Source organism: Strix uralensis, chromosome 1, assembly GCF_047716275.1.
Source record: "Strix uralensis isolate ZFMK-TIS-50842 chromosome 1, bStrUra1, whole genome shotgun sequence".
In the NCBI taxonomy this organism is placed as follows: domain Eukaryota; kingdom Metazoa; phylum Chordata; class Aves; order Strigiformes; family Strigidae; genus Strix; species Strix uralensis.
This window is the reverse complement of record NC_133972.1, coordinates 101,839,960-101,944,810: the sequence shown is the minus strand read 5'-3', so window position 1 is coordinate 101,944,810 and position 104,851 is coordinate 101,839,960. Positions and strand designations below refer to the sequence as shown.

General features: G+C 38.0%; 1 protein-coding gene across 7 annotated transcripts; it reads left to right on the top strand.

Moving 5' to 3' along the window:
• The first annotated feature begins 9,939 nt into the window (after positions 1-9,939).
• On the top strand, positions 9,940-101,561 carry GALNT1 (polypeptide N-acetylgalactosaminyltransferase 1). Of its 7 annotated transcripts, none has more exons than XM_074875355.1 (14): positions 9,940-10,545; positions 35,080-35,254; positions 43,975-44,124; positions 54,977-55,205; positions 62,183-62,357; positions 76,790-76,956; positions 83,040-83,247; positions 84,810-84,980; positions 86,402-86,519; positions 87,858-88,038; positions 95,478-95,617; positions 96,749-96,847; positions 97,597-97,731; positions 100,186-101,561. In XM_074875355.1, the coding sequence occupies exons 4-14, from the start codon at positions 55,067-55,069 to the stop codon at positions 100,330-100,332; spliced, it is 1,680 nt and encodes a 559-aa protein (XP_074731456.1). In that variant the 5' UTR covers positions 9,940-10,545; positions 35,080-35,254; positions 43,975-44,124; positions 54,977-55,066; the 3' UTR covers positions 100,333-101,561. The 7 variants fall into 7 exon arrangements, with proteins under 7 accessions (XP_074731456.1, XP_074731439.1, XP_074731447.1 ...); XM_074875338.1 differs by lacking the exon at positions 43,975-44,124 and adding an exon at positions 34,915-34,987; XM_074875346.1 differs by lacking the exon at positions 43,975-44,124 and having other exon boundaries at positions 35,085-35,254.
• The last annotated feature ends 3,290 nt before the right edge of the window (positions 101,562-104,851 follow it).

The following is a 104,851-nucleotide window of genomic DNA, read 5'->3' as shown; positions in this document are numbered from 1 at the left end:
CTTTCATCACTGTTCAGCTTTTGGGAATTCCAGCATTCTTCAGGTTAAAGTGTTTCTCCTCATGGGATTCGTATCAATGCTGTGTCCTTATTCTTTACAACAGCCGCTCAGAGGTCCTGCAAGAAATCAATTTTAAGCCTGTATTGTCTTTCTGAAGAATACTCCCAAAGACTGAATGAGGGGCTCTGATTAAACCTTTTGCTTTCAGAGGCCTCAGATCATACTGATACTGTTCAACTAGTTGGAGTAGTGATACTGAATGAATAAAACAGTGTTAACTTCAAAAGGTCACTCCTTTGCAAAGTCAGAGCGGCTATGAGCAGAAGTTGGCTTTGCACAAGGCTGAAGTCCCACATCAAAGGTTGGGTAGAAAATTGTATTTTGCAGCTGAGGTGATACCAGAGGATGTGTAACTGTGTGAATGAGTATTGTTTGCAATACAAAAAGCCCTTTTTAAAAAGTAAATAAATACAGGTTTAGTAAAAAGCAAATAGGCTAGCATAATTTATTCCCTGCATCCTAAAATACTTAGATCTTTAGTTCTATTGTAGACACAAAAGGTAAGAGACCCCAGTGTGTCACAAAAGAAATAAGCATGCAAATCAATTTCAGACAACAGACATCAGTTACCAGTTTGCCACTAGGTGATGTTTAACAATCTGAGAGCAATGAAAGGAATTTTCAGGAGAATAATTCACTGTGTTCTGGACTATGCAAGTGCTAAGGATGATGTCATAGCCTGAAAGAATAACTATGCAGACCATAAATAGTCTTTCAGCTAGAGAGATTTAACACTTACTTTGCAAGACAGGAGTGTATCTTTGAAGAAATCACTTCTCTCTTTATCCAAAGCCTTCTCTTTATCCGAGGGATATTTCAAATCATAAAGCAAGTTTTACTGTTAAAACTGTGCTAAACAGTGATATACTGCAGTGAAAAGTGAGACGTAACAAAATAGGAGCATGACTTAATGAAGCACAGGAATGGGAGGGAAGGTAAGACCTTGAATCCTTTTGGCACTATGTCATTGACTTGCTTTGCAACCTGAGGCAAGACCCCAGTTGACTTCCCAAAAAGCCGGGGTAACCTTACTTGCATTACAGGGTCACATAAAGTTTAGTTAGGATTCTGTGTTGTCTCCTGGCCTTGGTGTAAGTGTAGCTCTTTCTTTGTCTAACAAGAACGGGACTGAGACAATTGCATCAGCAAAAGCTGTAAGAACCTCAGGTAAAAAATGTGGTGGATGTACATACGACATGTTTACTCACCTAGGACTTGCTCTAACCAAAGTATCAGTGTTCCCAATATTTAATAATACTCAGATGAGTAGACAAAAAGCAAGATTTTGTGATGCAAAGGTGCAACTTTAAAACAGTATTTTGGAAATGATGATATGGTTCTTACTCTTGACTCTGATGGAAGTGATTAGTCCCGGAATTAGTACAGTTAGACTGCAGTTTATAACCCTGAGCAGGTACTCTGTGTACTTACCTATGTACCTACCTTCCATGCCCACTGCCACACTGTGTCTTGCTGTTGACCTCGTCAGACCAACAAGTTCATACAAAGGTTGTCAGACTTTGGAACAGTTCAAAAAGGAAACAGCATATTCCTGTGCTGTCTTTGACTTTCACCATTGCCTCTTTTTGATAGCAAGCTTCAAGATCCCACTGGGGCTTGTGGTATTTGGGCATTGTATTAAGCACTTTATCTAAGCTCTCTGGAAATACCTACTTACTGAGCTCTGCTCGCACACATCTGCTGCTCGCTTACACTGGAAAGCTCGTAGACTTTTCCCTTTTGCATTATGGGAAACCGTGTCAGAAATGGCACTCTGGAGAGTTGAACCTTTTTTAGAAAAGACTGGAGGAAAAGAAAGGTATGAAAATAGATTAATATAAAATTAAATACATGAATTTACTTTAATGCTGCTGTGCTGGTTCTAGACTATATGCTCCATCTTTTTCTCATCTCTTTCTAAGTGTATAGCTCATTGCTTGCACAGTCTCTGTGCTTGTTATGTTTAATGGAATAATCTTTCTGTACTGTCCACCTGTGCTAGGATTTCTGAGCATATATCAAAAAAATTATGTGTATTTTTTTTAATGTAACAACATAGTATGGGAAAGGGAGGGGAGGTTTCTGTGGCTGTATTGTGTAATAAAGATGAAAACATAATCTTTCTCCTGGATCCACAAAGTTATTTTCCAGGTAGAACTATCTGCACTGTGTTAAAGGAAGAGTTAAAAAATGCAGACAAGCCACAGGGTGGGAAAGAGAAGTAGATCAACGAGGGTTCAGGCAGATCTTCCGTATTTCGTATTTTGTCTGTTCCAAGTTCCAGTTCCAAGCAGTGCTGCTTTGGCTGTGGCAGCTGCTGTAGCTCTAGGGCTGAAACAGCAGCTGCCAAGTACTACCTTGAGGTGCTGGATTGTTTGTTTTTTTCTTCCCCTAATCCCTCCATGCTGGGCTTGTGCTCAGGCATGGTGTACTTGGTTCTGGTGCAGGATTTAGGAATCAGGCAGCAAGCATTAAAACAGCCCCAGATAGAGTGATTTTTGTCCACCTTGTCTAAAATCAGTGCAACCCAGGAAGGAAGGCAGTGAATATACTAATATTGAAGATCATTGCTACCCAGCAAGACAGAAGAAAACTTGTTAGAATGCCCTTATTTCTCAAATGTATCCTGAGTAAAATATTTTATACTTGCATATACATAGTGTGGGGTAGAAGGACTTAAGAACAGAGCTGTAAGAATGTTAGACAATTTCCTAATACCTGACAATTGTTAACAAAGTAATCTGAGTGATGGATTATTCCTTGGTTTTACAGAAAAGCCTCTTTATACGTTGGATAAATTATTTGACTCCACAGGCATCATCTACTGGTTCCAGAAATCAAAACCCTAGGGAAAGTATGTGATACTTGCCTTTTGCTTTTGCCAGCAGCTCACATGTCTACAAAGCTCACCTGCAGCAATTAAGTATTGCCAGTACATTTCAATTAAGTACGTACTTAAGGGGAGACCTAGCTGAGGATGATCTTCAGGATTATTGCCTCTCCAGACTTCTGCAAGTTGTAGAAAATAAGTGAACTGCAAATCGCCTTTATATTGCAAAGAGAAATTAAAGCCAAGTTCAGCTGGAAGCTGGGGAGGTGCCACCATATGTTTGTAGTGTCCCTTGTAATCTTTTCCTGGGTACCCACTTCCTGGGGTGTGGGAGAGAGGATATGAAGCTAGACGGACCTTTGGTCTGACCCAAACCATCCATTCCTGCAGGCGTAGCTCATTTGCCATGTCATTTAGGTAAATGGTAAATGTAATTAAATCATTGAATTGCAGTGGGTGTTGACCATTTTAAAACCTTAATTGGGCAATAAAACTGGAATCTAGATTATGGGTGGAGTCCTCTGACTGGAAATAACGTGTGGGAATGCTAATCAGTGCACACTTTACAGTAGGAACACCAGACTAATGGGAACACCAGACTACCAAATACTTATTAAGAGCTTGTTCTACCTGAAAAGTGAATGGTAAGTAGTGTATTTTTATCGCAACAGTCCACTTCCTTTACCTCCCAATAATTTCCTCTGATGCTTGTAACTAAAAAGAAATGTTCCTGCTTTCTTCTGCTGCTTGTGCGTTGCAAGCCATATATGTAATAGATAGTGCTTTTCTAACACAGCTGTTTATTTAAAGTTCCAGTCATTGCCTCCACTAGAAACTCGCTGAAATCAAATGGACTATTCTGCTGTCACTGAAGGCATGATTTAATGATGCAGTGTGTGTCTACACTGATGTTCAGCCTTTTTATTGTGGTTAATCTACGATGTGTGGAGCAGACGGTACCTTCGTTCTGCAGACCTGTCTTTGGGAAGCCCGCTTCCTCTCCTTTGCTCTTCTGTATATGGTAAACAGAGCCTATTTATTGAAGAAGACATCGAAGTACAAAGTTGAGGCCCTCGGGTGTCACTTTTACAGTCCCTTTTCAGAAGGTACCTTCTCCTTCAAGCAATTGGTTTCCAAGTGGCCTCCAGCATCCCCTACAAAATTGCCTTGTTTCACATTTGGCAAAAAATTATATTGCTGACCCACTGTGTGTATAAATAGTGAAGGATAGATGGAAGCATTTGGGTGAGAAATCTGTGACAGGCTTTTATGTGAAAACATTTAGTATCTGCACCCACTTTAATCACTTATTGTTTTTAAGTCAGTGACAAAAACATCCTGCTGAAATAGGAACACTGGGATCCCATCTGCAGGGAGAACAAATGGTGTTAGACAGGCCTTACTATCATGTAGACGCGACAGTGTATCAGGCAAACATATTAGTTGCTAGTTTTACTGTTGTTTTTAAGACTGCTTGAGAAAAGTTGCTTTAACCAGGCTTATGAACTTTCAAATGGCTACATAAAATTATATCTTGTCTTTGTTTATCCATAACATAAAGCTACTCTGGTAAAAATAAAATAGAGACTTCATCTTTTAGAGTTTTACTATACCTTTATGTTGCCCTCAGGCCGCTTCTATTTTTCTTGGGAGAAACCTCATTCATATTTCTTCCAGAATAGGACCAGTCACTTTCACTTTGTAAAGGCTAGAGCTGTTTGTGATAAATCCTCAGTCCTTTTGGTCACATGTATAACATGTATATTTGAATGAAGTGTAATAGTTATTTTTCTTTTGTGGCTTAAACATTGACATTTTGTAGTTGTGGATATTCTTGCAGGACTAAGAGTTTTGTAATATATTGAAACATGTTGCTGTGACAGAAGTATCCTAGAAACACAGAGGTCTTCTTTTTTCCTGTAACAGAACTTAGAAATAAGTATCAAAACAAATTATGACATATGGAATAACAACAGGCTGTGTAAGAATGATGAATATGCTCCAGGTTTAATGTAGATGGAAACAGAAGCACTTTCGTACGTGCCAAAACCTTTTAACAGCATTTTGAAAACTGATATTTACATTCTATGAAATGTTTATATCTAGAAGCAACCTCCTCCTTTGGCAAACTTGGTTTAAATCATCTTGGTCCTCTGACAACCAAACTGATGAATATACCGATATGCTCTGATGTTGTCCTAAAGCTTGTTTTCAATAGGAGAGTTAACAGAAGTAAAAACTAAGGACTGGGATTTGAGAAACCAGCTCCCGATGAGAAACTAACACTCTGAAAATGTTAGCCTCCAGTGGTTTGCTCCATTAGGCCCATTAGGAAAAGTATAATATCAGTCAAGATGAATTTTAGGAATATTGGAAAAAAAAAGAAAAAAGTGCAAGAGTTGCCAACAGCATTTCCCTTAATGATTCACGGTCTCCTGCAACTCCTGACCCTTCTGTGGTACAATATTGCAGCAGAGATGGCAGTAGCACAGTGTGGCTGCTATTCAGCTTGCACATGGTACCAAATGATTCAATAATTATTAGGTTGTCAAACTCACATGGTATCTGTAGGGTTAGGCTTACCCAGTCGAGTTTTGCCGGTCCAGTCTCACCGTTTATCTGTCCTTAAGTGTCTCTTTGGATACAGGACAGTGTCCTAGTTCCAGTCCAACACAGGGGAAGGAATGGGGTGAGATCAGATCAGCTGGGGGGTGGGATCGGGTTCATGAAAGACAGACAAGTTCTCGTGGTGCTCTCTCTTTCTTACTTGCTATTTGCCCCAAAGGGTGTTTTTATTGTAATCAAGAAAAAGTCACCCAGTACAGCTGCCGCTCTCTCGGATCAATTTGGTGGTATAGGTGAGGAGTCCAGATATTACACACTCCTGTTTGCTTGGTTTGAGCAAACAAGCTTTACCCATCTTTATTGACTGCATGTCGCTGGAACAAATGGAGGATATACAGCGCTTTGTTCTTGCCCAGGCTGGAGGGAAAAAAAGAAGTTGCATCTAATAGAGAGACGTCTTGGATTCTGGAGTAGAAGCCGTATATGACTGACTACCTCTCATATGACACTCCAATTCAGGAGAAGTGGTGAAAGGACATCTGTTGGCAAATTGCCTTTTTGGGTTATTGAGAGCAGCAAGTTGAAAAACAGAAGAGATGAGGATATGTGGGATCCCAGCTGACCATAAGAAATCAAATTGCACTCTTTAAAAGAAAACTGATTACCAGACATATTAAGCTTTAATCTTATTTGCAGTTAGTAGCCCCAAAGAGAATGCTTTGTTGGAGACCTTCCAAGAACAGCTATTGCAGACAGCTTGTAAAACAAAGACAATACGATGGAAATAATGCAAATACCGTTCAACATTTGCTATGATAGTTAGTTTATGATGCCCTTTGTAACAACCTCAACAATAAACACCAATTTCTTCATTGGCAATTAGCTCTGGTGAGACAAACACTTCCCCAAGTTGACGTGAAGACAGTATTTACATATTTCTTTCTTTTTACAAAGCGGATTGTATCTGGCATATAAATGTACTTTCTATTTCTAAGGTTTTATTTTAAAAACACCATTTGAATACTGAATGAGTGCAAAATGATCTCCATTAAGGTACCACTTGTTTGCGTTCAGTTCAAATGGGATGCTGCTTCAGGTCCAGTGCAGCAAGCTGCCAAGCCCTGACACAGTGACCCGCTTCAGCTGGGGAACACTTCAATCCTGGTTCTGTGAGGATTCCTTGGCAAGGCTGCTCCTGGCTGTTGTCCTCATGACACTAAGCCATGCTGCTGACATGCGTTACGGTTACACGTACCCTGTCTGTCCGATCTGGCCCCTGGTCCCTCTGTTTACCTTGCAGGTAGCCTCAACTTCAGTTCCTCATCTGCCCTGAGCCTGGCGGCTTTGGCACTTGTCTTGGTCAATTCAGCTCTCTGCAGCTGTAGGTGGGCTGCATGTGTAGGACGGAGACCTACGCAGGCAACTGTGCCCATCGGTGCCTGCCTCAGTGCAAATTACACAGGGGTTCCGCTCTGCAGTGTACTAGCTGTTTTCCCTACATGTGGTATTTTGTGGGGTTCTGGGCACATCAGAGGAGTGGCACAACTTGGACAAACATGTAACCAAAGCAAGAAAAATCTTTTTTTTTTTTCTTCTCCCCGCTAGGCATTCTGCAGTATGTATGTTAGAGTAATTTGAGAGTCATATGAAATCGGAAGGATAGCATTGACTACAATTGCAAACCATCACAAAGACTTTTAAAATCTATTTATTTGTTCTCATGACTTGGAGATGTACGTATTTTAAAAGATCGCTCCAATAATAATTTTACAAAGTTGATTTAGCAGTGTTCCACAATCCATAAACCTGAATCTCAATATACTTCTCTTAATACAAATGCCATAAACTTAGTCCTTAAATTATAGACTACATTTCTGAATGTACACTTACTCCAGAATTACATCTTTTTATCTACATGGTTTAGTGAGTTGATATCCCTTCTTAAAGTGTCTTTGGCTGTATCTCGATGTCTCACGCTGACTTCTTCTTTTCATGAAATTGATAACATTTTTGCTAAGTGAGTTTCCTGGACTCAGCTGCAATGCAATAGAATAGATAATCGAGGTGTCATAAAGGCATTCCACCAGAGGGATTTGTGATACATCCTACAGCATCATCAATCACAATGGAATGAGTGTTAAGCTGCTTGCATACGGTAAACTGCTTGCATACAATAGATCATTCTTGCTAAAACTTTTTAGCATAAATTGAAAACACAGATTTTTGGCATAAGAAAGCCTGATACTTCTTATATTATCTGCCTGTGTATAAACACACACCTATTCAATCTGCAGCTTATAAATGCTAAATGAAGGCAGCTCTATAGTTCTTGCAGTGGTGTGCATTAACTCTCACAGGGAAGCTGCCTGTCATAGTACACAGTCCCTGATGAATGTATCAGCTGAGCAACACAGCAAAGCTCAAACATTTAAGTTGTTTAAGCACACAAGGAATCCCATTCAGCTCATCGAAGGTGAACATATGCTCGAATCCTGCGCTGGGCAAAGAATAACTCCTTGTCCTACTGTTTATGTGTTGGCTACCTTGGTATTTTTACATGTATGTTTACTCTGTCACCTGACTACAATTTTAAGCATTTCTCAAAATGTTTTTTAATCAAACCATTCCAGTCAACATTAGTCAAAGCCACTTTTAATCTAATCCTCATCTTACCCTAGTTAGATGTCTACTCTCCTCAGGAATCCATCGTCCACTTTTGACTCTGCCCAGTGAGGGGAGAACAGGCAGATGGAGTCCAAGTGCAACCACCGTGCTGCTGCCGGCACTCTCCTGATCAGAGAGGCTGGGCCTGAAATACCTCCTTTAAGGCTTGCAAAAGTAGGCAAGTACCTGGCTGTCAAAATATGCAAACATCAAAATATACAGAGAAACGGGGTTATGTATGCTCTCTACCTAGCAAACTAAGTACTCATCCTCAACAGATCTGTGGGGGCACAGGGGGATTCTAAACCCACCGGTTTTGTCTGAAGAAAAAGTATCCCAAATGAATGGTTGGGAAATCTAAGTGCCTTTAAAAAATGCCTAAGTTGCTTTCAAAGGAGGCAAGAGCAAGTAGCACCTGCCTGTGTGGCAAAGAGAGAAAAAAATTAATCCTATGGTTAGACAAAAAAATACCATAGGGCTAGTGGCAACTGCAAGTGTGTGGTGGGTAAAGGTCTAGAACCAGTCAGTGCCTGAACAGATTTTTAAAGAGAGAAACAAATGGAAGCACTGGCAAAATTTCCCCCAAAATTGTGGGGCATCAGTATGACGGTGTTCAGCACTCACCTAACTTTGTCTGCATACCTTCTATTCTTTTTTCCTTTCCCTGTTTAAATTCTATTCAGAATATAGTGTTTCTGCCAGGGAACTCATTAAATATGTTTATAATGAGCACAGCATGGTTTTTGGGTTCTGTAAACAAACACCTCTTTAAAGTTATACATCATTTCAGAGACTTAAGATTCACTCGTCAAGGAAACCCAGTGTTTTCTTCACTGAAACTTTGCTAGACTTTTTAAAGAGGGCACACAAACTTTGATCTATAAACTTTAAAAAGCTGAATTTAAGAGTAGGGAAAAGATAAAACACTTCCCAGCATTCAAGTGTCAAAACATATCTTGGGGGGGTGTGGGGGGGTGCGTTGAAGTAATTTTCTAGCTGTATTAAATACCCTTAGTACACAAACCTCGTTACAGGGCACACGTCTAACATTTTGATGCTGCAGTGGGCCGCGTGCCCGTGCCCCGCTGCCTGGCTCAGGGGCCACTCGTGGCGAGGAGGATTGTTACAGCCCGATGGCCCAGGGCAACATTTCTGTCACCCGTGGGACCTGGCGGTACACAAGCTGCGCCAAAGCCACCCGTGGCCCAGCAAGGAGCCGGGCACCGCTCTTGCTGGTGTCCCCCACCAGAAGGCGCCGGGAGGACAATGCGGGGAGTCCCGCAGTTCTTGCACGTCCTCACGGCCCGGTCCTACTCTGAAGGCGCAGCCAGCTGCGGGTGCGGCGGGGGCCCCCGCAGCGGCGGCCACACGGGAGCCCCCCGCCCCTGCTGGCGGGTGCCAGCCCTGCCCACCGCACGGACCCCTCAGCCGGGGTCTGGCGGCGGGGGGGGCGCAGGCCGGCGGCGCCCGGCACGGCCCGCGGCGCTTCCACCCGCCCCTTTGACTGCAACTGCCCGAAACGAGCAGCGCCCCCCGCCCCCCCATCGCCCCCCGACCCGGGCACAGGCGGGGACCGAGGACACCGGCGCCCGCCGGCGATGCGGGGCTGGGGAGAGGCAGCGGCGGGAATGGGGACGCGTGCGCTCTCCCTTCCACACCCCCCCCCGCGCCGTCCCGCACATCCGGGGTAGCGGCGGGGCGGGGCGGGGCGCGTGGGGCCCCGCCCCGGGGGCGCGGGGGACGTGTCCGCGCGCCGGGGCGGTCGCCGCCCCCCGCTCCGCTCCGCCCCGCCCCGCCGCCGCCGCCGCCCCCGCGCCGGTGATGGAGACGCGGCGCTGAGGAGGGCTCGGGCGGCAGCGGCGCGCGCGGGAGAGCGGGGGCGCCGGCGGCAGCGGCGGAGCGCGGAGGACGGGGCATGCGGAGCGGAGCGGGCGCCGCCGGGGGGCTGCAGCGGCGGGCGCCGGGGCGCTGAGGGAAGCGGCGGCGGCTCCTCCGCGAGGCTCCGTGTGACCGCGCCGCCGCGCCCGGAGCGCGGCTCCCGGCAGCCGCAGGAAGAGGGGGGCCGAGGCGGCGGTGGCGGCGGCGCAGCGCTCCTTCCCCGGCCGCGGAGCGAGGCGGCGAGCGGAGGCGCCGGTTCCCCGCGGCTGTAGCGGCAGCGGCCGCCGCCGGCAGACCGGCTGCGCAACGGCAACGGCGGCCGCGCCTCAACTCGGTGCGAGGCAGCGGCCGCCGCGGCGAGCGGGCGGTGAGCGGCTCGTCCCCGTCCCCGCCGCCGCCCGGAGGATTTACCCTGCGGGACTCCCCTCCCCGGGCGCCCGGTGACAGGCGCAGCAGCGGCGGGGCCGGCGGTGCCCGTTGCCTGCCCCCAACGGCCAGCCGGCCGCTCGCCCTCCGCCGGCCGCCCCGCAGCGACAGCGAGGGCCGAGGTGAGTGCGGGCTCCGGGCGCCGCGGGTTCCGCTTCCCCCCCCCCCCCCCCCCCCCCCCCCGCCCCGCTCCGCTCCCGCCCCTCGCTGGGGCTCGGGGAAAGGGAAGCGCCGAGCTGAGGCAGCGCCGGGCTTCTCCCCTCTTCGGCCGATCGCCGCTTCCTCCCCTCCGGGCGGCCCCGCCGCCGTGCCCGCTCGGAGGAGCGGGGCGGGGAGGACGGGCACGCACAGCCCACCCGCTGCCTGCCAGCGGCTCCCTGAGTCGCTCCGGGCGGGCGGGGGGGGCCGGGGACGTCCTGTTGCCGCTCTGTGTCAGCAGCCTCCGGGAGCGCCCGGGCGCGCGCGTGTGTGTGTGTGTGTGTGCGTGTGTGTGTGTGTGCAGGGGGGGAGCGCCAGGGCGGCATCCCCGGCTGTACCCCTGCACCGCTGCCACATCGAGTTCCATCAGTTCGTGTTTATTACATAACATGTGACTAATATTTCAGACTTCCTCTTATCAGCTGGGATCCGGATCGGACTTATTTTATTTCCTTTTGATTCATAAAGCTGAAGAGGGTCGGGGAAACTAGCGCTCTCATGCCAAGTAGTTGCCTGAAGCAACTTAGTTTTCATGTGACTTTACCCGTGTTAGCAGAGGGTCACTACCTCCTTCCACTGCAAGAAAGCCGAAGTGTGTCGTCCGTGTCCCCCGCACTCCCCCCCGCCTCCGTTTATTATTAAGCACGGCCGAGTTTCTTTAGGTCCTACTTGTTTTTAGCAGTCTCTACAACCTGCCACTTCGTAAGCTTACAGGGCGAGATACTGAAATAGAAACTGGTTTTTGTGCAGCAGCTGCTGAGAGAAATAACTTTTATGCTGATGAACAGGAGTGAACCAGCCTCTTCTGTTTATATAAATGATGTTGGCACTACATGAACTGTAAATGAACATAGCCAACAGCTGTGCAAACCAAAACTATGTAACTAACCATGTATTTTTTACACTGCTACTCTCAACTTCGTTCCTTTGCAAAGGCAGTGAAGATCATGCTACTCTGAACACTTGGAACACCACAGAACTCGTTTTTCTTGTAAATACAAAGGATTGCTTATATTGGAGAAAGCCTTTCACTTTCTAGTGCCAGCTTCATAATTTTCTGTGGGATTTGGGGATTTTGTCCGTGTCCTCCTGTGATGTTGGCCTTTCTTAAGTGGTGTTGCTAGCACTTTGAATTTGCTGCATTTTATCAGACTTACCTTATCTGTAAAACATGAATGCGCATCAGAGCTAAATATTCCTCAAATGATTGCTGATAGGAAACGATTGTGGCAGCACGGTCATCTTCAGAAAAATGATTCAAATGATAGCTGGCAAGGACACCGCATACAAGCCACCCGTGACATCAAGGTGATAATGATAACACTTGGACTATCATTGGATGCTGCCTGCTTTTTCAGAACTGTAAGCTGAGTGAACGGGGATACCTTATTCCTCATATACCTTGCTCTTGTAGGGACAGAACAATTCAAAGTCGCTAATGAAAGTCATGGAAATGTTTTAAAAATACCATGTGACAGTCATTGCATAGCCTAGTGGTGAGGTGGTACTGTTTCACTTTTATACAAAGATTTATTCCCCCTCATCATCTCAGACTGGATTTGTTCGAATGAGTTCAAGAATAAGCTATACAGAGAAAGAATGGAGGTAATTCAGAATAAATTTCAATGCCAAATTGCTGCTTTAGCAAAATAGTACCCTGCTGTCCTGTCTTTGTTGCGTACGTGTTGATAAACTATACATTAACTGTAAACTTGTTAAATATTTTTCTTTCTTCTATCACAGAAGGAGTGTGATGTTTGTCTTTGGGATGAGAACAAAAAGTAGCTCCAGGGACACTCATCTAAAAATAGGGTACTTCGAAATACTTAAATCATTTGAAGGCAATTTACATTATGTTTAGTTCAAGAGACAAGAGATTCTTGACAGATTTTGCATTTTACATTTTTAGTGATTTTTTTTTTTTTTTTTTTAGTGTAAATGATACTTCTCAGACTCTCCACAAAAGTTTGATTCACAGGACCGAAATGGTATGGTCTTTGGCTCTGCAGTCCTCCCCAGTCTGTTTCTTTAAGTGTCTTCTATGTAGAAGTGTGGGAACCGTCTCTAGATGCAAGTTGACCTGTATGGGGAGCCTTCAGTGCTTAAGGACTAGCCTACCGTTTTTTTTGCGTAAGATGCATAAACCGCCTTTTAGCAGTTGGAGTGGTGCTTTTGAGAATGGAGCAGTTTCATATTTATAAACCAATCACTTTATCATGAATTTTGGAGTTCTTAAATTAACCAAAATCTGGAAGTCTGTAGTACTGTCTTTTAGGCCCAGTTAGAGTGTATGTTTCGCATTCCAGTGTTGCTCTTTGGGATCTTGATTTTTAAAGTTTTTTTGGAAAGTAGTGTTTTTTTGTGCCCCTCCCTGGGGCCAACATGGTGATTTTAGCATTGAAATTGTGGCAGTGGAGTTTATCTAGATGAATAGCTTGTGGCAGGTATAAGAAGGGTTAAAAGAGGCAAATGTTGAATACTTCTGTTATGGTATGGGTCTTACACAATATGTAATAGAAGTAGGCTTGGATCCTTAAATGTGATGTTCCTCATCCCAGTCCAGTTTTCTGTCCTTCTTTGACTGTTGGCAGATTCTTTATTATAAAGGTGCACTAGAAATTAGTTTGAATATTGAATTATCCATTGAATTAAAAAAGCATACCTCTGAGCTATATAATTCCCACTTTCGCTGAGCAGCGTCTTAATTTTTGAGGTGTAAATTATTTCTCTTCTGTTATGTTGTTTAGTCTACTTAAAACTATAGGCATTTTTTCATGTCTTCCTTTGTGACTCTTTGTATTAACGGTATTAATTTCTAATTCTCCACCTAATCCAGTACTACAGCAGCCTTTTTCAGGTAATGATTAACAACGAAGCACTAGTTTTACATTAAGATACCACAGTTTTGCTAGTGCTGGCCACTGCTGTTTTTGAATCCTGATACTTCTAATTTTCAACAGCTATGTTTTCATACTGAACAGAGATCTTCCTTGAGTTCCACAGGGGTGCTTGTAATCCCTGCTTGTTTGTACTATGTCTACTTAATCTAGAAGGTTGCTGATCATACTAATAATTTTGTCTTTAACTTTCAGTGACATTTCCGCATTTATTAACATCGAATTTTATCTGCCACCGTGTTACCTGTACATCATGGTTGATTAGCTCCTAGCTGGTTACACTTTTGGTCTTCCGTACTTGACTAACCTACTACATAACTCTTAACTTTTCTACTTTCTTTCCCAGATCGTTAATTAGTGCCTTTAAATGTTTCTTGCTTTATGGATCCTTAAAGTACCTTGCTGTTACCTTTTGCATGTTGAAGTTTGACTATGTATTCATAGTTCAAGCTTCCTGTTTCTTAGCTAGGAATAAAACAAAATATTTAAAGTAAAATATAGCCGAAATCTGCAAAATATATCTGCAGTGTTATAATCATGGCTTTTACTCAACTTTTAGTACCAAATTTATTCTTGACAGTAGTATTCTAAATTTAACATCCCTAGATAAAATGTTTTAACTGCATGCTTGTCATAAAAGCATTTTGACGCCATCTTCCACTAATTTTGGTGAGGCATTTTTTCCCTTTTTACAGTCTTTCTAGCGAGCTTAATCCATTATGTGAAATCAGCCCATCATAAAAATCAATGAAATTGATATACTTTTAGCTAATGTATTAAAGAGCTGGCTAACTGCTCTATTATTCACCTTTTGATTACCTAAATATAGTTTTACACTATGAAATACGAAGCTTCTTAAGGGGCATTTACTTTCGGCTAAATTAGAAGCTTGTGACTTTGAGCACTGCATAAATATCTTGCACATGTACTGTTGTAGTAACTCCCAAATCATTGAGATGTTCTTACCATCAGATTCACATAAAGATCTGGTTATAATTCACTAAAGAGAATGAACTTGAATTCTAAAGCCCTGGGCTATGCAGCTTACTGAGTGGTGGTTTGTAGTTTCTTGTAGGAAATAGAACTTTGATTCCATGTCTTTGTTTGAAGGGCTGGTGGAACTGAGCGGTCAACTCAGCAGTTACAGTAGCAGAGAGGTGTGTTTAGCTGATAACCTCAGTTGTCACTGAAAGCAAATGTGCTTGGAGACCTGGTCAGCTAAGAAAATGTACCCTTGGCAAGGTGGTCTCCCTAGATTGTCTCTTGATATCACTTGCCACCCTTGCTTCTGTGATCCAGGGCTTTATTTTCAATCATTAAAAAAAAACCCCACAACTTTTTTTTTCTCTTGTCCTCTTCTGCCTTTAAGTGGTAGGTAACTATGGTATGGAACTTGATTGTGAAGTAGCTTACAAACTTTTTTTTTGCCAAGGTATTTGATTTTGGTATTAGAGTGGTCAGATTCATTTTTCTGGCATTAAAAAATTATCCTCAATAGTCGGAGCTTTGTAAGGGTGCCTTTTCACTGGAATCAGTGTTTAATGACCACTGCAACTCTCATTGATAGTTTCAGCTCATGTATTTTTCCTTTATTATCAGGTGTTTTTCAGCATTTGAGAGAGATAAACAGGTAGGGATATTGAGCACTATTTGTGTTGCAGACTGCTATTCTGCATTATCTGGTGGTCCTTAAGACTTTTTTGTGTGTTCTCCTGTGAGAAGTTACTGCTAGTGAAGAACAGTATAAAGCACCAGCAGTTTGCTACGGTGGGACCGGCTGATGTACAGCTGCTGTAAAATTTATCCCCAGTTAAGGAAGTAAGTGTTTTCATACTTTTTTTTTCTTGTGCCATGCTGGTATCAACTTTCAGAAACTTTACTCTGTTAGAAAACTTTTCCAAAAGATAAGCCAGTTCAGTGTTCTGCTCTCTAGCTGGAAGAGCATTAGCATCCTTTGCAGGCAGAATGTGTGAACTGCTCTTTTGTTCCGTAACACTTGTCTCGCTTTTTAAAACTTTGTCCCATAAACTGCAAGCCAGTGCAATATTGTAACTGTTTTGGAAAGTTTACTTTATTTTCACTAGTGCTAATATTGGTTAAGCTGTGTAAGTGGTAGAGTCTCTAGGAATTTTTTTTTTGGTGGGATTTCTTACTGTAGGTAAGCTCTGAGCATTTTTTGTATGAATAGTATTACTTTGTAATGGAGTGTGGTACTATTTTCATGTTGAGTTCCAATACTTCTTCATGTAAGAGAATTCTTTATGTGTAAGTGAAGTCATATGACAAAATTTGTTATTCCAGTTATGCGGAACAAGTGAATCAGGTTGATATTCAACATCCAAGTTGCCTGTGAAGACTTGTTACAGGCAAGCAGGGGGGTATGTCATGTTGTTTGACTTTTTTTACAGGGCATCAGAATAGGCTTCAGAGCTTCAGCTGGTGCTTCCCATCAGCCACAGGAATTATGATAATATCACAGTGCATAAATATCTCGCATTAAGTAGTTCTACAGGAGATGGGAATACTAGCCCCATTTTACAAGTATAACACGATGAATGCTAACAGAGCCTGAAGAACTTGAATTCGAACCTGTTTAGTCTTCTATAGCCATGGATCATCATTATCTTATCTTTTTCCATGCCACTTAAGCCTGCACTCTGTATGCTAGCAATGCTTTAGTGCCAATTGTGAATGATAACCAGAATTACACTGAAAATTAAAAGGGAACTGATAATGCTGGGATTCTTCCAGGGAGAGGGAAGCAAATTTGGGGGTTTTTTTGAGGGTTCTGTGAGGAACAAACCAGGTGATAGGAATATTGGTAATGGGTTGGAATGAATTGTCAGTGTGTAGAGAGATCTGGAAGTGCTCATTACATGTCTGAATGAAGAAGGTGACTAAAAAGCAGAATAAAAAATTGATCGAATGACCATGGACCTCTATAAAGAGAAAGAGGTATCTAGTACTGGTCTCAGTCGGATGTCTCCACACTAGTGTTCTAAACTGAGTTTAACTACTTCATGTTGTCAGTTCTTAACTTTGCTAGGTGATGCTTTTATTTTAAAAAGCAAAAACCCCACAAGTACAGTAGGCTTCTGAATCTTCAGATGGTCCCAAGTTCAAATTAGTTGTAGGTGAAAAAATAAGATTGGTCAGAGTGGTGCTTTCACTCTTGTGTGACATTCATCGGTTTGATTACCATTATGAATAATTTAGCATTAAGAACCACCTGGGCTCTTGTGTACATATCCTGTTCATGATGTTTCTGCATTAAATACATTGAAGAGAGAACATGCACTGATGGGGCATTTTTAAAGTATCTTTAAGGACTCATTTAAGTTAAAATTAAACTAATGGATTTATTTAATTTTCAGTTCATTGTGTACTCAGGGTAGATGGGATTGATACACTTCTCAAACACAGAAGCTGAATCCTAATTCTAGAAGCAAAACTCAGCTTTGACTGTTGTGTCCAGACAGTACTTCTGTAAGAAATTACTTCAATTTTTGCTGATTGGAATACTACATTGAATGTCGAGTTTGTGAATTAGTGACTGTTGTAAAGAAGTTAAGGACACGTTTCCACAGAACCTTTTTTTTTAAAGACCACTTTGTAGTTTTAAACACTATTTTCTATATTATCATGTGAATGAAGTAAATGTCTGCTATCTTTATCTTTGAAAAATGGTTGAAGACAGCATACCAGAGCAGTCCTGTTGCAAAGAGATACTTGGAATAACAGGTATACTTAGAATAGCCAGAAAAACCGCACCCCTGCAAGCAGTGTGTGACTGTTTACTCCTTTTCCAGTATGCTCTTGCAAATTTTTCTTCAGGGCTCACTGATCAGAAGTTTAAGAAATACAGGTATTTAAATTAGTAATAGTTTAGTAAACCTATTTTGTTTTGTTTTCAAATTCTGGAGATAGTACATCATACTACAAACATTAAGCTTTCTAAAGTGCAACAGAGATACTACAGTTTAAATATGTTTATCTGAAATACATATTTCAAAAAAAATGAAACTTACCCCTTAAGGCACTCTGCCTGCTAAGAGAAGTTATAAAATTGAAATCCTTTTTCAGGCTGATATTTCTAAATATTTGATTTCGTGGTTTATTTTTCTGAACTGAAAGTCTCAGAAACAGCATGAAAAATACGAAGTCATTCAGTTCAGTAACTTTAGGGAGTAGGAAGGTGCAGTACCACCTTCAGGAGCCTTCATGCAGATTAAAAATTATATGCTAGTTGTAACTTCTCACAAACTTTGAAAGGCCTTTAGATTCTTATCATGTCTTACTCCTTGCTCCAAAGCTGTTCTTGTATAAAAGGGTTACAGATAGGATCAGAAAGTCCAGTAAGTTAAACTTGCATTTGCTTGAGACTTAGATTAAACCTAAGTATGTGGCCTCTTTAAAGAATAGACTGGTAATGTTTTGGAAATGTAGTGTAAGATAGCTGTGGGAAAACAACTCCAAGCTGCTCAGTTGTCCCTTTTCTTGCAACTTCTACTGTGGTTTACTAGGGCATTGAAGTGAATAGGGAGAATAATGTGACAGGAAGGATGCACGGGAATTCTTTATTCTTTATAAAAGCTCAAGTTCCCTGCTAAAGCAGAACAGAATGGGGCAGCTGCTGACATGTTAGATCAATACTCATCAATAATGTTTGGGTTTTGTTTTTTCAGCTTCAAATTGGTTTTAAGGTATAGCATCACAGGTTTTATGAACATCGGACTAAAATATTTTCTAAGCGTATAGATCAACATCAGCCTTAAGGACTGCTTCAGCTGTGCAGAGTTCTGGAAGTAAATGGTTGATAATCTAGCCTTCAAAATAACTCCGATGTGCTGAGAGTTTAAAAAGTATTGGTAGTACTGCTTTAGAAAAAAATAGTGTTCATTATAGGTTTTATATGCTCTAAACCCTGTATTTGATGTTTGGCTGTGAATAGATTCATTGAATTGCTGGGAGCTGCATTAATATTTTATCAAGTCTAAAATAACTTGTTGTAGTTGAAATACTACTTTGTTGTACAATATGTTAAAGAATGAGCCAAAATTTGGTACTGTGACTGTACAGTAACACTAGCAGACTCCTGCAGAAAATATTAAACAATCCATCAACTCTTACAAGTATAGTTGGAAGAAAGATACCTAAACGCAGTACAGCAGGATCAGAGTTACCCTGACAAAAGCCATCTGAAAAAATCTTTACTTGTATATTCAAAAGGCATATGATACAGTTGTTAGAAGTTGAAGGCTATTTTTTTGATATTACAAATTCAAGTACTATTTCAGAATATTTGCATTATTCTGAGATGACACCATAGCATCAAATGAAAAAGGGTGATTAAAAATCATGAACAATTCTAGTTTAGTGAGTAACTAGAGCTCATTAGAACACTTTAAAGCAATGTTCACCTTGTGTGTGCAGACCCAGCACAAAACTCTTTTCTCTATCAAAATATGCTTGTCAGACTATATATCTAGTTTTGCAATGCAGTTCTAAGTCATAAATACTTTGTATCTGCAGTAGTTAATTTAAAAAAAAAAAGTGATGTAACCAATACCCAAAAGAAACCAAGTAATCCTGTATATTGAATTTATTAAATCTTTAAAAAAGAAACCCTATAAAAACCAGAAAACCAAGTCCCTTGTTTCTGGAAGTTATTTATTTTCTGTCTTCCTTCCTCATGTTTCTTTCCTTTAGTTCTATTTGGATTTTGCAGAGTTGTCAAATCACATCTTTTATTTTGTCTTTCCATGTCCAGGAAAACTAATCACTCTTCTGCAACCAGTTAATGCTTGAAATCTGCTGTGTGCAAGAAACCAATTGTCCCAATCTCAGCTGTGATCTGATTCACAGAAGTACAATAATATGTAATTTTCTTGCTTTGGATTATATCAAAGCTTTCTTATGCAGTTTTAGACTATCATGACTACTCCTTTTATCCCCAAAGTTGTGCTTTCCAAAACATAGTAAGAACTTCTTCAAGCTGAAGCAATGGTTTCTCTGTTTCATGAGTGTTACGTATATTTGAAAGACATCTAAGGACTCTTTTTAAGCACATATTTCTCTTTGTTGAAAACTTCATAAAACATCTTGGCTTCTGCCAGGAAAACAATGCCTTTTATTTTTTTATAGCATACCTCATGTTATTTGCAGTAGAGTTGAATAGCACTGAGTTGCGGTCACTAGTTTGCACTAATCCACTAGTTTGGATCACTAGCATTTTTAAACAAAGAATCCACAATGGGATGTTTTTTAAAATGAGCAGGCTTTCTTTATTGTCACTTCTATGCAGAAGAGCCCAGACTTAAATAGCATGCAAGTCAGGCACTGATTTCCAAATCAAATGTTTGACCTTGGGATTCTCATAGCTAAATTTTCAACTCTGAGGCTGTAAAAATATTTGATACCAACTTTCTTATAATCAAACCATCTTTTGTTGCGGAGGCTAATGAAATTATGATTCACTACTGCTTCTGTCTGCTGGGATGAGCTGTACGGTCTATTTCTATGGAGCAGAAACAAGAACAATCTCGTGTTATTCTAAGAGACTGTGTTTACTTCTGTATCTGTTGCTTGTAAAATGCTGGCTAATTGTTAGTTTAAAACAGCTCTTATCAATTACTGTTGTAGCATACTAGCTTAACAGTTTTCCGTAACTTGTGATTTCTCCATTTCTTCCATTTGTTTGAGTGTGTAATGACTGGCTGGGTGTATCAATTTTTATTCAGAAAGATGTGGTAATGATTCAAGAGTGGTAGTGGAGAAACGTATCTGAAAGAAGTAGAAATAATAGAAATTGCTAGTAATTTGGGTTTTTTTGATATCTAGTTTGACATGTCTTAGAGACCTGGCTGTCTGAAAGTGAAGCTCAACCTTTTCCAGAAAATCATCCCTTTTTTTAGTGTAACTCAGGTATTTCAGAAAAAAGAAAATTACCTCAAAGTCATCTCACTGACAACGTTCATTTTAGTGTACTGGTGCTTGGAGAGTATTTGGAAAAGGTGTGAGGTCTTGTACTTTCCTATGTGTGCAAGTTCTTGGTATAATTTAATTTACTAGAGAGATTTCGATGTATTTTGAATAAATTAATGAATTTCTTTATGTAACAGTTTAATACATTGTTAAAACACAAAACTCGGATATGTCAGGAGTGAGAGACAATACTTCTTTAAGAGAAGTGATGGCTGGCATCTTTGAAGTAAATTGAAATCTATTTATGGCCAGGCATATTGGAGAGGAAACGAACACAGTGGCCCAAGTGACAAACACTGTGTTTAAAGATTTCCAAATCAGAGTGTTGTGGTTTGGAGGAGAGGGGATTAGTTTGGCTCTTTGGTGGTGGCTAGAACTGCTACTGCTTTGGCATCATGAAGCTGGTCATGGACTGAGCAGTCGCTTTCAGACAAAAGAAGGAGAAAGTTTAACGAGTCTTATGCAAACAGTTGTTGAAGAATTATCTTCCTTTTCTAAAAGGGATTTGTTTCAGATAGATGAAAAAAAGCGTATTTCTAAAACCTTGAATGCTTATGGAGAAATATTACTGAGAAACCTCCAAGCTTATGAAATCAACTGTATATTGACTAGGGAAATTTTAAGAGACTTCCATCTTAAAACTGTATATGTCTGAAAGTCTTTGTATCTACTGCAATTTAAGTTTTATGGAAGAAATACTGTTTTCTGTTCAGCTTCAAAAAGAATGCTTAGTAGAATTATAAATAGTTTTTTACATGGTTCTTTCAGGATAGAGGAAAGTTAAAGACAAAACTTTAATACACAGTGTTTGAAGGACATTTGGAAAAACTTGAAGGCACTTGCTTTGGCTGCATCTGTACGGATCAAATGTCCAGTGTTCAAGTGATGGGAGGGACATTTCCCTGCCCATACCAGCGCTGGCTGGGGTTTTGTTTTCTGCCTGCAGTTTCTCTTTTCTCATCCTATGTCAAATATGGTAACATCATGCCCCATGGTAGTCCTTGTTGTAAAAGCTAATAGTGTTTTAGGTAAATTTTTGCCCCAGGCAGGCAACAAAAATCGCTTTGGCAGGAGAGGAAGAGTTGCCTTTTGAGACAGTTTGATCTTCTGCTTTGTTCACCTTCAGGCGTCCATCGCTCTTCCCCCATGCCCTCTTCCCCCCCCAGTTTATAGGCTGCTTTTAGTCATACTCAATGGGCAAAAGTCCCCAAAATATTAAATTGTCACAAGTTTGGAGAATACTGATGCTGAGGAAGAAGAAAGACAACAGCTCAACAGTTGCCTGTTCTTTTCTAGACTGCCAGTTCACCAGTGAGCCATATTTTTGACTGACCAGATGGCCTTGGAACAAACCCCAGCATGTGATACCACTTACTGATTTGGTAATTAAAAGAAACAGGGAAGATATCATAGTATCATGTGGGGAATGGATGTTTTTTGGGTGGAGGAATAAAGGCGAGCTCATAAGGTGCAGCAGCAGCAAGGTGCTGAAGTTATTGCTATTCACTGAAATCTGTGGGAGACCAGGCCACAAGTTCTGCTTTCCACAAGGCAGGATAACTTGTCTTAGGAAGGGCTGCTTGTAGATAGACTGTAGTTTATTTCTAAGCATCGACATTCCATCAGATATTTTTCAGTGCGCTGCTGCTCCTACTGCAGCTGGTCCTTTTAAATTATAAAAAAGCAGCCAGCTGCTGCTACAGGATTGTTTTTTAGAACACAGTAGTAAAAGTTAAACCACTTTGCTTGCATTAATGAGTAGTTAATGCTTCTTCTCCCCAACACAAAGTTTCCACAGTTTACTTATGAACTTTTCAATCTGAATTTACTGAATGTAATTTTTTTGTTTTCAAATGGGAATGGTTTGAAAACCACTCATAGTGGCTATTTTGTAAGTATACTGTCTCCTGTTCTTCTCTTGAAAAACCAAAGAGGAGAACAGGAGAGCAGACTTCGGACAAGATGGGAAGATTAATGTATTGTTCATACCTGTAAAGTATGTAAGCTGATGTAGTTAGGGAGAGTGATAACCTAATTTATTTGCTTTCTGCATACCATGAGGAAAAGGAATGAAAGAAGCTCAATTCACCATCTTCGTGCTAAGATTTTCTACACTGAAATTGAACTGAACACCTTACTGTGTTAGGAAAACTAAGGCTTACTACTTAACTGTGACAGCTACTTGCACAGAAGGGTGGTATGAGAAAAATTAATAAAGCAACTGTCTGCTCAGACTTCCTTCAAATTCAGTGTTGGATGTTTAGTTATGACCTAGTTTCTTTGGACGTGTGTTCTATACTGTAATGTCACAGAAACTAATAGGAAAGACTTCTTATACTACAAATAATAGTATAACTGTTTATAATAATATTCTCACTTTCCTGAATGCTACTAAATGATATGATTTTAAGGACTTGACTGTTACTAAGAAGTGAAATGTTAATGTTTAAGTGTGGACATTTTTTAACATTGTTGTCGCCTATACTTTCACTCCAGTTTTTACCTGAATTATCTGCTTTTTCTACATGTAATATATAACATTATTCTTGGCATAAAAAAAGATAATCATCAGAAGAGTTGGTTGCTTCAAGCCTTGAATTGAATAAAACTAAAGAAAAAGCGTATGTTTTAAGGTGTATTTTAACTATTTTTTCATTTGTTGCTAATGGTATCTGACATGTGTTTATGTTGATCTGCCTAATGGGGATTGCTCTGTCTTTTTTTTCTTTTAGCATATTAACAAGAAGTTTTTTAGTACATGTAATGTAATACATTGCTACACTCAAAATTCCCTTCATTCTGGTAATGTTCATGAGTCATAGATATTCTTTTCAAAGCATTATAAATGAATCACTGGGTCACAGTACTGAAATACTGTACTATTGGCTCCTCCTAAAATAAAATCAAATCTCTTAATGAGACATTGCTTTGTTGAAGGCTGTTTCAAAAGTAGTAGATTGCCTCAAAGAGCAAATGTCTGAGACTGAGGAAAACTTGAACTGGGTAGATTAAGTGATTTTTACCAAGCATCTTTTAATGATTAAAAATAGTTGGGGGTTGTGTCAGAAATAAAGGTTTTGGTAGCATCTGAACAGCTTTGAAATAAGAACTCCAGTACAAGTTCCTGTTGATAAGACTGAAGCTGTGATCTCCAGCCTTCCCTAAATGACTGCACTGAGCACTGTGAAGGAAGCAATGACATTCCTCTTTCCAACTCTTTAATTTACTGCAGCTACAACAGCATTAGGGAGTCTGCTAGTCAATGTTTTGCCAAAAGGCATGTGTTGGGGGCTCCAAGTATAGGCAGACGGGAACGGGGTGACAGAAAACCTGTAGGAGAAGGGAACAGAAGAGTTGGCAAGAGAGAATAAAATGTAAATATCTTTCTCTAGAAGATAACAAAAATATTTAAATGACTAAATAGCGTCTTACTACTTCTTTTGTCTAACAGTGACAGGGTTGTGTAGCAAGCTAATTAGTAAAAGAGTTTGCAAATGCAGAACTATTAAGAGAATGTAGAAGTGTTGACTGGGGAGAACCTACCTGTTGGCAGATGAAAAGTTTTGACTAGTATGATTAGCCTGTCTAGCCCATTTCAGGTAGGAAGAAATCAGTTTGACCTTCTTCCTTCCTGCCCCTCTTGACTCTGACAAGAGTGAAATTTATGTGTGACATAGGACTTAGTTTCCTTTTCCTGCTAGCTTGGGCTTTCTGAACAGGGAAGCATAAAAATAGAAAAACAAATGCTTTAAATGCTAAAGACATTGATATAATTCAGGCAAAAGAGAGTAAGCTATAATTAGCAGGAAAATACCAGTGGGATCTTTACAAGAAATGAGAGGGGTTTATATACCCCAGTGAAATGTATAATAGGCATACAGTCTGCTTTCATTTACAGCATAGGGCACACCGTTGTAGCCCTAGGGTATGTCGGAATAATTGCTGAGGAGGCAGACAAGACAGCTGATGTATTTAGATAAGACGTGATGTCTCTTGAGCAAAAAATTACATGGTAGTCCAAATCAGGCAGACAAGAGAGTTATATAAGAAGTTAAATTTACATGTTCTCTAAATTCTTGTAGTTTTCTTTTACATACATGTGCTGAAGATAGCACTGAACTTTAAGTCTTTTACAAACATTTTTGCCATATTTGTTCTTGATGAGTAAGCAGAATATTGTTATGGTATGGAAAAATCAAATTGAGTTTTTCATCCTGTATATAATTTTTCCATGAATATGGAAGGTTGATAAGGCTTTTCCTGAAAGGATCATATTTAAGTCATCATCTTTTTATTTAGAGTTTATTTAGAACTTAATTTCTGGAAGTGTGGAATGCTTTTTGGTGCCAATTTAAGAGCAATGCTGACAAATCAGTGGTTTGAGCATACTTGGTCTGTAGAACACTTCAGCTTGCAAAGCAAATAACTGTTCTCAGCATTTGCTATTCTTTTGAAGCTGATGAAGCGTTTGAGCTGCTACTTTTAAGTTGGTTCTTATTAATTTTATATCAAAGTAATTTGAAGCCTAGGTATTTTGACAAATGGATGGTCTTCTGTTTTGGTGAGAGCCTCCCAGGGAGGTAATTGCAAGCCCCAAGTTCTCAGTTGCAGAGGAAGGTCTTAGAAATGCTTTTTCAGTTGGCACTGCTTCCCTAGTTTAGTTGCTCATGATGAATTGCATTTGAGTCTTTAAAAAACATAGTACATTTCCTAACAGATACAAAAAAGTTAGTTGATGCTGTTCAGGTGAGCCAGTGTTAAGAAGTGGTTTCCTAAGGGACATTGTGAAGCAGTTGAGCTGAAAGCTGAATGAATTGGGAGGCTTTGGTTTGGCCTATCATGAGGTGTGCAAAAGTGTTGAGAGCTTCCTGCTTGCTTTTCTTCATGTCAAGTTAAACACTTTGGGATAAGTGGTTTAAGACAGTATAGTACTTGCGAAGGTTTTTTCCATCTTTCTAAAGGAATAAGAATAATTCAGTGTTGATTGAACAAAAGTTCAATATTTTTATTGCTTTTTATTTAACCGTATTTTTACAAGGTGCCTTCTTTCATTTTGGTTCTTGCTGAAGTGTTCTATAGTATAACATACCTGCTATCAAATGAAGTGTTCGGATTTTATTGCTCTGTATGTCATGGTTCTCTCTATATCCTGACCTTTCTTTCAACATTGCAAGTACCTAGCCTATTTGTTACACTATTTTATCTTTACTAACTTTGTTTAGGTGTTGATTAGAAACTTAAACGTTCTGAATGTTTTCATATTGCTACCTAACTTTTGATGTACCCTAAGAGGAGCTTCTGTATGGAAGATTCTTGTTTCATCTCTTTCTAGAATATTCAAAAAAGAATTATTCCTCAACCTTGAACCAGCAAGGTGTTTTGGGGAAGCAAGAGTTTGTACAACTGGTGTTTTTCCAGTTACTGAAAATGGTTGAATTTATATCTGAATAGCTGATAGAGATTTCCAGTAGTGATTGTTTCTCAGATCCTGAAGCATTCTGCCAGGTATTAGATTAATAATCCTTCCCTCATGATGTTATGATGTAATTCACAATGTCCAGCTGCTAAAGAAGATGTTTAAAATGAGATGAAAAACAGATACAGAATAACTGAAAAACAAACAGAGCAAATAGAAGACATAATTACCATGTAACAGGCCTGTTCAGATTTAGCATAACAACAATGGCAAGTCTCAAAATTTAAGAATTAGGTTGTTAGCTTCATGAACATGCCAGTCTGCCACTGCTGCTGAAGTAAACAGTCTTTTCCTGGCCATTCTTTCCCTTCCTTAGGCAAGTATTGTGAAACAGATTGCAAAATTTTCTGGATGCCAGTATGTTTCTGTGCTAAATTAGTTCTAACCTGTACCCAAATGTGATGATGTCAGAAAGGAGTGTGGAGATAGAAGCAAATGCTGAGGGACTAGGGGACATTATTATGCATTCCTTGAGCTGCAGTGCTGCTGATTTTCAGTATTCTTGATTTTAGGCATGATGTATGTGTAAACTCCATACCTTTTTCTGCATACCAAACGATCTTCTGGGTTTGTGCTTGTAAAAATAAAGACACTGGAAACAGCTGACTGACCTAGCAATTAGTAAACTAAGTGAAGCAGGGTATTTCTAGGAAGAAATCTTAAGGTTTGCAACATGGTTTGTGAAACTATGTACTGGATTGCTGCATTGCCAAAGGCTGCATTAAAACAGCAGTGCTTTTTTTAGAAAAGCTAATTCATTGGTTTATTGTTGCAGTTTCCTCATCCGTGTTATGACAGCGTTAATAGCTCTCAGTATTCTGTTTCAACTACCTGTTACTGATTTTACAGAAAGGGACAAGAAAGAATTTAGGATCTGTATTACTAACTGAATCCATTGTTTTGGAAACTTGATAACGTAATGTTTCCTGTGTTCCTTGGTGGTAAACAAAACTTCCTGGAATAGGGACCATTATCTCACCTGAAGCCAGAAAATGTCTGTCTGCCTGTTTCTACTTAAAAGAATGGAAGTTTTTTTTTGTTTAAAGTGATCTTCCTACTCTTGCAAATGAGAAATGATAGTCATTTGTCAGCTCAGCCAAATTTCAGATACTGTTGCAAGCAGCAGAGCTTTGCCTGAAGGCAGATGAAGATATCTGAAACTAGAATTTCTGTGGGAGGGTTAGTATTTGTGTGTGAAGACATATGCTCAGTCAAGCAGTTTGTTGTTTTAGGGTACGTATTCTCCTGTTGACACTGACAGACAGCCTTACTGAAATGCCTTAAATCTGGCAGAAGGCAACAAGCCTTTCCCTCTTCTCTTCCATTTATTTCTCTCACCATAAAATTTTTGTTTTAAATAGAACATTAATATTTTCAAAGAACTGAGTCCTCAGGCCAGACTTTTTTCTTAGGGGAGGTTCTGTGTATTACTTCTGTGCTCCAGGCAAAATTTTTTCTAAAGGTTTACTTTTATGTGCTGACTTAAAGTCCTCCTAATAAGCAGTGTGTTATTTTGGACTTCGGAGTTAAGATATGCTTGTTCACCTCCTGAGCAGCTGTCACTAATATTTTCATTACTGGGGGACTAATGTTGTAATGTGTGATAATATAGGGCTTTGTAAAAGTTTGTGGACAAGAATACATTTTTCTCATTTTCCTCTTTGATTAACAAGTGCTAATTACATCTTGCAAGACAATACTTCTTATTTGATTTGTGAGGTTTTTTTAATGGTAGCATTTGGTTCTTAAGTTAGTAAATATATAAACCAGCCTTTTTTAGCTCTGTGTACAGCCATATATTACTTGGTTTAAAGTAAGGAGTCTAATATTTCTTTTGCATGGAAGGTATAGAGCTGAATAGATGGTAGACTGTCTCTTACACCAAAGTGCTGGAAGAAATGATTTCTCAGTGTCTAAACACACATAATTAGATGTGTGGAACAGTGGTTTTTACTTTGGGGACTTCCTACCACTTAGCACTTTATTATCTTCATGAAAAAATATTATATCATTGAGAACCTTTGTAAATTCTGAGAAGCATTGTGTAAATCTGACACTTGCTTTTACAAATTTACGAGTTGATTTATTTCAAGTACTGCCTCTTGTGAATGGCAAGTCTTAGGATCTTGCTTAGATACCTCCCCTTCCCTCTTTTCTCTCTTTAAGTAATACACTATAGTGCACACTATAATATGTGTGTGTGATCTGCAGAAAAGCTAAGCCTTTGGTCACAAGTAGTACAATTCTGTAGTTCCCTTTCTCTATGTATAGGACAGAGTTGCTGTAATTTTATTATCCCACAGTTGCCTGTTGCCACTTGCAAACTGATTTTGTGACCTGTGGAAGGCTGAGGTTGTGATCTTTTAAGCACCATTAAAGCAGCATATTTGAATGTCCATAATTTTGCATCCCTGTGATCATCTCCAAGGCAATGGGAAATATTTGTAATCTCACTCTTTGTAGTTCCATTAAAAATTATCAGTGGAAATGGAGAAACTGGGTATGACAATAATTTGGGTACATTTTTTTTTTCTAAACTCTTTGTCCCACACCCTCCCCCTGTAAGCTATCTGACTGTTTGGTTTTTTTGCACCAGATCAGAAAATGAGAGGTTACAGATTATTTAATTCAGTATTATACCTGAGAATATAGCAGTCAGCTCTTCTGAAGCGCTCTGTTCACTGTTCAAGAAAGCATTGATCATCGCAGGACATGTGATTTTACTGAACGTTTGAGGGCGGCTGTGATTGATTTTAATGTAGTTATGTATTTAACTATTTTGTATTCATAATTAAATAGGATTTTTTTCCTCGGTAGGTCTAGGAACTTTTACTCTTTTCTAATGAGTCAGGGAAGACTGGAAAAGGTAAAACAGAAAGCATTGTCTTTCTCAGTTGAAGAGATCCTATGTTTGTTTGCCAGTGTTAATGTCACATACACTTTTTCTAGCAAAGGACAGTACTCTGAAAGTGGAAGTCAAGCCCCATTCATAATAACTAAATGAAGAAATCCGCTTTGTACATACCTATGCACATGTACACATGCACACATCTATATAGGTAGCTGGGGTTAATGCCAGTTGGCATACAGGAGGGGGTTGATGATTCTGCCTAATTGCTGCTGCTTGGTTTAAGGCTGTTGCCATACTTGCATTTTTTGAGGAAGATGACTACCTGAGCTCTTACAGTAAATGATAATTATCTGATGTCTCCTGAGCTTCATGTGACTTGGGGTGAAGAGGTGTCAATGAGGTCCAAAGTCAGTGCTTTGTATACAGGAAATGCATTGCCTGTAATGTCAGGGGTGTGCATCTGCTGCTGGTCCCATCTGAGCTCTTGTAAGCAGAGGGAGAGAAGACAAGACTGAGATTCCACTGTTGTGGAATAGGATAGGAAAGTAAGATTTTGAGGGAAGTTGCTTGGACTTTAAGTTTTCAATACCCCATTACAATAGAAATATTAATGAAAAACTAAATTACCCACTCTTTATAAACAAGTAAAATAAACAAAACTTGTGGTTGACACTAAATCTTATTTTTTTGACTTCTGGGTTCCTTCATAGTGAATGCTTTGTCAACTGAAGGAGCTGAGAGGTGTCTAATGTATTTTGCACTGTGGCTCACATCCTCCATATGAATCCGTGCTGGTTGCTTTGCATACTTGTGAAACAATGAGGGTAGTGTTCCCTGGAGGCTGAAGAGAAGGTGCAGAGGGTGTCTGCCAGCTCGCAGCAGTCAACACACAACTCTTTGTTGATAGTCCCACTGAAGGCAAGCATGCCCCGACCATTGATGCTCCGTGCTCATACGTAAGGCTGATGTATGTTAATGCTGTCAAAATAATCAGATTTTGCTGATTGCTTTACTAATGTTTTTGAATCATGAGAGTTAAGAAAGACTTCCATCGTCTTTACAGACCTGTAGTGCTGCTCCTGATTTGCAAATAATTTGGGTTTTGTTGTTCTGGAGAGCAGTTGTGAGGTGTTAAAAGATAGCTTTTTTCTTGTTCGAGTTGTGCAATTCTGTGTAGATACTGTTTGAATTTTGAAAAAGGTATTTCTTACAGTCCAAAGAGATTTAGTAATGACGCTAAATATGATAGTAGACACTTTACTATTGAGAGCAGTAGATTGTCTTGTGGTGTTTTGGTTTTTTTCTTGTGCTTTCCAGCAGTGTAGTACTGTCAAACAAAGTGAAAATAAGCTTTGCCATAGTCTTGACTTGGGGGCGGGGGTGGTGGGGAGTACATTTTACAGTTGACTTCTAAAAATAATGTTTACTTAAAGACTGCCTATGGGTTCAATCAGTCTTGGTCCCTTTCATACACTGCTAGTGTTGGCTTGTGTTGCTTTGAGTCAGTGTCCCCAGAAGACAGAAGAAGGCAGGAGGCCTGTGAAGAAGGCGCTGCTGCATTGTTTGCATGGCTGTACTTTCCAGAATCATTGCTTGGTTGAACAACCGATTGGTGAAGGCCAAGAAAAAAAAGTAAGGACATACACTGTAGATGTCAGCCTGATCAAAATAACACCTTGACAATTTTTTATAAGTTTTAGGGAGATACTATGTTAACAGTGTATACTTTACACCTGTTAAACACATACCTGTGTTTATGGTTTTCCTGATTGTATTATGAATTATGCCCATGAATCTTTCTTTTTTGACAAGTTGCAGGAAAAAAATCTTTGGATTAAGGAAGATTTATTGAAATGATTATTTTCATTGCTGTCTTTATGTATAAGGTAAAGCCATGGAGACTTATGGAATAAAACTGTGGTAGTTTTGTTGTATGCTCTAGTTTTTTACGTATTGCCAGTCACTTTGAGACCAACAGGTCGAAGCTGTGGTTCTCTGTGTTTATAAATCTGTTTTCTCTGGAGTTTCGTGGCAGTCTAATAATTTTCTCTCCTTTTCATGCTTTCATGTTCACTCCCTTGTGCTGATGTTTCTGACCATGTGCAGGGTCATACCACTGGACTAACCTCGTAGAAAAATAAGCTGAGGAAATGGACTTGGCTATATACATTATGGCACCTGTATGATTTTGTGTGTGTGGGGAGATGTCTCTGAATAAGCAGAAACTGACTGTACAGACTGGGAAGATAATGCATGACTAAAAAAATCATACAGTCAATCCATATTATATTTAGGAAGAGGTGAAAGTGATAAGTGGGATAAAGAGTGACAATTAGATATTTCATTGTGCATAGGTAGCTCTGCATGATTGTTGCTGTCACTAACATTAAATGTGTCAGAAGAAAATTCTCTGAATAATGGGAATGCAAATATTGAGACTTAAGTACAGGCAATTACTTGAACATAAGACAATTATATCTTGCACTCTACAAACGTTGTGTCTGTGAACCTGGTCAGCATATCAGAGTGGCTGGTTAAAATTTGTTTAGGTTTAAATAAAAGCTCAGAGTGTTGAATTTCCCCAAAAAGTCAGTTTAAAAAAAAAACCTCAACCAATCTTTGTTGCTAGGTGCTACTGACAAAAGATAAGGCACCCACAGTGATGACAGTGATGTGGTGACAGAACATCTAGCTGGTGGTAATGGAGTATAAAACAGGACAGTAAAAATTACTGGTAAGGGAGACCTCTGCCTAGAATCATCCTCATCTAACTTTCAACCTGTGAAATGCTTGGAGTTGATGTGAAAACTTCTGATTAACAGAAGCTGCTTGGATTCCAAATTCCAAAATCCCAGCTCGAACAACTTCCTTTCAAGTCTATAGGCTATTTGTATGCACAGTTTAAAGCAGAAGTAGTCTTCAGTTTAAATTGTGTAGCAGCATAACATGGCATGGACCATTGAAAGCTAATGGCTACTCATAGCCTTAATCTAAATACTCATAACTGCTATTGCAACAGATGATTTATTTTTTTTGTTCACCTACATATTCTGTTATCTGTGTCCAGGTCTCCTAACCCACTTGCCTGTCCACATCAGCAGTGTGTGTAGGTTATTACTTTTTTCTGGGTTACTTTGGATTTATATCAAGAAAATGAAAGGGCACAGTACATCATCTTCACCTTGGTTTCTTTTGCCTGTTTCTGGTTAAAATGCCCAGAATTGTTTTGAATTGGAATCATGAGAAAATCACCAGCCAGTTGTGTGTGCACACTGTGCCTTAGTGTTTGTTCTTGATGGGATATAATGGAAAAAAATCCAGCTAGAGTAGAAACATACTGAAGAGAGGTAGTTACAGGTAAGATAGTCCTCTCTTTGAACATGCAATTTACGAAACAAATTTGGAAGCCTTATTGTAAAGATCAGAAATGCATAATCAAGCCAATCTAACATCCTCTACAACAGGAAGCTTGTGGACTGGAGAAAGCTATGTGGGATACTCTTACAGAGCAAGCTAAGGAAACATGGCCTAGATAAAAAAAGCTATTTTAGGGGGTGTGTAAGATCATTAGGTTAACAGTAGACAGAGTTTTATCTTTCAGTAGTTCACTTTAAGCAAGAGAAAGCATATTGTGTAGATTTTGTGTAGTTGTTTCAGCTTATGGTTCTTGTTCATGAACTGGGTAATGGAATAACATATGGTTATGAAATCTGAAGACAAGAAGTGCTTGGGAATAAATGCAGGTACATGCAGTTGCGATGGCAATTCAGAAGAATCTTGAATGTTGTAAAGATGGCCTGAAAGAATAGGATGTGCTTTAGAACAGTAAGTGAAATGCCTTATATTTAGCTCAAAATAACATAAAAATAAGATGGAGAACAGCTGTTTAAGTTGTTCCTGCCACCCTATTCCCCACCCCACTCTAGGACAAGCCACAGAAGGAAGAGATGTATGTATGTATTGGCATGAATAAACAGTGGTAGAGTTGAATGTTTGGCTCTGTTCAGTGTTGTAAGGTTAAAACACTGCATCAGTTTTGGCCATTGTACTTGAAGAAAGATGTAGGCACAGTTAATTTGCCTCAGGGGAGTAATGGTAATGACTGGTGAGTTAGAAAAGATAGTATGTGCAGAAAGAATGATTGAATTGGCATTTTTGTAACCCAAAGAAGAGATCAAGGGAAATTATAAGCTTTTAAGTGTGTGGAAGTTCACAACAAAAAAGCGAACATCTGCCCTTGGTAGATGTGCCTTGCTTGTTAATGACAACATGGACCATTCTCTGTGTGTCCTTCTCTCATTGTTCACGTTTTGGTTTTGTGTTTTATAAGAGCTCTTTCTGTTCAGTGTCTGGACAACAGTGAACAAAGAGCCTGTGGTCTTAGGATCCTTTGAAGAAATATATAAATTAGCAAAAACATTAAAACATTAAAATATGAATCTTCATCTAACCAGATATTTCAGTTAAAACTCTTGAGCAGATAGAAGAAGACTTGCTCCCAGGTGGACTGGATTCCCCATCTGTAAAAATGGATCATGTTTTCCACCTCTGTAAAGTACTTGAGTTTTACTGAAGAAAAAGGATACAAAAAAAGCTAATTTAGCATAAGAAACACTGATTTTTTTTTTTTTTTTGGTGTATTGCATGTTACAGTGCAATGCGTAGAGCCTAGTCAGATATATGACGGAAGTCTGTGTTTAACCTTCTTGAGAGCTGTCACTAATTTGCTTTGATAAAGGTGGTTGGGTCTCCTCAGAATTATGTCATGTTCTCTTAATATTTAACACTTTCAGAAAGGTAACAATCATGTGATTTATGTTAGGTGTCCCTCTGGGTATGTCTTGGATCATCTTGTGATCTGTATTTTTCTGACCCTTTGAAACTTCCATATTTTTTTCAGGTTTGGTAAAAATTGGTATTATTTCTGGGAGATCCCTAGCCAGTTCTTTTAATATTCAGACTCTAAGGTACTTCTGTGCATATAAAATTGCTTACTGTTCCTATTCTATCAGTGTGCTTTATCAGTGTTTTGGTAGTCTGTCCTCAAATGGAGAACAAAATTAGGAGTTAAGACATTTTCCCTTTCTACTTTGATATGCAAAAAACTGAGAAACTGCCAAGTATTGTACTTACTTCACCTGACTCAGTACTGGGGTAATAATTTGTTTCAGAATAAGCAGTTGATAAACATCTTCTCTATTACTGCCAATCTTAGTTTTCCTTACCATGTATTTCCTCCATACTGTCATGTCATCATAGTGTCAGCATCTTTTTTTCTCTTGTACATAATTTTTCATCTGGACAGGCAATACGTAAAGCTAACAGTTTAAACAGGTAGAGTAATAAACTGGAATAACTTAGGCTCATGTGTAATATGGCAAATACAACACAAGTTCATAATATATGGCAAATATTACTTAAGTGTAGGCAAGTTACAATTGCATTAAAATTTGAAACAATCTGCTTTCTTGTCTGTTAAGATGTTTTGTTTACTTTTCAGCTGCTTAGAATTTCCTTCAGACATTGCTGTATTAACTGGGTAAAGAAAGGGATTTGAAGGAATTCATTAAATATTGTTAAAATTTTAACAGATAACACTTGGAAAAGCTCAGGCATCATTTTTCAGGTGTCACTTTATTTTTAGAAGTGAAAAAACATTACTTAAGCATCAGGTCTGTGTTAGTTTAATAACACCTTTTTTTTTTTTACAAAAGCTGTCATTATAAATGCTAATGTTTAAGTTGTGGGCGAGAGATGAAAGAATGTAAAAAAACCTACATCTATAAGCTAGAATATGTATGGGAAAATTTAGTCCGAAAGAATGATCATCTGGGGAGCTGCTCATGTGAATGTGTACCATTGAGGAGGCTGTTTTCTAGCCTTATCGAGAACAATTCATAGTTTGTTGTGCTAAATGTTCATGATTGGATAGAGGGCGACATATATAGAACTCAAAAATACATAACTGCTTATTTGGGAGGACAGGCAGTCCTCCCACTTAAATCATATCATCTGAAAGGCTAAAAAATTTTGATGACTTGTTCCACCTCTCCACTCTACCCTGCATATGTTGTTTTCCTCACAGGCTCAGTTCACTGCATCTTTTTAGAAGCAGTCTTTTGGCTCCTTCTCCCTTGCACAGGGTTTTGGATTTTCGGGTATTAAATACTGGGAAACTTTCCTCCCCTTCCACCTCAAGCTCTGCCAGAATTGAACCTGAAACTTACTTGACTTTCTGTTCTTCTTCTAGGACAGCCTTAAGACCTTGTGGATGGAAGACCTCTTTTGCTTCTACATTGATGTCAGAATGGCCTAGGCAGGTCTGTGGCTCTATGGTTCCTACCACAGGCACTCTACAGCTATGTATTGGGATTTTGCCACCAGTGCTAGTGGACCATCCAGATGGCTGTAAACCTGCAGAGGAGGTTAGTACAAAATGTGATCCAGGAATTTTTGATGATTTGCTCAGGTCTGTCTGCTTTGGATGTATCTTAGAGCAAAGGGAGCACCTAGAGACTGCATGTATGCTACTACTTTTTCATTGCATTGTATCTGGTTTGCATGGCAAGGTTTTGGTAGCGGGGTGGCTACAGAGGTGGCTTCTGTGAGAAGCTGCTAGAAGCTTCCCCATGTCCAACAGAGCCGATGCCAGCCGGCTCCAAGATGGACCTGCCATGGGCCAAGGCTGAGCCCATCAATGGTGATAGCGCCTCTGGGATCATGTATTTAAGAAGGGGAAAAAAACCTGTGTAATGGCAACTGCAGCTAGAGAGAAGAGTAGGAATATGTGAGAGAAACAACCCTGCAGATACCAAGGTCAGTGAAGAAGGAGAGGGAGGAGGTGTTTCAGGCACTGGAGCAGAGATTCCCCTTCAGCCTGTGGTGAAGACCATGGTGAGGCAGGCTGTGCCCCTGCAGCTCATGGAGGTTAACGGTGGAGCAGATATCCACCTGCAGCCTGTGGAAGGGACCCACGCTGGAGCAGTTTGTGAAGGACTGCAGCCCGTGGGAAGGACTCAAGGTGGAGAAATTCATGGAGGACTGTCTCCTGTGGGAGGGACCCCACACTGGAGTAGGGGAAGAGTGTGAGGAGTCCTTCCCCTAAAGAGGAAGGAGCATCAGAGACAACATGTGATGAACTGACCACAACCCCCATTTCCTGTCCCCCTGCACCACTGGTGGGGAGGAGGCAGAGAAAATTGGAAGTAAAGTTAAGCCTGGGAAGAAGGGAGTCATGGCAGGGAAGGTGTTTTAAGATTTAGTTTTTATTCATCATTGCCCTACTCTGATTTCATTGGTTTAATTTAAACTAATTTCCCTGAATTGAGTCTGTTTTGCCCGTGGCAGTAATTGGTGAGTGATCTCTCCCTGTCCTCATCTTGACCCACAAGCCTTTCATTATGTTTTCTCTCCCCTGTCCAGCTGAGGAGGGGGAGTGATAGAGCGGCTTTGATGGGCACCTGGCATCCAGCCAGGGTCAACCCACCACCTGCATGTTCCATATTTTTCTGTTTCTTCAAGGTCCTGGTAGACCAGTTGAGTTGTCTGCAGCTGTTAAACAGGTGTCCATAAGAATCCCCTTAGATATTAGCAGAAGCCTAATTTATCTGTTACTGTGGTTGTCTCTGGGTATTGAAAAGTGCAATATCCAAGTGGGTAAAGCACCCCATTTTTAGTTCTCCTAAACTTACCTTTACTGTTTCAGTATATCATCTTGAAAAGAGTGATCTAGGCCAATGAGCTGGAATTCAGTAGTCACTGCCTGCCCAGTGAGGTGTTTAACAACTAAGTTCTTGTCAAGCCTTCTCTCTGTGTGCATCTCCCACTTGATACTGTGTTTTTTTAAGCTTGATTGGAACAAAATGGAGAACCAAAGTTTAAGGACAGACAGGCAAAGATGTGGTATGACAAATGTGTTTCCTTTGGCAGAAAAGATTAACTAATTCACTTGTATTTAGTGTGTTAAATGTTGTCCTCCACTTGATATCCTTGGTATTGACATTTTGTGCTTATCTTCACCTTGATTTTTCTTCTTTCTTGCAAACCTGTTAGCATCTTTCATAAGATTAGTTTTCACAGACTGAGCTCTGAAGAACTCATTGGGGCCATCTTTGAAGTTCAGATTCAGTGGGGTGAAAAGAAAAAAAAAAAGCCTGTTTCACGTCTAAGTGGATCCTTTCCCAGTCAACTTCAAAAGATCTTAATCTGGCATGTACTCTTAAATGCAGTGCTTAAAAAGTATAGCTGAACAAGCATCAGTTTAGCAAAGAGGGAAAAATAAATCCAAACTTACTACCTAATACTGTTAAATAATAGTAGAGGCTACTCAGAATAAAGAAATAGGGGTCAAAAAAAAGACAAACCAGAGCAAATTCTTTATTTTTTGATTTGCTGCTTATGGCCTCTGAAGCTGTAGCTCCACTGATACTTCTTTCACTGTGGTTGTTGACTCTAATAGTGAGTTTAATAAGGTAACAGATTTGAGTGGAAATAACTGTTCTTTGGGGGGATACCTGATTGGTCTGGGTCTGCACTGGGAGACTGACATTGCTAAAAACCCACAGTTGTTCTTGGTTATTTTTCAGTTGTGTTGGTTCCCTGATTGAGTTTCTTCAATGCTGTGTAAATTTTTCCTGGCAAAGCAGAAGGCTGGCATGTTGGCATGGGAAAGATGGAGTAGTAACTACTTACACAGTAGTATGTTGGTGAATCTTTAACCATGGTCTAACCATGTGCTGTGGCTTCTCAGGCATGTCTACTCTCTTGTAAAGATTCTGGTATTTTCAGAGAATTCAAAAATCTTTCAGAAAAGTTGCTGAAAAGTAATTTTAAATGAATTGGAGCACAGAATTTTAAAAAAGGCTTTAAAAAGTATCTGATTTAATTTAACTTTAAAAAGTGATTGTATTACTCAAATGTTGGGGTCTCCAATTAATATATAGCTCAATTTGCAAAACAGTTCCATCATATTCCCTTTTTTAATGTTTTCGGACAGATTAACTTTTTTTTATGGTGACCTGTTTCTCTCTTGGCTTCTAGCCAGGTATGAATTTTTAATTGTAAAAAAGCTTAAGTTGCTACCAGCTTTATACCGTCAAAAATGATGTGTCAAATTAAATACATTAACTGGGTTTTACAAAGTGCCTGACAACTTCTGGAAAAAGTTGGCAAAGTAATAAGCACCAAAGCATTTGAAGGAACTGAAGGAATTTAGTGAACTCTAATAAATCTCTGCCATACCTAATGTTCTACTGATGGTTTTCTCTATGCCACTATGCAGAAAATTTTTAGCATCAATCTTATAGGTAACTGGGGACAAAAGTGAACTCTTTCAAAAAATAATCTTTCTGCCTTAAATTACATACCGTAGAATGATAGAATGTTTTGGGTTGGAAGGGACCTTAAAGATCATCTATTTCTGACCCCCCTGCCATGGGCAGGGACACCTTCCACTAGACCAGGCTGCTCAAAGGCTCATCCAACCTGGCCTTGAACACTTCCAGGGAGGGGGTAGCCACAGCCTCTCTGGGCAACCTGTTCCAGTGTCTCGCCACCCTCACAGGGAAGAATTTCTTCCTTATATGTAATCTAAATATACTCTTTCAGTTTAAAACCGTTACCCCTTATCCTATCCCTACACTCGCTGATAAAGAGTCCCTCCCCATCTTTCCTGTAGGCCCCCTTTAAGTACTGGAAGGCTGCTATAAGGTCTTCCTGGAGCCTTCTCCAGGCTGAACAACCCCAACTCTCTCAGCCTGTCCTCATAAGGGAGGTGCTACAGCCCTCTGGTCATCTTTGTGGCTCTCCTCTGGATCCACTCGGGCAGGTCCATACCCTTTTTGTATTGGGGGCCCCAGAGCTGGATACAGTACTGCAGGTGGGGTTTTACAAGAGCAGAGTAGAGGAGAAAAATTGCCTCCCTTGACCCGCTGGCCACACTTTTCATGCAGCGCATGATGCAGTTGGTTTTCTGGGCTGCGAGCGCATGTTGCTGGCTCATAGTCAGTGTTCCATCCACTGCTACTCCCAAGTCCTTCTCCGCAGGGCTGCTCTCAATCCAGTCATCAGACAGCCTGTATCTGTGTTTGGGATTGCCCCAAGCCATGTGCAGGATCTTGCACTTGGCTTTGTTGAACTTCATGAGGTTTGCACAGGCCCACCTCTCAAGCCTGTCCAGGTCCTTCTGGGTGGCATCCCTTCCCTCCAGCGTGTGTCGATCGCACCACACAGCTTGGTGTCATTGGCAAACTTGCTGAGGGTGCACTCAATCCCACTGTCCGTGTCGCCAACAAAGATGTTAAACAGCGCTGGTCCCAGTACCAACCCCTGAGGAATGCCACTCGTGACAGCAACTCTTTGAGTGCTACCATTGAGCCAATTCCTTATCCACCAAGTAGTCCATCCATCAAACCCATGTCTCTCCAATTTAGAGACCAGGATGTCATGTGAGACAGTGTCAAATGCTTTGCAGAAGTCCAGGTAGATGATGTCAGTTGCTTACCCACCAGCCCTGTAACCCTGTTGTAGAAGGCCACCAAATTTGTCAGACACAGTTTACCCTTAGTGAAGCCATGTTGGCTGTCATCAATTGCCTCCTTATTTCCCATGTGCCCTAGCATAGTTTCCAGGAGGATCTGCTCCATGATCTTACCGGGCACAGAGGTGAGACTGACTAACCTGTAGTTCCCTGGGTCCTCTTTATTACCCTTTTTAAAAATGGGGGTTATGTTACCCCTTTTCCAGTCATATCACACTCTTCACTGGACTGCTGTACAGTGCAACAGATAACAAATCCTAAATTTTATTTACGTTTGTCACTTACTGATGCAATGCCTATATCTTGATATGGCTATTTTATTTAAATTTGCCAAACCTTTTTTTGTATTAGGATGAAAATTTACAAGTTAAGCCAGAGGGAAAAACTTTTTCAGAGTCGCTAGCTATAAGAGTGTAGTCTTGAAATTTAATATGTGAGTGAATCAGCCATTTTTCTTCCAGAGTATTAAGAAATCTAGCAACATTTGAAAAGCATTTATTACAGAATGCTGAGAATAAGTAATTTTCTTGTGAAAATGACTGTTTAAATACTTTCCATGTTCTAAGTGAAAACTAATTTTTTGATCAAATGTGAACTTGAATGTCATTTTTTAAGTTTTTCAATGAAGTTGAAAACTGGGTGGAGTGCTCAGAGGTTCTGTTTAACCTTTGGAAATCCAAACTGTGCATTCAATCCTGCACAAATGCTGTGATTACAGTGACTCGATAGGGCTACCCAAGAACTTATTTACATCAAACAGGTGGGTATAAATTTAGACCTTTTTCCTTCTTGTTACTTTTTCTTTCATTACTAATGGTATGCTTTTTATAATGGTATATCTAGAGTGCAGAGTAAAAGTTCATTGTGAAAAACTATAAAACTAAGATACTCTTTGTCACACTTGACTGGATTTAAATGTAACATGCTCTTGGTCTCAAAGTTCATACTTTGTATTTTTAAGTTTCAGCAAACCAAGTTTAACTAGTGGTTGGGTTTTTTCTCTTAAGTGTTTGGAAGTACTACTCTAGTGAATATGAAGAGGTTTAAAATGTTTATTGTAGTATTGGAGATGAGTTGAAGAAAAGCCTTCAATGGAGCCGGCATTTAGTTTGTCTGAAAATACTGGCAAATGAGGTCTTGGTTTCTAAGTATTTTTTTATAAGTTTATCTAATATATCTGCGTGAGGGCAGGGGTGAGAGGACAAAGCTATTCACAATGAAGTTAATAGACTGCATTTCTTGTCCTTTTTAGTCTTTGGGGGTTTTTTTCTAAACAGTCTCAGTATTCTGCAATTAAAAGTGATTTTATTCTGCTGGTTGGCCATATATTGTCTTTTTTTTGTTTGCCATCAAACTTCCGCCAATCTTTCATGACTATTCAGTTGGGCTTTTTTGTTTTGTTTGTTTACTAATCGAGCATTTTCAGGTATTCATATTTGTAGGAACTGCTAATGTAAAAACAGTTTCCTTTATTTGCATTAGGACTGGCATAGGACCTGGGTGGATCAAACTGAGTTCTCTCCCCTCCACTTAATGCAATATGGACACTCTGCCTGCTCATAACTTAAAATGAGCTAAGTGTATGTCCATGGTCAATTACAACTTCCGTGCTTAGCTCTATCATTTATAATTGTCTACTTTTGCAGTTGCAGAAAGACATTTGGTGGATAGGTGAATGCTGTGTGCTTCAGGGTTTCTGAATGATATGGGCACCTGTATATTTTTAGACAAGCGGGGTCTTAACTTCTCCTCCTCTTTCCTTCTCCTTTGTTACATAGTCTTGATTCCAGCAACAACAGAAGATCACTTTTTCATCCTGTCTCTACTTTACCTGTTATCTTAATTTTTGCTTGTATGATAGCAACCTAGGAGACGTAGATATAAGAGCAATGGGGGAAAGAGCGTGCATGTGCTTGTGTGGAACAGAATTGGTCAGAGCTGCTGCCTGCCTGTGAGTTAAGGGTAGTTTGCTTTCTTGAATGTCACAGGAAAATGCAGGGAAAGGGACAGTGGACTTCTGTTGTGAGAATGTCTCAAAATGTGAAACTAGCCTTTGTAAGAGTTCAGAATGATACTTATGCAAATTCTCTTGTACTGTCAGGCATCACAGGTGCTTCAGTGTATAAACCTCTGTAGCTCACCTGAGAGTTTAAGCTCTGGTCCTGTGTAAAAACCAGTGCCAATGCTGAAGACCAAGATGCCATGGGGACAGAGGAAGTATTCAGAACTCCTGTTGGGCTGTTTGCAAGCTGTTCTAGCAACTTCTCCCTTTCAGTTTCTTTCCTTGTCCAGTCTTGCAAATGATCCCAAGTTCTAAAGGATTTCCAGAACTCTGCTTTATTATTCTGCCTATTTAGTTTTTTATTTGACAGTTATTTTCTTCTTTTTTACCTGTTCAAAGTAGAACCCAAAACCCAAACATTGCCTACTTTAGAAGTAGACTTTACATGGGCAAATTTCTGGGTCCTTGAAGAAAATGTCATGGTTGTTCTTTTTATACCATCTGTACATTCACGTGGATGGACAATGGCAATAAAGAACTTAAAAGCATTTCTCAAGCTTGTGTTATCAGAGATCTCTGGGAAGACAGAATTAAGAAAAACTAAATCTAAAGCAAATGAGTACAAGAGGGAAAGTGAAGGATGGATGTGAGGAATCTTATCCTTAGTGCAATACTGTGTGTGTTGATTAAGTACAAAGCAGCTGTTAGCAGCAGAAGTTACCTGCTGAGCAGACAGCTTTATGATGTGAAAACAGACTTTGTGTGTGAATGTATGCTTAAGAGCTATATGGCCTGTCTGTATAATACAGCCGCTTGCTTTCTATGTAGAATTTATATTTGCATATGGCTATAGCAAAGGGGCACAAGTTTCTGTGAGAAACATTGAAATAATTTCATGAGTGTATCACAAAATTGGACAGTGCTAGCTTTTCTTTTTTCCCCCATATCTGACCAAGTTGTTTTTTCTAGAGGAAGAGAAGCATATGTTCTGATTTTTTGGGGGGGGGATGCTAGATTTTTTGCATGGAGATCTGATGTTTTCCCTATATTTCAAAGTGTTTAGCCCTGCAAAACTGCTGAGTTGCTTTTGATTAGAATTAGACGTGGAGGGGGGTGGGAGGTATTTTTTTTAACAATTTGCAGTGTCACTGTTAAAGGAATGGTAAGTAAAACCTGTTAGCAAAACATTTGAATTATTTACCATTATTTATTTTGCTTGAGATAATATAACCCACCATGTATTAAATGATTGTCACCCTTATTTTGTCAAATTATATTTCCTAATTCTTTAAGTCTTCACATTTAGTCACATCCTATTCAGCAGTTTTTAACTTGCTGACAAATCAGATAGACAGGTATCAAGTTCTGCAGTTACTCTAGGCAGAATTCAGCCAGCTTCTCTAAGATAAATACCCTACGGCCCCAGCATATAACATAATTTTTTCTTTACCTGTATTGTTTTCAAAGCTTTTCTTCTAGAACACTTAATTTCTTAGATATTTTCCACATATACTGAAGGCAGAGAAAAATGTTCTTCAAATATATTTGGTATTTCTTCAAGTTCCTTTTCTTTATTTTTAATCTACAATAGGTTTTTCAGGATTAGAGGTTTCTGCAGTTACATAAGGATGATTGAATCTGTTCGCTGCAATTTACCCTATGTTTTCAGAAATCTCCTTTATAATCTTTTTTCTAATTAGCTGACTTTGCTTTTCTTTAATTCAAATTCTTGCCCATTAGTGATTCATCCTTAATGATGAGTATTTGCCTATGTAATTTTATGCTGTCTTTAGAAGTGCTTGAAGAATTAATGAACAATTTTATTTCACTCTAACTTTTGGCTTTGATACATATCTAAAGAATAATCAGAAGCTTTATGGAGGTTGGGTAGTTTAGAACATTTGAGACTTAGCTTGCAAGATTTAACCATTTCTGCTAATGTATGAGGAAGGTCTCAAGAATGTCTTGTAAAAGATTTTTTTTGCTTGATTGTTCATAGTCTTAGATCTATGAAAAATGTGTAACTAGCTTGCTGACAGTGAATTCTTCTGACCTTTAAGTAGTCAAAGATTTCTCCTCGAAATTTGTGATTCTTTAATACTGACACCTGAGTTGCTAGTTTTCTTCTCTTCTAAATTCTATCTTAATAGCAGAATAGACAGGAAATTCCAACCCCCTTTGTGTTCATCAGTGTTTTCAAGAAGCATCTGCTTCTTTCCTCAAAGTACCTCAGAACCAAATGCCTACCTGATGCTTGTGTTGGCAAGTGCAGACTGAAGAAAGTATCATCTGCAGAAAATTCTGTTGAGTATTTGACACATCTGTATGAAGAATGATCTATTGATAAGGATAGTATTAATTTTAGTTCAGTCTCAGCTGGTAAAAACTGAGTTTGTAATTTGGTATTTTAATGTAGGACTTTTCAAAGATTTTGGAAGTAAATTTTATTTTCTGGGCTATACAGACACTACAAAAGAAGGTGGAAGATACGAGCATTGAGAATATGGAACAGCTTACTGCGTTTTTACTTCCATATAGTCTAATGTAGTGCACATGATTTCTGAAAGAAGATTGCTTGCAATAGTATATCTAATTTTTTTCAACAGGAAAAGAAGTCCTGTCAGCTAGCCTGCTCTACTTACAGCTCATCTTGTACCTGCCAGATGATTTAAAATAGTCTTCGGAATGTGTGACTTCTTGATTATTAGAAACTTTTCACTGCTTGCATACATTTGATCACAGTGAACATATGCCTGGTAAGGCCAAGTGATGCTGGTTTTGGCTAGAAGCCGCCTTCATACAGTGTTATGGCATGTCACAAGCCTGTGGAGGAGTTTACAGGTTTTTGTTGCAGACAGCAAATAGTATACTAATTAGCCCGGTCTCTACTACTGTGACAGTATCCTGTTGCAATATAAATTTTGGGTGGTTCAGTTTTTTATTTCTTAAAAGAGCCTTGGAACTGGCATTTAGCTCAGATAAGGAAGCTAAATACTTAGTTTTAAAAAATGGTTTCTTCTGAGTAATGGTGAACTTGTAAGGTCTGTAGCTTGCATGACAAAATTATTTTTCTTGAGGAAATGGAGGTCTTCACCTAGAACACCTGTGCCGATGTGACCTGGATTTTCCTCTTCTAGTCCTGTAGTGTTGGGGTTGGAAGACCAGCTAGCACAGCTCTTCAGGGATTTATTAAAGGCTGGAGTCAGTTTATAGCTCTGGGATGCTGATTGGCAGGAGTGTTGCTGTACTGAAAGAGCTAAGTGCTGGCTCACTAAAGGTGAACCTTCCAAAAAGAAAAACCAAAGAAAATCCCACCTCAGCTTTCTAGGCCTCTGAAGGGTAGCAGAAGGCTCAAATAGGTCTTACTGATGCCTCTTCAGCCATTAATTATTGTATGTCTGGGATTTATGAGCTTGGTGCATTGCTAGCACTGACATTAAAATCCTCTCTTCTGTTAATAACAAAAGCTTTTCACTTGTGAATTGCTCATTGTCTTCATGCTGCCTGTGATACTCACTGATGAAAATACAGCCAGCTAGAGAATACAGATAGTTACTTCAAGTCAAGCACATTCAGTAGCCCTCACAGAGTGTATATGTGAAGTAGCTATGTCTGTGAAGAGGAATGTTTGCTCTCTGTCAGCATCTGAGGTATCAGTAGCTCAATTTAAGACTCCAGTTGTTTCAGGCAAAGAAGTAACTGTCTATCGGCTTATAAATCTTTCCTAAAAGGATTGCCTATTCTGTAGCTGTCAGGAGAGGCAATATCTGCTGTTCAATGTAAGAAGGAAAAGATTTGAATAATGGTGGTTTGAACTTACCTGCCAGTACTGTAATATCCAGTAACTTAATGCATGTGCAAAAACCCAGTGCTGTTGGCTTCAAGGTACTGTGTATTCATTTTGTTATGTGTTGTAATTAAATTGAACTAATGATGTACTCCTAAAATTTGAAGCAGTACTGTAAAAAGATACATAGGGTTTTTGTATAGCATTGGCAATATTAAGTAATGTATACTGGCTGTTCACTGGGCATAACAGAAGTGTATTTTAAATCTCAAAGCAGTTGAGAGAATGGAAATGTCTGAAGGATCCTTGAATAAGTCTGTCTATTTTTAGATAATTTTCATTCAACCTGGAGAGCAGACAGAAAAATGTATTTGTTGCCTCAGTCATTTCAAAGCTACTTTAAAGTCATGGAATAGGAGTCTAGTGAATCTCAGCTGTTTATATGACAGCAGCAGTCTTTTTACTTTTATTGTATTCTTGGTTTCCAAATTTTAGCTATCCTCTTGAGCTCTTGTAATATTTACAGTGATATTCTGATAGGGAATACTTTGTTTCCCTCCTGGATCAATTTATTCTTTTTCTTGTATAGCAAAAATTGTTGTAAAAAAGAATGTAAATCCAAAATCTGTGAATTAAATTGGGTTTGGACTTCTATTATTTGATTGAAACATTGTTCATCTGGTCCTTTGAAACCTTGCCTGTGCAGTTTCTTTCTGCAAGCAAGATGGGGCTTTCTTAAAGTCAGTCTAAGAAGTATTTCTGCAGCTGGGGAAAAAGTAACTTAAAGACTTTCATTTGAGGAGTTCTGTAAATAATCTTTTGGTTTGTTCTCAAAAACAGTCTATTGGGAGAATTTGGCATTAGGGGAATCCATGAGTGTGGATATTTAGTTTTAGGTTTACTAAATCTTCTAAAAGTCCAGCTTAAAAACAAACCAAAAAAAAAAAAAACCCACCCCAAACACTGAGCTGGTATGGAGGAGTTTTATGGCAAAGATCTCGCATCTGCATTTGCTTCTGGAAGCAATTAATATAGGCCTTTTCATTTGTGCTCATTACTCTTCTATGAGTTCCAGGCTGGAAGAGTGGGAGTAGAAAGGACCCCCTGGATCACTGTGTCCAGTCCCCTGCAGTGGTCTCTTATAAATCCACAGGGCTCTTCTCTGAAACAGCTTCTTTGCCAAATACATAGCTCTCCCTCTGCCCTTCCCTTGTGAAATACTGGTGCACCGTACAATGTTTTCTGGTTTTATATCTAAGAATACTTAAATGATGCATCCAAAAATCTCACTGGCCTTTTATCCATGACTGGGTGACAGTGACAGCTCACAGTGTCACCCTTATGAGCCTTTGCTTTTTTGAAACTCTTCAGGTGGTAGCAAAGTTACATATTCAAATGCCTACTACTAAACATGTTTTACTAAGTGTCGTCTTGATTCTGTTCTTCCAGTCCCCAAACCCATCGTTCTTCCTACCTTATCACTTGTTCCTTTTTAATGACAGCAGGCCTTAAGATTGCCCTTCTAGATCTAACACCAAGATTACTAAAGAAAATAGTTGCCAGATAATTTAAGGTGCATTCTCATGGTCTACTAAGGTTTTTTTATAAGTCTTTACAGTCTTTCTTGTAATCATCTTGTTTATCCACATTAATTTTTGTATTAATCCTGATCTTCCTCACCTTAAATAACAATTTTCCTTATGGGAGCCGTATTTAAAACATTTTGCACTAGCTGATAGCAGTAACTTTGAAGTCAGTTATAAATTGAATAAAATTTATGCTGTTATAATTTTATCAAAATTATATTGCTTTTTATTCAACTTCTGATCTACTTATATCCCTGTTCACTCAGTCTGTTCTAGAAACATGTGCAGCATTTATATACTATATTGATTACCTCATTAATGTGTACTATCTTAATGCAGTATTAATATACTTTATTATATTGAACTATGTATGTCTGGACAACTTGCAGTCTTTCTGAATATCCTTACATTTGTGTCTGTTTCAGGTAGTATATGGAGGAAAATACTTGGCTTTTCTGCTATCACACTTTGAAATGGCAGCTCTGGGCTCTACAGAAGGGATAAGACAGGCCATCCTGGCTTTGCTAGAGTAGATAATCTCAGTTGGTTTTATTTCATCTTGGGTTTGATCATTTCCATGTCCTTGTACCTGTTGCAATTAATTTCCACATATTTAATCTTTATTAAATGAGGTAAACTATATTTCTGGTATAATTAATGTTTGGGCTGCACTAGGTAGTTGTTAATCTGCAAATGATTATTTTTATTTGAATAGTGCTGATTAGGAAGAGAATCGGGAAGGACTGTGTAGTAGTGGGAACTGCTTGAAAGTGTTGACCAAATGCTTGCTTGCTTTCTTGGAAAATTTTGAGGAGATTTAATCAAGATAGTACAGGCTGCTTACCAACTCATTTGAGAAACTGTTAAGCACTAATTTGCAAAATGATAAACTGTTTTCAGAAGTTAAATGATTGTAGTTAAGATGTTTCTGAAATGTATAGGTACCAAAATAGCAATGTCTTTTAAATTAATTTTCTTGCAGTAATTGAAAGAGCTTGATTTTGAAAGTGTTTCTACTCAGTTTAGAAATGTTATTTCCTTACTGTGTATCTGTAGAAGTAATTAGAACTAATCATAAAAGTTTAGAGGTTAAGTAAAGACTACTTAGAGAAGAAAGTCCCTTCCAACCCAAACTATTCTGTGATTCAGGAGAATCAGAGGTTCAGGTACACAGTGACTTAGTTCCATACAGTTATAAACAGAAAAAATTGAGGATACATATCTGTTGTTCCATTTTTGGCATTGCTTTTCTGTGATGAGCTGGATTTTCATCTCACAAGAGCTTCTACTTTTATAAGCATATTTATGCATTCGAATTTGTCTGTAGGAAAGCTTTTATGAACCCATAATTTCTGCCATTGTGTATGTAGTTTATCCTTGTTTTTCAAGTATGGTCAGATACTCCTATGTTTCTGTTTTATTTTTCATTCCAAGGCCTACCAGTTTTAGAAACATAATTGATAGTTTCTCAAACAGTCAACTTAAAAAATTGACTTACAAATGGAAAATTCACTTCTGATGAATTTAAAGTATAGTCTTCCTACACAGAGCAAGAAAGACTAGAAATTGATTTTACTGATTTCTCAGATTTTTTTCTGGAGAGTAGGTTTGCTTTTAATGAATTGTTCTCCTGCTGCTCAGACTAGTATGATCTGTTTTCTCTCATCACTTCTTCAGAACTTACTGTTGCTGAATTGTTCTTAACAGATGACTTTGGAACACTAAAACCTTTCAAAATCCATCAAACAAGTGTAGCCCAATGAAGAGTACTTCTCCTGTGTTAACTTCTGAGCGGAAGAGAGTACTGGCATCCTTGAGCTCATTAATATTTTTTTTGCCTCATGAAATTTACCAGATGTGTGTTTGTTTCTGTGAAGAAGACACAGAATAAACCTATTTTTCACAGGTGATGAGTTGACCCTCTGATTTGAATGGGTTTTTTACATCTGTTTTTACATCATTGAAACTAGGTAATGCTTTGTTTATCCTTGAACTGACCTATTTACTGATGAGCTCTCTGCAAACAATTTAACAGAGTGTGGGCCAGTAAAAAGGAAAAATACATCAACACAGGAGCAAGAGTAGTTCTGAAACCTGAGTCTAGTGTTGGCATCACTTCTGTTTTCAAATATAGACATACTCAACTGGATAGGCATCATTAATAGTTCAGATATATGGAGTTTTAGACAATGATTGTATGACAATTTGCATTTGCTTCACTTTTTAGAAGTTTGCTCAAAAATCCATAGATATGCCTAATATGTTACCTTAGATTTCACCAGTCTTTTCTCCCTCATTACTAAATAGACTGAGAAGCTGAAAATTTCAGTTTTGTGTAAGCCCTCAATCTTTCCTTAGATACTGTTCAGTTAATCACTTTCCATTAGGTTTAAATTGATATTAATAGCTTAGAAATAGCAAATGTTGTGTCAGGATTTTGATGAGCCCTTAGTTTGTGCCAACTTATGTTTATTCATATCTGAAAGTCTGGAAAACAACCTTTACATCAGCGTTGTCTGTTTAGGTGCCACATCCAGTGTAGCATCCGGATTTAGTTGAATAACAACAATGAAGTCCTTTGTCAAGTCTGTTAGTCATACTGAAGACTGATCAGTAGTATAAACAAAGATGAAGTTGGTTCAAAGATAAAAATGACTGAATAGTCACATGTCATATTGAAAAGAGTAAGCATTCTTTCCTATGACAACTATGTTAGTAAAAGAGGTGGTAAAGTGAAACAATGCACTTCATATGAGTAGTAATTTTAAAGATTACCTTTTTCTAATAGTGTCAAGTGTATAATGGATTTTGTCACGGAAGGGAGGGGAAGGGATCACTTGACCTTCAGAAGTAGCAAGACTTGAATGTACCCATTTTTCCTCCTTTCACTTTATTTTTATTTTATTTTTAAAATTTTTATTTACAGCATCCATTTGTATTCTTTCCAAGGTGTTTTTACTTCCACAGTGTAAAGATTTTATAATCTATTGTCCAGTATTTTGAAGGGAGGAAAAATACCTGGTTTTGCAAAAATCTTCAGTTTTATTACATTACTCACTAGCAAAGGCAATTATTAAATACATGCATTTTGGGGTTATTGCTGTGGTTACCTGTTCAGGTGACTTTCTTTGCTGTAAGGACACACAGCTGATTCATGTTAAAGTTGCTATCGAGCTCCAAAGGTTTTTTCTGCAGACCAGCTTCCCAGCCTGTTGACACCCAGCCTATATGGATAGTAAGGTTATTCCATGCTGGGTACAGGGCTTTGTATTTGCATTCATTGAACTTCTTGAGGTTTTCAACCTGCCTGTTTCTCTAGCCCTTGGATGTCACTTGGATTGGCCATTTCAGTGTACTGTTTCAGGGTGCCATCTGCATACTTCACCCCCAGCTGGGTGTCACCAGCAACCTTGCTGAGCATGCATTCGGTGCCATCCCCCAGCTTCTCAGTAAAGACACCTAACCAGTATCAGCTCCAGTTTTGACTTCTGAAGGACACCATTGGTGAATGTCTGTCAGCTGGATTTTGTACTGCTGGTTAAAACCCTTAGAGCCTGGTGGTCCAGCTAGCAGTCCACCCACATGGTAGCCCACTTCTTCAGGTCATGTCTCAGTTCTGACAAAGTACTCTGGAAGACTCACAGTCCCTGTTAAAGTCAAGGTAAACAACATTCACTGCTCTTCCCTTGCTCACCAGGCCAGTCCTCTCCTTAAAGCAAGCTGCCAGGTTGGTCAAGTACGATATCAAGTATGATATGCCCTTGGTGGATCTGTACTGTCTGTTCCCAGTTGCCCTTTTTGTTTGGTTTGGTTTTGGAGGCTTTTTTGTGTCTGTGTATCTAGGTTCCAGGAGGATTTGTTCCATAATCTTTGCAGGGACTGAAGTGAGACTGACTAGCAGATAGTGCTCCAGATTCTTCTTTTCCTTCTTTATGATAGCTTTTTTCCTAATCCTGAGACAAGTCTCTGGATCACCATGACCTTTCAGAGATGGTAGAGAATGACCCTGCAATAAGATCAGTCTGCTTCTTCAGCACCCTCAGATGCCTCCCATCTGGTGCCATGAAGTTGCATATGTCCAAGTGGCTTAAGAGATCCCTGACTCAATCTGTCTGTACTGCCTGTGAAGTTTCACTCCCACAGACTCTGCAATTACTCTGATCTGGAGCACCCAGTAACAAAGGAGGCAAAAAAGGTACCAAGTATCTTAGCCTTTTCCATACCCATTGTTACCAGATCTGCTGCCCCACTGAGCAGTGGATCAGCATTATAATCAGCCTTTCTTTTGCCAGCATCCTTACAGGTGCCTTTCTTGTTTCTTCTGGACTTGAGCTCCAGGGTTCCCTGAGTACCTCCCCACATGCTCAGGAGATGTTTCCATGTTCTTCCAAAGTAGCTCTGCTTCCACTTTCTGGGTGTTTCACAGAAGTAGTGCAGGAGCCTCTCCATAATGCTGCTTGCCTCACTTTCACACAGATACTGTCCAACAGCCCTCATTCCTCAGAGCAGGGCCTATGGTCCTAGAAGCCTGCCTTTGACACCTGCCATGCAGCCAGGTGGTGGTAGGCTGTGTGCACTCCTGCCTCAGTCTTGTCCACCTGGACCAGTTGAGGAGAGCAGTATCTGGGTCCTATGCTGGCTACACTCTACCCCCTTGAGCTCTGCAGTCACTGCTTATATGTTCAGGTTCACACCTGGCAGTAGATTCATACATGAATGAATAGCCAAGGGGTGGTTGTCTAAGAGCTGAACTCAGGCAGACTCATCAGTCTTTCAACAGCATCCCAGGCAGTATGACTGTTCTGGAAATGCACATCTGCAGGCTTTTCTTCTGTTTCCACAAGTAGCTAATTTCCTGGGTTTGTCCCTCACTCAGCCCCCATCTTGGGAGTTTCTGTCCACTTATCCTTTGAGTGCAATGCCTATCTGTCTCTTCCTTGTATCATGGGTCTCAGACTTGTGGCATTGCAAGGTCTCTGTGAAGATGCATCTACCTACTGTTCACCCTTGCTTATGGTGTACCAGGGTGCCCATTTCTTCCTGTAGCCACTTCCACTGAAGAAGCAGCACCTTAGGCAGAGCACCACTCCCAGGGGTGAGGCCACCACCACTGCTCTAGCACCAGAGAGAGGTACCCAGCATTTCTTACAGACCAAGCCCTGGATGGTGGAGTGCTCTTTCTGAGTCCAGGCTCTGGTATGCTAAGAGCAATTGCGTCAGCAGAGTTTCTGGGCCCCTCTGCTTCACTTCTATGCTGCTAGAATTCTGCTGGTAAGCAGACAGTGGAAGTGCTGTCATAAAACCAATAAAATACAGTGTAATTCATGAGAAGGTAAACTGCCCAAGGGAGTGAGAGCCTTTGTCTAAAGGTACAGGGAAGGGCCTTATCAATGGTAACCAGTGTGTGTTGAACTTCCCCATTGCTGTCTTTTAATTACTTTCCTGAACCCTCAAAGGGTTCACAAAGTGTCTCTTTGACATTTCACTGAACTCTCAAAGGAATTTTCTTGCATTAGAAGCAGATATAGTGCCAGCCTATGCATTTTAAAATACCTTATATAGTTGGTATTTTTATGGACAGAAAGTCTAGATTACAGTTCTCCTCCTGCTGGACCCCTAAGCACTGTGCTCCTGTGTGTTTTACACTTTCTTTTATAGCCTAATATCTCACGAGGCTGAACTTCAAGACGTCTGAGACTATAAGAATTTATTTAGTTTTCTTTTAAAACATATTTTTATTTAGCATTTGTTTCCTTCAAGTACAAACAGAGTGGTGGTATGACTTGATTCTTTGCCAGATCACTTCTATGGTGTCCGGTATTAGAGCAAAAGAAACCTATCATATGGAGAGTTTAAGTACAGTCATACCACGTCAGACAGATTTCATCTATATATAGTACTTGTTTCTGCCAGTAGTTGATAGTGTGCATCTAGAGAAGAGAACAGGGCAAATAGTAATGCTACTTCCTCACTGTACTCTCCTAGCGTGCAGTGACTTGAGAGTCAATGTCAGGAACTGCCTGAAGTAGGGGTGAGGACTTGGTAATTGATGAACAGACTTGCAGCACTGGCTGTGTACTGTGGCAGGCAGTTCCCCTGCATAAGTACACATTGTGGAGAATACCTTCCTTTTGTCTTTTAACCTCTTGCTGCTAAATTCACTTGATTTCTGCCAATACAAGAAGTAGGAGTAACAGGCAACAGTTGTTCTCTATTTACCATTTCCATAGAGCTTTTGGTTTTATAGACTTGCCACTTGATTTAGGTTGCATCTTTTCCATCCAGGAAGAATGCTACTGTCTTCACTTATATCTTATAATGAAGCTATTCCTTGTTGTCTTCATCCTTTTGCCCTTCTCACTTGTCCTTTCTAATCCTTCTATATCCTTTTTGAAATGACAAGACTGGATGTTCATACAGCTCTCAAGATCAGTAAGCAGATACTGTGTAATGGCATAGTGATGGTTTGGTTTCTGTTCTTCACTTGGTACTCTGTAACAATTCTTTTTTCTTTCACTGCTGCTGATTGCCAAACTGATAGTTTTACAGTGTAACTCCAAGATCGAGAGTTCAGGCCCATTTCTGTGTCTATTTAAAAAAACAAAACAAAAAACAAACAAAAAACCCAAACAAACAACCCCTGGGATTTTTTCTTAATATCTTAATGTTTTGTGGTGGTAATTTCATCTGCTCCTTTATCATCAAGTTGTTACATATACTTTTCCAGTTCTTAATGTTATATAGTCATCCCCCATATGCCAAAACTATATAGATGCAAACTGAGATCACCCCAAACAAAACTTTTTCTTGGCATTTGATACAAACCTATGCAGGAAGCAGAGGGATGTACACACTTCTAGTCTTGTACAAGTGGAAGGCTGCAGGCTCCTACATTTGCTATGCCATTCAAACCTATGCCACCTAAGTGTATAGGGATGCATGGAGACATGCCTCTGCTGCCAATAAGTAGTAATAAGATGTATTTAGAGAAGGATGTCTTAATGTTTTCCTTCAAGAAGGGAGTGGGAGGAAGGCAGGAGTCAAATTATGACAATGAAATACTAAAGGAAGGGTAGTCTTAATGATGCAGGGTTTTTTTGTGAGGTTTTTGCATAATCATGGCTTAGGATTAAAGTTCTCCTTTCCAATAAATTCTTCAGTTTAGACTGAAAACATGCAAGAGAAACTGTGCATGTGAATTTTAAAATTCTGTTGTGTTTTTGAAGAGACTTATTTTCTGTTTATTTTATAAGTTAATATTTACAATTCTGGTTTTAACTGGTAAGGTATTTCCACTGGGAAATACTTTGGGAGTACTTTGTGTTGAAACATGTCAACACTGGTGGGCAACCTGTTGGTAAAAAGAAAAATAGTAAATTTTAGTATCTGATTGTCAGTCATGACAATAAGCAGTCCTTGTAACAAAATTGGCTTGTAATTTGAGTAGGACAAAAGAGAATTTCAAAGGCTGACATTCTAAGACTTTAATGTATACGTGTTGAAAAATGTGCAAAAGTTTGTTCTATAATCAGGCATTAAACTATTAAAGTCACTTTAAGCATCACAATTATTAGTTGATACCTTTATCTTTGAATGCCTAGTAAGTGATCACAGTGGCTTGTGGGTACTTCTCCTTCACTTTGCCTACTATTTAACTTTACCAAAAGGGATGTTTAGTTTTGGTTTACTGAGAGCAAAGCATTTATTTGTCTTTCTGACGGAGGTGTGATGTGCCATTAGACTTTATATAAACTACAGGTGTTTGTAGACTAGCGTTGCTAGTGATGGGCCCCGAAAGTCAATGAGCTCTACACAGGAGAAGTGTGAGGAATATTAGCCATGGGCTTCACACAGCACAGATTAATACTCTGCTTCCTGAGATGTTCCTGATTTTCATTCATTTTGCTTGTTCTGATTTCTGGAGGATCCACAGAATTCCTTTTTAATTTCATTAAATGTGCCTACCCTCTTCTCCAGTAGCTCAACACAACATCCTGTTTTGGTCACTCATTTTAACATTCCAGGTGATGAATGTTAATGTAGTAAAGGACTAGAGTAATGCTGCTTTGATTGACCCTGTTCCCTTAATCTTACTGGAGTGCATAGAGCATTCATTTTGATACACGCAGCATTTGGTATTTAAATTGTTACCTTTAAAACGTAGTTAAAATTTCTGCTTTTAGCTGCTGTCCTCAGGTAACTTTTTGTGACTCTTCTCTTTTTTTTTTTTTCCAGATATAGAACGTGGTCTCTCAAACTGGATTAAAGAAACCTGTTGATATTTTTATTTACACTTTTTTATTTTTGTATTTGACTTAAAGTGCCATGAAAAAATTTGCATATTGCAAGGTGGTCCTTGCCACCTCTTTGGTTTGGGTCCTTCTGGATATGTTTCTATTGCTGTACTTCAGTGAATGCAACAAATGTGATGAGAAAAAAGAACGAGGTCTGCCTGCTGGAGATGGTAAGTTTTCTGCCTGAGTCATCTTTAAATTATGCTCATTTAAAATTGCACTCCTTTTAAACATCTGATTTTTTTTGCCCCAACAATATAATACTTCATCAGCATTCAGGTGTTGCAGAATGTTCAGTGGGTTTTTTTTTAATAACTAGAGAATAAACATGTTGCCTGATATGCATGTTGCAGACTTAAATGCTTAAGATGTAGAATTTTAAGCATTAATGTATATGGAAAAACAATAAAACTATAAAACAAGCAGTTCAGGAATTTAAGCTATGTTAATATAGTCAAAAGCATGTTTTAAATTTCCACCAGTGAGGAAGCAAAGGCACTGTTAACTTCACTTGACTTGGTAGTAAAACAAACCAAACCAACAACCAAGCTTACTTTAGCCAGTGACTATAGCAATAAAAGACTGCTGGCATGAAAATAAATTTGTGAAAATAAATTTATGAAAATAACTAAACTTGGCTATAAAAGTGACAAATATGACTGTGTGTGTATATATATACACACCACACATATGCACATGCTTATGTATGTAACTTTTTCTTTGAAGTGATAGCTGTATTATTCAATGCTAAAGGTCTTCAGATAAGCTTTCAGTTCTGTTACTGCCATGTTAGGTTTTTTGGGTGCCAGTTAGATGAGCTGAGTGTGGCTTTTTGAAAGCCAGTACCATTCATGTTGCCAACTTTATTTTAGGGACGTCATCATAAGTGATCACATGGGAGAGTTGGTGCAGAGAGAAGTCTCATCCCTGCAATGTCTCAGCACAAGCATTTAGAACTGTAGGCAGCTGCTGCCTCCAGTTCATTTGTGAAACATCTACTTTTCTAGTATGGTGTCTCTCCCACCAGAAAGGCTGTGTCTGATGTTTCACTGCTGTTATAGGATACATGCCAGTGATGCTCAATGTTAAGTCTGATTAGCCCACTGTACTCAAGATTTATTAATGCTTTCCATCACAAAAAACTTTTCCACCTATTTACATCTGGTATGGACAACTTCAAACTCCCTGGGAAATTTTCTGAAACGTTTTAAGAACAGTGTTGCTCTTTTACAGAATAACACTGGGGAAATGTTTAGGAAATGTTAGTTTTGTTTACTTTTTTCCCCCCATGATGAAAGCAGGCCAATAACTCTCCACAGAGGAGAACAATGTATAGAATGTGGAATTTCTGTGCTTAGTACCTCTGAACTGTTGGTTTCACAACTGCATGCAAACATTTTAGAGAGGTTCTAGTTCATGGAAGTTTTGCAGAAGTGACTTACATTTTCATTTACATTTCATCTTTTGAGGTTTTTTTTTAATAAGTGAAAAAAAGTGCTGAGAAAATGAACTAGGTTTAATGTAGAAAGTATGTCTTTTATAGGAACTCAGTCTTTCCTTTTTTTGTTGTCTTTTTTTCAGAAGTTGGGAAATTTTCTTGAGGATAAGATGATGACTGACATAGTGGTGTTAAGGAATGGATCCACTTTTTGGGTTCCCAAAAAGTTTTTACGCAAAGCAGATAACTTATGCCAGGCTTCTTTAGAGCTGTCTTGCAAACAGGATTATTTTTGCTGTTGGCAAACAGCGACTGAAGTCAATATATATGAAACTTGGTTTGATATACTGATGATGATGAAAGTTCAGATAAAGTCATTGGGGGATCCTTAAGGTGAGGGAAAATCTGCAGTATTTAAAAATTAGTGTTGTGACTTTTCCTATGCAACATTGGTTAGTTGAGTAGAGTCTTCATTCTGGCCTTCTCCTAACCTATGTTAAAATCCTTGATATCTTTTTAATATCTTATAGTTAGCTTGTAAACAAAAAAAACAGCCTAAACCAACCAACCAATCAAAACTTTGTATGTAGTTTTGTACATTTTTCTTGGTTTTTTTAAACAGCTGACGTGTAGTAAGGTACTTGCAGAAATATGTCTGCTAGAAACCATGGTTGTGGCTGACACTGTGACAATTCGTTTTAATTTAGTTGCATGCCTGGTCTTTGATACTCATCCTTGTTCCAGTAGTGCACTGACTCGGAGTCTGTAGTGGTTTTATTGCCATTCAGAATGCCTAGAATCTCCTCAGATAACACTGAGGCTATTTTTTTCTGTGAAGCTTTTATCGAAATCTGCTTTTTCACTTCACTTTTTCCCCCCCTATTCATTTCCATAATTGATTTCGTTTTCTTGATTCAGCATAAATTATGTAAGTGTTCTGAATTCAATAGTCTCTTTGTCCATGTCATTCTGGTATATAGCTTCTCTTTGCAATTCGTGGAAGAATTCCATGGCATTTAATGAACCTACTCGATATATGAGTAAGTTTTTCTGAAGAGTTTGTAAGTTTATTTTAGGCTGTGCTTGCCTAGTTGGAAAAATTAGTCTTTAGATATTTCAGCAGGAGCAAAGGATTTTGAGGATAATTTTGGACAGTTCAAGCTTTCAAGAAGTTAGAAGGATGTTTTCCTTAGGTTTTCAATACAGAAAATGGAGAGAGTTTCTTTTTCAGAATGACGCTTAGAGCCATGGTCTGAATTGCCTTTGGGAAAAATCTTTCTCCTTGGTATTGATGGCATAAGATACTAGCATCTTCAATCATGAGCTTCAGCTTCTGTGTCTAATACTGGATTGCATGTATACTGCTGTTATATTTTAAAAATTGCTCAAAATAAGAAATAGTAAAGGAATGTGAATGTGTGGAAAAATCTGTGTAAATGATTATGGAGAACTGTAAGATGAGTGGGATAAAGGTCTTTGTGTCCACTATCATAGAGATTGAAGGTTGGTAGTTGAAATTATGTGAGTGTGGAGATGAAGGGACAAAAGGTGGAGTGGAAAAGGGATAGGCGCTTACCAGTGGAGATGTTTTGGGAAAAGAAGGGCTGGCATGGGGACTGGGTACTATGGGACTGGAGAACTAAAGTGATACCAGAGGAGGAATAGTTAGAATCTAGCGACTGTAATTGTGTGGGATGATTTGGCTGTAGGCTCGAGCCTTTGCCCATCCCCTCCACCATGGTGAAAACACAGTAGTAGCTTCAGGAGGTAGCCTGGGGAAGTGGGGTGAGAACACCTAGCAGTGTTGATTCCAACATCAGTCATGGGAGCTGGGAGGGAGCCTGTGCTTGTCCTGGCTGATACTGCTGCTGTTTCTTCTCCCCACTATGACCACTCCAGAGAGGTGGGAGTAGGTTGGGGAAGCTCTCTCTAGTGCTCAGCTCTGAGGTTGTCTCATCTATTCTGAGCTACCAAGCTGACCTGGATAGTGTACACCCCTTGCCCAGACTGTCACAGGTGTTCTTTCTATGGGCGCATCTCCTAGGTGGTAGTTCCCTTTTTGTAATTCCTGCTGTTTCATCAGTAAAATTCACAAAGAGTAATTGTTGATGGAAGGCTGTTGCTGTAAGTTTAAAGGTTGTTATGAGTTGGAAAGCAAATCACTGAACTGTAGTAAACATAATCCATGTTATGTAGTAGTTTTTTCCAAACCTGAAATTCATAGGATAGGGCATTATTGCTTCCAAATGGGGATTCAGCAGTACAATTTAGATTTCACAGCCTGGAATAGAATTTACTGACAAGTGTAAAGAAGTTCTAGACTTAAAGGGTTCAAGCCATTCTCTAACAACACAAAAAGGGACCATTCCTGTAAACAAAAAACGCCCAGGTAGTACTGTGGTTATTCTAATAAAGATTATTTTTGTGTAGTTCTGTCTTATTTCTGTAAGGATCCTGTATGTTAGCTCTGAGGTCTTGACTTAAATGACGATCAGATGAGTCCTTCCTTACCCCCAGTTATAGGCTTCTTCAAAGGAACTTCCAGCTTTGGCACTTGTTGCAGTTTCCAAATAAACTTCCAAACTCATCTTACACGCGCCCCCCCCCCCCCCTTTTTTTTTTCCCCCAAACTCAAGGGTCATTCCACTTGTGTAATGATTAGAAGTCCTGAAAAAAAAATATTCTTTTAGACCTAGGGTTGGTATTACAAGAGTCTTGTGATCTCAGCTACTTGCTATTTACACTCTTTTCTTGGGGCAATGTCAGGTTTAAACTAGGACCAGCCATTTTTGTCAAGTGCCAATCAAGGCCTTGTGTTCTGAATTTTGAGCTCTTTGGTAAAGATGAAAACTCTTAAGTTGTGACTTGGTTCTGAATATTCTTATCTGCATAAAAAATTCTTAAGAAAAAAAGCAAGCAGCTTCAAGATATAAACCACAGATTGAATTTTTTAAAATAGGAACTGCTTGTCATAATTCCGTCTTGTTCTATTAAGGCTGAGGTGTGTGTCAGAAGCTTTGTTTCTGAACTTTTACCTGTCCAAATGGCTTTTTTGTAATTGTGATGGTTCCTCCAAAGTTGTCTGGACTTTGTTTTGGTCAGTTTACCATTGTTGTGGTCCCTAAAGACACATCACAGAAGAATCCATCCCTTTTTTCTGGCTTTAGATGGTCTTAGATTTTGAAATATGTTTTTCATCAGGCATATTGCCTGGTAAAAAGGAATTCATAGTCCATAGACATAAAGAGTTCCTGATTTTTAATGAAGATCTGGAAGAGATCAAGAGTTCTTTGTAACTAATGGTTTACTGATACAAATGAGAAATGTCTGGAAAAACACTACTAGATTTCCTGTTAGATCAGGTGATGATTAAGTCATTCATTTAGCTCTAAAACTTGTAGTTGTAAATTAAACTTCTGTTTGTTAGAAGTATGTCATCAGTACATGTCTACAGTCCTTCAAAGAAAATATTCTTTTCATAGTTAACTGACAAAAGAGTGCTGTGGTTTGAATTTTTAACAATGGGCATTAGTCATTTTGGGAAAATGTTGGTTTGTGTTTATAAGAAAACTACGTGCTTTTGTGTGAAAACAGATTACCATAAATGCTGAAACCTGAGAAATGTTGGTTAACTTTTCTTGGAAAGTCATCTCTCTACCTGCGCACCAAGCTTTCTTGCATTTGCATTTAGTGAGTTCCATAAAATACTTGTGGATCTAGTTAGCTATTGCTGGATTTCTCTGCAGGAAAAGGGAGTACTTTAGGTAAAATATGTAATCAAGTAGTATATATTTGATAATGAAATTTAAAAACTGATGAATTTGTAGACTTTGTACGCCTGGATTCAACTTACTGATGTGTTAAACTAGCATCTAACAGCAAGATCTGCAAATGTGAAAGATGAGTTTTCAGTTAATTTAACTATTCAGTTTAACTGGTTTAGTCAAAGTTAAGAAACAACTGGAAGTGTAAATGAAATGGGAAATTATTTTTTATTCTAAACAGCAAATATGGTAGCATAAGACATTCACTTCAGAATGCTGAAAAACATGGTGAATGTAACTATTCTGATAGCTTTTGTTTAATCATTTTAGGTATGTTGAACACTCATTGTTTAATCTTTTTCTGGCAAACTGAGCCTATATGCTAATTGCTATACATTTAATAAAATAGTTATGAAACCTCATGTAATAAAACCAAGCTGAATATATAAAATTAAGCCCAAATAATTGCCTTATTGTATACCATAATTTAATGTTAATTACCCCCCAAAAGGCACAAATTCTAGTCTAAAAGGTTATGCAATTGCAAATGAGCAAGATGCTGGTTCAACCATACTTTCTTAGCAGGCAAAGATGCAAAGCAACAGCATGCTCATTTTAGCCCATGGTTAAAACAAGCACCTAAATCAATCTGCTCAGGATCTGCTTGGACATACTTATTCTACCAGTTTTCAGTGTATGAGTGGCTGGCTGGCAGCTTCCAGAATTATATAGCTCAACTGGCAGTCAAGGGGAGTTTGTTTGTAAAAAGAAAGCATCTCTGTGGTGGGAGGATTCTCTCTGCTAAATGTTACTGCTTAAATGCAGCTAGTGCAGTTGCTTCAGGTACTTGAAAATGAAAGTTTCTCAAGAAACACATTGTACTTGTAACAGATTAATGCTAAATGCAAACTAGCAAAATGTTTCAGTTATTAGTAAGTACCCATTTTAAATCTTAGTGTTTCAACAAGGATGAAAGGCTTGGACTTTTTTGTTTAATTTTATTTTTATTCTTCAAATGGCTATTTGCTCTTGCCATAAGCTTTAATTACACTGTGCTGTCCTAGATGCAAATTAAAGATAATTTGAAGCTAGGCTTATTACTGAGGGCTTTGGTGCATTTATTTTTAAATATTTCCTGTTCCTCCATTTAGATCTTGAATTACTACTTTTTTAATAAAATTTGAACTGAATTTGTAAAGCAGTAATATATTTCAAATTCACTATTCAAACATTTCTGTTCAGGAGAAAAGTAAATGGGTATTTGTAAAGAAAATGTGATGTAGTTTTTTTAATGTTTTGGTTTTTAATTTCCTTTGTTTAAAAAACCAAATATTTTAAGAGTCTTGGATTCCTTTTCTCCTCCCTCTCACCCTCATCAGTTTGATCAGATATTTGATATTTAAGACTTTGGTTTAAACATGTCAAGTGTTACTGTTTCTGTTTCAAGTACTAATGTTAAGCTCCAAAATGTAATTATGTTGACTAAAAAGAATGTTAGTAAACCCAAGAGAAATTATTTCTAAATTATAAATGCCAGTGTCATTCTGTCAAAATAAAAATGTGGAAATAAATGTAAAGTTAGTATTTTACTTTAATCTTTACTAAAATCCCTGTAAAGGAAATGTCAATTTTTCCTGAAAAGCTTGTGTATGCAAGAACAATCTGGCATATAAATATCTGTTGTTACAGAACTTTAACAGTAAAGTCAGTTAGGACATGATGATGGATAGATATAAAATTTTACTGTTTTTTCAAATGAACTGTGATGTCTAAGAGTAACACTTAACTACTCTTAAGCTCCAAAATATCAAGATTTGTTTTCACTTCCAAAACCTGGTGGGTTTAGAACTTTGTTTTAAACAGGAACATTCCTACAGTGAAAAAGAAAGTATAAACAAACAAAAGCAAGCATAAAAGTAGTTACTAACATTTTATTTATTCTTAGTTCCAGAACCCGTACAAAAACCACATGAAGGACCTGGAGAGATGGGGAAGCCTGTGGTCATTCCAAAAGAGGAGCAAGAAAAAATGAAAGAAATGTTTAAAATAAATCAATTTAATTTAATGGCAAGTGAAATGATTGCACTCAACAGATCTTTACCTGATGTCAGGTTAGAAGGGTAAGTGCTTTATGTTGTATTAAAAATGTACTTGACTTAAATGAAGAATGTGCAAAGAGTGATCCAAAACAAGAGTTCAGTTCTGTAAGATATTACTGTTGAAATGAAAAGTAGGAGGATTTCCTGTATATATGGTATTTATTTGTAAAATAAGATCAAACAGCAGAAACCAGTTTCCTTCAGTGTTGTTTAACTTTGAATCAGATTACAAGTATGCAGCCTGTTCAGGGAATAGAAATTAATTTGGTTGGATGAAAACAAAGTTAACTTACGACTTGGCATTTCAGGAAAATACTACTTGAAAAATTCATGCACTGCTTTCAATGGGGCAGACTAAAATTCTGCATTATATGAGATAGAAAAGATTTGATGAGGAGAAATAAATACGTGAAAAATTTCTTACCTAATGAAATGTGCAAAGCCTCATTTAGATTGCATTATAATGTTTTCTGATATCCATCTGGTTTGTTTTTGATCTTGTCTCTGAAATATTGATCCTTTCAGAGCTATCTGAGTCATAAGTAATTAAAAATGAAATTCTAGCCTTGTTTTAAATAAGATTGCTTTACTCTCCTGGGGCTACTCTGGCAGGATAGCTGATGACTCCCCTCAACCCCTCTTGTTTATGAAAGAGACTCTCAAGTTAAATAAAGCTTATGAAACAAGATTTTCCCAATCAATTATCTTCATTCTCCTGCAAGAATCAAATGCTATAGAAACCCCATTTCTTTAGAAGCTCTGATGTTGTTTCTGTATACACAAGGCCTAGCCGCTGGATTAATTTGTCTTCATTTTCTAACTCAGAAGATAATATTAGAAGAATGAGATGAAGCTCTGTGACTGCTTTTGATTTTTTAATGAGCGATAAAGAGCTGGTTTGTAGGTACTTTCATGTTGTAATGAATGTGATTCTATGTAGCATGTGAATTCCTGGTAGTGCTGGTGTTGTTGATAATTGAGCCGTACATTTTGCAATATATGACTTCATAAGTTTGAATTCATGTAACTTTTCAATTGATTTTCAGATATATTATCGGTCAGATTTTATGGTCACTACTTGCTTGTTTCTCAGTATAGTGGAAGACTGCAAATCATGAACTTGCAGGGTTTTCTTTCAAAACTGACAGGTTTTGAGGGTGTTATATCCTTTTCTTATGTTATTGCTCTGATAGTGGTTGTAACTTGGCAATGGGATCTCTTGGCATTCATGCAGATTCATAGGTAACGTTTGCCACTTTTACAAACTCTCTATAGAATAAGAAATCAGCTCACTGTAAAGTGGTGACTTCTGCTGGTTAAGAACTTGTTAGCATTCTCTGTTTTAGCTGCAAGGGAGATCATGAGTTTGGAGGGGTGCTAATTTGGGGTGATTTCTTGTATGTTTTTTCTGGAAGAGTTGAATGGAATTAACAAAACTTTGGGGAAGTGATAGTTACAACAGTTGGTAATCTGGAAGGTAAACATGAGTAATTTTTCATTATGACCTGGAAGTATGGAGGAAAGTAACATCATCTGTTTATCAGCCCTCATATTGGAAAACTTGCCTGTGTATATTCTACCACTTTTATAGTGTAAGTATAAAGATAAGAAAATACATTTGTGAATCTAAAAAGTTGACTTAATTGTAAGCTGTTTGAAGTCTAGACTTCGAATTAACCAAAAATGGAAAGAGAAATTGTTATAAACTATTAAAAATTTATTATCTAAGCATCACTCAAGCTTTTGCAGACAAATGAAATTACAATATTAAAATCAAGTCAAGCTAGAGTAACTTTGTCTTGCACACTTGGCTATGCTCTGTAATTACGGTGTTTCACAGTAAGATATGCATTATAAATTTAGTAATGTTGCATTTGTTTCTCTTTTCCATTTGTACAGACACAAATACTATTGCTATACTAGGTGTGTGAAAGTGGAATGTTAGAATAAAATTTTAGATAAGGTCTCAGGGCAGAGTTGGATTTTCTGTTTTTGTAAATTGCTGCCAACAGTTTTAACGTTTTATTGCTGTGTGCATTTTTAGTAGACTTTGAGAAAAAAATGTTCCCCAAAAAGCTCCTCCTTTTGTCATCTTTTCAGTAGGTACTCTATAAGGTCATGCTAATTAAGAAGTTGGGAAGTGTCTTAACATTTCCCCAGCAAATTTGAGAACAGTACTGTGTTCACAATGCAAGGGTATCTTAATCCGTATGTGTGGATTAGTATTACTTTTCAAGAACACTGTAGCCATTTTCAGAATTGTGAAAACTATAAATGTGCTCTAGTGTTGTATGTATGTCTTAAAGTATTTATCTGATTAGTCAATACTCACATGGTCAGAAACACTTTCTGCTGCGTTAGTGGAGTTGTTTCTGTTATAACTTGTTCTATCTATATCCCTGCTAGTATGGAAGTAGTTTTGGGAGAAGGGGTAATTTCTAATCATTCCTTACCACATTTATATGCTTACAGCACAGCTGCCAATAGCACTTTCAATCAAGGTTTTGAAAAAGCGGGATATGTTCAAATGCACACTTAGCTGTTCAGCCATGTAATTATTTTCTTCACAGGTTTTGTGGGTTGCTTCCTTTAATGTGGTGTGGGGGGAAGATGTGACTATTTCAAGTCCTATAATTCTCTGTCATGTCAGTTCTTCTGAAATACAGAAGTCTAAAAGTTTTGCTTAATGGTTAATCATTGAAAACCTGGTGGAATTGTGTGTGCCAGGACCAATTTGCCACACATATTGAATGGGGATGGCATAACCTGTCAGCTGGAGAGCAGCTTTTGAAGTAGTCTCCATTATCCTTCACATTAATTTCTAGTTGTGCTAACCACCCCCTGTCATCTGTGCAAAGGCAAGCACATTTGTGTACCTGCTTGGCCCTTGAGTGTTCACAGGTTGATCTCTATAGATGACCTACTCTGGCCATCATATTTATGTTTTGGCCAATAGATTTTGTTTCCCTACTAGAGCAAAAATATGAGCTGTTTTAATAACTTCTAGGCACTTCTCCAGCTCAGGAACTCCTCAGTACAAGACATCTACAGAAGCTGAAATCTGTGTTCTGCAGAGCTGTGCCCCAGCCATATTAACAGGTTTATATTTATTTTTATTATCTGACACAAAATTATTGAGGCACATAGATGCCTTTAAAACCATTGACATATGCCTGAACTGCTAATCATATTATGTCTGTAAGTGGGAACATTATTCTACTTCTTGTTACCCCAACCGAATGATTTGCTTAACAGGAAAAGCTCAACCACAATTAATTTTTTTAGCCTGGATACTTCCATGGATCTGGACTGGGGCATGTTAGTGTAACTAACTAATGTAACTGATGGGGGCACAACCTCTAGAGGGATATTTTTGCAGGGGAACAAGCAGCTGGGGATAGCAGATTGGTTTTAAGTTGTTAATAGAATAATTCTTGTAAGCACGTATTTTTCTGGTCTGTGAATCAGTCATCAAAGTGGGAGTTGTCTCACAGTTGCCAGGAAAATATGCAGCTGTGGGCTTGACATGACAGTGAAGAGTAAAAGATGGGTGATTAGGAACACTAGAATCTTGCCTTGATTTTGCTGAAGATGAGGGAGGTGATGAATAAAATAGGTGTCAATGACTAAAATAGGTGTTCAGCTGTGCTTATGTGTCTTAGACCAGTATTTGGGCTGGAAAGTGGTGTGGTTAAAGGCATGAAATTCGTATGACTTGGTTTTGCTCTCAGTGCTGTTTGAGGTGACTTGGAAGCTGCTTTGCAAAATGAAGAACAAGTACTGGGTTCTAAGCCTGAGTTTTCCAGGCTGTATTCATTATTTAATAATTTTTAGAATATACAAAACATTTAAAGAGACATTTGGGTCCCTGGTGTGAGAGTTTAAATGCAATTCTGAATTTTTACACTGGAAAAGAGCATCTTAAAAATGCTCTTCTTTTCCAGGTGCAAGGGGTCAAGGCTGGAAACAATGGAGGTGCATAGCTGGGACAATGATGTCGTTCATGTAAGCTCTGGTCCCTGCTGGAGCTTATGATGCAGCGCTAGGAGGGAGTCATATATTGCAGTGTGAGATTTGTTGGAAAGCTGATGGGCTTCCCCAAGCCAGGCCAGCAGCAAGGAGGAGCGTGGATAGCCTTGGGGTACCTTAGCAACTTTTTCTCCAAGGCTACAGGTTCTGTAGAACTTCGCATAAAAGATCTTCCTTGTCATTTTGTTCCTTGGTGTAATTTTGCCAGAATTAAGGGTATTGGATATCTTATTATACCTCAGTTCTGCATAACATTTGTGATCTTTTAACTGTCCTTTTCTCAAACTGCCTGCATTCAGGAAATAGGTATGTTGGGTTTTGAGTGGTGTAGGGTACAATCAGAGTTCTTAGCCAGATGGCCATATTTGAGTGAACTGGGTCTAAATTCGTATGAATTATGACTTCAGCCACGTAATAGAAAAATAAGATGCAGATCTTTAACTAAGACCTTAATGTTTAACTAGTACAGTAATGTGGTCAGTTTAAGTTATTACTGAAGGCTTTTTTGCTGAATCAAACTACCGTGCTCAGTTCCAGTTGCCAAGCTTACTTTCACAGTCAGGAGGAGGTAGACTATTTTTTTTTCTGGGGTTAAAAGCCATTCTTCTAAGTATAATTTATATGAATGTTATGGAGTTTATAGCAATTATGCTGGGCTCCTTTCTGAGTCCTTCATATGACTAATTCTGTCTTTGCTTACAAAAAAACATACTTAGTTTTAGGCTTTACATTCAGGCACTGTTAATTCTGTGATACAATGTAATGCTTTTCAGTTTGGGGACTGCAGTCTGGTTTTCATATGTGTGCTTTAAAAATGTATTATTGATTTTTTTAAGCCTGAAATATACATGTGAGAATACACTGGAATTTCAATTTTTAACTTCTCAAAACAAATTGATTTGCTGTTTTCTTTAAGATACAGCAAGATACCGTTGAATCATAATATGACACATCCATAAAATTTGCACAATCCCTGTGTGAGGAAAATAGTTCGAGTAAACCTGTTCATAGCAAAACTAGTAAAGGCACACATGCAAGAGCATGTGTGACGATTTATGGGTTTTTTAAGTGACAGCATTTGAAGTATTTACTTCTATGTGAGGCTTGTGAAGGTGTGCTCTCTTTGCTTTTAATTATTTCAATTCAGAAGAGCTAAGGGGGTAGTTTTATACTACTTATAATCTGGTGTAAATGTGGACTTCAGCCAAAAGAAGTCTTCTCACTGCTTTTGTTGATACTGATCTGATGATTGTGTGGCCTTGGCATTCACTGACTGGATGGAGGATTGCACACCAAAAAGGGGGAAAAGGTATATTTTGTTGAATCAGCACACTGAAACAACATGCTCAGCAGCTGTATGATTACCAGATCCGGTGCAAAGAAGGGGATGGGACAAAACTGTAATGGTGAAAAGTGGGATTATTGCTTTTGGCAGCAGCCCACAGTTGCACTGGATTAGGTGGAACATGGGAGAAAAAAAATTTCTTACAGAAAGGGTGTATTAAAAACCCCATAAAGTGTTGGGGATTTAAATAGCTCCATAAATTGTGATACGCTTTGTGAACTTTTGGTATTCAATTAGCTCAGGTCATAGTGATGTAAAAAATAATAAAGAGCAAAGTTGTCAACATAGGTGGTGGAAAACTTCAGAAGTTTAGTCAATGTTTTGTTACAAACTAGAGATCTAGGCTATTAATTAATCTGGCATCTGTAAAGTAAATCTGCTGATCTGATGACCAGCAAGGTAAATTTCAATAATGTCATGCTGGAAGTCTGAAAGCATGTGAGGTATTGAAGACTTTACAATTCGTTCAAGCAGGAATGTGTTGTCATCTGGCTTTCGTGGTGCATATAGTTTGTTACTGGTCCACTGTAGGATCAACATTTGGAAATGTTCACATTGACTTAATGAGTTATCTGGAAGAAATTACCTATAAATCTTTTTTCTAGAGAATGTTTAGAGGGAAAAAAAATCACTTTAAAAATCAGCTTCCTTGTAAATGTATTTTTAGACATAGACATATATATACGCATGTGTATATGAATACATAAATACATGTGTGTGTCTGTATATACACTTGAACACTTGGCAATGTCTTAGTTATGAGTGTCTTCCATTTTGGAGGAGTAGCCATGTCCTGAGTGTTATTCAAATTGATAGGTCAAGTATGAAAAATTATTTGGCTAGAGAACTTAAGGTTCAATTTCAGTCTTTGAGGCCAGAATTGTTTATGCTTCTGTCAAGAGATGCTTTTCTGTGATCACATTCAGGCTAAGGAAAATAGTCAACTGCAGCTAATTATTTTTGTGAAATTCTGCTTGAATTCTGTAACCACAATGGTTTTAAGGACCATTTTGGATTTTGTTTCCAGGGTCTAAAGAAGATTTCTACTTGACTCATGAGATAATGCGACCTTTCTTATATCCAAATCTTTGAGATCAGAAGAAAGGAAAATTTCATACTCTTGATGTCAGGTAAATTATGTAATACTATTGAAGGCAGACATTAAGCAGGCTAGATAACAATGTTTAAGTAAGAATAAGGGATTTGCCTGCATTCATGTCACCTGTTCAGAAAGATTAATTGGAGTTGTGGTATGAATTGGTAGGCCTTTTTCTAAACTGAATTGTTATGATTTGATTGGAGGAAACAGCTTCAGAGGTAGTGTGAAGTTTTGTTGCAACCTTATCTGCAGTCCTTTCTGTCTGTGCGGCCACAAATTTGTATGCAAAGTCTGTGTAGTGAAAAGTGGTTTGGCATGTTACAACAGTCAGTGATTCCATCTTTCTCAGAAGTATTGCTTTTAACCCCTTTAGCTGTGGTGTTTCTGTGTGAAAAATTAGATCTTTATCCAGCTCGATCGTCTTCAATTTAGGAGTTTAGGGTATTCTTAAAATTTATGTCGGAAGCAGATTTATTAACTCCCTTGTTCAATATCATGAAGCTGCTCCTCATATCCAGGAAAGACTTAAGTCAGTGTTTACCAGAAACTAGCACTTGACTTGAGTGCTGGTAGTTCTTGCTGTAGTGTTTTGACACTTTCTTTGCCACCCCTGCCGCAGGGCGTTATCTTCTGATGGAAATGTAGGTCAATCTCAGCAGCTTCAGAGTGACCCTCGGAGTCTGATTTCAAAACTGGTTTAATCCATGATCTAAGTAGAAAGGAGTTTCTGCGTTGGGCATAGCTGTGCCTCAGCTTTGTTACATTAACTTTATTGCAGGCTATAACTTACGACAAATGGACAGGTAGACAGTGGAGTACTGACATTTTATGACACTGCAGCAATATTCAGATATCAGTAATTAAAGCTTGAGGTTTCATAAGAAGAGTTCAGATTTCCTGATTTTTTTTCTCTATTGATCTGGTATTAACTTTGGTAACTTCAGTAGAAAATAAATGTGTATTTTCAAACCTAAAGATACTCATGCTTACTTCCCAGAGACTCCAATATATTTTAATACTGAAGACTATGCTGTTTCTACTGCATCAGAAATATTAAACAGATTTATTGTGGGGCTGCGCTGTGTAGCATTTCCTCAAAACTTCAGCTCTAACCTGATTTTCAGCAAGTCTTGGATTATTCTTTTGTCAAATTTAAGTTCTGGCATGCAGTTTATCTATAACTGCAGCTTTTATTTATAACTGTTGTTTGTAGTACGCAAGATAAAAGATTGTACTAAATTTGTAAGATGACTAAATATGTTTCCCTCCATGCCCCAATCTTTGCTAGTACAGCTTTCAAAAATGCATCGCGCTGCATTATCATACTGCACGTACAAGCTGTGGTCTGAGCTCCACTGGGATTTCCCAACTGAGCTGCTTAGTGCACAGGAGACACTTTTGCTTGTGTTCCATCTCTGTCCTTTACCAGAGTGCTCAGGGCTGTGTGCACTGATCTAGAAAACAAGGATTGCATACGTGTTTTACTGCTGTTTAATGTTTTTGAGCCACTGTAAATTGTTGGTCATGCCTTGTTCCTGTGAAAGGTTTGTGGAATCTGGGAATAAAGTTGGTATCAGGTATAGCAAATCATGGCTCAGGTAGTGTCTGAGTCTAATTTTTGTGATTAGGTAAGCATGAGTGGCCTTGTTCTGAAAATTTAAAAAAAAAAAGGTTCCAGTGTTACTTGTCCTCTTGTTGCTCATCTGTGGAGAGTAACCTGTTGGAATCATCAGAAGGTGTAGGGATCTGCCCTGTAGTATTTAGAAATTCAGCGTTTATTTCTAATGCAGAATATAGTTATGACATCATCCTTCTAGAAAATGACTTAAAATTTTTTTCATGTTTTGCCTCAGTGAATGAGGTTTTCCTCATTGTGTCTCACTGCATAAACATTATGGTAGTGTATAATTGATTTCCTACGAGACCTCTACCTTTCTTGTAGCTTTTTTTTGGAGTGTAATCTTCTAGCCTATGAAACAAAAGCATTTAAGAGCTATCAGGATATTAAATCCTGTTTTATTACATTACTTTCAGACATGATTGAGCATGACTTTGAAGGGTCTGCAAACAGATCAAAGCTAACATTGTAAATATTTGTCTTTCAAGATATGACAATATTACACATGTAGCACTCAATCTTGGGTTTTAGGAATAATTTCTAAGTAAATTGATCCATGAATACAATTTCACAGTATTGATAAAATGCCAAGTACTATTCTGTAATAATATGTCTGCACAGTTGCAGTTTTTCAAGGTAATATTTGAAGTATTTGTGAAAGTCCCAACAGTAAACTGAAAGAGGTGGCGTTAGGATAGCAAAGGGTGGTGTCCTCAGTTCCTAGTGTCTCTGCGTCTTGGGTGCTGATGGCTAGAGTGGGTAGGCCTTGATGATCTCTGAGTCAGGCACTGAGCAGAGCAGATAGGTATCAGAAGAGTTTCACCTTCTGAGGAATTCAAATGAATGATCCTGTAAGATCGCCTGGTAGATTTCTTCTGTCCGTGCAGTGGTGAAGTATGTTTTTCTCATTCCTTCACTGGCATGAGAGAAGAAAGAGGCTTCTGGTTCTGCCAGATGTGGAAGAGGGTTGAGAGTGTATGGTTATGGTCTTGTAGGAAGCACGAAATGAAGAGTTGTCTTCTGTCTGTGCAAGATTGTGCTGAAGCAGCAATTAAGCTCTGAGATTTAATGGCTTAATTTTATTTGGACAGAATTGCCTTACTTGATGTCTCTTCCGGTTATTTTTATAAGGTCTCCTGTGGACTATTTGTACCCTGGGCTGAAAGAGAAAGTAGGAAAACAGTTTATTCAGAGGCTCTTCAGGGACATTTCAAGTAGCATCAGGTAGTTTTCAAGTGACTATACATAATCCACTGAATAAAAATCTCTGAGATTTTTTTTTTTCTGAACATCTCCCTGTCTAAAACATGCAGAGCTTCTATATAAGATTGAATTAACACGTTCACAAAAAGTCACAGTAATGGGCAAGTATAACATAACTCATAGTTGCTTTTGGCCTTCTATTTTAAAATATTTTGTAATGGATTTAAAACTTTTGAAATCAGGCTACAGGGTGTTAGGAACAACAACTTGTATTCCTTTTGCTGTCACTGTTCTTTAGCAATATTATATACATATATGCTAGGATCTGTCCTCCTTCCTTTAGTTTTAGTTCATTAAACTTACATTCAAGTTATGAAGGATTTGGACCTGTTACACTGCCTTGTGGTCTTGGGGAGCTACGAAACTGGGCCAAAGTATTCTGAATATATATGCAAAATTGCAGAAAGGTGAAATTCTATGGAGAATGTGTATGAGCATCTTACAAAGGTCAGAGCAGAGTTATGTCTTTATGGTCCTGTGGTTCCTTGGTAAAACAACTTTTGAAAGTATAGCTTGTAAACTTAATTTTTTTTCCTCAAATCTGATTTTGATGAGGCATTAAAAATCTTGGATAACTTGTATTTTATTTCCTAATTAATTTTCCATTATATTTCCTGATTACATGAAAGCAGGAAATCAAATATTAGGAAAGCATACAAGGCTAATGCAGTTGAAGATGGGGATTTCAGTGCATAAGACAGAGACTTGCTATGAAATAAAGAACATTACTGTTTTGAGCATTGGAATGTGTACATCAAGAAATGTAGACTAACTAGGCTTTTTGTCTTGATCATATTTTAACAATCTGCCCTATTATTTTTCTGTGTCTTTAGGTAGTAGGGCAGTAAGTCTCTGCTTGCATTTAAAATGTCTGACATTTTGGGGGAGTTTCCACAATCTAAATAATATATGGAGTCACATTAGCTGAGAGTTTACCTGGTGAATGCCATAGATAAGGAAAGGATGATGCATCCATGTGAAGTAGACATTCTCAGCTGCCCTTTGCAGTCTTCATTAAATTACTGGAGATGGTATGCTTTCCTAATATTATGCACTCAATTTTAAAACTATTTGAGGCATGATCCAACAAAGGGAACATAATGTATTAGTAGTTAATTAAAATTCAAATTGTCCTTAATTCATACCCTATGTGTCATACCTCTCATGGTTGTATTCTGCTACTAATGTTGCATAACTGTTGGTTGAAACTAATACTTTATTTTAAATTCTATAGTAATCCCTTTCTGGGGTAATGTCTTTTCAAACAAAAGACAAAAAGCATACTTAATTTAAATGTTTATTAGTAAGGATAAAACATGAGGTTTACATAGAAGGTTAATGCTCTAATCACAGGCATCAATCTTACTTGTCTTATGTTCTGCAGCAATATGTTCCTGGGGGAAGGAAGGAGTGTACGTCAGTGTTTTCAAAATTAAAAACAGGGGTTTTCTTATTTGTATTTACTCACAAAAATTTGTATAGATATAGCTAAAAGGTATATACAGAAAGGCAGGTGAAAAGTATTAAAAAATAGGTATCGTGCTATTATTTCTTTCCTTTATCCCGCCTGCATCAATGAATCTTTCCAGAACAATTTCACACCAAACACTTTATGAAGAATAGCATTCAAAAATTCCAAACTAGTTTTGTTATGAAACAGCCTTGTGTTACGCAAGGCATCCTTCTACATGTTGGTAAACAGGCCAGTCTAGGGTTGCTCTGAAGTTGTTACCCCAGAAAGGGTTGATATCTGGGGGTGAGAATAGACAAGTCTCATTACAGAAAGGAGTATGTTCACCTTCTGCAGGACAGGGCAGTGGGAATGCCTTGCAGGGGGGATGGGTGTCCCAAAAAAATTCTCTACGCTGCCTTCTTAGTGCTAAAAAGTTCCCCTTCAAAGGTGGTTCTTAAATGTTTTGATATATTTATGCTTTGGACAGTGTAATGGTTTATAAACATGGTAGTCCTTGATCACTTGGATGGCTTTTATTATGCCAATTCATTGCTTTGAGCTCAGTAAAATAAAATCTTCTGTAAAACTAAAAAAACAGTCAACGCTGGAGATAAGAACTTTCATATTACAATAGTAGATCCTGTGGCCACCCCAGCAAGATATTCCTGGTGAATGACACGTTGTTAGTGCTTTTCACAGAGAACTGCTAACAGGCTTCTCTCAACTTTTTTCAGATATTCAGCCAAAAAGTAGAGGAACAATTGGTGGATTTGTATTACTACTGTAGCTGAAGGTCTACAATCACACACATTTTCTGGTCTAGGGAGCACTGTAGCAGAAGGAATAAAACTTTGAGAATTTGATTTTAAAGTAGCGAAATAGACTGAGTAAATAACAAACATGGGGGAAAAATTATTTGGCTTATGATTGAATTTTTTCATTGAAATTCATAGCATTTTTGTGAAAAGCTGTTTTATTTTTAAGTGATACCATAGAAATAACTTTATCAGTTGGCATGCTTTGCAAGCCTTTTTTTTGACGTGAATTAAATTGGAAAACATAGGGATATATGGCTACCTTCCCTAAAGATTTTGATGTTCACCTCAGTATGGTCAATAATGAAATTTGGCAGTAATTGTATAATAAGTATAATAATGAAGACAGATGGTGCCTGATCCCACTGCTTCAATTCTCAGAAATGAAACATGATTTCACAGAAGTGCTTCCAGATACTTCTTCAGTTGTACCTGGACTTTATCTTTTCTAGGATATCTATGCACATTGGGCTTTTGTCATCACCTCAGAGCTGAAAAGCCTATGTTCTAAGAGAGCTGCTCTCACATGGAAGAGCTCTGGCTAACCAAATTATCCAGCAAATAAAATACTCATGTTGGCAGCTGTCACATCCCGCTCAGATGAGGGAGACAAGTGACTTAGATTCGTAAATTCCCAACGTAGTGGACAACGGTGAGACAAGTCTCAAAGTCCAGACATTTATTAACTTCCCACAGTGTACTAATTGGATACACGGTAATTGGCTAAGTATATAACAAGGTATGTCAAGCAATATAGTATGCCTTGCATTACTTAATGGTATGAAGGAAAAGGGGAAAAAGGAAAAGAGGGAAATAGAGAAATAGAGATCACTGGTCTGGGTTCCTGCGTTGGTCCTGTCTGAGTTTGTCAGGGATGCATCCGTTGTCTTCACTTCTTCATGTCTTCTTTGTATTTTCTCCCTTTCACTCCTCACTCCCCCCCTCAATTTATATCAATTTTCCTTGGGTCTGTCCCCTAGGTCAACCCACATATCTACATATCCCGTGTATGGGGAGGGGTAAAGTGCTTCATGGGATGATTTATTTAGCATGATCTTGTTAATCTTTATTAGCATATTCAGGGGTGTCAACTTTGATATGCATTTCATGGGTAATGAAGCAAAGGTCATTCACTGGACAGATGGCCCTTGAAACTTTACAAGATGCACCAGAGCAGAACCATCGTGCCTTCACAGAGCTTCCTCCTCCAGCTGCATCCTGTGCTATCGAGGCAGCCTTATCAGCTCCAAACTCCACACTATCCACACTGTGACTATAGTTTTGCTTCTTGCGAGTGTTTGAGACATTCCTTAGCTAGGAGGGCCTCCACTTTCCCTCCCCCCCCATCCCTTATCTTTCTCGGGCTGTTTTTTCTCACAGGCCTCTTTCTCTCAGGCCCTGTTCTTTGGGTAGTTACAAGTCGTCTCTCCCAGCAGCCCAGTTTTGGCTGACGTTCCTGGTGTTGCTGGTTGGGGTGGGATTAGATGCTGACACCATGATCCTGTATTGGCAGGCTGTTCCTTCAGTATTGTTTATATATGTTTAGGGTAGAGGATATGCAGTACGTACTTCTCAAGCCCTCAGATAGCACCGCTGTTAACGTGATAGTCATGAATACTTGTTAACATATTCTAATAGCATTTAGATCGGGTTACATTACAGTGAATCGACTCAGTAATTTGGGATCTGATAAAAGCTTTTTTGTTGGAATGTAACTCCATTGAATATATTTCTTTTTCTGCTTTAATGTTTTCTTTGTTTGAGATAAGCATATCTCTCTTTAGTTTTGATTCTTAAAGGATTTAGTACCATCAAATCTTATGGAAGTTTGTGTGTGATTTTGAATATGCAGGAGGAACAGATCTGTGAAGAGAACACTTAAAATTTGCATGATTATTTTTGAAAGCAGAATTGTATTTTCAGAATTGTACTTTATGTACAGGGTATTGATTTTTCTAGGAGATACTGAAAATATCACTTGTTTTAAAATAGTATTGTGGGGTGTAAAATGTTGGCTGCATGTGGGGTTACTTGGACTGTATGTCATATTTTGCATAAATGTCCTATATACTGTTAGGAGAGCTAAACCTGTGGTCTTCCATGCTAAATTTGGAATGTGAATATAATTCTCTTTTAATTTGATGAACCTTTATAGCACTTCCAACATGTATACAATGAGAAGGAAAAAAAACCCTCTTTGTGTAATATAAATGTATTAAATTATGAAATATACTTAACTCACCACTATTATAGATAGCATGCATGTAGTCTTGGCTTTTTCCAAACATCAACTGTGTCCAGAATTCTTTACCTCTTCTAGTTATTATTTGGTTTTGTTTATTATATACTTTTTATTGCACTTACTTCCTAGTTTGTTTTCCATTTCTTATCTTGTGTCTCTCCCTCCATTACACCTCTGTCCCCATTACAGTACTAGGGTTTCCCACTTGCTTTCTGAAGGAAGGCAAGCCTAAATTGGGGGCTTGGATTAGTGTATCTGCACATGCTACTCTTCACAAAACAGGGGTAGTGGAAATAAATTATTTGTTATCATCTCTGTGTGTTAGCAGTATGGATGTCTCTTTCATTTCTAGAATTGGTTATTTAATTGAGGCTCTCCTTTATTAGTGGTAGGATGGAATACATAGATGTATACATAAGTGTTTTTTAGGTAAAAATATAAATCTGTGCACTGTTTGCTCCTTTGTCATACTTCATATATAGTTGATATATCATGAATGTTAGTACTGAGACTCAGAAATAAACCTCAAAATTGAAGTTCTAACTGAAGACTTGACCTTTACAAATATATGCCTTATTTTTGTTTATAGGTGTAAAACGAAGGTGTATGTAGACAACCTTCCCACAACAAGCGTTGTCATTGTTTTTCACAATGAGGCTTGGAGCACACTTCTACGAACTGTTCATAGCGTGATAAATCGGTCACCACGACACATGCTGGAAGAAATCGTCCTTGTTGATGATGCCAGTGAAAGAGGTAATGATAGTGTTGATACCTTAGCTTGCTGCTCTTTTTACTTCAAAAATTGAGACTGACTTTCTACGAGCTCAGCTCTCTTCAGCAAAATACAGTAGCTGGGGCAGGGGGAGACAGAGTGAGCAATGCCCATTTTGAAATACAGGTGGGTCATTCTCCACTGAAAACTAGTGTAAATTTACCTGTGTATTTACTTTCCTGTTGACAGTATAAAGTTTGTATTTGCTAGTGGATTTATCCTATCACAGCTTTCATGTTTTGTGTTTAGAATTTTAACACATTGCTAAAGCTTGAGGACATTTCATACTTGAATCACCTCGTGAATAATAGCAAAGGTGACTCTGTTCCTCACACACATCCAAATTTACTATCACTACCACCATTAAGCTTGGCGTTTAGAGGGATTAATTTTAATTATTCAGTTCATGGGAAGTTGAAATTCACTTTCTATGCTGTAAGAGATTCCACTTTTTAATAACTAGTGATACAAAATGAAACTTTTCAGGTGTAACGAAATTAATAGACAAAATTTGAAGCTGATTTTTTTCTTAAAATAACTTTATTTAGATTTTACTCTTTTCATATTTTTTGTAAATTACAATATAGTAGAAATAAGAATATTCTAGACAATACTTGTTATTTCATTTTGGTTAATAGTTAATATTTGGCTTGTTCCTTGCTTAATCTTCCTCAGTGGTATAGGTTATAAAGTATAACTTGAGGGATATTTTTTCTTGTGTTTGTAGATGGAGATAAGAGGATATTATGGTTTTTTACATCTAAAACATTTCCATATTTTTATATTGAATCTCCCTTTTTTCTATATTTCTACATGGAAAGTTTTTCACTAGAACTAATAGCTAGTAGGTCACTAGGAAAAAGTCTCGGCAGCCACCAGTTGTAGGCTGTTATCTGTATCAGCAGGAATTCCCATGCTTTAGTCATGGAAGGGTTTTACACCCAGCATGCTGACATCTCTGCCTGATGTTTCTGATTCCAGTGATGCAAAATCCGTATTCTGCTGCTTATGGTAATTCCAACTTCAGAGTAAGATGGCTGACTGTTGTCCAAACAACAAGATCTGTCCAAACAAGATCTATGTATGAAGAGAGACACTGGATTTCAGATCATATGGTCTAAGTAGCATTATGACGCATGGATTACAATGGTTAACAAGGAGGTTTTACGTAGGAGTGGATTTTTGCACTTCATGTCTAATGTGGTAGAAAGTATAATGCATTTTTTCAGGTTGCATGTGTGTATGATGCTTAAGCATATTAACTGACCTATTCTAAACAGTGTAGGACTAGATTATAGCTGGTTGTGGAGCAGCTGAGTAGACCAGATAAGAATCATATCAGCAAACTGTGCTCTGACCAACCTGTTTTCCTAGTGAAGCAGAGCTCATGCACTCAGGTTGTGTTTGCACCTGTAATGGTCTGTTCCTTTCCTCTCTCCAGCACCCTCGCTTGCTTTTGCTTTCTTACCTGATACTAACTTTAACTGCTTCAGCCAATTTAGGTGCAATTTGGAAGAAGGGCCAGAGGCTTTAAATACAATTACACTCTGGCAGCAGAGGATGAATGCCCATGCAAAGGGCAAGGCTACCACATAAATGTGTTGCAGATCAGATGAGAGGTGTGATTAAATTCTACTTTTAGAAAGGCACAAGATCAAATTTCAACTCTTTTCAGTTGTGGGGAATTTGTAATTACACCCCTTAATTTCTTGTAGTTTTTCAACATTTATGTAAAAATTCCACATTCTTTTGGTTCTAATGCATGTGAAACTGCTCACCTGTCTTGGAGTTGTTCCCAGGGAACAGTCATCTTTTTAATTGGGATGTTGATATTTGGATTCTGAGTGCCTGTACTAGGTTATTGTACAGGTATGTGCTTCCTTAGTGAAACAGAGACAGTACACTTGGTTAATGGGCTTGTGTGCACTGACTGGCTAGGAAAACAAAGTTTATTCCAAGTGTGCTCTGTTTCATTTGTCAAAACAGTCCTTGACACTAATTCAAATCAGTGCTAATGATTAATTGTGACAGGTCAGCTTTCAATATGACCTAGAAATAAAGAGCAAGCTAATATTAAAATAATGTAGACATAATATTACTTCAGTTTCTGTTTTAGAAAAAATCAATTTTAACATAGCAATAGCCATGTCCTCATGAAGTAGACTTATAGTTCAGTTAAAAAAGCATGTGGCTTTCTCTAGGTAACTTCTCTGTTTCTGGGTTTGGGTTAGGTAATAAAAGCAAAGGAACTTAATTCCAGACTGAAAGATACAGAATCTCAGAGGGTTTTTTGGTGTTGTTATTGAACCTGTTCCAATATTTAGTTTTGAAAACTGATCTTCATTTCGGATCACTCAGGCATCTTTTATTTGTAGTTATTTTCAACAATTACTGTAAGTTTTGTTTTGCTTTCCAAAAACTCGTTATGGTTCCAGCAAACATGCTTTTACATTAAACAAAACATAAGGGTGTGATGCCTGAAAATTTGAAGGGTTTAGCATATGCTACTTAAGTATTCTGTTTGAGTTGAACTAAACCAGCAGATTTTTCCAGAAAAAGAAAATGTTCAGCCTGAGTAATGTATTTTGAATTCTAGCATCAGAGTCAATTTAATTGGAATAAAGTAAGCATTCAGTCTGCCTGAAGCACACTTTGTACCTGCTAGTGTCATGCTCTTAGAAGAATGAATTTACATAATATCACACACTTATTTACACCAAAAAGAAACGCTTTGGAGAAATAAGATATATCTGTGACATTGCTCTCTAGGTACTGATCAGAATTGGATGTTTAGTTTCTAAATATTGATCTTTGGTAACTATTTTTAAAAAAAGTTAACAGGAGAAATCAGGATTAGTCAGTACTTAAAACTAGGTCAGCACTGAATGGCCAAGGTAGGCAGATTGCATCAGGATAGAATATATTCACAGAAATTAGGTATACAAGTACAGATCAAAGCAATGTAACCAAAACTAAATTCCTGCCAATAACATCTTATAAGTATTCACACTTTTTAAAACTGTGTTTGCATGCTCATATGTGATAAATCTGTGTTTTATTGTAGTTTAATAAAATTGAAACTTAATTTTTCATTTATATTCATATAAATGTGATTCAGTGATAGAATTGGCAAGGTATTTTTCAACTTATTCACTCACTTGACTTGAACTGAATTTCTTTGGTTTTTTGGCTTTCTTAGTTCTGCTACTGCCACAGAAGATGTTCTTTGAACTGTCCATAGTCCTAGATAAAATTATGCACCCTTCTGACACAGAAAAAGTTTGAGACGAATATCCAGCAAAAAAGCATTAAATGAAACTAAAGTTATATGTCTGAAAAGACATAAATTATTGTTTCCAAGTAGAAGTATCAGTGGGTTTTTGTTTGGGGTTTTTTTTGATTACCAAATCTCACTCTCTGAAGTATGTGAGGGAATGCTAAAAAATTTACTCAGCTATCATCCTGGGTCACTCATAAACAATTGACTCTGTAATGCATAAAACTTTTCATCTGAGTGTTTAATATAGGATTTAGTATAAATATGACCAGTAGGTTTGTATAGAAAATCATCTCTACAGCTTGATTTCTTGTAGGCCAAAATGTATTGCGTGCATTAAAAGACCTTTCAAATACTCTTTTTTTAAAGAAAAAAGTAAGTCTTGCCTTACAAGAAACTATTACCAGTTTCTGAATGGATGACTAGTCCAAAACTCTAGACTTGCTACTTGAACTAAGGGAGCAGTTTGTGAGGGATGTGTATTGCTCTGAGATGGTGCCCTAGAAGGAAAATACAAAATACTCTGCTTAGATTTGAGTGTTGGACCCTAACTGCTGGTAGCAGAAGAACACCAGAAATCTTGATGCCTGAGGTATTATCCATGCTTTTGTAGTGATGAGGCATCAAGTTTTACCTTTTTGCTTATTTTGCTGAAATTCTAGCAGTGTTTTTAAGGGCACAGTTACTGAATGTCTGGCACAGTGTTTTGTTTCTGGGAATACTCCCTTTTTTAAAAGTTTTGAACAAGGTGACAATTCATAAGAATAGATTTATGGACGTGGTTAAACATGGGAGAAGGACTGTTCTTAACCCTATTCCATCCACAGTGAAAACACTGCACACATCTGTGATTGTTTCTTAGAGAAAAAAAATTTTGAAAAGTACTTGAAATGTGAATGGAGATTTTAAATACTTTACAGAGAAAACGTAGGTAGGACTTAAGATTTTTATATGCAGTATGTTGACTATGACTTTCTGTAATGTAACTTCCTGTTTTATGCTAGTTCTTGACTTGCTGCAGCTGTATTAACTGAAATCTTTCTCTTTCTCTTTTCCTCCTGGCAGAGTTTTACCAATCTGTTAATGTAACTGTGCATTCAAGGGCCAATGTCACAGCCCGTATTCATTGAACTTTAAGTGGTTAGAGCTACTTCAAAAGCTTATTAATACTACACCTGAAATGTGCAGAGGAACATGCCGATTTGTGTGACTTGTTCATGAGATGGTTAGCATAGAGAGAAATCCTTCACTGTTTTATTCTCTTTGTGTATATCATGGAAGCCATATACATTAAAACTATAAACATTACCATGATACTAGTTCTTTTAAATTAGTGGCTTTGGAAAGCTAAACTGCAAAGAGATGAGATTATATTTGCTATAGACAGTCAGCCAAATGATGTCTGTTTGTGCTCAACCTCAAAAATCCTGCAAAATGTTCAGACATGTACACTTGGCTTGTACTAATAAACATTTATTCGAGTCTCTGTTAATATGCAAAATAAGAATTAACTTGCTTTGAGTTTCTCTGGAGACAAATACTTAAGGTCTGTCAACCTCTTAGGCTCCTTTAGCACAGTTCAGCTTTCAAGCTGTGTCAGAATTTATTTCTGTAGGTTTTAGTGACAGTCCAACAGTGCGCAGGAAAAAATGAAGAGGCAATTAGAACTCATTCATCTGGAGCAGTGGTAAGGAATGGTAATCACCCTCAGGTCAGCTCTGCCTCTTGAGATTTACAAAACAGTCACTAAGAGTTCAAGCCGTACTTTTTTTTTTTTTCCCCCTCCAGTGTCACGCTTATTCTTGTATGAGGCACTTAGTATCTTATGCTAAATCCTACTATAGCTTTGCACTGTTGTAGTACAACTCCCATGTGCTTTGAGTGTATAATCTAATATATTGTGTTATAAGACTGTTTTGCCTTTTTTACAGATTTGAAATCTGCAAGTTATTGCAAAATCTGCTTCTGTGACTGTCAATTGCATTCTCCCTCAATTCTTTATTCTTCCTTTGGCATCATCCATCATAGTCTAATTTTTCGTGATGGCCAAAAAGTGTGCCTGGCAATGGGAAATTTGTTAATTTGGCAGCTCTTTGTAATGCAAGTAATTTTGAGCCTCTAGGCATATGGTAGTCAGTTAAGACTGTTCTATTCTGAATAATTTGTTCCTCAGCTAAGCTGAGGTTTTTTGCTATTACAGATATGCATTTATGTATAGCTGATTTTGTCTTTATTTTTGGTTTTAGGTATTATAGTGATAATATAATAGAAAAAATATTAGCCAGAAAAATCTAGGATAAGCATAATTGAAAAATGAATTTGATCATGTTTTAAACTGCTTGCAAAGAAATTATCTGTAAGTTACATTCCTGTAGGAAGTAATTAGTTATTTTCAGCTAGTCAGATAATTTTCTATATTTTATTGGTAGAGAAGTGTTATGTCCAAGAGCACTTACGCATATGTTTTTGACAGTAAGTCACATCTACTCCATAATAAAAACTTGCCGATTCCATCTGGTTTCTATGTAAGCATTCTACACTCTTCATTTTTGTGTTTTCTGTAATGAAGAAATGAAGAGGAGGGAGAACTTCCTGCTCTAGCAAGTGAAACACATGGAGATGTGGAAGGGCATATTGTGAAGTATAGAATACGCAGCAGCGGAAACTAGCTGAGAAAGTACAAAAAGGATAGAAAAGAAATGAGGAAATGTCTCTTAAGTCAAAAAAAAAAAAAAAAAGCTGAACCATGTAACTAACCGTTTCCATGTTTTTGACCATTCTTTGCAGACTTCTTGAAAAGACCTCTGGAGAATTATGTGAAAAAATTAAAAGTACCTGTTCACGTGATTCGAATGGAACAGCGTTCTGGATTGATTAGAGCCAGATTAAAGGGCGCTGCTGCTTCTAAAGGCCAGGTCATCACCTTCTTAGATGCTCATTGTGAATGTACAGTAGGCTGGCTTGAACCTCTGCTGGCAAGAATCAAAGCTGACAGGTAATTATCCATCTGTTGGTCTATGTTGGTTTTTTTCAGTTATTAAGAAATGTTCCAGGTACTACAATATATAGCTTACAAGTAAATATCTACTTTCTGAAGGGCTGGATAAAGTCTCATTGGTGTAAGAATAAAAGGCTAATTCAGTACAACTTTTTAAAAGTTTGGTTTAAAGTGAAGCTTATATTAGGATGTGTGGGAATGTGCTAAATAGTAGGAGACCTGAGCATGAATGGAGTTGAGAAATCAGTGAAAGTTGAGGTCTTCCATCTGCAGCCTGGCCCATTCCTTCATGAATTTGGGAAGGTATTCTTGAGGAAGAAATAGAGCCCTGATCTCATGTAGCACCAACACTGTGAGCAAGAACTATCAGGTTTACCGTTTCCAGGTTCTTATTGTGATTCCTTTATTTTGTAATGTGTTTGTATTGTGGAAATCTGTGTTGTGACTTGGTCTTCTGGGATGTGTTTTCTAAAGCTAGAATCTACACTGCAGTAACATAGCTTTATATTTCTATCATAAGTCAATATTCACAACACTTATATCCATGATACTGTGATGGAAATTGTGTTGAGGGGGAAAAAAACAAGTGAGAGAATGATGTGCTTTGTAAAATGTTCATACATCCGAGCAGTAACTCTGTAGTTGCACACTAGTCTGTTAGTAAACAGCGTATTAAATAGACTAGATATTAAGTATGGTGTTACAGATCTGTTTTGTCGATATGGTTACAGATAAAAATCACTTAAAATTTAACATTACAAAATACAGTATTATGTGATGAAAAAGCTACAAATAATATTCTTTGTTCAGCACTGCGCCAAGACATAATACTGATCTTTAAGTTATCATTAACACACTTTTTGTGAGACTACAATACATAAACTTACAATTTGTGCAAATGGCTCAACCAAAGTCCTTTAAATTTAGTTGCACCCCCTGAATCTTTTTACAGAGCTTTCTGTGAGAGGAAGCCTGCTTGAGGATGGTAACTTAAGTGTCTTTAAGATGATTAGAATTAGTTTCTGTGAGTATATGTCTTAATAATGTCAGGACAGTGATCAAGGAGGCCACTTTCTGTTGACTTTGCAGTAATACTTTGTTAACAATGACTATCATTTCTTAGTCCTGAGGGCATATAAGGATACTTCCCCAGAGCTAATGACCAAGTTTTAATTTCAGAACATGCAAGTTATTTTGATCATTTAGCTAGAAATGAAAAACTCTTGTTTTCTATACAATCACTGTGTAGCACTGAGAAAGTTGTGATCAATTTTTCCATCTGCAGAAGGATGAATATTTATTACTGGTAATAATGCAAATACTATTTAAAAAAAGAGCCAGTAATGCCAAAACTATCCGAAAAACATATTTTCCTTTAGATTAATTAAATCTAATTAGACAGAATTTGAATGTGTTTCATGGTAATAATCTGTTGAATACTGTTGTTAAGAGATAGCATTATGAAAATTCAAACTGTACATGTATTAAAACAATTTTTAAAAAAACAAAACACCTTTTTTGACACTTTAAATGGGTTTGATTCTTTCAATTTTTTCTAGGAGAACAGTAGTGTGTCCCATCATTGACGTAATTAGCGATGACACCTTTGAATATATGGCAGGTTCTGACATGACCTATGGTGGATTCAACTGGAAGTTGAATTTTCGTTGGTATCCTGTTCCTCAGAGAGAGATGGATCGACGGAAAGGAGATAGAACCCTTCCTGTTAGGTAATAAGAAATTATTAAATTGGTTAAAAAGTTCACCTGGTGTTTAGTCATATCCTTTCTAGGTTAATCTTGTAAGTACTTAATGAATTGTGTTGTAACATCATTTTTGTCTGGTTGAAGGAACAGCATAAAAGTTTTTGCATGGATTGGCTGTTGGTAACTTTTGGTAGCAATGAAGGAAGCAATTAGCTTGTCACTTGAGAAATATTTTAAAGTTTTATGTCAATTGCCACCTTTTAACTCATTTTTATACCAATGCACAGGGTTTTTTGAACCTTATTTTTATCTTTTATTCTAACAAAGTAAACAATATTTTGAAAGATGCATCAATTTTTGGCATATTCATGTGTGTGCATGCATATATAAATTTAATGTCTTCAAAGTGCATGGATGGGAGGTGAATTTATACTTGCATGTCATGTAGATGTTATGACAAAGGTAATTAGAGAGACAGATAATTTGTGTGTAATGTGTACTTTTTAACAGTTGCAAACTTACATTTTCTTGCCTTACTGTTCTGAAAGGTGGGCAATATTTACTTACCATAAAGTTGAGGATATGACCTTTACAGTTCTTTGTTTTTCATTTAAGAAATCTAGAGCTCTTCTCAGGATATGGCTAATGCCCTGCCCCCCCCCCCCCCCCCCCCCCCCCCCCCCCCGCTTTCCTTCTTAGGGGAAAAACAACACATAAATTTTTAGTTAGATTGTGACCTAGCTTATATTTTATGTGTCTTTCAGAAAAAGCCCAAAGTGTTTCAGGAAAATGACTAGTGATAGAAAATCATTTATGCTAAAAGTGTAAATGAGTTGTATACTTCAACTACAAAGTTGTATCGTCAGCCTAATTATAATTTATGTATTGTGTATTTGTTGACTAAAAAAATGGAAATTTGGGAGATGTTACTGAAGTTAGTAATGGAGAAACTACCATAGTTTTATTTTTTTCTACCAGTAAGGAATTTGTAAAGAAAATCTGGATGTAACTCTGACTGTACAATTTTCTTGTACAAAGCAATAATAGTGAAAGCAAGGAGGCCACTTCATGGCCTCCCATAATTTTTTCAAGAACAGTATAAATTTCCTGTAAGAAACTGGGTTTTTTGAGTTACCCATAGTGGAGGCAGAAGTCTTTCTCAGGAATGGCAGCAGCTTTCTACGGGCTGTTTCTCCATCCAGACTCCAATTTGAAGTGAGAAAATAAGGAGAACTGTCACTAACTGGTTTCATCTCTAGAAAATTTTGAGCTAGCAAGTACAATCAATGGTAACTGAGTTTGGATGGAAGCCTGCTGAGAAGGAACATATTAGGAACTTGGGGAATAAAAAGCCATTTTGTCAGTGTAAGCATGAAATGTATTTAACTATATGTTTTCATAGTGACTGATGGTAATTTTTTGTGTTTTTTTTTTTTCTTCCTCAGGACACCTACAATGGCAGGAGGTCTTTTTTCAATAGACAGAGATTACTTTCAGGAAATTGGAACATATGATGCTGGAATGGATATCTGGGGTGGAGAAAACTTAGAAATTTCTTTCAGGGTAGGTAAAACTTTTCCCTTTTCAGTGTTTTGTTACTCAGGACAGTACATCTTGTGTACTGTAAATACAGATCTGCTGTCTGCATCAGTGTCGTCCACTGTTGCAGTTAGCACTTACTTCCTGTTAATTTCTTTCAATGGAGATATGCAAAGACTGTATCTGTCAGTGAAAAGTGCATGATGAATAGTTGGCAGAGCTTTGTGATTAAAAGATTGGAATAGTCATTCTGAAGAATGAGTGTGTGTGTGTGTGTGTGTGTGTTAAAAGGAATTCATTTAGAAAAGCTAATTGGGGAGCATAAGTTAAGGGTGATGTCATCAGTGCATGGTTTTGTGTGTCATTGAAATGTGAGCACCTCTGTTATAAACTCTCTCTTCTTGCTGTTTTCTAACTTAATGATTGCATGTGTTCATTTGGATGTGCACCTAACCAGTGGTGGTCTCAGTTTTGTTCCTATCAAGTAGCACTATTTCCTTTTGTTTTACATACCAGCTCAGAGTATATAGGTGGATACTTCTGAAGTAGTTCAGCTTTCTGAATCTGCCACTTCTAGACATCCGAAATAGAATTGAAAATATTTCCAGAAACTTTGGTTGGGAATTGTATGGGTGGTTTTACATGGAGATTCTATTTTATAATGGAATTCTTTGGACAGATCACCACCTGTTACTTCCCAGTGATTCATGTGAGCCTTTTCCTTTCTGTGGTGGTTTAGTCCCTGCCGGGGTCTGAGACCACGTGGCCGCTGCCCCTCCCCCACAAAGGGAGTGAAATACAAAGCCCCGAGGCTGAGATAAGGAGAGGTTTAATACAACAGTGCAACAGCAACACAACAAACAACAGCAATAACAATAAGAATAACAGTAATAACAATGAACAGAGCAAAATATCTACCAATACAGCAGTGAGAAACGCAATGGCATAACACATGTGTTAACCAACCTGTCTGGCTTCGGTGCCAGGATGTGAGGTCCGCATGGTATCTGAATAACCCGGCTGGAGCTCCCCCCCCACTGCTGGGGAAACTTAACCCTATCCTGGCTAAACCAGGACAATTCCTTTGCTGTCAGCTTGCCCAGTTCTCTGAGGTAGTCTCTTGCTGATGCATTACTGCTGTGAGGCCTGATGTACTCTTTCTTACACTACCTTACTCAAGCTTGTGAATGTCTTTATCTGTTGAGCAGGAAACAGGCATACATTTCTCTTCCATGCAGTATGTATTTGTTCTAGACCTCAACTAATGGTGTTCCTCCAACCTGAACAGAAGCACGTGATTAACATTTATAAACTTTTTTTTAACAACTTGAAGCTGTGCGGTAATTGTTCTATCACTTTCAGATCTGGCAGTGTGGTGGCACTTTGGAAATTGTAACTTGTTCACATGTTGGGCATGTGTTCAGAAAAGCAACACCATACACTTTTCCAGGAGGTACAGGGCAGATAATCAACAAAAATAACAGGCGGCTTGCAGAAGTCTGGATGGATGAATTCAAAAACTTTTTTTACATCATTTCCCCAGGTGAGCAGGTCTTTGGTTATGAGAAATACCTATTAAGAATTAAAATGTTATTACCACTGGGAAAGAACATGAGTATTTAAATAAAAATGTTATTGCTTTGAAGTCTGTAAGACAAAGCTCACGTAAGATGTACAAAGAGGAAAGTCTTAATTGAAAAATAATTTTGTTAGCCAGAGATGTGCCCTGAAGTCTCTTTTTAACTTTTTTTAAACATGCATATGATTTATGAATGAGCTTTCCTGTACAACAGAGTTAAAGCTCAGTGGAATGTTAAAGAGCTCAATCGTAGTGCTGAAAACTAGCCATCAAAATACATCTCATAATGTACTGAGTTTGACCTGTGACTTCTGTGTGGCAGGCGTTCCAGGTTGAATTTAAATCACAAAAGTGATTTAAATGAAATCCTGTAGCAGGAGTGGCAAAAGTTAACATCTTTTGGCTTGGTAGAGTTTGTACTTCAATATCTAGAGCACAGGGGCAAGTTGCCAATATACTTGACTGTGATGATATTTATTATGTTTCTTAAAATGGATGTTAACTAAACAAGAGGATATAAAATATGAGAGCAAATTTCCTATGAATTCAAACTTTCTGGGGAAAAAAAAATCAGAAAAAGAAAGGAAGCCTGGGAAATACTGAATTTATTACTTGTCCCTACAGGATTTTTTTGTGTTGTCTCTGTCTTATCAAACAACAAACTTTGGGTAGCAACAGACATCCTTTCTAAATACATGAGACGTTACAGACATTTGACTTTAAACACTAAGTGGTAGTTCTATATGCCATGTCTGCTTTTCCAAAGATGTATCTCTAACACTAGTATTACCTTATGACTTGCTTATTAAACCTTTTATATTGAAATATAAAAGCTGTAATATGAATCTGAACTATGTCAAATTTTAGATTACAGATTTTAAGAATACTTGTGAGAACAAGTGACTGCAGATTTATGGTGTTTTTTGTTTTAAGAGAATGCATTTCTCAAGACTATAAGATATTTTTAATTAAGAAAAAGTAATTCTCGCTACTACTCAAAGCTTCTTAGGTGAAATCAGAATCTAACATCTTATGGTTACTGCCCTGTGTTGTTATTAATAAAGCATTATGAATTCAAACATGACATGTACAGATATTCAGAAAAGTTCTATATAAATAGGTGCGATCAGTTTTGGTTAAGATTGCTTTTAAATCCATGTCAAGATAGGATATTTTTATATTTAGGTGTTCCAGCTACTTAGTACATCTTAAAATCTAAGTCTAAAAAACAAATGTAAATTACTTAAGGCTCTGTTACTTTATATATAATCTCTATAGTCCTTCCATTTTATGTGGTAATCGTAAGCTACAAAAGGAATAATACTGCTTGAATTTTGTAGGCTTGTTATTTTAATAGGACTTTCATAGTTTTGCAGTATTGTGGAATATGAATGCATTCTCCTGTTAGAGAAAAGGAATGAAAGAATTTAATTTAAAATAGAATGTAGTAAAAATTTTGAAACGGTGAAAGTAACTTAAGTAGTTTTCTATAACTGCACTGTATATTTTCTTTCCTTTCAAAAGATGCATGTTTGCATAGTTGGTATGCTAATAGCCTGAATGATTGTTGGACAGGGACTTGTTTTTACCAAGCTCCTCTTCAAGCATTTGCACCAGCTGACTGGCAGATGATCTCATTTGTGTACCCATATCCGTACTGACACTGCACTGAATTTGGTACTAGAATTTACAAGTCTTTCAAGAATAGGATTATATAGTACCTGTATAAGTTGGGTTATTCTGAAATTGGTTTGTTGCCTGCAGCTGGGAAGGTAGTGGTTAGTACTGTGGGTCATTCTTAGCTATGATGTAATACCTATTATTCAGAGAATGAACATATAAATATACTCATTGCTGCTCATGTCTCTCACCCCCAAATCCACATAAATTGTTAGAGCCAGTAGATATTAACTAGAAAGGATTACTATTTTGGGAAGTTCACAAACACCTTACTGTTCTTATTCTGGAGTCTCCAATCTTACCTGAGTGTTGCATATCCTGATTTTACCAGTTGACAGCAAATAACATCAGTATAAATTTTAGTAAGTCTTTCTGGCCCTCAGTTGTCTTGAACTCAGTCATTCTCTGCTACATTGGCTCATTTAGCCATACTCAGCTTTTCCAGGTATCCTTCTAATATAAAAATTTAAATGTTTAGTTCTTGCAGAGTGGTAGTGTAGTGACCCTCTGGCAGAGTACAGTATGCAGCCTCTGAAACTCTTTGCTAGTACAATGTGTACTTTCAATATTACTGTGACAGTGTCACATGTTCTTGCAAGGAGCGAGGTGAGGATTTTTAAGCTGATGCTGGTTTGCAAGTCTGCGTGCAGATGAGCGGGGAAAGCAAGCAATCCTCTGTGCACCCAGGTCTTCTCTCGTTAGTTGACATGGATGAGAAAATTGGATTTTGAAGGAGGTAATATACTGACAGGCATCATTGAGCCTAGTTAACAAGAAATTTGTTTCCTCCTTTATATCCTTTCTTTTCTGCTCCCCTAAGACAGTGAATCACAGAGGGACTGGTCCAGGAAAGCAAACCTAAGATTCTCAGGTAGCTTTCCCACTTCATGTAATCTGTGTTGTCTGGAGGAAAAAAAAAAAAAAAAGGCTTACTGCTTGAATGATAGGAACTCAAGAGACTTTTTACTATTGATGTAATGTAGTTAAATGAAAAGCTGCCCTCTTGAAAAGTAAGCCTGTAATCCTTTTTTCTCTAATAAGTACAGCCTAGTAGAAATTGTTACTTGTCTGTTTTAAGCTTTCATGCATTTTAAAAGCCGTCTCTCTGCTTAGAAGTGGTTAGGTACAGATGGAGGTTGGGCAGGAAAGTGTTGCAGCAGCTGCTGCTCAGCCAAAATCAAGCCTATCTCATTGCATGCAACAGCTACTCTCCATGGCAGTAATGACACTAAACTGTAGTCTTTTCTCAGTAGCTGACAGTTTTCCTCATGGTCATGCATTACAGCAGGGTGCTGTTTCCCAGGGCATTTCCTCTTCAGCTTTCAGTAAACACATCCAGCACATGCAGGTGAATAGTTTGATTCCTGGCTCTGGTCATTCTGTTCTGCAGACTCTACCACTTCCTTATTTCTAGTGCTGGCCTTTCATCACTTTCTCCAGTCTAAAATACTAGGACTGGATTGTCCAAGGTGAGGCTTCATGAGATGGCAATGTCAGACAACTTACTGTGAGGAAAGTGCCTTGCTTTTCATGGCAGGTGATGGGGATTCAATTGTGCATCTATGTCAGCTGATTTGACTTGCTGACCTTGTCAGGATCACTTGTCCTGTGGGCTGGTGCTCTACTGGTTAAGTTAGAACCTGTGTCAGCACAGGATGTGCAGCAGGAATCTGAGGCTGAGCAAGGGGAAGTTGCCACTTTCCACCGCAGCAGCTGCAAAGCATTAGGCTGGCTTACCACAGCTACCTCCCCCTAACCTTCTCCTAACTACTAATTAATGATAAACTGACAGTTGTAGAATTTCTTGGTATCCTTAATCTAAAGGAGAAGCCTGGATACCTTCAGACTGTGTGGTTTCTCTGTGCTGTATGTGAGTCTGGGTTCCAGCTCCTAAGTGCTCCCCCTGTTCCTTGTCCAGCTGGTGAGCTGAAGGCATCCCCAAAAGAAGCTCCAATGAATGGGAGTAGAGCCTTGTCTACTGTATGGAAATTAATTTTATTGTTGACAACAAGTTTGCCCCAGAGGTTTGCCCCTATTGCTCTGGGGCTAAGCGGACAGGCAGAAGACCTGAAAAGGTAGAACTGCAGAATTACCTGAGCAAGAGCCATCTAGACAGACACATAGGTGTGTTTCCTGAAAACTGGATCAGTAGACCTAGTTTCTAGTCACTGTATGCACTTGTCTCCAGCCAAACATGGTAAGTCAAGGGTCAGTATGTACAGACTGGAAATGGGCAACATCTGGAAATGGGTTGATCGAGAGGACAGAGAAGGGACTGAGTCCACATCTTGCAATGTAGCTAAGTCTATGTTCGAAATACATACTGAGTGATTCCATGTGTTCTTGTTTTCAGCTAGTATTCCCTATTTAGCATTAATTGGGAATGCAAATAATATAGATATTCAAATCGGTTTTAAATGATTATTGCTATCGAGTTTCATGATACTAAATAAAACCAAGTTCTATGATTTTTAACAGAAGACTGGTTTTCGATGTCATACTGTGCTTTTGAAAATAATTGAGCAATTTGTAATCATGTTGAAAACATGCTTTTTTTCAAAGCAGTTTAGCATAAATATGTTGCCACACATTGAACTTGGCAAGCAAATCTTCAGCTCTTGAAATTTTGAGGATGGCAGAGCTGTTGCAACATGACTGATGGAAAGCTTAAATAGAAGGTGGCAAAAAAAATTAGACTGAAGGAGGAATAGTCTACTGATAGACATCATTATATGTATGTTTTTGTAAAGGTATAAGGAATATATTACTAATAAGAGTAGTCTGGTACTGCATACCAAACTTCTTCAAGAATAGTGACAGCACAAGCAAGTGCTGAGATGAATCTTAGATTAGTACAAAAGAACTGGTGATAGTGTGGTTGGATGATATGCTGTTAAGGTTTTTTTGTCTTATCAATATTTATTTTTGAGTACATCTTTAAGCATATGAGTGAAAAAAAAAAAACCCACACAATTGTCCCCCAGCAAACAGCAAGCTGTGTGACAAATAGAATCATAAGGGAGGTCCAGGCTTTTAATGTAATTAGGGTTGGAGGGGGGAATATGTATATTGCATGGTCAAGTAAAGACAACAATAGCCAGTACTGTTAAATACTATTTCTGATTTTATTTTTTTAATGAACCAAACCCAAATATTTGAAAGAACAACTAGTGGACATGAGGATTGTCTTCCTTATGATGCATGTACCTGTAGAGTCTGTCATAATTGTCTCCTGGGAGGAAGATTTGATTTAATTCTTGTTTTGTGGTTTGGTGTTTTGTTTTGGTTTTTTAGCTGAGCCTTTAAAAGCAGGTATAAAAACACTGGAAGGTATATGTCACTGTTTGTGTATATAAATTTTACTGGTCTGTGGAGAAAATAATGATTTAGATATGTACTTTATTTTTTATATGCTTTATACTTCACAGTTTTCCTAGTTTGCTTCCATTTTTTTTCCCCAAAAGAACTGTTATGCATAAGTAACTGCCGCTGCACTGTGTAGAGCAGTTGTATAGGAATACTCAAGCTAGTTTTGAGTGATATAGATAAGGTACCAGAAACCTAGGAGACAGAGTAATTCAGCCTTGTTAGAGGAGAGCCCTAAGGCAACTGTATGGGTTCTGCTATTCGGTCCATCTGCTAACCTTATGCTAACTGTAGTCTATGTGCCAGTATATGGCTTGGTGCAGACCTAACTTCAGGGACAACTTTTTAAAAATCTTTCAGACTAATAATGGCTAAATGAAATATAATACACACCTTTTATTTCATTATAATGGAAGGAAAATCAGCTGGCACATTTCCTTCTACATGGTGGCATTTAAAACTACTTTAAGAAACAGCACACTTGTATGCTATTAAGTATCAATTTGCATTTAATTCTTTATGGTTGTGACTTTAATTCTTACTGCCATTCAGTGATGTGACGAAGCCTTAACAGTGTTGTTTTCTGAAGGTCAGTGTAGGAAACTGATGAATGTTTTGAGTATTGTAAAGTGGTTGTGAGGATGGCATGGTAACTGTTTCATCTGTCAGCTGCTTTGTCATCACTGAAGAATGAAGAGCTCCATACCTAGCTGTGATTGATACAGCCTTTTTTGTCTTATTCCATCATCTTTTGAGAGAGTACTTCTTTTGGTATAAAGCAAATATTTGCTTTGGTGAAGATAGAGCAGTGTTTTGGGGATTTTTTTGTCTTGTGTTCTTTGGTTTTGGGATTTCTTTTTGACTGGAAAGCCCAGACTGAAGTCTTCTGGGATTTTATTCTAAGAGATTTTTAAATTTCATTCACACTATTCAAAATTTCAGTTAAAAGCAAGCTTTCCTTTGCTTTCATTCCCTTACTAGTATAGTTTTCCGGCATCTTTGTTAAAAAAATCTTTAGTTTTTTGGTGTTTTTTTTTTTAAAAGAAAAAAAAGCCTGGCTATCATTTTTTCTTTCTGGGATATTGAAATTACTAATGATTTTATTGATATTTACAAACATTTAGCTGAAATTATGCACTTATCTGTTGAGTAGAAATACACCATCTGCTGGCAGGTCGATTTAATAACACAGTATGGCAATTTAGAAATGTCTCAAACTCAGTTTCAGAAGGTCAACAATTTTAGAGGTAGTTCACAGTCCTCTGGAGGGATTTCTGAAAAATGTATGCAGCTGGAGGTCTGTAGTGTGGTGGCCAGTTGAGCCATATTTGTGGTCTGTGAGGGGAATTTAAATTGCTAGGCCTTGGTTTTGTTCTTTTTTGGGTTGGGTTTTTGGTTTGGATTTTTTTGTAGTGCATTACATTTGGCCTGTGTGGTATGGAGAGTAGTGTGGAAAATAAAAAAAGAACATGATGCCTGAAAAGTAGGAATTATCCTACTCTTAATTAATATTATTGGAATATTAATGACAATAGTGCTTAATTCTGATGAGGCAAAAGTATCTACTGATCATGCTCACCTTCCTCAAACCATCTGCAGATGGGACTTGCACAAATAAATTTTCAGAAGAAATTAAAGCAACCATAAAGGAGTGGAAAGATACAGGAAGAATGAACACTTTGATAAATGAGGAGAAAGGAGAAGAAAGGCAAGCAAAATACCACAAAAAATGATAACAGTCCTAATGGTGAACATACTTCCTGCAAATGCTGCAGTTATATTGAACAAATACTGAATTATTAAAGGATTAGTTCCCTGTATGAAGGCTGCTTTCTGACTGTTTCTTTGTGCAGTTAGATGATGAAGGGTCCAGCAGGTGGTACCTGGTTTACAGAATTAAATTAAAATGGAATTCTCCTTGCTTCACAGAAGGAGACTGCTACGTTATACTGCATAGATATGCACCCCAGTTGTCATTGGGGACAGAATGGCATTAGTGACTATAATGGTTTCAACCTTTCTCCTCTGATAACTTAGTAAGCAGCTGCATTCAATTTGTTCCACAAACCACAGGTAAGAAATTGTCATATGTAGCACAGAGGTAGTGATTCCATCTTTTGTATAATTATCTGGAAAAAGAGTGACAGGTAGCGACTGATGTGTACTCTCTGAGAATATAAACAGCATAATGCTATATTTGAAAAAAAAAAAAGTAAAACACTTGTTGTGTAGAGATGACTCTCTAAAGAGAAAGTCTTTCATGCAAGCAGTGTATTATACTGGTGATTTTTGTATTAAATAGAATTATATAATGTTTATTAGCAGCCACTGAAATAAAGCTTTCTTTGTTTCTACAGGAGTTACTAAAGTTGATTATGGGGACATATCATCACGACTGGGACTAAGACGCAAGCTCCAGTGCAAGCCTTTCTCCTGGTACCTGGAGAATGTTTATCCTGATTCCCAAATTCCACGCCATTACTTTTCTCTGGGAGAGGTAAGATTTTTATCCTACATATTTATCTACCCTATGTAAAGTACATTGCACAGTAAGTTGTTTGTGTTCTGAATTGAATAGTGCAAACAAGTTACCTCCAGCAAAGCTTAAGTATCTTGCACCCGTGTTCATGTCACCTGTAAAATGATACCTCTAGTTTCTCAGTGAGGCAGAAAACTGAACTTGGGTATACAGTATTGTAATTTGAATGTTTTCCCTTCCTTACTACAGTACTAGATGTCACACAGAATGGCTTTAGAAATATTCCTTCAGAAATTTATAGTTGTAGAGAATGTTATGCAGAAAGTTATCCATGTGTAGAGTAGGAACATAGTTTTGCTTAATAAACTAGACCAGGTCAAGCAAGGGCTTTGCCTAAAAATTGCTCTGAACTTCACACCCAGAACCCTTGTTAGTGACCAGCAAATTCCAGTGATTTGTAAGCCTTGCTGGGCATTTCCCTGTTTTTTTTTCTTTAAAGTTTCTTAAGTGACTGTAGAGGTAGTACAGATTATGATGTCCTAAATAAGTAGGCACCTACTCTCCCCTACAAGTTAGTTTAAGCCAAATGTTGAGCCTGTTGTCAGGGTGATTTTTGTACTGTTTGTTTCTAAAAGAAATGCTTTTAACAAAATGGAGCAGGCATTCATGCTGCTGCATGACTATCGGAGACTTGATATTCATGCCTGCTTACTATATAGTAATACAGGGATTAAGGCTGCAACTCAAGAAGTGAGGAAATTGAACCCGGTCACCTGTGATTTCAAAGGGAATTAAACCCACCGTGCCTAGGAGAGTGCTTTTAGTCTTCTGAAGGTTTTGGGTTGGATACTCAATCGCATCCATTGTGTTGTAGCTTGAGTCTGAGCAAAGAGTCCGCACGATGGAAAGATTCACCAAAAGAAAGCAAAGAAACAAACATGGTTCTGTAATCTGGTAGCTTGAACATTTGCTCAGGATTTTGAGTCTCAGACCCCAATGTCTCATTGTAGTATGGTTCCTATATTTCACACTTAATTCACATAACCTCTAATGTATAGCAGAGAGAACTGGTGCTGGTGTGGTTTGATATGGAGCTAGTTCTCTTCTAAAAATAACAACTTTTGGTGATGTGCTCTTTTTCACTCCCAGATAAGAAATGTGGAGACGAATCAATGTCTGGATAACATGGCAAGAAAAGAAAATGAGAAAGTTGGAATCTTTAACTGCCATGGAATGGGTGGCAATCAGGTGACAATTTTTTAGGAAAATTAATGTATTGAATTATTTGGAACACTACTTCTCATCAGGACAATTCTTCAATTTTTTCAGAAGTTATCCTTAAAATATACTTAAGTTGTAAGGTTTAGGAAACCCTCATTCAAGAAGAGGCCTGTAAGAGGAAATGCATGAGAAGATTTGTTGGTGGTTTGTCATTCGTGGGTTTTTGAGGCCTGATTGCAATTGGTTTTAGATCAACTTTTAAGTCAAAGCTGAGAGGAAGGGAGGAGGAGACTGTACTATAAGCTAGGCTTCATCTCCTGTAGTTCTCTAGAACTGTCTTCTGGTTAGACCTCCTGATTGCATCATTGCTTAAAAAAACACGCCGGTACCTGAAAAGCTGTATTTAACGTACATTTTTCTGGGTGTCGGTTTTGGAATCTTTTACATCTGTTTTTTTGTTCTACTTTGTTAATAATTCTTGATTAATTGTTTTCCAATATACAGAGATTACCTGTTGTTTGGTATCCTCCTGTTTTTATGCAGGAAGCAGTCTGCAATTCAAAAACAATGTCAATTTTGACTGAAGAGCTTGTTCATACATTGTTTATATTTATTCCCTAAAAAAAAAAAATAATCTTGCTTTACATGCTGAAGGGGAAAGAAAAAAATGTTTAGTGGGTATTAATGAAGTAATGCACAAACGTTCCCTTTTCCTCTGCCCCAGGAATCTTTTAGTTGAACTTTTTTTCAGTTCTTTTCATTCTTTTTCTGTCTAGGTTTTCTCATATACTGCCAACAAAGAAATTCGAACAGATGATTTGTGTTTAGATGTATCCAAACTTAATGGCCCAGTAACAATGCTCAAGTGCCACCATCTAAAAGGAAATCAGCTTTGGGAATATGATCCAGTGGTAAGTCTTCTAATGACTTGTGACATTAAAATGAGACAACTTGGGTTTTTCTGTGAGCCTACAGAGCAACATATTCCGGTGTGGGACCACTATTTGACAATCAAACCAGGATACAAAGTCAGGATTATGTTTCCTCTGTTATTAATTCATGGTGTGGTCACTCAGTGGGCATCTGTATTGATTTAATTACCTGGTGACTTTTGGGTGAGCTTTTAGAAGAGTATTTTCAATGTGCTTTTGGATCCTCTGGAGAAAGATAGTCTGCTAGTGTCGTGTTTTGTTACAATGAGATCAACAATGGAAAAGTATTCCAGGTATCTACTGGACCAGTAAAAGACACTGCTAGCAATCTTGTAACAAATTCAGCACCTGGTGTCTTATCTTGCACAAGTTTAAAAGGAAATACTTTTCTAACTAAAAAATCAGCATCCCAAAATTGTAAGGAAGATTTTAAATTTCTAATTGTGGTATGTTTAAGGTAGAGATGCTTAAAACAGCTTTATTTTAATCATTCTCTTTCCTGTATGTAGTGTTCAAATTTATTTTGAAGTTCATATGTTGAACTGCCAGATCTAGAAATCGTTGACTGTTGATTCATTCATCATTAATTAGATTTGCAAGCTCTAAAAACAATTTTGTGATTGGGTAGTGCAGTCAAGAATTCTGACTTATGTCATGGCTAGTTAGAAAAAAATAGTTCTCAAGCTTGTTAATTTAAAATCAATTATTGTGAAAGAGTTGCGAAATAACTTGTGGAAGAAGAATCTTGCCATTATAATCATGATGACTATTTATAAAGAGAACATATGTAGCTACTAAAAAGTCATTTCACTAATTTAAAAAAGGGGGGGATATTTCTAGCTAAATAGACTTGCTATCGATTTTAATAGTTGAGGTATTAACAAAACCTACAGTCTTTAAGACTAAAAGGAAATATGTATTATGATGATTCTTTGATTAGAATGGCAGTTAATGTGGAAGATAGTGGATCTGTACTAGCATTTCTACACATTGCGAACAACTTCCGATAGGAGACTGAAGGAAGCTGTTGAAGGCTTTCAGGATTAAATGTTAATTGAAATGATTCAATTTGAGTCTTGGGAATCATTCATTCTTGTTTTTAATGTAGTTGGTTTACCTGACTTAGGTAAATAAGGTATGTAATACTACTACATGCAGTGATTCACCAAACAGCAAGTGCTTTTTATTTTGTTTCTACCTTATCAATGGTAAAAACATTGCATCTTTAGACACCTAATTGCAATGGTTTGTCTTGCAATGATTGCTACAGACTGTAAAACAGACTTCCCCTCTGTCTATCCTCAGCCATAAATTTGGTTGTATGTGTTTTTTCTCTTTATTCTGTCAGTGGAAAATCTAGGTATAACCTTCAGTACTTTACAGAAAGCTGGCTAATAAAGCACAAAAATAAGTTAGAAAATACTTAGCAAGAACTCCTGCCCACATAGTTGGGTGATTTTTCCGTAGGTTTTTTTTCCTTCTGTCTCTGTTCAGGAGGCATGTAAGAAGCCCCTTTCCCTTAATGTCTACCAGGAAGAAAAAGAAAGGAGGGGAGGGGAAAAAAAACCCCCAACTTTGTGTTAGTTATTTTTCTACTTAAGTCTGTTTCAACTCCCTTCCTCATTCTCCAGCTGCTGTATGAGTGCAGGAGATTGATGTGCTCAGGTTTTTGGTGCTTGTGCACATAAGGCCTGCCTGTTCTGCCACTTTACAGACAGTCCTGTGTCCTCATTGTGCTGCTGAGTAAGAGAAGAAATACTGATAGCAATGCCTGTCAGTACCATAGACAAGTTGATGAGTATCCATAGTACAGTGGCAGGAAATGCAATTTCTGAAGATCTCTTCTCCGTGAGGATAGTGCCGAGGTAGACAGAGTGGTGTATGGAAGATTGCATAAGTAAGATTAGTAGGTATTGGAAAAGATATATACATATGTGAATTGGTACACATTTTTTTTTTAAAAAAAGAACATAATTTTTAAAAAGAACATAGAGCCAGAAGAACATAGCGTAAGGTCAGTTTTGTGTCCCCAACTGAGAAAAAAAAATGTACTTTTGAATACATATTTAATGTAGTCATTCTGATCTGATAAAAACTACTCTTGTAAGTAATAATTGAAGTGATGTATCTTACCAAACTATAATTTCTAACTCCTCAAAGATCCCTAGCTGTATAGTCCTATTTAAGGAATGGTGGCTATTGCTTGATAAAGAACAGAATTTAAAAGTTCAGACTGTTCTGTTTTTCATGAAGCGATGTTAGTATCTACAACATCAAATAGCATATTTAAGTGTTCTTTAGGATTGGGATCTGGAGTCAGTAACCAGTTCCTACTCACCTATGAAAGAATGTTTAATGGCCACTAAAAACGTTTTGGTTAGCTTATGACTGGTGATTTCTGTAAAACTAATTTCTTCTTATTTTGTCTTCAAGAAATTAACCCTGTTGCATGTGAACAGTAACCAGTGCCTGGACAAAGCCACCGAAGAGGACAGCCAGGTACCCAGCATCAGAGACTGCAACGGCAGCCGCTCCCAGCAGTGGTTGCTTCGCAATGTCACCCTTCCAGAAATATTCTGAGAGGTTCTAAAGAAAAGCAAGGATTGACTGGGCTACCTCGGCTGATACTTTGGCTACACTGTTTGTTAAGTAGCAACAGAAGAAACTTCTGCTCAGCAGAATCCACAGTTCATCAGCTGTTAGAGCTCCTGCAGCTTCTTAGTAGCTGTGAACAAGCCTTCCTGTATAAGGATGTGAAACTACCACACATACTAGTGAAACTGCGCCCACTGATGTTTACAAGATTGAAAGAGTTTCTTCCAGCAAATAATTTAGGGAACGTTTGGACAGTGGAAACATAATCAGTGAAATAGTCTCTCTGAAGAGCTGCATATCGTTGTAGTTTGCTTGCACATCAGTAACCTCTGCTGAAAGTGCTGTTGTAATGAAGAAAGTTCCAAGAATTGTTTTTTTTCCTGGCTAGCAGTGGTAATCAGACTACTAAATATAGATCCACAAATAAATGAAAGAGGGAGCTGGAAACCAGATTCAGTAACATGAAATAAGAATTCTGTGGTTTAAAAACAAAAAGTAAACAGGGTTTAATGGAAACTAAATCAGAACTATGAAAAGTACAATTTGTTATAGTGAAGTATCAAATTTATATGTAGATTTTATACCTTAGTGGGGGAAAATAACCAAGTCAAAAGGCAATTGTTTCTCTTTTTCAATTGTGTGATAGTCCATAAATACTATTTTTTTTTCTGGTGAGTTTAAAATTATTTTGGGCGCAAACAAAATGAGCATAAGAATAAACTTAGCTCTTGAATGTCAGATCAACTTTTTTCATTTTTTCTATTTTAATTTCTTGGCTCTTGGAATTGTATCTTTCTATTACTGTCTGAAAACTGGAGGTTAACATACTGTCTAACTTCTTTTTTTTGTCCAGACCTGCCGTTTCAGTTTATACTTGGGTCAGTCAGCTCATGGACTTTCATGGCCAAACAAAAGATTTGAAATTAAGTTAACTTGATGGAATATGCTTAGCGCCCAAGACTCATACTACTGTACTACGGTTTTGTTTTCATAGCAATAAATCTTTTGTTCCTTGTTTGATTTCAGTCATCAGAAAGACAGAAGAAAAGATACATGATTTGGGTAGCAGGAGATTGGCAAAACTGAAGGTTTTCTGGAATCCTTTTTCACTTCATATTCAGATGTGTGCTTCATTGTCAAGTGCATATTTAGATTAGACTCTGAATTGTAATGTTGATCTGCTGCTTTTTTCTAATAAAACCTAAAGAAAAATAGCTAAATTGGCATGGTTTTTAAAGTTAACATAGCCAAAAGCAGTATGACTATGTCATTACATTGGTCTGCATTTTTTGACTGAATTGCTTTGTTTTGTTTAAGAAAAATCTGTGTGGGCTGATCTTGAAAATGAGCCACAGAATGCTCAGAGTATACATTGAATTTTCTTTTGGAAAGAAAAATGAGATTTGCTTAATGGAGAGGATATTTTTATGATAAATGTCATTGTTTGGCCAACTGTCCTGTAAAGCAAATTAAACCTAGACTCATGCAAAAGTTGTGTGGAATTATATTTGGCTGTTATGGCCATTTTAGATTTGTTATTCCAAGTTGCTTTAGTCAGTGTTATCTCCATTATTTCTGCAGCAGTACGGAAGTGTTTTCATACACAAAGCAGGGCAAATGTTAAAAAATCGCAGTATTATGTTGCTGCTTTAAAAATATACATAGGATGAGATGATGTGGGATTAATCAGATAAAACATCTAAATACCTAGCTGTCTTTCACTGACCCCTCTTTTTGGATAGCCCTGCAAATGAGGTCAGAGTGGGTTTATGAAAGTAATGGTATGGTACATTTAACAGAAAGATATTGAAGTGTGTGCCAAGATGACTGAAAAAAACCTCTAGTGGTTATGTGAGAAGACTTACTCATTTGGTACAGTCGGTGTAGGGGATGGGATGGGTGACAGTGTCATCATTTGTAATTGATGCATTTTCTTGCTCCTTAGATACTCTGTGGTCCCTCTTGCTTTTATACTGTTTCTGAAGTACAGTTTGTGGTTGCCTGATACTGCATATTAGCCACCAAAATACCGTTTTCGGTTTTCTGCTGTGTACCAGTGAGTGATGGTTTGGGTCATGTTTTGGATTTTATTTTAGTTTATCGTAGCAAACTAGCAGTTTTCAGGGAGGGGTGGGGTGGTGGTGTTTAAGAATGAGGTTATGTATTAGTTCGGAAACAATTTCCCAAACTCAAAATACATTTTGAGCAGAGAGGCTCTAAATCAGAGGTGGGTAACCTTTTGTGGAATGAAAAGCAGGAGCATCAGAAGTGCAATGTAAAAGTCCTGTAAGTTTTCAAAATTTCTTAATGTGGTGTTTCAGTTTTCATAAGTATATGGCACATCATTGAACACACAAACAAATACATTTTCACTTTATATTTTTAACTCTTATGATTAGCACTGTGATATCTTGTTAACAAAACTTAAGTGCCATGACTTGTAACGTAACTAAACCTGTAGGCAGGCCTCAGTGTTACTATCACTTTATCCTTGTTAATTCAAGAAGTCATTTTATATGTTGGTCACATAAAACTGCAGTAAAAATCATTGCACAACTAAAAATGCACGTATCAAGTTGTCAGCTTCAGAAAGCTGAAGCAGCAGTCTGATTTCCAGCCGATACCTTACCAGTCCTTACCTGCTGAATACAGAAGGGGAAGCAGCAGACTGGAGAGAGGCTGCAGCCCCTAGGTGTTTGGCCCTTAGCACAGCCAGTCCCGTGGTGGGGTAACTGGTGCTGGTTGACTGGCAGTGGGCTGTGCTTAGCTTGTCCATCTCGCCACAGCACGAGCTCAGCAGCTGTACTATGTTGGTGGACAACACAGGGCTTCTACAAAGATTCCCCATCCATCTGGGAACATGCTTTTCGAATACTTTGTTGTATTAAGCACCTTTCAAACATGGCCACAGAATAGCTTCCCCCACACAGTTTTCCTCTAGATTCTCTTACCACAAATGTGGTGGCTCTTGTCAGAGCTCCCTGCTGAAAGTGAGCTTCCTTAGTGACTCTGTTCAGCTGTAGTTTCTCAGTGGTGGTCCTCCACTTACAGGCGTAGTATTTCTATGTCCCTGCTTTGAATAGGAATATTAGTTGATTCTATCCTTTCGGAGTTACAGGTACACTTAATTCCTTTCCGTGTAATCTGTCTTCTCATACTGAACTCTTCAGATGGAATTTTTAAAACCTCCATAGCTATTTTTCTTTAACTTGTTCTGAAAAAAAAGGCATTGTGTTTTTTCTTACTGTGTATCATACCTGTGTTATTAGGCATATGAATAATTTCTAGTAGAAATCCTATTCTGTTCTCCAGTGCCTCTGCATTTATGGCTGCTTTGTTCAGATCAGATGTAGGAGGGTGGGGGGAAAAAAAAAAAAGACTGCTGCTGTCTTATTTGACATTGATAGCAGATACATGCAGGGTAAGTGGGGAAAAAAAAAATCAGTAGTCATATTTTGAAAAGAATTGGTAAACTCTTTTTGTCCTTCTGTCCTGTGCCCAGTGTGTTTAGCATAAATTTTCCTATGCATGCTCTAAAGACTGTTCTGTCCTCCATCTCATCTAATTTGCCTGTACAAAGATGTTTATTGAGAAACACCAGTGCCTTTTAATTGATTTAAAGTGTATTACATATTATGGTACAAACGTTGGATAGCTGTGCTGTGCCAGGTCTGATTAGGTCATCTTCAGTCTGTTTAGATACTGAAAGTCACAGAACAGTTGCTTGTGTATACATACAACTGTGAATGTTTTTGTCTCAATCTGCCAGTTTATCAGTATGAAATTAAGTTGTATTTTAGTAGCTTTATTTTTATGGCAGTACTATACAAAAGGGTTTAGCAGTCAATTTTCATTACAGCAATGGTCCTAATCTGAGATATGTACTGTAAGCAAAAGGCAGAATCTCTGTGTTGCAAGTTAGACGCCAAAGTAAGAGAATCTTTATAATTCTTACTCCACCAAATGCTTCGTAGTTGCTTTATTTGTTCAAGTAGTGTAACACATTCAGAGACACAAACAAAACCTTGGGAGATTTATTCTGTCATATTTCCCCTTCAAGGTAAGTAGGGAGATGCCAGTATGCTACAGAAGATTGACTGAGAAATAGTTACTCAAAGCTTTCCTTCACTACATTAACAATTCCTCCATGTTTTCAAATGAAGAAATGCGGGAAAATGTGTTATGTAATAGATTTTAATAGCTTTAGGAGCTTTGCATCTTATTTGAACTTAATTGTAATACTGGAGATTTAGGGTAAGGCAGGAATACGTCAAGTTTAAATGATCAAACTTGCACAACATGAGTGCTGTTTGCTCTGAGGTCTATAAGAACATTTCTTACAATCATGTTAAAGCAAATAGTTCCCAAGTTTGTGTCTTAGACTAAGCACTCTAATAATTATGACTTGTTCAACTGAACATAGTTGTGATGATATGTGAGGGTGATGCATGTGGTGTACAGTACTTGGAATAACAAAATAGTACTTTTGTGTAATAAGTTGTCA

Bases quoted from the DNA above. Each gene is read 5' to 3' on its own strand.
- GALNT1 (XM_074875346.1), top strand. From the start codon at position 55,067: ATGAAAAAATTTGCATATTGCAAGGTGGTCCTTGCCACCTCTTTGGTT. The intron at 62,358-76,789 runs GTAAGTGCTTTA...TTTTGTTTATAG, and splicing joins CCTGATGTCAGGTTAGAAGG to GTGTAAAACGAAGGTGTATG. The intron at 84,981-86,401 runs GTAATAAGAAAT...TTTCTTCCTCAG, and splicing joins GATAGAACCCTTCCTGTTAG to GACACCTACAATGGCAGGAG.